The sequence below is a fragment of the Cetorhinus maximus genome, chromosome 8 (genome assembly GCF_964194155.1).
Source record: "Cetorhinus maximus chromosome 8, sCetMax3.hap1.1, whole genome shotgun sequence".
Lineage (NCBI taxonomy): Eukaryota > Metazoa > Chordata > Chondrichthyes > Lamniformes > Cetorhinidae > Cetorhinus > Cetorhinus maximus.
The window spans coordinates 132,942,216-133,046,006 of record NC_135886.1 but is presented as its reverse complement, the minus strand read 5'-3'; the positions used below and the strand labels follow the sequence as shown (position 1 = coordinate 133,046,006).

At 43.5% G+C, this 103,791-nt stretch overlaps 1 protein-coding gene across 1 annotated transcript; it reads right to left on the bottom strand.

Moving 5' to 3' along the window:
- Positions 1 to 12,669: 12,669 nt before the first annotated feature.
- npas2 (neuronal PAS domain protein 2) lies at positions 12,670 to 90,196 on the bottom strand. The gene is made up of 20 exons (XM_078546177.1): positions 90,165 to 90,196; positions 87,614 to 87,762; positions 85,967 to 86,058; positions 79,776 to 79,865; positions 73,348 to 73,468; positions 67,121 to 67,234; positions 66,009 to 66,127; positions 63,437 to 63,519; positions 56,772 to 56,878; positions 54,916 to 55,063; positions 43,644 to 43,728; positions 41,604 to 41,733; positions 39,452 to 39,558; positions 38,040 to 38,123; positions 36,001 to 36,159; positions 32,089 to 32,310; positions 25,844 to 26,043; positions 19,067 to 19,159; positions 16,610 to 16,799; positions 12,670 to 12,834 (listed from the first exon to the last, which is right to left on the bottom strand). Exons 1-20 carry the CDS (start codon positions 90,194 to 90,196, stop codon positions 12,670 to 12,672), a joined length of 2,490 nt encoding a protein of 829 aa, XP_078402303.1.
- Between the last annotated feature and the right edge of the window lie 13,595 nt (positions 90,197 to 103,791).

Sequence of the window (103,791 nt, the reverse complement as noted above, 5' to 3'; positions counted from 1 at the left end):
GATATCAAGCTGGGCAGGTGAGTTAATGTGTGTACTATCTGTGTATATCTATCTATTGCTCTGATTAATTTTTGTTTCTCTGTCTATGGTCAATTTCTTTTTGCTCAGACCAGTACCTATCATTTTGTCAACAGGAAAAAAGTGCTAGTGAAAGAGAGACACCCATCCTTATCTTATTGGCTGAACTGAATTTCTCTTGGGATGAGTGTGTAAGGTGTGTGATAGAAGGCAATGGATGGACATGGAACTTGATTCCCAGATTCCCCTTATCATGTATAGACAGTAGGGCATTGAGCAATACTTTGCCTTAAAGTAGCCGATAAAAGTGCTTCCAAGAGAGAGGAGCTGCTGATACTTAGGGGATGGGAGCCTTATTACAAAGAGCATGGCTGTGTTTTTATTTCAGCCAGGAGAACACTGAGGTCTTAGGGGGTTCCAGTATGAGTACCAGCAAAGCAGGTTTGGGTGATTTGGAGATGGGTACCAAGACTATTGCTTCATTATCCCAAAGTGATGTTGTGAATAGAAAGTAGACAATAGGCATCAGGCGAAACTGATCTACAAAGGTGTGTGCAACATAAGAGCAGATAAGGGTATTGTTTGCGCCATACAAGATCGGTTTTGTTGCTATTTTTATGAATATACATTCTAGTTGTCTTCTGAGGAGTTGTATAATGTCAATAATAAATAAGGCAAGAAGGAATGTTACGTATGCTTTCACCTGGGTTAATGGGTAATGTAATGGATGTACATTGCCCTCAAGTCCTAGGCCCACAGTGATGGGATGAAAGGCTTCTCTCCTCCAGTTGCACTAAACTTTCATGAAAATAATTTTAAATTCTCAACACAATTCCTGCTCATCCACACCATAAATTTTAAACAATTTGGTAATCCCACTCAGTACCTGGATGGGTGGTGTGAGTTGTAGAAGATGCAAACTGTTGCAAAAAGAGATGGTTTCATGAGATTGGAGTATGTTTCATAAGACATACAGTTGGAAACAGAGAGGGGCTTCACTCTGTATCTAATGCCTTGTACCTAACCCGGGATTGCTCCAAAGAAGAATGGAGATCTATTCCACGCCACTAGCATTCTCATCCTAGTTGGCACAAAACTGATCAAAAATTAACTAACTTTTAAAAGTGTGAAGGGCAAATAGAGAAACATTGTGATCAAAAAAAGTAATGGAAAACATTGTGTACACCGAGTGCTACAAGTACATAGTGAATATTGTTACGACCGGGATAAGAGGAGTGTGTAAATTATCAAGCCCCACTACTCCGCAGGCTATACTATTAATTTTAAATGTTTAACTTTCTCACCGAGATGGCCAATTGTGTACCTATACTTCTAGTACTCAGAAGAAAAGAGTCTTTGACCAGGCTTCTTTCAAAAAATTCAGAATAATATATTTTAAAACAAATCTTCCTTTAACAAGTTGCAAGTACTGGTTAATATACACTTGTAATCGGGAAGTATAACTATCTCTTCCTGAAGAATTGCCCCAGCGCACACAGACAGACAAAGGACCAACAGATAGCCTCTCTGCAAAGATGGGCTTTGGAGGACGGGCGTTACAAAATAAAGGATAACACCCGCAGGGTCTCGATACTGTTGACCTGGAGTTCCCTTGTGTGAAGACATCCATGCGGATGCCTGAAAGTTCTCTGCAACTGGTATCAGCTTTGCAGGTTGTCAAACTAACATGTAATTTTCATTTTTTTTCTGGTTTAATTTGAAGTAGGTTTATGGCGGGGCAGGTAAGCATAGTTGGGTCTAATTTAGTTACATTTTGTAGTCATGTAGACTGCAAGCTTTAAATCATCAAAAGAAGCTAGGTGTTTGAGATGCTAATGAGTAAACAGGGATGCTGGCTTAGCATGTAAGGTGTGAAGGGAATTTGCATTTTTAGATCAATGAGGGGATATTTGGATTTCAAAGGGATCTTAGTCTGTTTACAAATAGCCAGATAAGTGAGGCCAAGGAATGTTTATTTTCCCCAAAGGTTACTGACACTATGTAGTGCCAGCATGAAAGTTTTTATATGATGAGGAAGATACAGTTTCAAAGACATATGGAACAACAGAATTTATTAAAAAGAGAGAAGCGTAAATAAAGGAGAACGAAAGGTTATGTGTCAGAAGACCATATAAGTTCTAACAGGAGTGTGTGAAATAGCCTTCATGAAGCTGCCAGCATTTGTGCATAAGTCTGCTATCTAACGAAACTGAAGCTGGAGCAAAGACATTTGGAATTCCACTGTCTGGGGTATTGTGTTAACTTGCTGAGTTTGTTTTAAATCTAAAATCTATTTTGGACTGTTGCCTTAAAGGGAGTGTAACTGGGGATCAAGTTAATTAGGAATTTTAGGAGTTATAATAGTAAGACCATAAGACATGGAGCAGAAGTAGGCCATTCAGCCCATCGAGTCTGCCCGCCATTCAATCAGATCGTGGCTGATCTGATAATCCTCAACTCTACTCCTGCCTTTTCCCCATAACCCTTGATTCAATTACTGATTAAACATCTGTCTATGTCTGTCTTGAATATACTTACCTCAGAGGGCTATAGAAGCTGGGCCGTTAAAGATTTCCACAGATTAACCACCCTCTGAGAGAAGAAATTCTTCCTCATCTCTATTTTAAATGGGTGACCCCTTACTCTGAGATTATGCCCTCTGGTCCTAGACTCTCCCACAAGGGGAAACAACTTCTCAGCATCTACCCTGTCAAGCCCCCTAAGAATCTTACATGTTTCAATAAGATCATCTCTCATTCTTCTAAACTCCAATGAGTACAGGCCCAACCTGCTCAACTTCTCCTCATAAGAAAGTCCCTCCTATACCCGGAATCAACCTAGTGAACCTTCTCTGGACTGCCTCCAATGCCGGTATACCTTTCTTTAGATAAGGGCGCCAAAACTGTTCACAGTATTCTAGGTGTGGTCTAACTAGTGCCTTGTATAGTTTTAGCGAGACTTTGCTATTTTTATACTCCATTCCCTTTGAAATAAAGGCCAACATCCCATTTGCCTTCCCTATTACCTGTTGAACTTGTATGTTAACTTTTTGGGATTCATGCACAGGGGCTCCCATATCCCCCTCTGCTGTAGCCTTCTGCAGTCTCTCCATTTAAGTAATATTCAGCTCCTCTATTCTTCTTGCCAAAGTGCATAACCTTGCCTTTTCCCACATTTTATTCCATCTGTCACTTTTTTGCCCACTCAATCTGTCTATATCCCTCTGTAGACTACTTGTGTCATCCTCACCACTTGCCTTCCCACCTATTTTTGCATCACCCACAAATTTGGCGATAGTACATTCACTTCCTTCATCTAAGTCATTAATATATATTGTAAATAATTGAGGCCCCAGCACTGATCCCTGTGGCACTCCACCATTTACAGGTTGCCATCCTGAAAATGCCCCCCTTATCCCAACTCTCTGACGTCAATTAGTTAACCAATCCTCTATCTATGCTAATATACCACCCTCAATACCATGGGCTCTTATTTTATTAAGTTGCCTTATTTCCGATACCTAATCGAACGCCTTTTGAAAATACAAATATATTACATCTATTGGTTCCCCTTTATCCTGCTAGTTACCTCCACAAAGAATTCTAATAAATTTGTCAGGCATGATTTCCCTTTCATTCATGAAGCCATGCTCACTCTGCTTAATTAGATTATGCTCTGCTATTACATCCTATATAATACTCTAACATTTTCCCAATGACCGATATTAAGCTAGTTGGCCCCTCTCTCTACCTTGTAAGTAATTTGTAGTCTTATGTATGTGCTTGAGACCTTTTATATTTTGTTAATAAATATTTTAATTTAATTTTTTTAAATCTCTAAACGCCTTGGTGGTCTTATTACTTCTGAATTCAGTGCATACATCTCGTAATGAATACAGATTGCCAAACCGTGATAGTGCGACCATTTCCCCTGTGGATTTGATCTGCCTGGCACGCATCATCTGCCACATCATAAGGTTCAAATGCAGCCTGGCTACGCTCAGATGAGTGTTCTCTGGCTACAGTTTGATAGCTACACACAATTTTAAACAAAGTAGAGAGAGGGAGCCAGCTAGGGTAGCCTTCCTTCCTTCAGCTTGTTCCCCAACAAGACTGAAAAAGCAAAACCACAGGTTCAAACTTAAGGGTTGCCTCTGTCATGTGATTGCATTTTTGTCTTCCAGCTTTTCATAGTTTTGAACTGCAAAGCTCTTTAATTAAACAAACAGCTTCTCGAGTACCATATAGGTCAGGTGATTTCTTGGAAGAGGTCTGCTTGTTGACAACTTCGAGGTCAACTTATGACCTTTTTTAAAAAAAAGAATCCCAGGTTAACAACCAAATGTACATTTAATGCCGAGTCCTTCCATTCTGTAAAAGAAAAGTTCAGCCTCGAGAGAGATGATTCCAACAATATCAAGTAAGATGGCATTGTGATGGTTGATGCTATATAATTGTTGGTACATTTGGTAAAGATTGTACTTGCTGTACTAAAGCAGCTTTGCTTAAACTTAATTTATTTGACACCTTTTCACTTAAAAATTGTGTAGCAAAGATGGCAATCAAACCTGATGACCAAGCTCTTCATTTATTAATGAAGCATCCATCACTGTGCATAAGATGTTTATTCTAACAATATAGTGGAATCCATCACGATTGGGCTGTGCTATCTATCTATATAAAGCATCTTAATACACGCTGTACTTGTGCTCAGTTTAAATGCAAATACTTTCCAAATGTCTACTTGTGAAATGTTTGCACACTGGTTCTCACCCTTTGCACTTTTCAGGAGATTTAGACAGGCTCCACCATCTCTGAAGGTTACTCCAAGCGCTGAAGTCTCTGCTGCAGCACACTCTGTCCCTGTTACAGTGCATTATTTGCAATGCTGCCTCTGGTATTAAAATTAGGTTGTTTTCAGTGCTCCAAATATATTGAATTACTTCATTGTAGCATCCCTTGTAAACATACACATGGGCCAGAATTTTACATCCCACGAGCGGGCGCGTGCCCCACCCGAATAGACGTGAAATAGGGCGAGATGACGTCAAGATACATCGGGCGAGCGTCCCGACGTCATTGCGGACTCGTGTGGTATATCGCTCGGTGGGCGTGTGTGGCAGTCGGAACCGCGTCCGCTGACAAGCAGGCAATTAAACCCATTAACTATGCAATTAACAGCGATTTCACTTGGCCTGAGAGCATTTACAGTTGGCGGACGGGCCATTCTCCCAGGCGGCATTCACATTTTTGCTCAACCCTCAATCCAGGGCGGGGTGAAACCTCCGTCGGGAAATAAAAAAAGGATATCGGGGAACTGGTTTTTTTGTTAGGTGTGCTTGATCGTGCTGCATGGACATATTTGGCAGTGTTTTTGTCATTTCCTTTATTCTGTGGAAGCCTGCAGTTCCCTGGAGCAGCAGTCTGCCTTCAAGGAGCTCACCCACAGCCTCAGGTCAGCAGCCGCCCTCTTCTCACCCCTGCCCTGGCAGCGCTGAGCATTTCTCAGCGTTCATTTCACGCTGGCTGGCCGTTAATTAGCCAGCGTGAAATTGTGGTCGGGGGCCAATCGCAGCCAGAGGCCCATTTCCCGTCCGCTTCCAGACCCGCCAATCGTGCGTGCCTGATGATCGAAAAATTCAGGTCATGGTGATGTTTCCTGCCAAGCCTTGTGACCTTGTTAAAGTCAGAGAATTTTACAGCTCTGAAAGTGACCATTTGCCCACTGAACTTGTGCCAGCTTTTGGAAGACCTAAATATTTAGCACCATTCTCCTGCTCTTTCTCCACGTGTTCTAAATGATTAGGTATTAATATGTTTTTTTGATACAACCCCTTCCACATTCCCCAGTGCATTTCCTCCCTTTTTACCTTTTACTGAAACAACATTTCAATTTACAAGGATGAGAGTGTGCTACATAATAATACATAACTACTCTGAGATAAAGGCATCTGCTCACTGGAAGTTGTGATAGAGGTAGATGGGTAAACTGCTACAATATCCTGAGTCACTCTCAGCTGCAGTGCATCGTCCACATGCATGGTCCGAGATGGAATGTTGTGGGTTCAAGCTCAGCTTCACAGGCTTGGACACATCATTTCGGCTGACACTTAAAGTGCAGTACTCACGGTACTATGCTTAAGGTGTAGTAAGATGTGAAACCAGGGCGCTCTGCCCCTCATGTGATGCCATTCGAAAAAGTTCTCATGTCCTGGTCACCATTCATCGCTCAACCAACACCATGAAAACAATTATCTGGTAGCTGCTGTTTGTGGGAGGGGGATGTGCAGAAATTGGCTTTTATATTTCCCTGCATTTTGATCGTGACACTTCTAAAGTACATATTGACCATGAAGGATGTGCTGAGATTGTGAATGGCATTATAACAATGTATGATGAGGAGGAATGCATCAACAATCACAGTATCACTTTCCATCCTGTTTTCCTTCAACTGTGGAGCCCCATACTATTGGCCTTACCATTATCCTTCTTGCTTCCAAAAGCATCCTTCAAGACCCTCCCTCAAATTATGTCATGACCGTTGCAGCCTATCCCCTCATTTTCCCCCTCCTGCTCAGTTAACTTGAAGGCCTTTGAGAGAGCTTCCTCCACGTGTGACCCACCCAGAGAAATGCAAATCGTTGTTGAGAAGAAAATGCAAAAGGACTTGAGATGGCAAAATCCACGATGTGTGTGACCATGGCCTGGACTTTGTGGTCAGGGGCAAAGCAAGGGCACTCACAGCTGACCTCGAAGAAAGCATCACTTAGAGATCTAGTGATCTTTGCGGTAAGAACTTTATTTCTCATGGAGGATTCCCAGAGTGGAGCTGCAGTGATGTCATCAGGCTGTCCAAGCAGCCAATCACACAAATTTTCTTGCACACAGCTGATCATGAAAGGAAAAATACCAAAATTAAATCTCTTTGTAAAGATTTTACATGAAGCAAAAGATAGATTGTGACATAGACATGGGGTAAAGGTAGAAGCTGACATGTCTTTAAACAAAATTTTAAAATTTAGGTTAGAAAGCCTAATACTCATATTGGAGAGATGTATCAACACTCCTCAAACGTAACTACCACCAAACAAGTCATTTTATTATTCAGATCATGATTAAATATCCTGTTATATTTCATTGAGCATTTATGGGATTTCTAAAAGAAAAGGGTGAATGGGACTATCGCATCTGCAGATTTCAATGAGTACTTGATCAGTTGGGGTCTACAGCGCAGCCTGTGACGTATGGCAACTTCAAGATTTCCACGGGTAGGATGTTCTGCTTGGCGTGTGGGCGTGCACCCGACACGCTCAAGCGTGAAGTAGCGCGCGATGACGTCAGGCGAGCGTCCCGACGTCATCGGGCACTCACGCGATATTCCGGTCGGCAGCGCGCCCGCTGGCAATTAAGAGGCCTGTTAAGGCCATTACGAGGAATTCAGCTGTACTTTTTGCTGCCAACGTTACAGTTGTCGGGCAGGCAAATCAGTCAGGCGGCTTTTGGACTTTTGAGGAAACCTTATCCACGGGTGGGATGAGGTTGCCATAGTTAAATTTAAAAAAAAAGATGAAAATGTCGACGTAATTTTTATTATGTTTACGCTCCTGTGAGTGAGTGAGTGAGAGTCCTATGTAGGGGCAATTTTTTCTTCAGATTTTCAAGATCTTTATTTTTGATAAAATTATTTAGCTTCCTGAGGCAGCTGTCTGCCTTCGGGGAGCTTTCAGTGCGCTCTCCCCAGTGCCTCTGCAGATTTCAGCCCTCGCCCTCCCACGCCCCCACCCTGGCAGCGCTGAGCTTCTCAGTGCACCTTTCACGCTGGCTGGCCATTAATTGGTCAGCCAGCAATGAAATCGCGGTCAGGGGCCGATTGCTGGCCAGCGGACTGTCCCCCCGGCTGCTCCTGGGCCCACCTGCCATGCCTGCTGCCCGATGACCCGAAAATCCTGCCCCACGTTAATCTGCCCATGCCCGACGTCCTTAAGCTGTGGTCCGTTTTTACAGGGATAATGATGGCAAACCTGGACAATCCACAATCGAAAAACCACCCACAGAATCTATCATAGGCTATCCAACATTCTGTGCCACCATCGTGTGTTCACCTGACGTCCCTTTGCAGCAAGTTACAGAAAATAAATATTCTCTCATAGGTAACTTTCGCTTCTCCCGCTATCGTTTTCTTTGTGACACTGGCAAGAAATTTTCAAGATGTTTGTGCCAAGAATGTAAGAATGGATCTTTTCTTCATGTAGCTCATACACTGTTGTTTCCTTGTCAGCTTCAGTAACATCATTCGATTAAGTTATTCACGATTTGTGTTTATATTTTGAAGTTAACTGTATTTCAGAACTAATCTGTACAGAAAATGACAGTCAAAACCTGATGAGAAAGTCCAGTGGAGTTGTGCAAAGATCATTTATTCACGTAAAGACATAAATTATCCACCCCTTTTCTGTAAGACACTTTTTCTGTAACAAATTTTCATTGAATAGGAACATTCATAATTCAAAATGACCTGTTACATCATATAAAATAAAACTAATTTGCTATTATAAGGATATTTTTGTACAGAATTTAGTATAATACAATATTTGCATCATTTAACACACCCCACTGTTTGTCCAATACATAACCAGACAAACAATGACTCCAAAGTGCATACTCTCACCTTCGTCCACAGGTAAACACACCGTCTGATTAACTGTCACAATATCTGATCTTCCAGAGGGATACAAGCTCAAAATGCATCTCAGAAAACAACAGACACAAGATAATGTAACTATGATAGGCAGGCTGGTAATGAGATTTTACTTAATGACTGTCAAAGTGTAAGGGTATCCATCACATTGTCCATGGCAAGTAATTTGTTCTATTGAAATTCTATGTATCTTCCGCTCTTCAACCCTTCACCCTGCTGGATGCCAGGTTTTAAAAACGAAAGCCTTCTGCCATATCTATTACTATCGATTGATTTACCATTCATGAGGATTGATTGAATTGTCAATTCCAGAGTTCTTACAATCTTACCTTAAAAATCTCATTGATGTTATCTGTGTTAGTTTACACATAAATAACAATGCGTCAAAGCCGAACAATGTACATGAACTAGTTTGTGTTACCAAGGAAAGGGTAATAGATTGACAGACAAGTGGATGTTTATTTGGTGACTAATTGATAGAAGAATCTAAAAGTTCTACTCGTATTCCTACAGGAGTAGCATCCTCACTTGCTGGCTTGTGGACACAGTCAGGGAAAAGTTCGGATCATTGGCAGTACAATACAGGGAAGTTTGAACGTACAGGAAAGCTATTGCAGCTGATTAGTGTAGGAGCTGAACTGTCTGAATTGGGCAGGTAAGAAAAATTTAGTGTAGTGCGATTATTTCCTTGAAGCAAATAATCAGACAATCTTCCTCATGGGTGTCCACATAGAACATTATAATCGAAAGGAAACAGGATTTGTACTTGAACAAATCTGAATGACTTACGTGATGAAGAAAATATGGACATACATTCACATGTGCATTTGGACTCATCCTTACAGAGTAGAATTTAGCTCACAAGCCACAGATTTAAACCTCAATTTCCCTGTTTAGTTCGGAATTTACAAACAAAACATATATAATTAGTTGCATGCTTGAAAAGCAGTAGAGGCATTTTTAGATATTATTTGGATTTTTAGTTCCTGAGAATGTATTAACTGTTGCAAGAATCAGGGAGCATTTGATTCTGGGTGAATTATTATTAGACCTGAATTTTAAAAAATAATGCACTAACTAGTGTTACGGTTTACACACAGTGTACAGTACGCTGGCAGAGTGTTTTAATGGCCCAGATTTTGCACTGATAATGATGGTGAAACTAATACTATCCACCTTCATTACTCCACCAAAACTAGCAGCAACCTCTGGAATAAAAACAGAAAATGTTGGAAATACTCAGCAGATCAAGCAGCATCTGTGGAGAGAAACATAGTTAACTAGGCTTGGCTGAGAGCCCAGACCTATTAGTTTGCTGAAAAAGAAAACATTGCTTGATTGACAACTATTTTTCTATAAATCCATTTTGTCAATGGTTCAATGTTTATTTACACAAGATAAAGAGGTGTCAAGTGTTTATAGTTCCTGCTATTGATTCTTTAACAGTCTGTTGTGTAGGGTTTATGGGGTTGTCGTAACAGTGGTGTTTTTAAAAGAGGTTGTGAATGGCTTTTTTAAAGCTTTTCCGCACATGTCATTGTTACTCTAGGGTTCATTGGTTCTGTGTAGAGTATATGTTGGGTGAATGGACATGGAAGTGCCATGAGTTGGCGTGGAGGGCATGAAGGGCCATTGGGGGTGAGTTGGGGGCATGGGTTGCTATGAGTTGGCATTGGGAGCGGGTGAAGGGGTGTGAAGTGTGAGCGATAGAGGGCCTAATATTTACCAAAACAACAGGGTAAAGTTCTAGAGAACTGAGGCGGGCTTTTTAACAAGCCCATTTCAGCTCTCAGCAACCCCTGTGGCCACCTCCGGTCTGCATCCAGGGGCAGCAGGCCCCACTCTATCCTGGCCCCGGGAATGAAAATTACGCCATTCGGGGCACTTTTTCCTGAGGCAGGTACACCGAGCTGGCAAATTTCCAGCTAGCTACTCGCCTCTAAGATGAAAATCCAGCCCAACGTTTCAGGTAGATGGTGAGCCTTCATCAGACATCAGTTCATCAGCAACCTGAAACATTGGGCAGAATTTAGTCCAGCTGGTCACCACGGGAAACATGATGGCCAGGCCCACTAAATCGCGTGGGACACTGTTTGTCAGTCTGCCAGTGATTAAGTTAGAGGCAGGAAGGGACCAATGTAAGCAACTCACCCACTCGTAGCGAGATGTCAATCAGGCTCATTAATGAGCCACTTGACACCAATTATCCCTGAGCCCACTGGGATTTAATGATCGCCCAGGGATTTAATGGGAGTCACACAGCTCCCCCTGCAAACCCCCATCCTGCTCCATTCACCTGTGTCCAGGGATCCAGCGATGATCCCAGGTGAAGCCCTTGGAGCATTACCTCTGATTGGCCGGCAGGTCTCAGGGGCGGGATTTCCACCTCAGAGGTCATAAATCCTGGGGAAGGCCAGACGCTGGCCAGTTAAGGGTCTGGTGGGCAGTTAATTTCCTCAGGCTTCCCCCACGGCAGTGATGCAGGGTTCCCGCTGGTTCTCCAAACAGTAAGCGAGACCCCATTACCGACATTAGATCCCAGCCATTAACACTATTTCTCTCCTCAGGTGTTGCCTGAACATTTCCAGCATTTTTATTTTTATTTCAGATTTGCAGCATTTGCAGTATTTTGCTCTTGTCTCAACTCCTGGAGTCTGCACATGCACAGAATAATGCAGATATCTAGAAGTTGTTAGTGATTCTACATTCCTCCCAGGCTGCACTGCTGAGGCACCCCTAGGCCAAAATCATTAGTAAATCTTATGAAATAATGAGAATTTCCACTCTTAATGCTGTTAATCTCACTGTAAAAAAAAACCCTTGAGAAAGTTGCACCTTATTGAACGCAGTGAAACTGGGTTTTAACAGAGCACTACTGAAAATTGCAAAATCTGGGCCATTGTGTTAAGTTTTCAGTGGGTTCCACAGTGAAGCATTTGGTTCTGAACCAAGAGGAGATTAAGATTTTCACTTAGTGGTGGTCAAATTTGAATGATTGTCTTCTTTTAAAAAATATAAAGTAGTAAAGCTATTTTGAAAATAAATGTGTTGTTTAAAGAAAGAATATAGACAGAGTAATGTTTACAGTGTGTTTGTCTTGCAACTCTAGCTATCTGTAAGTGACTGCAGCACAACCAGAAACAATTTCACAGCATCACACCTGACCTCCTGCCAATGGTAACCATTAGCATAGGGATGGGCAATAAATGCTGGCCTCGCCAGTGATGCCCATATCCTGTGAATGAATAAATAAAAAGACAAAAAGCGCAGGCTATGTAACGCAACACCTGACAAAACTGACTGCACAGTTAACACAGCTTTTAACAAGGTCACTTTGCCATCATTTTACCAGTAATGCTGTCTTTGTGATTGCTTTATGTTGTGACAGTTTAGTCACAATTATGCTTTCGTGTGAATTTTTAAGTGAAGCATATCTCCCATTGACTAATGAATGATACCAAAAACTGCAGTTATAAATTGTGACCAATGAGGTGATTGTAACACAGAACGCACTGTGTTTGCTAAACAATTATTTTGCTTGGCAAGAAGACAATTCCTCAAGAGTCCATTTGTAAGGAGAAAACGTTGTTGTAAAACTGTTCCAGCGGTACGTTTGTTGATCTCGTATCATCCTTCAGGCTTGTTTTTAGGAACAGATCTGAGAGACCAGGTGAGCAGAGAAAGTGAATCTGGATCTTTTTGTAAGTTTGCTCTGTGAAGACAGCAGCCTCCTTCATGAAAGGTGTGGCCACCTCTGTCTGCCTTGCTGGGTTTCTGCATTTCTTCAGCCTGAAAGATGCCACGCATGCTTCCACGGAAGGGGTGTAGCCCCGTACCCATCCCTCCCGTGTGTGCGTGAGCCGTCGGTTGAACGTTTGCCCTTCACCCACAAATTTACCATTGCGGTATGTCCAATTTGTGGCCACGTGTTGTCTGCCTTCGGCGGGTCCTTGGTTACCGTGGCAACTGAATGTTGGACAAGTCTGAGAGGTCGCTGGTGCCATTTTGTGTCCCATGGGGTTGATGTTGCGAGAGGTACCCCATGTTAACGTGAGGAGGTGATGCCAGGAAAAGAGGTTGCAACTGGTCACCTTGTATCATTCCACTTGGTGGCACTTGCTAAACAAATAAAAACATTTTGTTACAAATTGATTCGTTTCAACTCGACACAAAAAGGGTCTGTTTGTCATAGAAACTTTTTCACCTCCCTCGCTTTTCGGCTTTCCATCCATTTCACTATTCCTTCCATCTTCCTCTAAGAGCTCTACCAACAGGGTCTGCAACTAGCAGTCAGATGTTAACATGTTCCACGTTGGCTTGTTTCCCCTGACCCCCCGTTCTCCCTGACTCCCCCACCACCCCCCCATCCCTCCACAATGAAGATCAAGCCTCTATTTTGTGTCTCAACCTCAGTGGCATGGCAGGAGGAAAAATGCATTCAGAAGGGATGAATTCCTGAGAGTGGCTGCTATATATCTGCATTTGCAAAGCATGTGTGTCATTGGGAGATGAACACTAAGTCGCCTAGAATTGGTGAGACTGCCTTGTGGGGCTGAAAGGAGAATGATTGCAGTGTGGCATGCGAGGCAATTTCTCAAAACGTTAAGAGAGGACGCAGAAAAGATTTACTAGAATGATACCAGGGATGAGGGACTTCAGTTATGTGGAGAGACTGGAAGCAAAATGCTGCAGATGCTGGAAATCTGAAATAAAAACAAAAAATGCTGTAAAAGCTCCACAGGTCTGGCAGCATCTGTGGAGAGAGAAATAGAGTTAACATCTCGAGTCCATATGACTCTTCTTCAGAGCTAAAGAGAAGTAGAAATGTGATGGATTTTATACCGTTTAAGAGGGGGTGGAGCAGGTGGAGAAGATAGAAGGCAAGGGATAGATGGGAGTCTTTACCACTACTGTTAACACTCGCTTTGCCTTGTGTCCATAACTTCTTTGTCAATCTCTCTTTAGCTCCCACCTGTCCCTGATCTATCTTGCGCCACCTGCTCCACCCCCTCTTAAAGCGTATAAAATCCATCACGTTTCTACTTCTCTTCAGCTCTGATGGAGATGCTGGGGTTGTTCTTCAGAGCAGAGGCGGTTCAGGGGGAGATTTGATAGAGGCGTTCAAAATCATGAATCGTTTTGGCAGAGTAAATAAGGAGAAACTGTTTCCTGTGGCAGCAAAGTCAATAAACAAAGAACACAGATCTAAGGTGCGTGACAAGAAAGACAGAGAGGATGTGAGCATTTTTTTTAGGTTACGAGTTGCTATGATCTGGAATGTGCACCGCCTGAAAGGGTAACAGATGGTGGAAGCAGATTCAACCCTAACTTTCACAATGCTAAAGAAAAATCAGTGCTGTGGGGGAGGAGCAGGTAAGTGGGACTAATTGGCTGGCTCTTTCAAAGACCCAGCACAAGCACAATGGGCTGAATGGCTTCCTCCTTCACTACATCACTCTATGATTCTAAGAGTCAGCTACATAGTGTGGGACTGGAGTCACAAGCAGGCAGGGAGGGGTGACAGGGGGTAAAGGACACGAGTGAACCAGTTAGGTTTTTACAACAATGCAGCAACTCTTGTTAATTCTGCAGCTTTCCATTTGGGGATAATCCAGCACCATAACAAATACAGTACCAAATCTCAATCCTTCACTGCAAGTGACAACAAGATAAATCAAGAAGTAATGCGATATTTCTCCAGGAGATATGACAGATATTTTATTGAAATTGCATTGTTATATGTTGTATAAACCTCAGCCATAAACAGTTGGGGGTATAGTGTGTTGGGATTGTATTGTATTTGGTTGTTTCTGTTAACCAAAGGTATTAAGAAATATGGGGCAAAGGAGTTAGGTCACAAATCGGCCACGATCTCATTCAGTGGTAGAGGGGCTGAATAGTCTCCTCCAGTTCCTTTGCATTTTTTTGTACAGGACAGCATTATAAATAGAACTACAACAAGCACTTGCATTTGTATAGTGCCATGAATGCAATAGAATGTGTCATGGTACTTTTCAAGTGTTAACAAACTAAAATTTGACACCAAGCCACATAACGAGCTATTAGAGCAGATGAGCAAAAGCTTGGTCATAGACATAGGTTTAAGGAGCTCCTTAAAAGAGCAAAGTGAAGTAGAAAGGTGGAGAGGTGTAGAGAGGGAATTCCAGAGCTTGAGGCCCAGGCAACTGAAGGCATGGCCATCAATGGAGGCGCAATTAAAATTGGAGACGCTGTGGAGGTCAGACTTAGAAGAGTGCAGATATCTCGGAGGGTTGTGGGGCTGGAGGAGATTACAGAGATAGGGAAAGGCAAAGTCATGGAGGGATTTGGAAACAAGGATGAATGTTTTAAAATGAAGACGTTGCTTGACTGGGAGCCAACGTAGGGTGGCGACCACAGGGGTGATAGAGGAACGGGATTTGGTGTGAGTTAAGACACGACCCACAGAATTTTGGATGACCTTGATTTTACAGAGGGTAGAATGTGTGAGACCAGCCAGACGTAAATAGGAATTGTCACGTCTAGATGTAACAAAGGCATGAATGAGAGTTTTAGGAGCAGATGAGCTGAGGCAGGGACAAAGTCAGGCAATCGCAGAATCACAACGATGTAATAGAGGTGGAAATAGACAGTCTTAGTGATGGTGCGAATATGAGGTTGGAAGTGCATCTCGGGGTCAATTATATTACAAAGGTTTTGAACAGTCTGGCTTAGTCTCAGACTGCTGCCAGGGAGAGGAATTGAGTTATTAGGTAGGGAATGGAGTTTGGCGTGGGAACTGAAAACAATGACTTCAGTCTTCCCAATATTTAATTGAAGGAAGTAAATGGGAAATAGAAGGGGACCAAAGATAGACATTGGGGGACACCCCTAGAGGTAATGATGCAAGAGTGGGAGGTACAGTCTTTGTCATTGATTCTCTAGCTGTGTCTGGTGTCCCAGCCAGAAGCCAGGAAGGGAAAAAAAAAATGACTCCTACCAGGGGAATTCCTAACCTTCAGAAACCTGCAGGGACCTTGTGCTATTGCCCCCTGTGAATGCCGACAATCAAATTCCAAAGAAATGCACCAACCCCCTTTATATTTCTAAGGCAGATCTCTGGCCAATGGAGACATTATGTCTGCAAAGGATAAAAGGGACCTGACTCCTCTATTAAACACCTCATGGGTCGAGACTCTGGAAAATACATCCTTTATCCAACACCCAGGAGAAGAAGTGGAAGATATGTCATGTGACCTCCCCCAAGCTGCTAGAACCTGTAATATTGCTGTGTGGAACTAAACCCAGGCAGTCTACCATTTTATCATCCATCAGGTGACAGCAGAAAGAGCTCTGTCCAGCTGAAGTGTCTGGCCCTCATCTACACTGTGAATACTGGAACATTGGAACTTCTGTATCTGTGCCTTCAAGACTAATTCATCTTTATGTGCCTTCTTCCATCTTGCTTCTGGAAAGATGGATCACCCTTCCACAGTTCCAGCCTGCTAACCTCTGAAGGAATTCACCACTGGACATTTTGATTCTGGACTCTGGACTCATGTGAAACCATAACTCTTCCTTTTATCGTGGTCTTTGCCCTGTACCCCTTTCTTTCCCTTGCTCCTCTTGTATTAAATGAGTGCAAGAAGGGGCGGACGTTGCAAAATAGTTTACAAGGGGTGAAGGCATCCATGGTTGTTTATTTTTTTGAGAACTACTTAAAATCCATGTAAAATGAATATTTAATTTCTCTTTATTTAATAGTTTGAAGGCAGGGCAGTGCTCAGGTCATGTCATGATATTTCTTGTGACATTGAGAACAAAAATCTTCGAATGTTAATACCACAGTTTGCTGCCTGTATCTTTAAGATACCGTTTCTCTATGTAGCTTATACACGCTCATGGGACTTTGTACCTGAAGATATTGATGCTGCTGCTGCGGCTGCATGGAATGATGGGCATGTTGCTGTTGGACAGAGGCCTGCTGGTGTGAAGAGAAGCTTTGATGTTGGATAGCCATGGAGCTTGGAGAAGGGACAATGACCGCACTACAGCTGATTGGTTGCATTGCTAGCGCTGTCAGCATCTGCTGATCTTGGATATACCTGAAAATACAAGACCACAAAATTCACAAGGTAGGACTCATTGAAAATCTGGCACAGGTTGTATTAGTTTAATGCATGAAGTAATGTTTACCCAATTGGGATAACATAATCTGGTGCTGTACAAAGTGTTTGGTCAGTGATAACCTGCAGCAAATCGATTGTTCACAGTGGCGTACCACGGGGATCTGTGCTCAGTCCCCTATTATTTGTTATTTATATAAATGACATAGATGACTATGTGGGAGGTAGGATTAGTAAGTTTGCGGATGACACAAAGATTGGCCAGGTGGTTAACAGTGAGGTTGATTGTCTTGGGCTACAGGAAGATATAGACGGGATGGTCAAATGGACAGATAAGTGGCAGATGGAATTTAACCCTGAAAAGTATGAGGTCATACACTTTGGAAGGAGTCATTTGACAAGGAAGTATTCAGCGAACGGCATGGCACTAGGAAGTTCTGAGGAACAAAGGGACCTTGGCGTGTGTGTCCACAGATCTCTGAAGGCAGAGGGGCACATTAGAAGGGTGGTGAAAAAGGCATATGGGACACTTGCCTTTATCAATCGAGGCATAGATTACAAAAGTAGAGAGGTCATGTTGGAGTTGTATAGAACCTTGGTGAGGCCACAGCTGGAGTACTGTGTGCAGTTCTGGTTGCCACATTATAGGAAGGATGTGATTGCACTGGAGGGGGTGCAGAGGAGATGCACCAGGATGTTGCCTGGGATGAAACATTTAAGTTATGACGAGAGGTTGGATAGGCTTGGGTTGTTTTTGTTGGAACAGAGAAGACTGAGGGGTGACCTGATTGAGGTGTACAAGATTATGAGGGGCATGGACAGGGTGTATAGCAAGCAGCTGTTCCCCTTAGCTGAAGGGTTAGTCACAAGGGGGCATAAGTTCAAGATGAGGGGCAGGAGGTTTAGGGGGGATGTGAGGAAAAACTTTTTTATCCAGAGGGTGGTGATGGTCTGGAATGCACTGCCCGGGAGGGTGGTGGAGGCGGGTTGCCTCACATCCTTTAAAAAGTACCTGGATGAGCACTTGGCACATCATAACATTCAAGGCTATGGGCTAAGTGCTGGTAAATGGGATTAGCTAGGTAGGTCAGGTGTTTCTCACATGTCGGTGCAGACTTGATGGGCCGAAGGGCCTCTTCTGCACTGTGTTTCTGTGATTCTGATGGGTAAACAATAAAAACTGCTTCAAAGGAAGCTGGATGAGTGCTAGTTGTAGCGAGATTCAGGGCCACATGATCATCTAACCTTGCATGGTAGCCAGTGCACGAATTGGGCATTAGCTCCCTATGGACACAGCTAATAGGGATATGTGTATTTTCTGTAATTTCTATTTCCATTCTCCATATTGGAGTTGTCTCCTTTAAGACAGATCAGTCCTAATGTGTTTCTTTGTTCTTGGGATGTGAGCATCACAGGCAAGGCCAGCATTTAATGCCCATCCAATTGTCCTTGAGCAGGTACTGGTGTTAAGCCACCTTCTTTAACTGATGTAATGTGTGTGGTGTAGGTACCTACAGTGCTTACTGCAGCTGGTTGATACAACTGTTAGCTAGGTCATCTCAGAGGGCAGAGTGTCAACCACATGGGCGTAAGGATGGCAGATTTTCTCCCCTGAAGGGGGAAGGCAGCTCACCACCATCTTCACGAGGGCAGTTAGGGATGGGCAATACTGGCCCAGCCAGTGATGCTCACATCCCATGAATGAATTAAAAAAAAAACTAATTGTCTATTTTTGTTTTCAGTACTGCAACATAACTGGCATCCAGTGTTTGTCACAGATATCTGAACATAACTGGGATTAATATAATAGCTGGTGAGTCTTTTTATGACTTACCAATCCCATTACCTTGGATTGGATCAATACCTAGAGAGTAAGATTTTGCTTAGGTAATAGTCATATCAATCTCCCCGTCAGTCTTGCTCAACTTATCTTGGGCAACCTGCATTGATTAAATCTTATCCGTTTCTGACAGACCCTTCACTATGTTTACATCACAGTTTGATAACCACTAAAAAGATCAGGAAATGACCGCCAGTGAGATTTTATGAACACTGACTTCACTGTTGCAATGCCAGCATTTACCCGTATATTTTAAGTGGGCTAATGACTGTTAAAATAACTGAGGTGCATTAAGCATTTGTATAATAATGTAATTCACAGTGATTTCCAGGCTACTGTATCCAATGCTTCCAGGAACCCTTTGTGACTGTGCTGCTATGCTTTGAGATAATCTTGAAATTCATACTTTGCCTGTTGTCTGGCTGTATTATTCTGCGATGGCTGTTCATTTCCACTGCTGTTTGGCATATTAGAAAGAATGGGTTGATTCAAAAATAACCTGAAAAAGAGCCAAGCGAAAAATGATGGTATCACAGAATCACAGAATTTTAACGGCACAGAAGGAGACCATTCAGCCCATCATGTCTGCGCCAGCTCTCCAAATGAGCATTATGACCTAGTGCCTTTGCCCTGCCTTGTCCCCATACTCCTGCACATTGTTTCTATTCAAATAATCATCTAATGCCCTCTTGAATGCCTTGATTGAACCTGCCTCCATCGCATTTCCAGACAGTGCATTCCAGACCTAAACCACTCGTTGTGTAAAAAAAAAGTTTTTTCTCACATCACATTTGCTTCTTTTACAAATCACTTCAAATGTGTGCCCTCTTGTTCTTGATCCTTTCATGAGCGGGAACAGCTTCTCCTTATTTACCTATCTATCTTCTCTTTTCTCTTCTCTCAGTGCTAGAGATGCGAGTGAGAGCACCCTTCACTTAGTTCATAAATGATCATAGCTCGACATGAACTAAAAGGCTGTAATTCATGTGAACAGTTCAGGTTAGATTATGAACATTGAATTGATGGATTATGTGCATGAACGAAACTAATATTCAGTTACTGCCTTAACCTGACTGCTAGCTGTCATGATGATAGGTGCTCTGGCAACTTCTATTTAACTTGTCCAACTCAGTGCAACCAAACCTCAAGTGACTATTTGAAAAATGCTGTAAAGCTGCTGTGATTGGACGAGCAGCAAAAAGTGGGAAGGTAAGTTTTGAAGCTAAGTTCCAGGGCCCAGAGCGTGACACAGCAGGAGTGGCGGGGTCCAGTGGAGCCCGAGTAGCCATATGATTTATGCACATATACACCCAGGTCCCTCCCTCTGCTCCTGCCTTTCCTTTAGAATTGTGCCCTTTGTTTTATGTCACCTCTCCTCATTCTTCTGACCATAACGTATCAATTCACAATTCTCAAGGTTAAATTTCATCTGCCAGGTGTCTGCCCATTCCACCAACCTGTCTATATCCTCTTGAAGTCTGTCACTATCCTCCTCACAATACTTCCAAGTCTTGCATCATCTTCAAATTTTGAAATTGGGCCCTGTACACCCAGGCCTAGGTTATAAATATAAATCAAGAAAAGCAGTGGTCCCTCTATATACCATCCCCCAGCCAAAAGTAAGTAAAGACTTCTGTAATTCATATTTTTAATAGGCTTGAATTAAATAATTGAACCATTGCATAATGGAATTCTAGCTATGCAAAAGACTAATGATTCAAAATACCACATGGTTGGAAATAAAATGCCTACCAGCACTAATATTTTTCTCTTAAAAAGCATAGTTTTACTGACGCTTGGGGACTCAAATGATTAATACATAGGAAAACAATGTTATAGTAAATTCAGAAATGATGTGGCCAGCACATTTTCTTGGAGCTCCTGCACCTCAAAATTTGGCATTACACCCCTGCTGTCAGGAACACTGTATGGGGGTCATCTGTCCTGGGGGGAGCGGTGGTTGAAGGTCAAAGAGCATATGTTAGGGAGACAGCCAGCATGGTGGATTAAATGATGTAGTTCTTGCAGCTAAATCTGTGACTTTGAATGTTGTTATTTCAGCCTGAGGTGTGACATTAACAATGACAATAAATATGGAGATAGTTAGGATTGCGGCACGGCATTTGCTGGAGCTGATTTGCCTGCAGTCCTGGGAATTGAGCCGTTAGATCTGATGGTGGTGCCAGTACCATCAATGTGAAATGGAAAGTGTAGCTGGAGGAGTTTGACGTGTACTCTGACAGTCTCCGCCTGTTTTTGGACGGGGCGACGATGGTGCAGAAGGCACAGTGATGGGCCTTGTTGTTGTTCAATGCAGGTGCTTCGGTGAGGGAGACTTTCAAGATGTTGACTCATATGGGACAGAAGGCAACTTATGAACACGCAGTGAAAGCTTTGAAGGACCGTTATGTAGTGACACCAAATGCCACATTCGAAAGGCATGTTTTCTGTCAGATGAGACAGGAGGGGAGGGGAAACAATCGCCCAATTTGTGACCCATTTGAGGCAGGCATTGGATGGATGCAATTATGTTGAGACAGATCTGAATAACCAGGTAATGCATCAGGGGATCCAACATTGCAAGTCGAATAAATTGAGGCGTAGGCTGCTGGAAAGAAGAGGTGACTTAACGTTGGATGGCACTTTGCTCCCAATGCAGTTGCTATTTTCAGAGGATGGACAATTTTATGGTATGAAACTTGGTCCCACCTCTATTAGCATGACAAAAATTGAGGTTAACCAAGCGGAATCCAGGTCCATGTAAATGTAAACAGTGAAAGCCTGAGAGAGAGCGTTTCAGATGTGGTAACTTGGAGCACTATGGAAAAGATACCTCCTGCCTGTCAAGAGAAAGATATGCAGAAAATGTAGGAGCAAAGACCATTTTGCCAAGAAGTGAAGAAGCAAAGCTGAACAGAGATGGAAGCCTGGCAAACAATACAAAGGAAAGAGGAATGAAAGTAGCCCAACTGAAATGAGTTGAAGAAGATGCAGAGAGTGAGGACACAAATTGCAATCGTGGATACATTTTTTCTATCAATAGGAGCAGCCATGAGAAAGTTCCAGTGATTGTTGGTGGTGCTGAAGTGAGCATTATTGTAGATTCAGGCAGTGACAGTAATGTCATCGACAGAGCATTGCGGGAGGAGCTGAAGACAAAGTGAATCAAGTGCACATCTCAAATATGTCAAAAAACTCTATCCTTACACATTGAAAACCCCACTTCAAACTGTTGGCTGCTTCATTGCGGATGTGAGAGCTGGGGGTTGGAATGTAGAGGCAGAATTTGTAGTGATTGAGGAGGATAGTGAACCTCTTCTGAGCAGAGAAACTGCCCAAGCCTCGGGGGTGCTACACAAGAATTCTGCGAAATCCTATGTGAAGTGTAGAGAGGAGTTTGGAGCAGTCTTTCCAGGAATCAGGTAGTTACACAGCTGCCAAGTGAGATTAACCATTGACAAGAACATGAAGCCTGTAGCTCAGCCTGTACACAGAACACGTTTTGGCCTGAGGGGGAATGTTGAGGCAAAGATCAAGGAACTGATCGGCCAAGACATCATGGAGCCAGTTGAAGGATTAACATCGTGGGTGATCCTTTTGTGGTCGTGCCTAAACTAAATGGTGAAATCAGACTCTGTGTTGACATGCAGAGAAAGACAGGATAGAAGCAATAGCAGAGGCTTGTGAACCACAAAAGGACAGCAAAATAAGAAGTTTTCTGGGATTTATGAACTATTGTGCGAGGTATATCCCAAGCCTCGCTACCCTGGCTGGTCCATCGAGGAAGTTGATGAGAAATAATGAACGGTTCAGATTTGAAGAAGATCAGAAAGCTGCCTTCAAAGTTTTGGACAAAGCTTGACAAGTGCTTGAACCCCAGGATACTACGATCCAAATGCACCAATGAAAGTCATAGCAGTTGTCAGTCCAGTAAGATTAGGGGCAGCGCTGATGCAGATGCATGCTGAAGGCCTGAGAATCATTACCCATGTGAGCAGATCTCTGACAGATGTGGAGAGGGGAGAAAGAGGCCCCAGGATTGATGAGGGCATTGAAAGATTCCATGCATGCTTGTCTGGAATTGAGTTTGAATTAGTGATGGATCACGAGCCATTAGAAGTGATTTATTCTGCCAGATTCAAACCATGTGCCAGAATTGAAAGATGGGTTTTGGGACTCCAGCAGTACAAGTACAAGGTGGCTCACATTACTGGAAAGACGAACATCGGCTAACTCACTGTCACGGCTACTGAGAGAGGATCAAACACACAGCTCCTCAAGCCCTACACTGTCATCACCAAAAGGGAAACCGTGTGACTGTGTAGTTCCTAGAAGGAGTACTGTATGACAAAAATTCTTCACGCATCAAAAAGTATCATGGTGACAAAGACACAGCAGCAGAAGAACCAGATGTGGGGGCTGAGGTGAAGCCGACATCCAACAATCTATAAGTCCAAGGCAGCGATGCTGACGGCAGGCAGACAGCTAGCTATCCAGAGGGAAAAACGTCAGTTCCAGAGGAGACGTGATACTTCCTAATCCTGACATGATGACCAGAGTTCCTGAGACAGCAGGCAGACCACAGCACGAGAGGAGAGTACCAAAGCAATATGAAGATTTTGTGTGATTTAGCGACAGGACAGGAAAGTGGAAATCAGTTTGGAGCAACAATTTGTGATTTAAAACAATGTGATATTACGTTGAAAACCAGCAAATCTTGACACAAAGCATGTGTCTAGTTGTGAAGTTTTAAGTGTTGTGATTACGTTCTAAACAAAAAAGGTGTTTGTCAAATGCTGCCCTTGTGATTTTAAAGTTCCTGTTTGTGATGTTTGTAAGTATGCGAGAAAGCAGTTGGAATGGACCATTGTGGAGCATCAAATTGCACACTGATGATTATCACAAGGGATGCCGCAGTTAAATAGTGAAAGAGAAATAACAGTTCCAGAAAGTGAAATACTGAACAAAAAGCTGTGATTGAACTCTGATGCACTGAACTTACCAGACATACATAATTGAAGAAATTAATTTAGTCAGTGAGTTAGGGAAATAATGATTTTAAGTTTTTTTTTGCAAAATTCATTGTAGTACGTTTAGTAAGGGATGCAGTCTAAGTTACATACACCAATCAGAAAAACCATGGATATGTTTTTGTTTAGTATCATGATGATAGCTGATTTGTATGTGTGGGTTTTGTATTAGATACTATATGGTGCTCAGATAAGATACCGAAAGGTACGCTCTGTAATACCTGTAGGTTTGGAGATCACATAGCACATGTTAGAGGGTTAGCCGGCATTACAGATTAATTATGTTGTTCTTGCAGTTAAATCTGTGACTTTTGAGTGTTTTTCTTTCAGCTTGAGATGTGACTGTTGCTGTATATATAGCTTTTTAATTATCAAGCCTATTTACAACTTTTCTTTTGAGATGCAGCAACCTAGACCGATTATAATCACACAGTGGACACTACTTGATACAAGTAAAAGTTCATACTCCTGATTGCAACATTGAACCCAAAGTTTTGTGACATCCCACAAGAGCTTTTATAATTTTACCAGCTCTTTCACTGCAGCAGTTTACTAGCAATTAAGTAATACTGCATATATATTATTTGTAGGATTCAGAATGAACATGATGGGATAGCAAATTTATTCTAGTGCTGTATCAGGTCCCATAACATACAAGATATTATTTTAGTACTCGGTATGTGAAAGAACAATTTGGAATACTTGATAAGAGAAAGGTGGGCAACAGGAAGAAATACATGGTGGGGGTGGTGGGGGCTGAGGACAAGATCAGGCCAATGTTTTTCTTAATGCAGGGGAAGAACTAGCAAGTTGAAATGGTTTTGGAAAGGGATTCCAGAGATTCCAATCGCATTTGGAAAGCAATTTCGGTTTCTGTTGGAGAAATGAAGGCGTTGGACAGAGTACAAACTGTAATCTTCAATCAGAGAGGTTAGCGATATAGATTGGTGCATTTGATTGGAGGACTACCCAAAGAGAGTGGGCCAGACCATGGAGCGATTTGAAAACGAGGCCCAGGATTATTAAATTAGAACGGGTGGGTGATTGGTGTGCAACACTTTGTGTGGGGAAGGTCTTGGGCTACAGAGTTTTGACTGACATGTGGAGGGGGGTGAAAACACAGCTCAAGGTCGAACAGGGTGATGTGTCTTGGCCTTTGCCAAAGTACACAGTCAGGGAGGCTAATGGAGTGAGAGTTCGACACTGACAAGACTCAAACAAAATGGCCACAATGGCAACGACATTGAGCATTCATCCAGGACGTGATGCTATGCAGACTGTTAGATCGTATAGTAACAGCCTGGATCATGTAGTCTCTGAGTTCTGGATGATGTGGCCAAGGGTAAGATTTAGATCACGAATAGGAGAGGAGCAAGGATGGACCACAAGCTGCCAGGGTTACCCATGCAGGGTTACAGCTAAGAACCCATTGGGAGTAGACCGCAGAGGGGACGTGCTGGTGGAGAATGGAGTTACCTACAGCACAGGAGGTGGCGACCAGAATGACGCTGGTTAGCAAATTATGGTTGCAATTACAGGTGAATCCCATGATTAAAGTAGTCATAGTTATGAAGGCAGAATCATAAGTGATCTATAATGAGATTTAGACCATCTGTCATTCGAGACATATTCATAGTGATACAACTCTCAGATTGTGCCATCTATTTCTAAATGGATCTGGTTTGAGACACTGTGGATTGTGCTTAGAAACAGTGCAGAATACCAATAAGTGAATTTTAAGCACTTGAGGGCCACATGTTTAACTTTAAGAACTCAACAGCTTGCCCTGAACCACTGAATAGCCTAAATAACTGAAACATCACTAGAAATAATTTCTACGCCGAGAAAGAGTAGGCCTCATTCTCATTTTAGAAAAATGGGGATTTGTGAAATGAAGATGATTTTTTTTTTTTAATTTGGTGAAGGTGGACAGATGCCAAGTTTGTATATTCTACAAGATTAGCAAAGGCCATTCCAAGTAATGTCTGAAATTGTAGTATTGTTGCCACACACACACACCCCCACCCACCCCCCCAACCATTGATTAACTTTGGTCTGTGCTGCATTTCATAATGTTTCCACCTAATGTGACTCAAATTAACTGCTCTTTCCTTGGTTTTCAGACAGTACAAAAATTGCGACAATAATTGTACCTTAGTTGTCGGTCGTGGCCATATTCTGTAGTTGAGTGACTCTGACTGACATCAGAGGGCAGTGAAATAGGGAAGGGCACTGTTGGAGTCTGGGAAAACATCATGGGGTTACTGAAGAGTGGGGTGACCAGACTGTTATGTGATTGGATTTGCAAGTTGGCTTGTTGCAGTTGACCTCCTTTCATGAACTGCTGTTGAACCTGCAGAAAGTGAACCATCAATTAACCCTTATACAATAGGTTTCCAATTGTTATATCTGGACCTTAACAGATTCTACAATACAGTCTGTATTTCAAGGGTATGAACATAGAAACAGGAGGAGGCCATTTGGCCCCTCAAGCCTGTTTTGCTTTTCAGTGAGATCATGGCTGATCTGTAATCTAACTCCAGATACCCATATCCCTTTGAATGACAAAAATCTGTCAATATCAGGTTTAAAATAAATAATGAATCCAGCATCAATTGCATTCACAGAAAGTTCCAAACTTCTACCACCCTTTGTGTATAGAAGTGTTTCCTAATTTCACTCCTAAAGGACTGGTTCTGATTTTTAGACGATGTCACCTAGTCCCAGACTCCCCAACCAATAGAAATACTTTCTATTTGTTCGTTTAATGGACACCATAAGTTTCGGAACATCCTTAAAAGATTGAAGCGAGGAATTAGGAGATTTTGTTTCCAATGTGGAGGTTTATTAATACCAACCAGACATTAGAAAGGAAATAGGCATCACAAGGTTTTCAAAAGAGAAGTGGACAAATATTTGAAAAATAAAATGTTGATGCAAACAAATAAATATCAGGGGAATAAGATCCAAAACTGGGGCAGACACAATTACTTGAATGAGCTGTAGAAGTCCATTACTCTACAACTTAATGAAATATGTTTGCCCATTGAAAAAACTAAACATTAATTATAATACTTATGATTTATGTAAACTGTTGACACATTGCATTAATGCACTGAGTAAAGCCTTCGTTTCAACTCCAGTCTCTCCATCTAGCTGCTGAAATATGAACTGATAAGCTAGTCCATGGTTCTAATGTTTAATGGAGATGAGATACTGAGCTAAGTGGAAGGAGGTGTAGATAGAGGCAATGTGACTTGCTCTAAATATGCTTCCCTTCCACCTTCTGTGGTAAATGATTTTTCCCTGTAGATTTGCGCTAGAATGAAATTAAACAACTTTTTACTCAGTCATGGGATGTAGGCTTCGCTGGCTAAGCCAGCATTTATTGCCCATCCCTAATTGCCCTTGGTGGTGATGAGCTGTCTTCTTGAACCGCCGCAGTCCCTGTGGTGTAGGTACAGAAAGTTCCAGACTTCTGTGCTGTTAAGGAGTGAGCTCCAGGATTTTGAACAGTGCAATAGTGAAGGAACAGTCAATACCTAGTGGTCCATCCAGTTCCATTCCTTATAGGATCAGTTGTGTCAAACCTATGAAGTCTTTTTTTTTAGCTTTTTTGCAAAGGGCAGTTAAGAGTCAACCAGATTGCTGTGGGTCAGGAGTCACATGTAGGCCAGACTAGGTAGGCACGGCAAATTTCCAGGGACATCAGTGAACCAGATGTTTTTCTCGACAATGGTTTCATGGTCATCGTTAGACTTTTAATTCCAGATTTTTATTGAATTCAAATTTTACCATCTGTGATGGTGGGATTCAATCCCAGGGCTTTAGAGCATTTCTCTGGATTACTAGTCTAGTGACACTACTGCTATGCCACCGCCTCCCCAGGCTAGAAATAACTGTTTGCAATTACAAATTTAGGACCTGCATTCGATATTCTATTGGTTATAGCAGTGCTGGCTACTGTTGTAAGTGGTCTGAGTGTCTTAAGTTCAGGAGTGTGCTGCTACTACTCAATACTTAACTATGTGATTGTATAAACTAGGGGTGCAACAATGAGGGCCCCCTTGTAGGAATTTGCTATGATTTTTTTACATGTGCCTCTATGTGTGTCTCTCCAAAGAAAAATAGTGGATTGGAAAATGTTAAATGTAACACCTTTATTCAAGAAAGGAGGGAGAAAGAAAGCAGGAAACTATAGGTCAATTAACCTAACGTGTGTCATAGTGAAATTGCTAGAATTCATTATTAAGGAGGTTATAGCAGGATACTTAGAAAATCATAATAGGACCAGGCAAAGTCAACATGGTTTTGCGAATAGGAAATCATGCTTAACTAATCTTTTTGGAGTTTTTTGAGGAAATAACAGCAAGGTGAATAAAGGGGAACCTGTAGATGTGGTGTACTTGGATTTCCAAAAGGCATTTGATAAGGTGCTGCATCAAAAGTTACTTCACATGAAAAGAGCACACGGTGCAGGGGGTAACACATTAGCATGGATAAAGGATTGGTTAGCTAACAGGAAGAATAGAATAGGAATAAATGGGTCTTTTTCAGGTTGGCAAGCTCTAATTAGTGGAGTGCCACACAGATCAGTGCTGGGGCCTCAACTATTTACAATCTACATCAATGACTTGGATGAAGGGACTGAATTTATGATTGTTAAATTTGCCCTTGACACCAAGATAGGTAGGCAAGTAAATTGTCAAGAGGAGGTAGAGAGTCTGCAAAGGGATGTAGATAGGTTAAGTGTGTGAGCAAAAATTTGGCGGTTGGAGTATGATGTGGGAAAGCGTGAACATGTCCAATTTGGCAGGAGGAATAGAAAAGCAGTTTACTATTTAAATGGAGAACGATTGCTGAACTCAATAGTACAGAGGGATCTGGATATCCTGGTACATGAATCACAATAAATTAGTATGCAGGTACAGCAAGTGTTTAGGAAGGCAAGAGGAGTTTTGGCATTTATTGCAAGGGGAATGGAATATAAAGGTAGGGAAGTTTTACTACAGCTGTACAGGGCCTTGGTGATACCACATCTGATATATTGTGTACAGTTTTGGTGTCCTTATTTGTAAAAAGGATATAATTGCATTAGAAGCAGTTCAGAGAAGGTTCACTCAATTCATTCCTGGGATGAAGGGCGTATCTTATGAAGAAAGGTTGGACAGGCTGGGCCTATACCCATTGGAGTTTAGAAAAATGAGAGGTGATCTTATTGATACAAATAAGATCCTGAGGAGATTTGATAGGGTAGATACCGGGAGGATGTTTCCTCTTGTGGGGGAGAGTACAACTAGGGGACACAATTTAAGAATAAAAGGTCTCCCCTTTAAGATGGAGATGAGGAGAATCTTTTTCTCCCCAAGGGTCACTAATTGGTGGAATTCTCCTCCCCAGAAAGCAGTGGAGGCTGGGACATTGAATTTATTCAAGGCTGAGTTAGATTGATTGCTGATAGACACGGGAGTCAAGGGTTATGGGGGGCGCAGACAGGACAATGGAGTTGAGACCACAACTAGATCAGCCATGGTCTTATTGAATGGCAAAGCAGGCTCGAAGGGCTGAATGACCTACTCCTGCTCCTAAGTCCTATGTGGTGAAGCCAAATAATAACATTAAGCTGCTTCATTTTGTGTATCTTCTGCTGTTCTCAAGATTTTTGGGGGATAACCTAACAAATGGGCCCAGGCAGGGACAACTGATCCTTATTGTATCACTTTGAATCAGACTGTGAGCTGTGACAAATCGCAAACTGGCCCATCTATTTTCAATACTCACCTTCAGTTAAACCTGTGCCAATTCACTTTGTTTCAAGACACAACAATAAACACAGCCCAGTCCCAAATGTAAAATCCTTTCCTTGAAAAAATAATCAAAATTTGACAGCGATGTCAGGGGAGAAATGTTTAATGTATCTATACAAGATTTCCTCTGTCAACTGGTTTAATAAAGCCATATCTCAAATAAATCCTTTAGCAGTTCTGTCAATATATCAGAGAAATGTCTTCTGCAGGAGTTAAGCAACCATACATTCACAGTGTGAATACCAGTTTCTCGGCTAATGTAACAAAGAAGGGCGGGAATAGCAGTGCCTACATATAATCTGCTCAGTTATTCATCAAAGCTCTTAATAAAAGCATGTAGTATATTTTAAAGTAAATGTTTTTATTCCTGATGGCTGAAAATTTTAATAATGATTTATATTTCTATTAGGGAATGCTAAGACATTAGAATGTGTTCTTTAATCCAAACAGTTTCATTAAAAATTAATGGCTTTGACCAATGAATCACATGCTTGGTTATTGTGTTGCACTTATCATCTATAATATTGCCAACACTGGCAGTAAAGGCCGTAGGAGGTGATGTTAAATTAATAAATTATAGCAAAAAAATCTTACTGTTCAACTATCTGGTAGGTACCAATAAATAAATAATTTGGACTGTACAATGTTTATTTTGCCAACTTATTCTCTACAACACTGTAATGATACAAACTAAGCCCAGTTCATTCTGAAATTAGTAGAAAACATTTTCTTCTGAAAGTAGAACACCCAATTACTGGGAAACGCAATGGGCAGAATTTTGCCCTTAGCAGGCAGAATCGGCGAGAGCGGGCAGGGCCATTCGGGAAATCGACCACGATCGGCGCCGCACCGCGATTTCACGCTGGCAGGACAATTAAGGCCCGCCCAGTGTGATACGCTAGCAGCGGCACTGAGGGTTGCCCGTGCGGGGGGGGGAAGGACGGCGAGCGGGCCGAGCACGAACTTCGCGCCTGCGCGTGACTGAGCGCTGCATAATCTCCCTGAGGCGCGGAGCTGCCTCAGGGAGATAGAGATGTTAAAAAAAAAACCATGTCCCCTCATGTGACTCTGTCACATGAGCAGGGACATGTTTTAATGAAAAAATAAAGTTTTTATTTTACTTTTAGTTGCTTTTGGAAACCTCATCCCGTCCGTGGATGAGGATTCCAAAAAAATGCAAAGGCCGCTTGGCCTTTTCGCCTGCCCGCTAACAGTAAGGTTGGACGAGCAGTGGAAAATTCATATTAATTGCTAATTTAATGGCCTGAATAGGCCTTTTAAATGTCGGCGGGCATGTGCCTGCTGACCCAGCTATCGCGCGACTGCGCCTTGACGTCGGCACGCTTGGCCGATGTCAACATGCGTCATGCTTGAGCGGGTCAGGTGCGCGCCCGCCCGCCATGGTGAAAATTCTGCCCAATATATTGTATCTCAAAATCTTATGACTGTGCCAACATGGGTCTCTAAATAATTTTCATTATAAAAGAATGAAGGAAAAGAAAGAAAGGACTTGCATTTTTATGTGCCTTTCATGACTTCAGGATGTCCAAAGTTCTTAATTCCTACGTCCACATTTACATTGGAAGTTACCTATGTAAACCTGCCATGCTGTAATTATACTGTCCTGCCAGTGGGGGTGTTGCAGCATCACTATTGGGAGGAGGATGTGATTAAATTGCCCTGGAAGTGGAGGTCTTGCAGAATCATCATGGGCAGGAGGATGCAATCACAGCTCATCTGCTATTGAAACTCTCATCCATGTCTTTGTAACCTCTAGACTTGAGTATTCCAATGCACACCTGGCAAGACTGCCATGCACTATCCTCTGTAAAAGCTTAAGGTCATGCAAAACGCTGGCACCCATGTTCTAACTTATACCAACTCCCATTCACCTATCACTCCTGTGTTTGCTGGCCTACATTGGCCTCACCCCTCCCTAACCCTGAAACCTCGTCCAGTCTGACAACCCTCTGAAACATCTGTGCTCCTCCAATTCTGGCCTCTTCAGCATCCCTTATTTTATTTAAGCCACCATTGGCAACAGTGCCTTCAGCTACCGAGGCCCTAAGCACAGGAATTCCCTACCTAAACCTCTTCATCTCTCCTTCCTCCTTTAAGATGCTCCTTAAAACCTGTCTTTTTGATCAAGCTTTTGCTGATCTGACATTATGTAACCTCATGTGGCTGTCTGTCAAACTATGTTTGAAAACCCTCCAGTGAATCACCTCAGAACATTTTACCACTTTAAAGCGGCTATATAAATACACGTTGTTGTTGTTGTTTACACTGTCAGTTTCAATAATAAATGAGGAGTCCATAATGAAAAGATATAAAAATAATGGCAGAATGTTAAAATGTTTAAAAAAAAGGCAATGAATCCTGTCTGCATGCCCTTGTCCAATTATCCCCTTCCCTCAACCTTGCTTCAGCTGAAGACTACATTTGGCCTTGAATCCAAGTGAAATGCCAAAGGAGATCAACTAATTATTGTATTGTTCAAAAACCTGTTGTCCAGAGGAATAGTTAGCTAGTCATGTGCTGTCAGGTGTTGACCCTTATTTGGCCATTGTAAGTTGTAGGGAAGGTATTACCTGCATTGATTTCACACTTGGTTCCCTGAGGAGTTGTTGAGAAGAAGGCAACTGCTGACCACGTAGTTCAGAGCCTACAAGAGCTTGCAGCTGTTTGCTGGATAGGCAAGGGTTTTGCATTATAATTCCTGGTTGCTGCTGCTGTTGTGGCTGCTGGTGCTGCCCTTGATCTTGATGTTCCATTGCGTTGAATCCAAGTGAACTGGGTTGTTGAAGCAACATCTATGATCACATCAACAAAATGCATTAAAACTTATCTAGAATTGTTTCCCTGGGATTGGCCAAGATTTGCCCACAGTGATGCCAAATTCTTATAGAAGACACGAAATGACAATGCTTTTTCTAAAATTGCTCTCTCCACCACTCTGGAGAGACCTGAAACACCCGGGGTATTTTCACTAATCAGGTTAATGTCTCTGTTAAAACATTGAGAATTTCAGATGAGCATTTGTAGGCCAACACTCTCAAAGCAATTTCAGAGCCAAAGTGTAACCCCAGGTACAGAAGGGAATTTAACCTAAAGAACATGATTCAGATTTTATGGTGGTAACAATGGCTAACCTATGAAACTGACAGTAACTTCTGGAGTCAGCGCATGTTGTGACAAAAGTATAATAATTTTCATAATATTTTGTCTGTTTTTTTGTGAAGTGGGTTTATGGGTGTGATTATAGTGGGGTCTGTCTGTGTGATTTAATTACATTTGGAGTCAAGTAGATTGCAAGCTTGAAATCATCAAAAGCAGCTAGGGGGAGCGTTTTCTCCCCTTCGGGGGGTGCTGAGTGGGAGTGGGCATGGGCGGCCATTTTACATGGTTGGGCCAATTAAGGCCTGCCCCCAGCATGACATGCTCCCTGTGCGGGCGAGGGGAGGAGGCTGAGTCGGGGCTCCCTGAGGCACGGAGCTGCCTCAGGGAGTTTAATTTCATTATGAAAAATTTAAATAAAGAAAAAAAATTTCAGACATGTCCCCTTATGTGACAATGTCACATGAGCTGGGAAATGTCAATGAATTTTAATAAATAAATTTATTTGATTTATAAATCCTTCATGAAACCCATCCTGCCCGTGGATGAGGTTTCATGATAAATGCGAAGGCCGCCTGGGCACTTTGCCTACCACCCGCCAACCTTAAGGTTGGATGGGCAGCTCTGTTAATCCTTTTAATTAGTTTTTAAATGGCCTTAATGGGCCTTTGACAGTTCGGCGGGTGTGCAGCCGACTCCGGTGCGCGCCCGCCGAACTGAAGATCAGGATGATGTGCGGTGATGTCGGGACACATGCACGATGTCACTGCATGTCATTTTATGCTTCGGAGAGCGTGGCCTGCCCCTGCATGCTGACCCGAAGATTCAGGCCTAGGTGTAGGAATGTGCTTGACATGTTAATGAGTAAATATGGATGCTGGCTTAGCATGTAAGGTTGAAGGGAATTTGCATTTTTAGATAAATGAAGGGAATGTTGGATTTCAAAGGGATCTTAGTCTGTTTACAACTAGCCAGATAAGCAGAGCCAAGGAGTGTGTTTATTTTTCCCAAAGGTTACTGACAATATTGGCAATATGAAAGTTTTTATATTATGAGGAAGATACAGTTTCAAAGACACATGGAACAATAGAATTTACATATTAAAAGGAGAGAAACATATATAAAAGAGAATGAAAGGCTATGTGGAGAAGGCCATGTAAGATCTAACAGGAGTGTGTGAAATAGCCTTCAAGAAGCCTCCAGCCACTTGTGCTATGTAAAGCAGCTAAATTTGGAGGAAAGCCATTTGGAATTCCACTGTCAAGTGGGTACTCTGTTAACTTGCTAGGTTTGTTTTAAATCTAAAATCTATTTTGGACTGTTGCCTTAAAAGGGGGTGTAACTGGGAGTCAGGTCAATTAGGAATTTTAGGACTTGTTACAGTAGTAATTAATTGTAATCGTATATGCTTGAAATCTTCTATTTTATTAATAAATATTTGAATTTAATTGCTTTAAATCCCTAAAGGTCTTGGTGGACTCATTACTTCTGAATTCAGCGCATACATCTCCTCATAATAAATATGAATTACAAAACTGTGTGATAGCACGACCATGTTTCCCTCTTGGATTTGATCCACCTGGCACACATCATCTGCCATGTCATAACAATGTGCAAAATAACAGAGAAATCCAGAACTTTTTGTCAGCAAATCTAGGCCCCTCAATTAAATGCACTGTTGAGGCACTCCCAGGCTGTAATATGTGAAAAACCAATTGAACTGATATGAATGCCAATTCTTAGATTATTACTCTTGTTTAAAAACCCTTGAAAAAGTTACACCTTGTTGAATGAGGTGTAACTGGGTTTCTGACAGTGTACTAACATCATAATTACTGCAAAATACCCTCATTGACCCCGCGAAGCTAATTTTCTATTTGCAGTATATAAAATTCTTTCATGTAATAGAAAACTTACACGTTTTAAAAAACATTTTCAAATTTGTTTTTGTATTTTAACTTCTATTTTAATCCAATCATAATTTATTTTGCTATCTGAAAAATTAAATTAAAATTGAAGGATAAAATAAGTGCTTTTAACTTCCTGGTTTGCTCTCTGTGAGGATACTTCAATGTGATTGGCTGCTTAACTGCTTGCTAACACCACTGTTGCTGCACACCTGGAGGTCCCTTTGACTTGGCACCGGTGTTAAACTACCATCAGGAAAGGGGAAATTCACAGCACAGAAATTGCTAGATCATTGTGGGTAGCTTTCTTCAAAGTCAGTGGCCAGCACAATTGCTTCACTGATGACTGCTAAATCTGAGCCAATAAGTTTTCTCATTAGTGACTACAAGTTCATAAGTAGATCGCCTGGTCTTGGAGTTTGTTGGTGCACTAAATCACAATGCTGGAGTCTGTGGATTTTGTCCCTCTCTTCATCAGAGAGGTGAGGACTCAATCTAAATATGACTTGTCATTTAAATTAATCTCCAGATTCTACTGTGTGGAGAGGAAGCACACATCAGAAGCTAAGCCTAGATTAGAAGACTAGGCTTTTCACATCATCTCATGCATTTATTTATAGCCAACCTGAGGCAGTGACAAAGGGCTGACAGTGACTCAGATACCTGGTCTTTTAAGAATGGATCACATGCACCGTCAGCGAAATGCTGTTTATTAACCTTTTCATTGGTCAATAACAAAAGAAGACTGTGATAGTTGTTTTGATAAACACAGTGTGAAATAGGAAGACATTTTAATAAACGTAGAAGGCTCACTTCTTCTAAGTCTGAGCTCAGGTTAACCTGAAGATCTCAGTGCGTGGAAATGTTGCTCTCCTTAATAGTTGGGTTTTGCTAACTTTTCTTATTCTTTCATGTGATGTGGGTGTTGCTGGCAAGGCCAGCTTTTGTTGCCAATCCCCAATTGCCCTTGAGAAGGTGGTAGTGAGCTGCCTTCTTGATTCGCTGCAGACTATGTGGTGTAGGTACACCCACAGTGCTGTTAGGGAGGGATTTCCAGGATTTTGACCCAGTGAAACAACGGCGATATATTTCCAAGTCAGGATGGTGTTTGGCTTAAAGGGGAACTTGGAGGCAGTGGTGTTCCCATGCATCTGCTGCCTCTAGCCTTTTAGGTGGTAGAGGTCGTGGATTTGGAAGGTGTTTTAGAAACAGCCTTTGCACATGCATCTTGTAGATGGTACGCACTGCTCGGTACTTGGAGCACCTTGGGATGGTGACATATGTCATCTCAGTGGTACAGAGGAGAAAGAAATATTGATGCAAGAGCTTTCCCCCCTTAAAAAAGGGTACCTTGTGTTCAACAGCACTGCAAAATTGATAGTAGTCAGCGGCCAGTTGGAAGATCCAAATCATCTCCATGGAGACAGAAGGGCAAGTTGGCAAGTAAACAATGCACATAAATATCCAACAGAATCATACCTGAAGATTGGAATCATGCACAAGCTGCAGCTGCTCCTTTATATGATGGAGCTCCTCCTGTTGTGTCTTTATGTTTGCCTGTAAGATGCGTGTCCTCTCCTCCAGCTGTTCCTTTAGCTGGTGCATTACTCCCAGCTGTGCAGGACACCGGTACATGGGCTGCAGTAGAAACACAGGCATCAGCAAACAGATATCCAACAGAAACTCATGTCATCAATCACAAACCAACAAGCAATCTTCCTGTTGTCCTGCGGTGCTATCTAAATTGTTTTCTTTCAAATGCAAAGGAAAGCTGGATAATAGAACGAGCTGATAGCAGCCAGTTAGACTGAGAACATGGGGAGACAGATGCAACCAATTACCAAACACCAGTCAGCACCAATTGAGCGGTATGCACAGATTCGTGTTAAAATAAAAGTAAGACACTGCGGATGCTCGCGATCTGAAGTAATAGCAAAAAGCGCTGGAAAAACTCAGCAGGTCTGGTCAAATTGCACGAGTCATATTGGACCTGAAACATTAACTCTGTTTCTCTCTCCGCAGGTGCTGCCAGACACGCTGAGTTTTTCCAATATTTTTTGACGGGGGTAGTAGGTGCAATGGAAGAACAGCAGGTTCTCCTCCAAGCCACACACTTATATCGCTGTTCCTTCACTATCACTGGGTCAAAATCCCTAACTCCCTTCCTAACAGTATTGTGGATGCACTTACACCGGAGGGACGGCTCACCACCACCTTCCCAAGGGCGATTGAGGGACGGGCAACAAATGCTGGTCTTCCCAGCGATGCCCACAAACCATGAAGGAAGAATAAGAAAAGAAGAGGCAGGCATCCTGTAATATAAGTCTCGACTGGTTACAATCAGCTAAAGAGGGCAGACAGGAATTTTCCATTTTCTCCGCTAACTGGCCTGGGTTTTAACCTGCTTTTTCACCTCTTCTGGAAGATCACTTGTGTCCAGGTGGGTAGGGAGTCTCTGTACCGTGATGCATGGGGCATTACAAGTGTATGGGTCATGCTCAGTGGACTCATTGGTCTTTTCCCCTCTGACAGTCTCATACATTCACATGTTTGTCCAGGTTTTCAGTGATCTGGAGAGAGAAAGAAAACCAAGGGATGGAGTAGGACCATTGGAAGTGGGATTGGGTGAGGGTGGAGCAGTTGATGCTGCTTAGGCTACTGATGTGCTCGGTACATTTCTTGCTTAGTTTTTGAAAAGGAGAAGACAAGTCATTTCCTTGAAAGAGAGCCAGGGGGGAGTTGCGAAATCAAGTGCTGACATAATTCACATTGTGTGAACATGGTAAATAATATCAACAGCTGGATAAAATGCCTCAAGAAACAAAGTAAAGAACACAGGAACATAGGAGCAGAACTAGGCCATTGTAGGAAGATCTTCCAGGAATCACTGAATACTAAAAGAAAGAAAGACTTGCATTTAAATAGGCACCTTTCTCAATGTCAGGACATCGTAAACCACTTTACTGCCTATGAAGTACTGTTGTACTGTAGGAAACATGGCCACCAATTTGCACATAGCAAACTCCCACAAACAGCAATATGATAAATGACCAGATAGCTTATTTTTTTAGTGATGTTGATAGAGGGATAAATTTTGGCCAGGACACTGAGGATGACTCCCCTGCCCTTCTTTAAAATAGTGCTATGGAATCTTTTACATCTACCTGGGAGGGTAGATGGGGCTTTGGCTTAACAACTCATCTGAAAGACATCACCTCCAACAGTGCAGCACTCCCCCCAGTACTGCCCTTGACTGTCAGCCTGGACTTTGTACTCAAGTTCCTGGAGTGGGCCTTGAACCCATGATCTCTGGAGTGGAACTCACAACTGGCCAACTCAGAGAAAGTTGGAAATTAGAATGAGTGCTGGTGAGGGAGGAAGCAATAGGTTAGGGCTGATATGATACAGACAAAATTTATCAGTAAGTGCATGGGTGAATTTGTTTTCTACATTAATGAGATTAATAACTCAGATTTATAATGGTGAATCACAGCAAATCAAAGCCAGTCAGTGTGTACCAAGGGAGTTTGTTGAGTGGAGATTGCAGCTGGAGGCATTGGTTGCTGTTGTGCGTCGGGTGATGGTGGTACTGTCATCAAGACCTGCGAAAGAAAACAACAAAGTCCATAAGCAAAATGTACTTTATTAACTAAAGATAGCCTGGGTATAGAAAATTGTCCTTTTACATGACTGTGCTTCTGGTTGTAAATAAACCATTTAGCCCAGTCTATAAATAATTACATGGAATTTCCAGCACAAGAACAGCACATTTGCCCAGCTGGTGTTACACAAACCTCCTCCCAGTCCTCTTCATCTCACCTCATTAGCATAACATCCTATTCCTTTCTCCCTCATGTACTTACCTAGCTTCCCCTCAAATTAATCTCTGGGGAGAATTTTCTCCCTGTCGGGCGGACTGGGCGGGAGCAGGCACGTAGCCGATTGCTGCCCCCGATTGGCTGCACGCTGCCATTTTATGTGGGCAGGCCAATTAAGGCCCACCCAACATAACGCGCACCCAGAAGCGCTGAGCGCTCCCTCTGCGGGTGAGGGGAGGAGGGAGAGTCGGGGCCTGCGCTCTTTTGAGCTGCCTCAGGGAGATTACTTTGATTATGAAGAATTGAAATTAAGAAAATTATTCAGACATGTCCCCTCATATGACAGTGTGACATGAACTGGGACATGTCAATGAATTTTAATAAAATTTTTTATTATACTTATAAACCCTTCATGAAATCTTGTCCCGCCCGTGGATAAGGTTTCAAGATAAATGCGAAGGCCACCTGGGCTCTTCGCCTGCCTGCCGACCTTAAGGTTGGACGGGCAGCCCTGTTAATTGTTTCAATTGGTTGTTTAATGGCCTTAATAGGCTTTGACAGTTGGGCAGGTGCTCAGCCGACTCTGGTGCACGCCATCCGAACTGAAGATCGGAATGATGTGCGGCGATGTCGGGACGAACATAATTTTACACGTCGGCGAGCGGGGCCCACTTCCGCACACTGGCCGGAAGACTCAGGCCTATGCTATTCACCTCAACTATTCCTTGTGGCAGTGAGTTACACATGCTCACCACTCTATGAGTAATGTTACAACAGTGACTACACTTCAAAAAGTACTTCATGGGCTGCAAGTTGCTTTGGAGTGGTCTGAGGTCTTGAAAGATGCTATATTAACCCATGCTCTTCTTTTTTTTCTATTTTGAAGAAGTTTCTTCTGAATGGAATAGTAAACTCCCAGAGAGGAAGATGCAAAGTCTTGGAGGAAGATGCTACCAACCAGTATGAACATGAGCAACTTTGCTTTTGTGGTTGAAGTTATCATAAGTGTTGCAGCTATTCTGCTTGTTTTTCAGCCACTGTGCAGCTGAGTATCTGAGTCAGGCTTGGACTCTGCTCAGATTGCTGAAAACGATGAGGATGCAAAAACTCACCTGAGCGCTAACTTGCTGTGGTCTCTGCAATGACTTGTCCTGCAAGCTTGTATTCACTGATTGTCTGGAAGGTGTGCTTGCTTCTGTGTACACTTTGGATTGTGTTGCTGGAAGAATCAAGCAATAATTGAATTAAATAAACTCTGACTTTCTCTTGGGCTTAAAATATTCGCCAGGAAACTAATATGAAAATTCAGATATATTTAGAATAATAAAATCCAGGTCTACCACTATTCTCAATGTCTGCCTCCCCTTTCCCCCTAAAAAATACACATATACAATTTTAGCAGGTGTACAGTTTAACAATGAAAATTCAGTACTTTAACTTTGCTAGAAGTAGATTAAATTATCGCTTTAAAAATAGTTAGGAGCAAGGTATTTTGGTGGAATTTGAACTTTGTACACAAAGTGCACTCTATACATTTTATATTATATTGAACAATGAGAAATATACATCAATTTTTTCTAAAGAATGACATGGCTACAAAGCCTTATCATTCATTATGACGGTATTTTCCCAGGACAGACTGCTGCATTCTGATTGCTTATTATATGTGCCTTATTACTTATTATGTTTGGTGGAGGCAGGATCATTGAATATTTTTAAGGCTGAGTTAAATAGATTCTTGTTTCACAAGGGTGCCAAAGGGTATGGAGGGGAAGGAAGGAATGTAGAGCTGAGGCCATAATCAGATCAGCCATGATCTTATTGAATGGCGGAGCAGGCTCAAGGAGCTGAGTGGCCAATTGCTGCTCCGAATACATATGTTTGTTCATATGTAACCAAAACCTGAACAAATTCACACTTTGCTGTAGGTCTGTAATACATTCCAACTCAACCATTATTACATATGTTTTGTTCTAAATCCTCAACTGCACCTACAGCAATATCATGTGCAGTGTTTTAATTTCTCAAGTACTTGGTTTTAAAGAAAATCATTAACTAATTATTTGTTTTAGGGATACATTATATGAGTAATTTGAGACATGGCATGTGGTAAGGTAAGATAAGCAGCCATGATCTTATTGAATGGAGCAGCAGGGTTGAAGGGCTGAATGGCCTACTCCTGCTCCTGAATCTTGTGTTCTCATGGTGAGTGTAATATGCTTGGAAGGGACAGGTGACTTTGGCCAATAGTTCTCCAAGCTCTGGGGATTTCCTCAAGTCATGTCTGGGTCGATTGGGCACTAATTGATAGAGATTGATTACCATGATTAGTCAACAACTCCATTATCATTGTTTCAGGATAGAGGTGTCAGCTGTGGCTCAGTTCATAGCACCCTCACCTTTGAATCAGAGGGTTGTGGGTTCATGTCTCACTCCCGGAAACCAAGAACTGTGATTGTACTCGAAAAGAGTTGCAATCTGTGACTGTTGATAACTCGAAAGAGTATCATTGTTTCAGGATGGTGTACAGTGAACTAGATGGACTTTGATCTTATTTCATCCAGCGATTCCTATGGGGAGAATTTTCTCCCCGTCGGGGGAGGGGTTTGGACGGGAGCGGGCGTGGGTGGGTGTGCAGCCGATTGCCGCCTGCGATTGGCTGTGTGCCGCCATTTTACATGGGCAGGCCAATTAAGGCCCGCCCAGCGTGACGCACACCTGGAAGCGCTGAGCGCTCCCTGTGCGGGTGGAGGGGGGAGTAGGCTGAGCTGGGGCCTGCGCCTGCGTGCGGAAGAGCGCAGAAATCTCCCTGAGGCACAGCGCTGCCTCAGGGAGATGAGTTTGATTTTTAAAAATTTTAATAATGTAAAATAAAGACAGTGTCGCATCAGCTGGGACATGTCATTAAACTTTAATTAAAACTTTCATTCAATTTATTAACACTTCATGAAACCTCATCCCCTCTGTGGATGAGGTTTCATGATAAATGCGAAGGCTCTTCGCCTGCCCGCCAACTTTAAGGTTGGACGGGCAGCTCGGTTAAGTATTTCAATTACTATTTAAATGGCCTTAACAGGCCTTTGACAGTTTGGCGGGTGCGCAGCCGACTCCGGTGCACGCCCGCCGAACTGAAAATCGGCCCTGTCCCCGCTCGCCGACCCGAAGATTCTGGTCGATGTTTCTATATCTCTACTGCACCCGACCTTTATATCATTATGGAAAACAAATGTGCAAGAAGGGCATGGGACTTCACTTTCCACTTACATGGAGTGTCTGACAGTGCGGTGTGAGAGGATTTGTGTGAACTTGGAGATGACACTGAACGTGGCCGACTGCCGCTGAGTCTCTCTATGGTAATGTCCTGAGCGCTTCCACATTGCCTGCAGTTTTGAGTCTATAATGTGGGAAGAAAAGGAACATCCAATGAAGAAGTAATGACCAAGTGCACATCACTGAGGAGGTTACAACAATGACTTGTATTTATAAATTTATAATATGTAAGAACATCGTAAGGTGGCTCAGAGATATTATTAGACAAAAATGAATGCTGAGCTGAAGGAGGAGAGCAAGGGCTGACCAAAAGCTTGGTGGGTTTTAAGGAGGATCTTAACGGATGAGAGGGCAGCGGAGAGGCAGAGATTTTTAGGGAGGGAGTTCCAAAATGTGGGGTTGCAGAGCTGAAAATGTGGCTGCCCAAGGTGTGATGACACAAAGGAAGCCAGGGTTGGAGGAACCGACAGTCTGTGCAAGGGGTATAAGTCTGGAGAAAGTTACAGAGACAGGGAGAAGTACCATAAGACATAGGAGCAGAAGTAGGCCATTCGGCCCATTGAGTCTGCACTACCATGAAGGTCATGAAGAGGCTTAAGCACGAAGCTAAGAGGTTTGGGATTAGAGGCCTTGGAGGAGACAATGTATGTTAGTGCAATCAGGAGTGAAGAATGAGCAGGTGTTCATGCTGGATAGGAACGGGCAGGAAAGATTTCTATGAGCTAAAGATTATGGGTCGTGGAAGATGGGAGGCTGTCCAGTATGGGATGGGAGTGAATGAGGAATTGAGCAGAGAATGGGCAGAGGCAGCCCGTGTTACAGCAGTATGAATAGTTGGTCTTTGTGATCAAGAGGATACGGGATTAGAAATGTTCCTTTGTCAAAGGTTTTCCTTAGGGTTAAACAGGATGCTGAGATTATGGTTGGAGAGGGCGATGGATTCAGTGCTGAGAGTACTGAGTTTGGGCAAGATTAACAGAGTTGCTTTAGCTATTGGGCAGGCCTGACGATAAAATAAAAAAAAACTCCCTGCTTCAATATGAATATCCATCTGAGTTTGTTTCAAAATTCTGGTGATCAGAGAAGTCAAGAACATTTGGACATGCACCTACATCTCAATGCAATGTAAAAATTATCACATAATTTTGTAACTCTTTTATATAATAAAAAAAGAGTACTTAGCAAAAACCAATGACGTGCTAAGAAGAGGGGAAGCCTACTTTTTGCCCTGGGTGCAAGGGAACTTGTGGCACATGGTGGCACCAGAAAAATGGGCAACTTCTCGGACACCATGTCACGGAATTCTGAGCATTCACGATTAAAAAGCAGATCCACAACAGAAAGGACAGAGTGAGCCAACGGTCCATTAGAAAGGGATGATTTAGCATGCGTGTTGTTCAGAGTTCAGTAACCTCTCCTTTCTTATGGTGGCACTGTTTTACACATTCCGCTTTCTGAACCATTCTATGCCATAGTTGCAAGCAAAGTCCCGATGACAATTTCTGGCTCAGGGACACCATAAAAGAAACCCCTACTTGTTCGAGAGGATTCATAGACTCATGGAAGCATACAACACAAGAGGAGGCCATTCGGTCCATCACCAGCCTTTGGAAAAAGCCATCCAATTAGACCGCCTCAACTGGTCTTTCCATCTAGCCTTAAAAAATTTTAATTTTGAAGTATTTTTCCACTTCTACTTTGAAAGTTTTTATTGTATCTTCTTCCACCACCCACAAGCAGTGCATTCCAGATCATAACTTACTGCATAAAAAAGGTTTCCTCACCACCCCACTGGATTTTGTGGCAACTAGATTAAGTCTGTATCCTCAGGTCACTGACCGTTCTGTCAGTGGAAACAATTTTTCCCCATCTACTCCCTCTCTCTCTCTTTCTCTCTCTTAAATATATAATATATTCAACTATGTATTTATTTTGTTTATGATACCAGCGTACTATAGGGTTTAAAGAAACATGAACTTTGAGCATTAAGGTGACTTGATCAAAAATCTGACAACTACATATTGTTAACATTACCTTCAGGGCTGCCGGAGGCAGGATTTCAGGGGAAGATTCCTCGAGGCTTTGTTCCCGTCGTCTTTCTGATCTGACTTCCACATAGCTGCAAATCAGGGGGAAAAGAATCCCAAAAACTTTCACGCTAATTATTTACGCCAGCCAGAAATTCTGACAGGTTGTGACATCAGCAACATTGTAGACATCAGCTTACCTTGAAGGTCAAAACTCTACCTCAAGTGAAAGTTACAACAGGCCAAGTTCATAAATAAATGTACTTTACTTTGAAGTTTGCAAAACATCAAGGAGCTGCCATTACTGACAGATTGAAATAACTTGAGTGATAATTAAACTATACAAGCAGAGTTATTACTGCCAGACATGAAGCTAATATCATTCGAGGGAATAAATATTACGAACGCTGAGATATTCAACCAATTACAACTCCAACTTCTTCATCACAGACTCTAATGAGCAGTTTTGGATCTAATTTTGAATCTCTTTATACAATAGATCTATTCATTTGGCTTCAAACCATTCAGACACACAAGATCAGCACTGCTGACCTCCACCTCTATAAGTACATTAACCACACATTGCCAACAAACAAAGTAAGGTGGATCGGGAACTGTTTAATTTCTTGTCCCTCTCCTCTTGCTCTTCAATGTGCAACATAGCAAAGTACAAAGTATTAATATTCAAAGTGAAGTGACCTAGGACAGTTTACTATGTTAAAGAACCTAAACAAGAGTAAATTCTTTTAACGATTGCAATACATTCCATGCGCTGGGCTGTATGTGCTGTGATACGATGGCACATACCTTTAAGGGGGCTACTGTCAATCATCACCTACCGCGACAGGGTGTGATGTATTAGTCCCTGGACTTGTAGGCAGTCTGCAGAGGTCAGACATGTGCCTCAAGGTCTCCCAGTCAACATTATCTGTATATTGTCTTATCTTCAAATAAAGAACCCACTTAATTGTTTCACCAATCCTTGTGTGTGATTGGTACATTTATGTTAGAGAAGAACATATGTACTTGCCTAGTTTTAACATTGCTGGTGTGTCTCCTGCGGTGAAGATAGGATAGAAGCTTGGATTTGTGGCGAGTGCCTCAGTTTGCCGTAGTGAGGTACCTTGCTTGATTTTCATTCCATGTCCCTGAACCCAACACTGAGCTGAATTCTGTGTTGAGAACCCTGAACTGCTAGTGGCAGAACCCTGGAAGCGATTTTTGAGGAAGCAGCCAATTACCGTAGATCACGGCACATTTGTTTTACAATTTTTTTCACGGGACATGAGTGTTGCTGGCTAGGTTAGCATTTTTATTGCCAACCCCAAGGAAGGTGGTGGTGATGCATATTCTTGAACCGCCGCAGTCCATGTGGTGTAGGTACACCCACAGGGAGTGAGTTCCAAGATTTTGACCCAGCGACGGTGAAGGAATGGTGATACATTTCCAAGGCAGGATGGAAAGTGGCTTGGAGGGGAACTTGCAGATGGTGGTGTTCCCATGTGTCTGCTGCCCTTGTCCTTCTAGGTGGTAGAGGCCACAGGTTCGGAAGGAGCATTGGTGAATTCCTGCAGTGCATCTTGTAGATGTACACACTGCTGCCACTGTGAGTCGGTGTTGGAGGGAGTGGATGTTGAAGGTGGTGGATGGGGTGCTGATCAAGCTGTGTCCTGGACAAGTACAAGTCAACCCTTTTAAGAAATATTAAACTCGCATAAGGAGTTGGCCTCAATTTTCCACCTCAGAAATGCATGTTTTACTCACCTTACAAGTTGGCGCATGGGATTAAGCAGGCGAGAAGGGCCAAGTTGCCATGAAGATATGCGGGGGTTTAAGACATGCCCACACAGAGCAGACTGCATGGGGTGAACGACAAACAGAACTGGGTCCTCCAGCGAAAAGAATGAAGTGTGAAGCTGCATTCAAGCTAAAAGTCATAACATTGGCTAACTTGTCAAATAACTGTGCTGCAGTGAGGGAATTCGAGGGTTAGCGAAAAGCTGGTGTGAGAATGGAAGAAAGAATCTGCCCTGAAAATGATGTCCAAAATGCACCTTGAGAACAGGGACCAGCCACTGGGCTGATCTGGAAAAGCATGTATCAGAATGGGTCCTCCAAAATCGTCAGAATGGTTACATGGTCACCAGAAATTCAACGCATATATATGCACTTTAGTATCAAACCCTAATCTAGCAAAAGATTTCAGCACAACAGATAGTTGGCGTAGCCACTTTATGAAACGCAAACATCTCATGTTGCAGAGGAAGACCAAGATCGCTCAGGGAATACCAAAAGACCGAAAATATGCTTTGATGATCCTGAAACCAGAACTGCCAAAACTGGTCTGGAGTGGGATCTTTATGATGGTGCCGAGCCAAAGTGACTCAGAATGAATTCGATTATTTTTTACGTCACATGCCAAAGGCAATGGCCGGGATTTTCCCTGCCCGCTGGCGTTGGGCATGTTCGGCGGCGTGAGTGGACAATATGACGAGAAGGCCAAAAATCAGTCTCACGGTGTCGTGAAACCAGTTTGCGACTGTCCACTCAGCCCGTTGATGGCGGGCCACGTTCCCCGCTATCGGACATCGGGAACCTCATTGTAATATATCAGCATATCATTATAAGGCCGACCCGCTGGATTCATCCCCCCTGCTGGATCGTTGGTGCAGAACACGTCTTGACAACTGTGATGTGCAGAAGTCAGGACTTACCGCCAGGGCCTTGCTCACACCGCGGATACCCGAGGAGCAGAAGATGCTGGAGCCTGGAGGAACATCCATGGCATCCTGGGTGGATTCTCATGGGCATGGCTCTACTGCGAAGCCGCTCACCGAGGTTGGAACGTCACCATCGATGCTCACAATGGATGATTGTTGAGGAGGTGGGAAAAGGTCTAGGATCGATTGGGAGAGGAAGAGGTGTCGGGGGCGGGGGGTGAGCTTCGGAGGGGGGTATGAAGGTGTAAAGGGGTGAAGTTGGGAGGTGGTGAATGAAGATGTCGGGTGGGGGGCGGTGAGGTTGGGAGGTGGTGAATGAAGGTTTCGGTGGGGTGATGTTGGGAGGAGGGGAGGGAGTACAGGGGGAGGAAGGGATAATGGGGGAGAAGATGGCCACTGGGAAGGTAGATGTTAGGGAGTGGAAGGTGTAAGGGAAGGAATTTGGAGTGGGGAAGGAGTGTGGAGAGGGGAGGAAGTCCAGGGGGAGGAAGGAGTGCGGAGAGGAGGGAGTCCAGGGGGATGAAGGATTGCAGAGAGAGGAGGGAGTCCGGGGGAGGAAGGAGTGCGGAGATAGGAGGGAGTAAGGAGTTGGGAAGGGGGAAGGAATAAAGCTGGGGAAGAAATGAGGGTGCCTGAGGGGATTAGGAAGGGGGAAGGAGTAAGGCTGGAGGAAGAAGTGAGCGGAGGAAGAGATAAGGCTGGAGGAAAGAGTCAGGAGGGGGGAAGGACTATGGGTGTTTGATGGAGTCAGGAAGGGGGAGGGACTAAGGGGGGAGTCCAGGGGGTGGGAGGACTAACTGGGGAGGAAGCAGTTCCGTGGGGGAAGGGGTCCGGAGGCAGGGGTGTCCAGGTGAACATGAAAGGGAGGTAAATGATGGGTCCATGACTGCCTCCTGCTGTGCAAACTGAAGGTGCGCGTGGTATGAGGGAATGGTGAGAATGACCAAGACAGAGTGAGGTGAAAGGTGGGAGGGTGAATGTTCAATGGTAGCGGTAGGAGGGATGGCGAGGGTGGTTGGTGGGGACTCGGAGGCAGACACGGACTCTGGGGGTGGGAAGGAGGAGGTCAGGGAGGTGAGTGTGGATGGGGGTGGGATTTTCAGGAAGGAAGGGAAGGTGCACGTTGACCTGGACATCCCCGAAGGAAAAGGGTTGTGGCTGGCAGGTCACGGAGGGGAGGTGGAAGGTGATGCCAGGGGGTCAACTGTGAAGGGGGAAAGGAAATGGGTGAAATGGGGGAAATGGGGGAAATGGAGGGAAAAGATGGGGGAGCGAATGAAATACAGTGTCACCACCATGCTGTATAAATCGAAAGTGAAACGATAGTCGTGGTGGGTGAGATCAGGTGCTGCATGGGAGTGTGATCATTGGATGGCTGGAGATGCAGGTCAGCTCAAAGGGCCAACTGAAAGCGAACCCCAGCACGCAGCATTGAAAATGCTCAGGACCTTGAGGTGAGTATGAAACATGAAGGATCCGCCTGTGTAGGAGAGTGCTTGCACGAGGCTCTGAAAGGTCAGCTGATCCCCCCGTGGTGACAGAGGATGAGGTTGAGGGCCTCACAGGCAAGGGGGACTCGGAGGGAGAGGACAGCCTCTGAGATTCCTGAGTGGATGACCCAGGGGTGTCCAGCTGCCACCCCTCCTCCCTTCGGATGCCCGAGGGTCCCAGCCTGACTCCTTGAGGGGAAGGAGCACCTGGAGGGACTTCTGCTGACTGTCCAGGATGAGTTGGAAGGCCAAATCTAGAGTCTCGTCATCTGACTCGGACCTCACAGATGCCCGATCCTCAGCAGTTCTCCGAGTGCCTGGGAACTCGAACGAACCTGCCCCCTCCTGCTGCAGACATGTATCCATGCAGTGACCACCAGATTGTGAACCTGAGCCTGCTCTAGATCTAGGTCCCACCGAGGTGTGTGCCTTTGTGCTGGTGCAGGGTGTGGGTAAGCGCTGTGATGGGTCTTCCAGGCTGTTTATTTCCAGCCCTTCAATGGAGGAGGTGTCCTCTTGGCTAGAGGTGAGGCCTTGGATGGAGCTGAGGGACTGGCTGGCTGAGGGTGTCGGTTGCTTGGCAGAGCTCCCTGTGAACCAAAGTAGTGATAATTAGTGCATGGCAGCAGAGTCAAAAGTAGGAGAGAGAGCACTCACAGTTGCATTAAGAGAGGGATGATGTGGTACAGAATCCTTACAAGGGTGTTCGCCGCCAACCTCACTGTCGCCGCAGGTATAGTCCATGACCTCGCCAGTCAGTGTGATGGCACAATTCTCAAAATGAGCGAGGGGCCTAATGTGGGTCACTCCACCCCCAGTCTAGGGCCTCTTCCTACTGATTTGAGCAGCCTTTTCCTGCATGAAAACAGATAGAGTGTGAGCAGGACACATGGCACTGAGTAGAGTGTGGTGAGCGGAGCCATGGACAGAATGAGGACGTGAGCTCGAGAGGGTATGAGCCTGATGGAGATGTGAGGGTGTGTGTGAGAGTTAGTGGTGTTGTCCCTTGAGGTGTGAAATCCCTGTGGATGTGTAAAGGGTTTGTGAGTGTGTGAGTTGAGAGTGAAGAGAAGAGTGGCAAAACAGATGAGACCATTCGTCCTGTCATGGCACTGGATGGCCGTCCTCGTTTGCCGGGCATTAGCGCTGACCACCACTGCCACCGGCTCCCAAACCGGATTAGTGATGTTGCTGCCTATCCTGCAGCCAGAACGGGTTAGAGGACATCACGACCAGCCTCCACAGCATCCACAAGGCTCTCGATGGACGTGTCATTGAGCCTGGGAGTTGCAGCCTTTTTACCTTTCAGGGCCATGTCTTCTTTGCAGCCGTCGTGGGTTGAAAGCACCGAGAGGTGCGTGCGTGTGCGGCTGGACTGTAAATATGGTGTCCAGCGTGATGAAGCGGCGAGGTGATGGCGCGGCGGGTGAACGAGGGCCCGCCTGCCTTGGAAAAGGCACGTTTCCTGGGGATGCATAATCAACGTGGCATTTGGAACGATACAGCGTGAAAAGCCGCCATTGTGGCCGGCAGGTAAAACATCGTTCACCCGCTGCGGCACTTAGTGCAGATATCTGGGATGATTCCACCCAATAAATTTGATGTTTGTAAAATGTTTTGCTTGTGGTTAAGGGTATTCTTGTAGATTCCATTCATTAAAACATATCTTTAAGTTCTTATGTCACGTTGATTTTATTTGAGTTACTGGTATTAAATTTTTTCACACTTCAAAATGGTGACCACCGACACCAACAGCGGCATTTCACTTTTTTATGCTTGGAATAGAAGTCTATCTCCATTTTTGGAAAGATATTTTGAGGCTTCAAAATATCAGTTCTGTTGAAGGGTCATTCGGACTCGAAACGTTAACTGTGCTCCTCTCCGCAGATGCTGCCAGACCTGCTGAGTTTTTCCAGATATTTTTGTTTTTGTTGAGGCTTCAAAGGTTGACTTATACACTGCGACGTACGGTAATTGGCCACTTCTGGGAGTCCCATCCAATTAAGGATGGCAGGCAATTCCCCCACCCCCCCCCACCAGGGCTGGAGGACCAATAGGAGGCTGTCCACCACTGGAAGATCAGCAGCTCCAGTGTCAGAGGTGGGAGCTGCTGACATAGGTAGAAGAGAGAACCTCAAGATGGAGATGCCATAGAGTCATAATGGCACAGAAGGAGGCCATTCAGCCCGTCAAGTCTATACCAGCTCTCTGAAAAGCAATCCAGCCAGTTCCATTCACTCGCCCTAGCTCTGTAAGTTTATTCTCCCCAACTGCGCATCCAATTTCCTTTTAAAATCATTCAATTATCTCTGCTACCCTCATAGGCAGCTAGATCCAGGTCAATACCACTCGCTGCTTAGAAAACCTCTTCCCCACGTCTCTTGCCCAAAACCTTAAATCTGTGTCCCGTGATCCCCGTGCCATCAGCAAATGGGAACGGTTTTTCTTTGTCTACCTCACCTAAACCTGTCAGAATCTTGTAAACCCCTGTTCCCTCAATTACCTTTGTTCCAAGGAGAACAAACCCGGCTTCTTCAACCTAACCTTATAGCTAAAACCCCTCATCCCTGGAACCGTTCTAGCACAAATGATGACTTTTTAAAAAGGTTAAATAAAGTAAAAAGCTGTCAGACCATCATTGTGGAGGGTGATCTTTTCCACAGGGTAGTCTGTGGCCACACATCCATCTGGAAAATGACAGGCCCTTTAAGGGGCTCAGTCGGCTACCTGCTACTTGAGTGTGAGTAGCTGTCACCTCTCAAAAGCAGCCTCTTCGAAAATGGCCATAGAGCTGGGGACGTGCCAGCAAACTGGCAAGCCTGCTGACAGCAGGAAATTCCAGACTCTCCTTCTTCTGTCCCTGCCTTGGCAGCCCTTTCAATATGAAGCCCATCGAGTTTGCCAAACTTACGTATGGTAGGCTTTGAGTTTGTGGTCGGGGAGGTTAACATTGCTGGTCCTCAGAAGCTACAGGTAGAGAAGTCTGTGAGAGACTTGGTGAGAGATAGTGAGGTAAATTGGTAGCAGTGAAGCGCTTTTTGGTTCTAAATACCATCTGGTGGAAGTGATTGTGGAAGTGTGTGTTGTTTTCTTTTTTATTTCTAAGGCATTCTCCTTCAACTTCAGTTTGGGGGAATGAACTCATTAAAAACAAATGCCGTGAAGACATCAACTCCTTAGAGTGAGATTGTTGATATGTGTGAGGTTGCAGTGAGTTTGTCTACCATCGGAGGGTGCTATAAGTACTTTGATTCACACACAGCTGCCTGTTTGATCTATCTTGCTTGGAAAAGAGTTACTCGCTCTCTCTACCCTATTTCTTGTTAAAAAGAGAGCAGCAGTTGTTGTTTTTGAATCACGGACTATTTACCTGTAACGTTATCTCTTGGGAAGGGTCACCAATTCAGTTGGCAGCACTCTGGCCTTTGAGTCAGAGGCATGCGGGTTCAAGCACCCCAGCATTCACCCAATCCGCTCCAAAACCCCATGTCCATAATTTGTGCTAATACTTCTGCTGCAAGGTCAGAGGTGCCATCTTTTGAACGATGCATTAAACTGGCACACAAACTAGTCAGCTGAGTGTAAACAGACTACGGCACTATTGGAAGAAAAGGAGGAAATTATCTGGATCATGACCAACATTTATACATACGAATTAGGAGCAGGAGTAGGCCCTTTGACCATTCCAATGTGCTCCGCTATTCGATAAGTTCATAGCTGATCTGATTGTGGCTTCAACACCACTTTCTTGCCCACCTCCGATAACCTTTGATTCCCTTGTTGTTCGAGAATCTATCCACTTCTGCCTTTAAAAATATTCAGTGGCCCTGCCTCTACCACTGTCCGAGGAAGAGAGTTCCAAAGACTCATGACCCCCCTTGAGAGAAAAATATTTCAACCTCATCTCTGTCTTAAATGGTAGACCCTTTATTTTCAAACCGTGTCCCTAGTTCTAGTCTCTCCCACAAAGGGAAACATCCTTTCAGCCTCCAACCTGCCAGACCCCCTCTGGATCTTACATGTCTCAATAAGATCACTTCTCATTCTAAATTCAAATGGATACAGGCCCAGCCTGCCCAACCTTTCCTCATACGATAACCCCCTCATCCCAGGAATCAGCCGAGTGAACCTCCTCTGAATTTCTCCTAATTCATCTCTCAACCAACACCAGAGAAACAGCTTAATTGGCATTTCGGGCAGCTTGCTGTTTATGGGATCTTGCTGTGTGTCAGTTGGCTGCCATGTTTGCTTATGTGGCCACAGCACCTCAAATATAATTCATTTGAATGTAGGGACTTTAAGATATTCTGAGTATGTGATGAGGTATTATATAAATGCTACTTCTCTCAATTTACCAGTGAGTTTTTATGCGAAGGCTCCACTTTGACATTAAAGCAACAACTTGTATGCATACTGTACCCTTAATGTTATAGGATCTTTTAAGGAGTTTCACAGCAGAGTTACATTTGGCACTGAGCCACATATTAGGGCAGGTGAGCTAAGTTGTCAAAGGCATAGGCTTTAGAGAATGTCTTACAGGAGGAGAGAGATGGAGAGGATTAGGGAGGAAATTCTAGTGCTCAGAGCCTAGACGACTAAAATCACGGAGCATGGTGTTATTATCCCATTGGAAACCAAAAGAACCAAATTTACTGAACAACCCTAACGAGAAAACCAGTGGATTTTAATAACTTTTACCTTAACATTCAAACCCAACTCAACATAAATTAAACATGAATTAACAGGCAAATTGTGCTCAATATAAACTATAAGTTACACGTTAAAAAGCAGATACGGCAAAGATAGATCGCACAGATTTACTGTCCACTCAGCATTTATGTCACTAATTTCGGCCACAAAGTCCTTCAAAGCTTTGAACATCCTCAGGTACAATTTCAGCTCCTTTTCTTCAAGGAGTTAGCCACCGATTCCTGTCTGATAACAGCCTCTAACCAACCTACAGACAGGGTAGATGCAGATAAGATGTTTCCCCTAGCTGATGGTGGGGGGGATAGTCTAGAACCAGGGGACACAATTTCAAAATAAGGGGAAAGCAACTTCGGACCGAGGTGAGAACAAGTTTGTTCACTTAGAGGGTTGAGAATCTTTGGAATTCTCTATCCCAGAGGGTTGTGGAAGCTCAGTCACTGAGTATGTCTAAAGCAAAGATTGACAGATACCAGTGACATAAAGTGACACAGGGATAGTGTGGGGAAAAGGCATTGCAGTGGGTGATCAGCCATGATCGTATTGAATGGCAGATCCAGCCTTGATGGGCTGAATGGCCTACTCCTATGTTTCTATCCCAAGTTCCAAGGTCATGGCCTTTACTGAAATGGTGCACTTCTGCAGAACGTCCTCAGTTTTGCTCATGTCATGAAAGTATAATAATTCTCATAATATTATTGTGATTTATTGTAAACGTAGGTTAATAGTGGGGGTTGGATTGTTTCTCTGTGTGTGTGGCGGGGGTGATTTAATTGAATTGGAGACAGCTGATCAGGAGGGTTTGATTCATCAAAGGAAGCTGGGTTGGAAATGCTAAATACATAAACATGGCTGAAGTCTTCGAATGTAAGGTGAGGAGAATTTGCATTTTTAGATAGATCAGGACCATTTGAATTTCAAAGAGATGGTAGGATGTTACACCTAGCCAGGGAAGCTGGGTTAAGCAGTGTGTTTGTTTTGCCCAAAGATTATTGACAATATTAGCACCATGAAAATATTTATATTATGAGAAAGGTAAAGTTCAAAAGGCATATGGGAACAATGGAATTTACATTAAAAGGGAGAAACATGTATAAAGGAGAAGGAGGCTATGTGTCAGGGAAGGCATTGTAATATCTAACAGAAGTGTGAGAGCCTGCTGTCTACAGAAACTGAAGCTGGGAAAAGTCATTTTTAATTCTACTGCCCAGGGTATTATGTTGACTTGCCTGGATCTGTTTAAAATCTATTTTTTTTGCCATTGCCTTAATGGGGGTGCAATTGGAAGCCAGATTAATGAGGGGTTTTAGTAGTTATAATAATAGTAATTTGTAGACCTGTGTGTGTGCTTGAAACCTTTTCTTTTGTTAATAAATGTTTAATTTAGTTTTCTAACAAATCTCTGAAGTCTTGGTGGACTTATTACTTCTGAATTCAGGGCACGTGTTTCAAAATAAATACAAATTGCAAAACTGTTGTGATAGCCTGATCAAGTTTCCCTTGTGGATTTGATCTGCCTGGCACACATCATCTGCCACCTCATAACAAATTGGGGTTCTTTGCGGGATATTTGAAATTCCTTGATTGGTTTGGAGTGGGTGAATTTTAAGGTTACGAGCACAAGAAGCAGTTTGAATTCAGGAGTTGGTGTGAGGGATTTTTAAAGTGTTGAGATTGCAGAAATGGCAGTTTCCATGGCTAGGATGCTTTGGGAAGCCGAAATAAAACTCTGATTGGGCTGCAAAAAAGTATCTAAGGGTGAGTTAACAAAGTTGGCAGATAAGTTGAAGTTGAGGTTACCTGTAAAGGCAAAGAAAGCAGATATAGTTGAAGCGATAGCACAAGCGTCTAAAGGTGGAAGTGATACCTGACACTAGTGAGTCCCAGCTGGAGGTAGTGAGACTTCAGTTAGAAATTAAGAAGCTTGAATTTGTACAAGCAAAGGAAATGAAAAAAACTTCAACTGGAGGCAAACGAAAAGGAAAAATAATTGGAAATTAAACAACTGGAACTAGAGGCAGCAGAAAAAGAAAGGGAAAAAGAGAGAGATTATTTCAAAAAGAAATGGAAATGCGAAAGCTTGATCTCCAGAGGGAAAAGTTAGCAATGGAGGAAAGAGAGAAGGAAAGAGACAGAGAGTACCGACTTAAAAAGCTGGACTTTAAAGAGACAACAGATGCTGAGGAAAGTTCTGCTGATGATAAAACCTTTGCAGTTTGCATATCAGCCAATGATGTCCTCAAGCTTGTTATTCTTCTTAATCTTAAGCGGGGGCATTGGAAAGGAAAAAAATATATGTAAAACGTGTGACTTGCAGCCACCGCTTCCCTCTATCGCGTTACTAAAACCATAGCAAACATACCTCACTACAGTGTGCGTGCAGACAATAAACTCGGGCTTGGAATTCCACTGGTGATAGGTGATGTAGTAATGAGTCTGGAGCCAAATCCACCGCTGTCCTTTGGTCAAGAAACGATAATAACAAGACTTGCCCTTCCCAAACTGCATCACTGCACAGAAATGAGCAAAAATGTAAGTGACAAGCCATGATATATTGATTTCAAGTTACAACTTTAAATTTTAGAAAAGATACATTTCCTTCCATTATGTGGATGGTGATGCCCTCTGTTTTAAGTTATTCCTGTTTCTATATTTGCATTCAGCAGAGTAGCAGGCCATTCTGCCCAACTGGTCTATGCTGGTGTTTATACTCCACGCAAGCCTCCTCCCACCCCTCTTCATTTAACCCTATCAGCATACCCTTCTATTCCTTCTTCCCTCACATACTCATCTAGCTTCCCCTTGACTTAATCCACTATTGGCTTCAACTATTCCTTGCGGCATGTGAGCTTCACATTCTAACTATTCTCTGGGCCAGTACAGCTCACAATCTGGATCCAAGGTAAGGGTGGCTTAGCATTTGGTTGTCAGTTGATTCTCATTCCCCCCCCTCCTCCGACAAGCCCCTCTCCCTCTTTTTAGAGGAGGGGCGTAGCCAAGACCCAACACTACACGCAAGCCTGAGTAGACACATCCTTCCACCTCATGTTGTCATCGCCCACACACTAGCCTTCCCCTGTGACCAAGTGTTGAATTAATGAGTCAGTTTTGTGTTCCAGGCCTTTGCCCATGAGAAATTGAATCAGGACCTTATCATATTCATTTCACAAAAAGGTGCTTACAACCTGCAGGTGGGAAAACATTTCATCAATTTGAGCTGGATTTGAAACAGAATATTCAATTTCCAAGCACTGTTGAGGGCCATAGAGTAAGAGCATTCCCTTGTGGTAAATCCTTCTGTGACATATTAAGCGTTTTATGTCTTTCTTGACTATGTAGGTGAGAAGCATGGAGCTTCGGAACCATGTGAATGAGGAGTAGATGGCCTTAGTGTGGCAAATATTAGAAAGCTGGGCGGGTCAGAGAGAATACTTGTAATGGAACCCATCTAACTTCCTTCTATTTATTTAGTAACTGGTTACAGACCTGGGGAGATCTCCCCTATAAAGGTTTAATCCATGTTCTCATTAATCAGTGTCCATGGGGTAGATCTTGACTTATTCAGCCATAGCACAAAGCAAGTGACGGAAATGTTGAATTATTTTTACTTTCAGTGCCTTTAAGTCAGGAGAGATGTAAAACAGGCTGTCGACTTGTTATTCAAGTAAGTCAAGATCTGCTCTGACATCTCAAATCTTGGTGTACAGAGTTGAGGCTTGTCTGCCAGAGAAAAGCAACAATGAGAATAAACCCTTTCCCAAACTGCCAGGCTCACAACATTTCAAACAGGGCAAAGCAGAAACGGGAAATAGAAAGTAAGTAGAGATAGAACGGAGATGCCTGGGTTCTAGGCATGTCTTAGTGTGGTTTGGAAACCACAGGACAGAGGTCAGGCAGCCCTGCTGTGAAACATCTCTTACTAAATCCAAAATGATCAAACTATATTAATAGAATAACAAATTACGGGGTGCAAATTATAATTTCCCACATGATTCACCACACTGATTAAGCAAATAGATAAACCAAACAGCCCAAAACATAAATTTAAATGAATGCCGCACAGAGTGCAGTTTATTCATACTTAATTTTAATTATTAGTCCCAAGTGAGGGGTTAAATGTCAGTAGGCTATCATGCATTGATCTATAACATGTTTTCCTATCTTATTACTGGCACTGTCCCTATTAGCTATCACTATTGTATACAACCAGTCACCTACAGTGTTCATGGCATCTTGCTAGAAGTTCCAGGTCATCAACATGGTAGTAATCATAGCCAGATGTTCCTAGCACTTCGAATGGTAAGTAACCTATAATTGGAGGGGCCCTGATAAAGAGGAACAAGGTACATGAAGAACGTTAGTTTTGGAGGAGCCGCAGACTGTTAACTACTGAAATCTTCATTCACAGCATATGGAACAAAAGTAAGTAGAGGACCAGAAAAGATAATTCAGTCCATTTGGCTGGTCACAAAAATGAATACCTCTCAATTGCCTAGTTAAGGTATCTGTGCAGTTAAATATTTCCACATTGCCTGCTCCTTGTGTCTCTCTCTGGTCAGTTCATTCATTCACCACTGTTGGGTAAATGGATTCAATCTAATGTGTCCCTATCCTTTCCCAACCCTAACCTTGAACCATATCATCTCGTTCTCGAACATGCAGAAACCCCCAATATATTAACAGGGGTTCCATTTACCTTTTCCCTCAAGCGTCTTGAATATGACATTGAGTTAATTCTTTTTCAGCAACTCTCTTTAAATAGTTAACATAACCTAACCTAGACATTTTACAAACACTGTATATGCAATGTAATAATTTAGCAGAAAAAAACCCTCCTCTCTCTAACCCACCCCGCAACCCCCTAGCTCCACCTTGCCTCCACCCTAGTTTGTGACAATAGGTTAATTTCTTCTCCTGGTTTCCACTGCTGATATTTTCCTTCATGATATTCATTACAGCTGTAACCACACTTTAAAAGTACTTCACTGACTGTAAAACACGTTGGGATGCCTGAGGTTGTGATAGGCATGTAGAAATGCAAATCTTTTCCTGCAGGTTAAATGTGGAGAAATGGCTTTTTCCTCCACTCAACCCCTCCCTTAAAATGGACCATTCCTCCACTGAAGCCTGCCAGGCCAAGGGCAGCACGGGTCAATGAACAGCTACGCGTAGCTGCCCTTTCTAATTCCGTGACATTTCCATTCTTCAGGCTCTTTCCCTTAAGGCTTGTCAGACTGACTTTGTTTGGCGAGGCTCAATTACTCTGAAGCCTGCCTGACTGAATCGGGTTTGACAACTTGGCTGTCCTCACAACTTAAATGTGTGACGCAACTGTTGTTTTGTGTGAGCAATTATTTCAAAATTATGAATCTGCTGCATGAGCTTATGTCATGTGCCATTTTTACAGTATCTGGGCATATTGTGCGGTGAAGATATGTGGAGAAATGGCTTTTTCCTCCACTCAATCCATCCCATAAAATGGACCATTCCTCCATTATGTCATCTGCACCTGTCAAAAGACCATTGCCATATTGCTCATTTTGATTCATATGTTATTGCATGTGAAAAAGTTACTGTATTGGTACTAACTATGTGGCTGGAGGTACGAGCTATGCACCAATGTCCTCACCTGTCCCACTTTTCCAACGCCTGGCTGGCTAAATCAGACCCATTCTCAACATTTACTCGCCTGATCGATTGAATTGTTTTACAGTTGTGTTAAACATGTCAAGTCAGCAGCTTTCCACTTTAGAATATTAGAAAACCGAGGACAAGAGGAGGGCTGGTGGGTCCATCAAGCTCTCTCTTTTCGCAATATCATATACCTCCTATCATGGATTCCAGCTCACCCATTTAATTTCCTGAGGGAAAGCTGTGCAAAGCTGTTCCATGATTGCTGAAGGTTTAGATATCTAGAAGTTTACATACACACTAATTGCCAAAAAATTTAGATGCACACTGACCTCCTAAGGCTATCAGGAATATTCACCTATCCTCACATCCTACTTTTTCAAGCTTATGTGACTGTGACAAGGATGAACTGTCATTCCTTTATTGGACTCTAGTCTTTTGCATGGTTGACCACACCATCCTCCTCTTAATGCCTCTCCACCATTATTCAGCAGCTTGGCACTGCACTTGCCTGATTCCATTCGTGGTGATTTAATCACAGTTAGGGAATCATCCATAATGGCTACTATTCCCACTCCAGCACTGTTACCTCTGGTATCCCCCACCAAGGATCTATCCTTAGGCCCCTCCTATTTCCCATTTACATTCTCCGCCCTCAGCGACATCATCCAAAAACACGGCACTAATTTCCACATGTAGGCTTGTAAGAATCCTGAGAAAACCCTACATTGAGTCCTCTTGCTAATTAATGAAAACTAACTTAAATACTATGGGCAGAAATTTCCGCTCGGCGGACGGGCATGCACCTGACCTGCTCGAGCATGAAGTGACGCGCGTTGATGTTGGCTGAGCGTGCCGACGTTAACGTCGCGCGATAGTCCGGTCGGTGGGCATGCATCGGGGTTGGCAGCACGCCCGCCGACAATTAAAAGGCTCGTTAAGGCCATTAAGCAATCAATTAACCGTAAATTTCTCGCTGCCCGTCCAACCTAACGGCTGACAGGGCAGGTGAAAAGGCCAAGCGGCCTTTGCATTTTTTTGAGAAACCTCATCCACGGGGTGGGATGAGGTTTCGATAAGCAAATAAAAATAAAACAAAAACTTTAATTTTTCATGAATAACCATGTCCCTGCTCATGTGACAGAGCATGCAGTGCTCACTCGCGCTCGGCCCGCTCGCTCTCAGCCTCACCGCTGAGCGCTGCCGCTCGCGTTTCAGGCTGGGCAGGCCTTAATTGGCCAGCCAGCGTGAAATTGCAGTGCGGTGCCAATCGTGGGCAGCGGTCAGCTTCCCGCCTGCCCCCGTTGAGCCCCCCCCCCCTGCCAAGGGCAATATTCTGCCCTATGACTGACTAAACACTCCTGTCATTTCATTGTCAAACTAAATCTTAGACTGAACTTCTCTTTAATTCCTGCTTATAATGTGTCATGCGTAAAAGCAGCTTGATGGGAAATTGTGATTTGAGCCTTATTCATGGACCAAATTGTAAAAATGAAACCTTCAGCAGAAATCTGGTCGCTGTTATGAAAAGTAAAAGCTAAACACATCAGCAGAATCCAAGAGCCCCAGGTGTGGGTAAAGCCAGGACAAAATAGCCACATATTTTTTTTCTTGCTTATTCAAGCTTGGCATTGGAATGATCAGGAGCTGATAAGAGTCCAAATGTGGGGGTCCAGAGGTCTTGAGACTCTGACCTGACTTGGGCAGGTAGGTAGGTGACATCTTTTGTAATTCAGCTGTGCAAATAATAGCAAGGTAAGGATTGGATTTGATCTGCGTGGACAGTACTACCGTAGCAAATAAGCCCTTGAAAGGGTCCTGAACCAGGGGTCTGCTGGCCAGAGGCATGGGCGCTACTGAATGAGCCACTCGGGCTTTGGTTGTGCTACCAGTCGATTGAGGTGATGGATCTAGCTTGCTTGACACTTTTGTGTGCTAGTTTGCTTCTAATTTTCAGCCGACAAGTCAGCAATGTGAAAAAAAGAACCACATGCAAAGTGTCTCCCTGTCAGTACACAGCCTCTCCTTCGGCAATGCTCAGATGTGCCTCCTCGTGGCGATACATGGAAATTGGGTCCTCGCAACCTCAGGCTAAAGCTTCAGAGGAACTCTGAGGAGATTTAGGCCCCCAGACATGCAGTGTGCAGGCCCACTGCCATATGGACGTGCCCTGCCACTCATGAACCAAGCTCCCAGCTGAGGTTGGAAAGTTCCACTGCCTTGGGGATTCTGCAGGGGAGTTGATGGTCAGAGGAGTAAACCCTAACTAAAAATCTGGAGTGGAGCTCAAAGCCAGAGTTATGTCAAATGTATCATTTTTCAGGCAACTCCTGCAACCTGGTGCCGGTGCTTTGCATTCCTTTGAACTCAACTGGAGAGGTCAAGGGGGGGAACCCTGATGTTTGGCCAGTCCAGAGTCTCCATAAATTTAGCTCAGGTTTGTGGCCTGAAGAGGAGTTTAGCTGCAGAACATTAACACTGTAGTATATAGTTCTGATAAAAACTTTTGGGGGAGATGTAGAGTATGTATATAGCTGGGATAAAGACTTGAGGGGAGGTGTAGAGTAACAGGAGCACCTGATACTGATATAACTATGATGCAATGTCACAAGATTAAGAGACTGAGATCTGGTGGGAAGCAGAAATATAACCTCGTGCAGAGTACTGGGATGTACATAGACCTGTAAATAAACAAGAATGTTTTTTATGAATAGCAGTTAATGATAGCTTCCTTACAGTAACAAGCAAACCCTAAAGAAACCCCATCTGGACCCCAACTCAAGATGAAACAAACACAACACAGGAGACAGCAAGTCTCAAGTGATCAGTCCGACTTGGTTGGTGTGGAGAATGGGTCTTCGATGGCGGGAGGGACCATCATGTCACTGGTCAGCCACATCTCACCTCAAGTCAGGCAGCTCCTAATTAGTAAGATGCTGACCCACCTCAATCCATCTGCTTAAATGGGTCCCTGGAGCTTAGAGTCTTTGCTCAACAAGTGGATGAAATCCATTACATTCGGCAATCACACGAAAGAAAGAAATAAAATAAATGAAAAGAAGAAGATGCCCACTCTTTGATTGGCAAGCTGGAACATGAAGACCATGTGATCGACAGGAAACTTGCAGCTGGTTGATAAGGTGCCTCTGATACCCCAAATTCCAACACAGCTACGACTCCCAACCATCACCACCATCTCTCTCTCTCAACCCCTTCACTATGTATGAATTGTCAGATGGCTTGTTAACTGTATGGGCAGAAATTTTGTCCGACTAAACTTTGGGATGACTGAAGCCATTCTCTTTGGCCCCTGATCCAACAGCAATTCTCAAGGCACTGACTCCATCAGTCTCCCTCGCGACAGTCTGAGAGCAAACCAACTGAGATGACCACATATCTCTGCCATCACTAAGATCATCTATTCTATCTCCATAACATTATCTGTCTCCACCTCTGTCTCAGCTCATTTGCTGCTGAAACCTGCATCCATGTCTTTGTTATCTCTAAACTGACTATTACAATGCGCTTCTGGCCAGCCTCCCCGTTCTATCCTCCATAAACTTGAGGTCATTCAAAACTCTACTGCCCTACCTCACTAACATCAAGTCCCGTTCGCCAATCACCCCATGAGCTTGATAACCTGCATTGCTTCCCTGCCTCAGTTGTACATTCTCATCCTTAATTTCCAATCCCACCTTCCACCCAACCCCCCCACACACACTCTCTCTGCTATCTCTGCAGCCTCCTCTAGCCCTACAACTATATTTGTGCTTCTCCAATTCTGGCATCTAGACCAGCCCAATTTTAACCAGTCCATCGGTGGCAGCCATGCCTTCAACTGCTGAGGTGCTAAGCTGTGGCATTCTCTCTCCATCTCTCTACCAGCAATTCCCCCTTCAAGACACTCCTTAAAACTTACCTCTCATTTGCCCTAATGGCTCGGCGTCAATTTTTGTTTGATATTGCTCCTCTAAAGTATCCTGGAACATTTTGCTTTTTTAAAAGGTGCTACATAAATGCACATTGATGCTGCTTCTGTTGCTGACTGGCTACTCACCACCCCTTCCTCTGGTTCTGATGAAAGGTCATTGACACTTTGCCTGTTCTCCTCTCCACCACTGTTGTCTGGCTTGATGAGCTGCTGCATCCGGAAATTTGCCCGAGCCAACCGTGCCCTGCATTTCTACCGGGGTCTTCTGAACCCAGATGCCCCAGAAATGCAGAGCCCAGAGTCTGTCGGGGAACTCCAACTGATCACAGTAGTGTTGGGGGAAGACAAGTCATGCTCCCCTTTTGGAACATGAGCAGCCGTGTGGTAAGTTTAAATGTCCAGTCTGAAAGTTAGTGAATAGATGTTAGTGAATGGATGTTAGTGAATGGGTGAGTGAATGGGGTGAGTGAATGGATGAATAGGTGGGTGAGGTGGGTAAATGAGCAGGGGGTAGTTGGCTGAGGTGGGTAAGTGGGTAAATGGGTAGGCGGGGGAGGTGTGTAACTAGGTAGGTGGGTAAATAGGTAATTGGATTGGGGAGGGTGTAGGTGGGTGAGTGGGTAGTCAGGCTGGGGGTTATTCAGGTCAGGTCAGGAGGGCATTTGGGGAAGTGTCAGAGTTTATCGGTGAGTTTCATGGGGTCTGGAGGGTAATGGGATGGGGGTGGGGTAGGGTCAGGGGTGTAGTCTGGAGTGTCAGTATGAGTGATTGGGGGGGGTGAATTCTGGAGTTACCCAGGAGTTAGACTGTTTTGATCTGTCTAATGTTTTCTGGATAATTACTCAGGTAAGTACATTGGAACTGTCCAAAGTCTTTGACTTTAACTCAGAGTCAGAGACATTCAAGGAGGGTCCTGGGACCAGGGGAATTGCCCATCAGAAGTTGAAACTTCCCAGGCTATTCCCACGTAGGTCCGCATGTCGGGGCTTCCACAGGGTGCCAATGCGTATCTCAGTCATACACCTGGTCTCCGAAGTTTCCCCTTTCCCCTTCTCCAATACTAAAGGAAGCTTAATGTTCTTTGGTGTATTTGATGATCTCAGTACACTTGTACCTTCCACCCTGTTCATAGTCAGACTTTTATTAATCTCTTTTTTAAACAGTTAATCTGCACAGTACCTATTAATATTGGGGTTGGAACTGAGCAGAAGAACTTTGAGAATAGGATAGGGGCAGCAGAGATTGAGAAACAGTATACGGACAGGAGACTATTGGAAACAAGATACAGGCAATAGGGCTTTGAAGGATTGTGGTAAATTACCTGTGATCCAGGAATAGGAATTTCCACTCTAAGCTATGCCGTGATGTAAATTCTTCACATGATTCTTCCACATTGCACAGTTCCTGCATTAAAAACAACCTATCATCAGAAGTGATTACTGTTAAACTTACTGGAGCCTTAGGATTGTGAACTTTTCTGAAGTGCAAACCACAATTATCAACAACAACTTTATTTATATAGTGCCTTTAATGTATTAAAATGTCCCAAGGTGTTTCACAGGAGTGTTAGAAAAAAAAAAGACACTAAGGAGATATTAGGTCAGATGACCAAAAGCCTGGTACAGAGGCAGAGAGGTACCGGGAGGGAATTCAAGAGCTTGAGGCCTAGTTTGCTGAAGGCACGGCCATCAATGGTGGAGCGATTAAAATCAGGAGGCCCAAGAGAACAAAATTAGATGAGTGCCGATAAACTGGAGGGTTGCAGAGTGGGAGAAGATTACAGAGATAGAGAGAGGCGAGGCCACAGAGGGACTTGAAAACAATGATGAGAGTTTTAAAATGAAGGCACTGCTTGGCCAGGAACCAAAGTAGACCAGTGAGCACAGGGGTGATGGTTGAATGGGACTTGGTGTGAGTTAGGACACAGGCAGCAAAACCTTTGTTATCATCAAGATTACAGAGGGTAAAATGTGGGAGACCAGCCAGGAGTGTGCTGGAATAGTCAAGATTGGAGGTAACAAAGGCATGAGTGAGAGCTTCAGTAGCAGATGAACTGAGGTGGGATGAGGTTCCTTCTATATCCTTTTGTAGATATTTGTTGTAGCAAAGATATGCAAACATAACTATCAAGGTATCTAAACAGTTTCAAAGACATACTATTGGAACAACTGTGCATAAATGTATGAGAATCACATATTCACTTTTAGTTGTTTTGGAAGGATATGCTGATAGAGTTAGATGCAGAGAGATCAATGACCAAGGATATAGATTTAAAGTAGTTGGAAGAAGGCTTAGAGGTGAATTGAGGAGTAATTTCTTCACCCAGAAGGTGTTGGGGGTCTGGCAACTCACTGTCTGAAAGGGTGGTAGAGACAGAAACCCCTCAAAACACTTGGACATGTATTTGAGGTGCTATAACTTACAGCAAGTTCACTCCCCCACCCTTCCCTATAGAACTCTTTGGTACATAGCCTGGACTTGATCTGGCCTTCATTTGGAGTCTCGTGGGTATTGGAGTAGTTTCTGCTCTTGAGGACAAGTGTGCGCATGTGTGCTTTTTTCCCTTTATCCATTCATAGGATGTGGGCGTCGCTGGCAAGGCCAGTATTTGTTGCCCATTCCGAACTGCCCTTGAAACGGAATAGCTTGCTAGGCCATTTCAGGGGACAGTTAAGAGTCAACCACATTGCTGTGAGTCTGGAGTCACATGTAAGCCAGACCAGGTAAGGATGGCAGATTTCCTGCCATAAAGGACTTCAGATGGTTTTTTGTGACAATCAATGATAGTTGTCATGGTCACCATTATTAATTTATTAATTGAATTTAAATTCCATCAGCTGAAGTGGTAGGATTTGAATTTGTGTCCCCATCAGCTTGGGCCTCTCAGAGAGAGAGAGAGAGCGAGAGAGACAGAGACAGAGAGAGACAGAAAGAGAGAGAGAGAGAGATGGAGATGGAGATGTATCATGGGCATTGTAAGCTGTGATACTTCAATACCCAGAGTACCCTATAACAATACATGCCACCAGGCAGCTTGTTGATCTTGAATTAATTATAAAGAACAGGACATTTAAAATGTTGCCATTTCAACCCACCAATTGTGTGAAATCTAAATCTCCCCCTAAACTTTACACATTTGTATGTAAAAAGCTCTCTCGGATTTAACGGCCGGAGTTTGGCGGCCCCATCGCGGTGGGGATAGGGTTGTAAAATGCGGCGAGCCATTTTAAACTCCATTGACTTCGGTGGGACCATAAAACCCCATTGTCGTAAAATTCTGCCCAACATGTGGGATGAGCTTTATTTGTGTTTCTGGGGGCAGAGTGGTAGGGTTGGAGCATTCGTATTCACGTTGGGGGAAGACGACAAAGCCAATGAGCTGTTTTAGTGGTAAGCTTGGACACTGAAGGTGCTGTCCATGAGTCACCACTGCCCAACACCAAAGCCATTGACCACCAGTGCAAGGCCTGGTGGTAGAGAGACTTGCCTGTTTAGCCCAATCCCAGCTGGAGCTTCTACAAATTCACTGTGGGGTGTAAATGGCAGAGAAACAAAACTCTTTATGATCTTAGTCATGTAAATAACCAACTCTGTAATTATAACCAGCATCATGGGAGACCTTGTAGTACCAATAAAGAAACAAAACCTCTGGGAAAAACATTCCACAATAGAAAAGATATCACATTAAGACGTGAGAGGATATTATGGAATTGAATTAGCCACTCTTGTTTGTAGTAGACTCATTATACAGCCTGAAATAACAAGTCACTTTAATGAAAGTGACATTAATGTAAAAGGGCTGCATGGAGAACTCAACAGGTTCCTTCTTTTATTCGATTTTTAATCTGGAGATTTGAAGAATGTCTAAAAAGCAACGTGTTCATTGTGCTTACCTTTAAAAACTGTGGGATGACAAGGCGCACAGTAGCCACAAGGCAGATTTGTTCCTTTGCTGCAGATCTAAATGACCTTGAAATGGCTGATTCAAAGCCATTACAAGAAGACATAGGCACTGGAATGACAATAATGCCTTTTCAGAACATGGGAAACAGTTTTGCTTCAACTATTACCTACACAAGACTGTCATTGTAAAACATTGTGCACTGACTGTAAAAGCTGAATTTAAATCTGGATATATCCTTTGAATAAAAATGGGCTGAATTTTCCCAGGGCTGGGATGATTAGCCTGGAGATGGGGAGGCGGGGAAAATAGCAGAGGGCCATGTAGGGGTGGCTCCCTGGCACATTCTGATTGCCAGGGAGCTTTTCCAGGGAGGGCTAGGAAGCAGGTCGGCTGCCCACACCATGGAAGATGGCGGCCAACTTGAATTGTTGAGGTTAGGGGAAACTTTGTGGCTTCTTTGCCATTTTGCCGCCGGCAGAATGTCACCCCTCTCTCCCGCTGTGCACAGAGGCCACCAGCTCAATGGAGGCTATAAGCCAGAGCACCAGCGGAGCCGGAGGTCCCATGCTGCTAAGAGGGGGATACGTTTATAAGAGGCGACAGTCGCGGTCGAGAATAATCCATTGGAACAGCTTCCCGTCAAAATCGCGTGATATTCCGGTCTAGATCTCGCTTTTTTAATCCCTGATGACTATCCCAGTAAGGGCATCTCCATGTTGTGGTGCCCTCACAGTCCTGCCTTAGTAAAGCTGACCTATCCTGGCGGGGCTACACAGCTGCCACACCTCTGACTGGGCTGACAACATTGAGAGCCCGTCTGCCATCCTCAATAGGACAGCGGGCTTGGTAGCAACCAATTAGAAGGCCTCCTTTGGGAAGACCCCCATTCAGTCCTGACACGGGAGACCTGAAGCCTGCAGCAAAATTCAGCCCAGTCGTTTATAAGATCTAGATTGCTCGTGGCAAAAATAATCTTATTTCAATAATTTATGGTTTTCAGTAAAGAGCCACAATGGGACTGTTAAACTGTTTTTGATCTCTTGTTGATCATGAAATAATTAACAAGAGCAGGGCATGTAAAACATTATAATTTGAACTCACCAATATTGTGAAATCTAAAGCTTCCTACAAATTTTACATATTCATACGTAAGGGGATCTTTCGGGTCTAATGACCCTCTTGAAAAATGACAACAAAACTCAATGTGATTTTGACCTAGGGAAAAGGAAGAAAAGCCTGTGTTATTATTGAAGTCACCTTATCAGATTACTCTGGGACATATGCACAAAGTAAATCTTCCCATCTTATTTTCAATCATTTTTTTAAGAAAATAGATTATACCACAATGAATAATTCTAACTTTAATTCAAGGATTGGACATTTTCTCATAAATATATTCAAGACAAATTATTTTCAGAGAATAATGAGTTAATGTCAGTAACTTACTCTCAGATATGACCATCTGGTCTAAACCTGCAAACACCATTGCATCTTCCATTCAGAGCAGCTAATCAGGATTCTTTCCTACTGCACTGTGGCCTGTGAAATACAGATTTTCCACAGAATTTTTGCTTCAACATAAATGTTTGCTTCATTAATGGCAAAGTTCTGCGTGGTTTAAGTCTAAACTGCCTGGGTGGAAATTTCTTTGTCTTCCGTTCCTGAGACGTCCTGAGGGAAAGGAATTTTGGCAAGCTCAACTAACTCTTTCTCAATGTCCTTGCCTGGTGTTGTGGGGGCATAACAGCCTCAAAATGGGGCCGTTACCCTCAACGCTTGAAACTCCTTTGCTGCTGGAATGGACAGCCAAGCATGAAACTGCTGAGTCTGGTTCACTAATGCCCTTCAGGGAAGGAAATCTGCCATGCTTTCCCGGTCTGGCCTACATGTGACACCAGATCCACACCAATCTCATTAACCCTTAACTTCCCTCTGAAATGGCCAAGCAAGTCACCCAGCACCCATATTCAATGAATTAAGAGAAACACAAGCCTGTCAATCATTCAGCTTTCTCTTCGACCCTTTGTTTTTTGTCCGAGGGGGCTGGATAGTTTGATAGTTTTGGGAGGGTGGGGGTAGTATGGGGGTGGAGGACAGCAGGAACTCTGAGTGTTTGGGGAAGGTTTGATGGTCTACCTGCTCTTTTCCTCTTGTCAGCCATGGCTCAGTTGGTAGCATTCTCAGCCCTGAGTCACAAGGTTCCAGGTTCGAGTCCCACTCCAGGACTTGCAGCCAAAAATAAAGGCTGACACTTCCAGTGTAGCACTGAGGGAGTACTGCACTGTTGGAAATGTCATCTTTTTGATGAGACATTAAACCAAGGCCCTATCTGCCTGCTCGGGTGAATGTAAAAGATCCTATGGCACTATTTTGAAGAAGGGCAGGGGAGTTATCCCCAGTGTCCTGGCCAATATTTATCCCTCATGCAACATCACAACAAAAAAAGATTTATCTGGTCATTATTACATTGCTATTTGTGGGAGCTTGCTGTGTACAACTTAGGTTACTACATTACAACAGTGACTATACTTCAAAAGTACCTCATTGGTTGGTAAAGTGCTTTGAAATGTCCAGTGGTTGCAAAAGTGCTGTGTAAATACAAATCTTTCTTTTTTCCTTTGTTTTGCCCTGTTATTTTTGCCTATTCCTCAGTGGTCTGGTGAGAATGAGATGGTGGGCATTTATACACAAGACATGGCAATCAGTCTGGAGGGATGGAGCATTTGATCATTTGACTGCTGTCAGTTACCATGCATCAGATTATATTCAAATTGGCACCATGAGGGGATGTTCAAATGAGGTAGAGCTGATTTTGAGAATGCAGATTTTGAGATGAATCGAATTGCCATCGTAAACTAAAATGTGATTATTTTACAGGTTTTCGAAGGTCGATGGGATTAAAAATTATTTCAGCCATTGGAATTTCTTACAAGTGTTCGGACCTGTTTACTTTAGGAGATTATCAGTCACAGGTTACAAGTACATAAAAGAAATGTTAATGCTTTAACCGTGTTGTCCATTTAAAACAGGCCAGCTGTGCAAAGCCTTCTGAATTGTGTGCTGATGAAAACATGTTAATTGTGCAGAACGTCCTTTAATGTCTTTGTCCCCAGGGTCAGGGTGTCAGTAAGCTCAAAAGCTATCAACCCTTCTCTCAATCATTTTGAACATTTGTCCAGCCTCGTCATGCTTTTTGAAAAATTCACCACTATAAATGTGACTGACCGATCATTGATATATCCTGTGTTCAGCTCACTGGTTTACTGACACTATCATTACCATGATGGGAACATGTTAACAGTCTCAGGTCTAACACAGCAGAGTAATTGGGACAAATTTTTAAAGCACCACTGATTTCTACAATAAACCACGCATCAATTCATGTGACAGCAGCATGCTTCTTCACTTATATAAAAAAAATTGATGGGTATAATGGCAGGCTGAACATTACATGTGTCAACCATGTGTGCTGTCAGCATGGAAACATAGAGTTAAGTTTCACTGCATGCTGTTCAGGGGCAGAATTAAATTATAGGTTCGATTTTCCCCATTAGAACATCTTTACTTTCAGCGCAATGTGTGACTGTACCTTGGTGTCAAATGTGTATGCAAAAAAATTGTAAAAGAAAGACCTTTCATGAACTCAGGATATTCCAAATATTTATTAATGCGTGGTCACTATTGTAATGTAGGACACGCGGCAGCTAATGTGTGCACAGCAAGCTCCCACAAACAGCAATGTGGTAATAATTGATGATCTGTTTTAGTGCTGTTGGTTGAGGGATAAATATTGGCCAGGACACAGGGGAGAACTGACTTTCTCTTCTTCAGATAAAGCCATGTGATTGTTTATGCCAAGGAAGAGAGAGGGAGAGAGAGAGAGAGAGAGAAAGAGAGTGAGATATGGGGCCACAGTTTAACTTCTCATGCAAAGAAAGAGCACTGCCAACAAGACAGCACTCTCCCACTCCTGCACTGAAGTGTCGTGTTTGTCTTTGTATTTTCCTCTGAATTCACAACCTTTGACACGAGTGCTACTACCGAGCCCTCCCTCACTGATTGCTGCTAGGAGCACACTGGTACAGTAGAGGTGCTTGCTGAAATCAGAATTTATTGGGCAGGATTTTTAGGGTGGCGTGCGGGTGCGATCAGCGGGCCCAGGGGTGGCTGGGGAACGGACCGCCGCCCGCCATCGGCCCCCGACCAAGAGTTCACGCTGGCTGGCCAATTAACACGGTCAGCCTGCGTGAAGCGTGCGCTGAAATGCCCAGCACTGCCGGGGTAGAGGGTGGGAGGCGGGCGAGCGCTGACGTCAGTGCGGGCGCAGGCAAGCGCTGAATGAAAGCTCCCTGAAGGCAGAGAGCTGCCTCAGGGGGCTCAAGACTTCAAAACAATTAAATAAAGATTTAAAATCCAGAAAAAAATGTCCACGCATCAGAATCGGTCACCTGAACATATACATGATGAAAATTCTGCCCATACATTTTTTTTTAAATTTAATAACGGAAACCTCATCCCGCCCTTGGATGAGGTTTCATCAAAAATACAAAGTCCGCCTGGCAGATTTGCCCGTCCGCCAGCCGTAAGGTTGGACAGATCACGAAACATTGGAGACAATTGGAACCTTAACAACTTTAATTGTTTTCTTAGTTGTCGACGGGCGCGCTTCTAATACTCGCATGCGCCTGCCGACCGAAGTATCGCGCGAGCGCGGGATGACATTGGGGGCGCTTGCCCGATGTCATCACGCGTGATTTCGCATCCGATCGGGTCAGGCGCGCGCCGGCGTGCTGACCTAAAAATTCTGCCCATTGCTACTTTGTGCATGTAACCATGTCATTATTCTAGGTAGTTTGGTAATTAGCCACAGTCCACAAGGTGCTGTATGCATCTCTCTCTCTATTAGCTTACTTAGCTTAAGGACACCACTCCGTATCAAACATGGGGCAGCCCCAAGTATACCTTAGTCAGAACAAGAAGGCGCTCACCATCACTTTCTCGAGGGCAATTAGGGATGGGCAATAAAAAGAATGTTGGCCTAGCCAGCACTGCCCGTGTCCCGTGAAAGAATAAAAAGTAGAGTTGAACCTGTGCTGTTGGTGTTATTCCAAGCCACACCCTAGCCATCTAACCAGCTGAACTAACCAGCACCCTGTAATTATTCTACGAGGAGGTAAATCAGAATCAAAAACAGATGCAAGTGTGATCAACAAAAAATAACTGAGCTGCAGAATAAAAAGGTGAGAGGGCAAAATGGAAAGATCCCCTTGTCCTGAACCTGGGTGAGATCGATTGCTTGGGTGCAGGACATAGTGAAAAATTGTTAAAAAAGACAGTGCAATCATGGATCTATTTCTTTTAATTAGTCGACTGATTTTTCTCCATTCTCTTTGCTCAGGTGATCAATGTGCTCAGACCTATTAGGCCCAGAAAAGCCAATCCCTTTATCTTTTTTTAATTAAAAGTGACCTTTTAATGGGAAATAAATTAATTTCAAACACAGTATGCTTTCAATGGAATGCCATCTCATTTATCGAAAAGGAAATTGGATTTATACATTAAAAGGCAAATAATTGCAGTACTAAGGAGGAAGAGGAATGGGACTAATCGGAAAACATTTTTAAAGAGCCAAGGCAGGGACAATGTGTAAATGGCCTCCTTCTACACTCAACCATTCTATGAAAGCTAAAGGCAATGCTGCAATCTGCTGCTTTTGCAGCTCTTGTTTCTTCCTGAAACTTTGTTGTGGTTTTATGTTATTTATTGACTCATGTTTGAGTCTTTGCTTCTTGCATTTTTTGTTTTCATTTGCATCTGAAACGTTGGTCACAGATCCCTGTCTGAAACTTCCAACTGTTAAATGTATGAAAGTAGGCCGCCAAGAAGTGTGACTCATCCTTCAAAACACCGTCAGGTTCTCACAAAAACAACATGCACAGCCATCTTGAACTTTAGTGGCCTTGCTTGCCGATTCAGGCCCTGTGCAAACATTTTGAAAGAGTTTGATGCACATAGGAATTAGTCACAACTCTTCATGTGTGGCGTCGAAAGTATGACTCCAAGCAAGAAACCGTAATGTTGTAGATTTTGGGCTGAAGGCCTGGGGAGTGGAGTTCAAACCCACAACCTTCTGAGGCAGAAGCAAGTGTGCTACTTACTGAACCAAGGCTCGTAGCCTTTGCATATATTGACACCAGAATCCAGCCAACGGGAATATTATACTAACTGTGTCATTACTGAGGCTACCATCGGCTATCTCACTGACGTCCGATGACAACGTGCGCACTTCATCACTAACCTGTATTAATTATACTCTTACCATTGCAATATAGTCAGAGCTGAATCTTGGCCCCAATGAAGACAGCAAAATGACACTGTGAAAATACACACACTGCTGATTTGTAGAAAAAAGGCTATGGTGTCTAACACATGTCAGCTCTGGCTCAGGGGCAGCACTCTCACCTCTTGAGTCAGAGGTTATAGGTTCAACTTTACTTGCCCATAAAACCTAGGCACACTTTCATTGCCAATATACTGAGGCAATAGGTGCCGGCTTTTGGATGAGATATTAAATTGAGTCCCTGTTTTCCCTCTCAGATGGATGTAAAAGATCCCATAGCACTATTTCAAAGGGAAAAGGAGTCCTCCCTAGTGTCCCAGCCAATATTTCTTTTTCAAACAACATCACTAAAACAGATTATCTGATCACTATCATGTTGCTGTGTGTGGGGCCTAGATGTGAGGACGTTGGCTGCCATGCTTCCTACATAACAGCAGTGACTATCCTTCAAAAGAAAATTATTTTATTGGCTGTAAAATGGTTTGAGATGTCATGAGGTTCTGAAAGACCTTATATAAAAGCAAGTCATTCTTTCTTTCAACTACCTTGCACTTCCTTTATTCCTTATCTTCTAGTTTAACCTAGCCCTATTGACCTTGGGCCCTTCCATGGCTAAAGCAATGGCCCCTCCTCAGTTACTATCCCCACACGAGGAGAAGCTGCTAACTTTGCTTCCCCTGCGAAAGGGATAATTTTTACTGTCCTTATGCATGGCTTCTCATAACATGGCTCAGAGCTGACATGCCTCACCTACGGAGGGCAACTTTGGTTTGGGTTTAAAGCGGGGTTCCAAAGTCTCGCGCACCAACTCTCCTTTACCAAACTTGCTCATCCTCCTGCAGCCTTAGGAGACACCTTTTCAAACAGCAGCTCAGGACCGGGATGGCAATTCGAATCCACCTTCTGATGTGTTCAGTGAAACTTGCGCTCAGCATTAGCAGCGTGACACTTGTTTTCACGACAAGTCAGATAGAAGCAAGGTACATACTGTTCAGATAATCACGTGTAACCGGGTCTGTCATTAGCATCTGGTTCGACAGCAGCTTGTATACTTCTGCATGTTCCTGCTCCGGCAAGAAATTCAATATGTTTTGGTCCACTAGATCTGACTGGTACAAAAGAAAAAGGCGTTAACTTTTTAATGAATCCCGTTGTCTCTTTTTCTTGTCTAAGTAATTATCCATTCCCCTGTCCTTGTCTAACTAGAGGAAAATCTCACAGCATTTTCCCATGCAGGCTGCTGAATAAATTCTCCGGTTCTAGACACTTCCTCCTAACAGCTCAGCTCATTGCATATACTGTTATGAGTCAGAGGCGTTCATTAATTATCTACACATGTATCCTATTTTTCTTTACTTGCAAGCAAGAAAATAGGCAACCGTGACTAGAGCTGCATAACCCGACGTGGGACAGAGGAACAGGAGGAGGCCGATCAGCCTGGGTTTCGATTCATGAGGCACTGGCGCCAGAACTGGGGATAGTGGGAGCTGTACCATTGGTACGCTCTTCACCCGAATGGTGCTGGGACCAGTTTTCTGGCGAGTCGTATAACTAGGGCGATAGAGAAGGCTTTAAACTAAATAGTGGGGGTGGTGGGGTGGTGAAGGGATCATGTGAGAGGATATGTAGTAAATCAAAGGGAAGCAATGAGGTACTAGAGCAGGGTAGTGATTTGGGTAATGATAACCAGAGTGTGGCTGGGAGGGACAGAGTACAAACTTAAGAGTGCACCAGCAGATAAAGCCAGAGAGTGCAAAAATGGTATAAAGACAGCGTTAAAGGCTCGGTATCTGAATGCATGCAAATGGATGAATTGTTAGCACAGATATAAATAAACATGTATGACCTCATAGCCCCTCAAGCCTATACAGCCGTTCAGTTATATCAGGGCTGACCTGGACCTCATTCTCATTTACCCGCCTTTGCTTCATATCCCTTGCCACCCTTAAAAATGTGCCTATCTCAGTCTTGAAAGTTCCACTTGTCCCCCAGCATCCACAGCCTTTTGAGGGAGAGTTCCAGATCTCTACCATACTTTAACTGAAAGAATGCTTCTTGATTTCACTCCTAAGTAGCCAATTACTCATCTTAAAATGATGGGTCCTCCCTGTGGTTTTCGCCTCTAGAAGAAATAGTTTCTCTGTATCTACCCTTCGAATCCCTTTATGATTTTAAACATCTCACTTAGATCACCCTTAAATCTTCCAAACTCAAGGGAATAAAAGCCAAGCTTACATATCCAAGCCTCATACCCTTAAGGCTCCAATATCATTCTGGTGAATCTATACTGCACTCCCTCCAAGGCCAATCATCTTTCTTGAGATTTGGTGTTTAACACTGATGGAGTCTGTCCAAGATTAACCCTGAGGACTGCTATGATAATTGCCAGTTTGTGCACTGATCCTAATATAGGTCTGTACTTGGCGTGATGGCATTTAATTCTTGATGTCCCTGCAGACAACCTAAATTGATTTAGTTGGCTCTAACAGCATGTTCCCAAGCTAAATTGTCATTTGACTAAATTAGGAGAAGGTTGAATTATCCAAGAGGCCATTGGAAGAGGGAAAGGGGTAGTATTGGTTTCTGTGAAAAGTGAACTAGATAGGCTGAACTGTCTCCTTCGCCTGCACTTAATGGGGATTTTGTGCAAATTGAGGGAGAGAATGGTTCTCATATCATGAAACAGCTCCAAAATTTTGTGGCTGTTTATTATGATTGAGAAAAGTAACATAACACTGTGTGCACATATACAACAGACACTCACACAGACACACACACGCACACAAGTAGAGACACACGCAGGCACACAACACACACACAGACAGGCCCACACGTACACAACACTGAATTTCTAAAATGTCACTTTCCTTCACTAGTTTAAAGGCATAATTCCAAGCTTGTACTCTGCTACTAAAAGGGGAAAAACTGTTCCTGAATCTAGTAAATCTTAGATTTGCCTCATGTCTATTAAACTGTGAAAGTTTCAAGAAAATTTCAATATCTTAGTAATTATTGTACTTGGCAAGATAACTGGCATCTAATTAGGTTACTGGAAACACTTGTTATTACTCATTTCTCAGTTATATTGATTGGATGTTCAAAAGGAAGCAAAATCCTCACCATCTCTTAACAAACATCTTGGGAAACTGAAACAACACACCATACTGCGTGTGGGTCCTTCTGGGAATTATTATTTAGCTGATGCAATACTGAGGGATTATTATATAAATGTAGCTTTTACAGCCACTTGTTGCAACAGTTTAGGACATGAGAGCTTCCTAGGTAGCAGCATAGTGTAGGAGCTTACATGATTAACGATATCATTTTGTTCCTGATTGTCCTCCCGTTCACATTGGGCCACGTTGGTAAATGGAAATTCTACATGCCAAAGTTTAAAAGGTGACTCCTTGGGGCGTTTTCCTGTGCTAAAAGTGCTATGTAAATGCAAGTTGTTGTTGTGTGTTGGCAGGCTATTTGAACTTGGAATTGTCACAGCTGAGCCACTCCGAGATTTCACCCAATATCCACTTTCAAACAGGAATCGTACGGCACAGAAGGAGATCATTCGGCCCACATTGCCTGTGCTAGCTCTTTGAAGGAGCTATCCGATTAGACTAATCTAATTAGTCCGTAGCCTTCCAAATATTTCCTTTTCAAATATAGATCCAATTCCCTTTCAAAAGTTACTATAGAATCTGCTTCCGCCGCTCCTTCAGACAGTGCATTCAAGGTCATGTCAGCATTATTTATCCCCTTGCTTGTTCAGAGATGTAGCACTCCTACCAATGCCCAGTCAGCAATCAGTTAACTCAGCATAGACTAGGGAGTGAACATGGAATTTATTCAAGGTTCAATATCCAGTGCCTCTGAGTCATAAGAACATAAGAAATAGGAGCAGGAGTAGGTCATTTGGCCCCTCAAGCTTGCCCCGCCATTCAATAGGATCACGGCTGATCTGCCTCAGGCCTCAACTAATGTATCTAACCATGGAACTATGTGATTTCAATGAAGTTTTAATAACGAAATGAGTTAATTGCTAAACTGATGTAGCTAATGCTGCAATGTTTAATTTCTTTGAGGAGGAGTGGATTGGGGTTTGTGGTTAAGAGTGGAACTGAAGATTAGAATATGATCAACTCAGATTTACAACACCTTACCATCTCTGCTCTGCAACAGGTCAGAGTTGAATAAAGAAAGCTCTCCAGGACTTTGCACTTGACTACCTATAGAGATCAGGGAGAATTTCACAGGGATGAAGGCCGGAATTTCCCAGCGCCTCATGCCGGCAGGATCTACGGGTCCCGCCGATGTGATTGGAGGCTTCAATGGCTCACCGGCCCCGCCGGGGGGATGTCTAGAAAATTCCGAACCAAGAGTTCCTGATGGCAGAATTGGGCAAATCCCTTGAGAGGATACAGACCACAAGAGATTAATTATTTTACTTTAGCTCCACGCTTCCTTATTTAAACTTTGGTTCTAAGTTACAAGAAATGCAGATAAACCTGGCCGAATTGCATAGAAAATACAGCATAGAAACAGGCCCTTCGGCCCAACTAGTCCATGGAGGGGTTTATGCTCCACATGAGCCTTCTCCCACCTTATTTCATCTAAACCTTACCATCATAACCTTCTAGATGCTTCAAGGTAATTCATTTAATGAATGGGAGTGAACATCGAGAATGTAAATATTAATTCCCTGGTTTTCACTACTTTTGCAACCTGACTTTAGCTCATATGTGAATGTAGATTCTTTGCATGCTATCTCTTATCTGTTTTCAGGGCACATATATTTCGTTGTCAGATTTAACAATCCACACCCTAGCAAATGTATTAAGTTTTAAGTCGTTGTTCAGGTCATCATACTTTTATTGGGGCCACTCAAGTAAACCACGTACTGGTCTGAGGAGCAGTGAATCTGATAAAGTCCACTATCTGTCTCATTATTCTTTTATTGACTTATGAATGAATACAATTGCTGGCCAGCATGCAGAATGCTTCTGGCTCATTTCCATTAAGCTGCCTCCTTCTTCAGAGTCCAGGGATTCCCCTCTCATCAACCGTCACTCTATGTTACTAAAGAGCTGTGCGTATTCTATTCACAATCTGACCGACATCTTATGTCGGCCCGCTGTTTTCTTGAAGGCAGGCTGGGTGCTAGGATGCTGTTTGACAAGTGGCAGGGACCCTTCAGTGTCCGGCTTGAATATCTTCTCACTGTCTGAGAGCCTGTACAGTCAGTGTCGTGAACTTCAGCTTAGTCAACTTTAGAGCTAGGATGTGTGCTCATCCACCATCTGTATCTTCAGCAGAAGGCTGCTAAATTTTTATTCCGTACCTTCCCCCCACCTCCGCACCCGCCCACCTACCCACCCACTCATATATTACGCATTTGGAGAGACTGAAGTCAATTTGAACACTTTGGTGCTGTCTCATGCCCCATTTATTACCAACAATTTTGATTTTTAATCTCGTTGTACAGCCATGAGTGAGAGAGCTGAATGATAGGCAAGTGATATCACTAACTCCGTCTAGTTGGTCAGAATTTTAGGTACGTTAGTAACTTGGCCATTTCTCATCAATGTATAGTGAAAGGCCCTTTCATTGATTTTTTTTTATTCATCCATGGGATGCGGGTGTCGTTGGCTGGACCAGCATTTGTTGCCCATCCCTAGATGCCCTTGAGAAGGTGATGGTCAGCTGCCTTCTTGAACCGCTGCAATCCCTGTGGTGTAGGTACACCCATTGGGGAGGGAATTCCAGGAACTAGATCCAGCAACAGTGAAAGAACGGTGATATAGTTGTAAGTCAGGATAGTGAGTGGCTTGAAGGGGAACTTGCAGGTTGTGGTGTTCCCATGCATCTGCTGCTTTTGTCCTTCTAGGTGGTAGAGTGCATGGTTTTGGAAGGTGCTGTTGAAGGAGTTAATATAGTGCACCTTATAGATGGTACACACTGTTGTCATAGTGCATTGGTGTTGGAGGGAGTGAATGTTTACAGACCTCAGCCTCCCATTCATTCTGAATTGCATCTTGTGTTAGGATGTGTAGTGATAAGAAATGTTAGCTTGATCTCCTGTAAATTAGGTGCCATCTCATTTGACGTAGCTACATCTGAAATGAGGCGACACTGAGGTTTGAACCAGTGTGTATATAACAGTGATTTGCCACACTATTTAAGATCATTTGGCTATGGTCATATATTTACAACTTGAAGGCCAGGATTTCCCGGTCGGCGAGCTGGGTGGGGTCGGGGCAGGGCCCGCTCACCGATGCGTAAAATGACGCAGGATGATGTGGGGTGGAACTCCCGATATCACCCCACCTCATTTCAATTTTCAGGTCGGTGGGGGCTCAGAATTAGCTGTGCACCCGCCGACCTGTCAATGGCCTATTGAGGCCATTAACGAAGTAATTAATGTAATTAGTGGACCTGCCCGTCCAACTTTAAGGTTAGCGGGCAGGCCGGGAGCCCTGGCGGGCATTAGAAAAAGCATCAAACCTCATCCACGGGCGAGATGAGGTTTCATGTATGTTTATAAAATTTTAATGAAAGTGAAAGTGACGGACATGTCCCAACTCATGTGACAGTGTCACATGAGGGGACATGTCAGGGAACTTTTTTATTTCTGTTTTTACCATTTTTTTAACGTGGAGCCGATCTCCCTGAGGCAGCGCTTAGTCTCAGGGGGATGAATGCGCTCTTTCGTGAGCATGCGCAAAAGAGCGCACTCTCGGCTGAGGGAATCCACCCCAGCCTGCACAGAGAGCACATAAAATGGCAGCGCGCCCCTGATCAGGCCTGCTCCTAAACATCCCCCTCGATGGGGGAAAATTCTGCCCGATTAATTTTTTATAAAGCTTACCATAATTTAGCAGAAGAGATATGGAAGGTATTTATATATTTCAGTCCTGTACTAAAAATGGTTCACTAATATTAAATTAGTGGCTGATAAAATAGGTGATATTCTGTCAGTAGAATTTCAAGGCACTTTATGATCTTTGCTCAGGTCTGAAGCAGTTCCAGATATACCAGTAGGTGTAGCAGGACAACCAAAAATACACATGTATTTTTCAAAGCTGAGAAGGATAGTAAGAACTCAGGACAGAAATGTTCAATGGAACAATTGAGAGGCCACAGGTCAAAATTACAAAACCTTTGAGCGAGGTGCTTAGACAATCAGTCTGAGCTGCACAATGGAAAATTCTCACTGTGGGAATAACCTTCGGCCTGACTACAGCCATTTCTATCCATGTTTACGGAATAAAGCAATAAAATGCCGCATTTACAGTAGAAATCAGCAGATCGAAATCAATCTGCTTTCCCATTTGCCTCATGTGACCCTGTAGGTTCTCGTTTATTCAAAATTGGAAGTGCAAAAGGAGAAAGGCTCATCAAACAACCCAGCAATATACTTACTGGTAAATGCCCAAGCAATGAAGAAACACTGTCGGAGATATAAATAATGTTTCCGTCCTCACTAAGTGCTATGAGAAACCCATCTAAAGCCTAAAAGGAAATGTAAAAAAACACACACATAGGCATCAATATTTTGCTTAAATGAAATACATTCCTATCTGCTTTTGAACAAAGAACCCTTAGCGAGTGAGGCAGCCGTAACAACACTGAGCTACAGACATCAAAATTTGAATGGATGAACATTACAACAAAAAGAAATAGCCAGTTACACTTTGGTTTCTGCGCTGATGTGATAACTCATATTTGGCAGTCGAGTGTGTGGTATGCACAGAAGCTTATCATCATGTTTAAATGTCTCCAAACCAAGCTACTGAAAGATCTATATATATATATACAGAAATTCAATTTCCCACGTGGAACACACATTCTCTCATTCCACAGCAACAGGTCCTGCTTACTGAAGTCCAGTGAGTTTACTCACAGGTTGGCAGAGCCAAGGGTTTGGGAGCCCAAAGTGCATGCAAGGGTGCTGCTATAGTTGAACCAGTTAAAACCATGTAAACAGTACAAAGTATGGAACACTGCTAAGTTCCCTGTTTGTTCAGCTAGGAATAACCTACCTGTTAGGCCGTTGGTTCACATGGTTATCAGGAACCAGATAGCTCAATCTCCAGTTGGAGATCTTCCCTGACAGACTCCAGTAATGAACCAGGGCCTTGTCAACCACCAACAGCGCCTCAAAATACTGTGGACTAAATTATCAAGATGACCAATTTGCTGGGTGTTAGTTCTGCTCTTCAACGCGTCAGCAGGTATGTCATGATAAAGCCGTGCCATGTTTTAATGCGCTCGTTTTTAAATGTGGACTTACTTAAATGTGCTCATGTTTAAATATATGTGTGTAAATGCGCAGGTGATCAGGTGCACATACACAGAGCACCACTTTGCATAAGTACAGAACTGTGCATTGGCAAAAATATAACTCAACGTGAGCAGTTCTCACCACACCTGAGCAGATATCGGTGGCAGGAGCAGCTACTTAGAGTGTTAAGAAAAATGTAACTGATCTGTGAATCTGGGCATATTTACTAGAAAATTAATCACACTTAACAACATCCAACTGAAGGGTTTTGTTTCTGCAATCCCAACTCATATTAACATTACTAAAATTGCTGAAATAAGAGACATGATGAAGGTTTTCGTCTTGCACTCTTCAGGACACTTTGCAAGAATATCAATATAAGGGGAAAACAAGAATTTATCCTGTATGAAAACAGATTGTTGGCTGGTTAGCAAGTGGACTCTGATTGGTAGCAGCATTGCCATGATGATGATGATTAACAGTTAATTGCCAAGCATTTTTAAAAATTTCAACCAGGCAGCTTGACGCTGATTGGTCGAGGCATTGCCCTGAGGAATAAGTCAGTGAATGGCTGTCACTTATTTTGTTTAGCTGAAACAGTTGCAATGTGTTACATGTTCTTTCTATCTGTAAAGAACAAAGCCCTGTGTATTAATATATGTAGCTTCCAGTACACACAAATGTGCCACACTATGAGCCCAACTGACAATCTTAAATTAGTTGCAGCGTAATTCTTAGAACTGAGGATTATTTAGCAAATGTTGCTCAATTGCGAAATCAGATCTAAAGTTGGACTCAGTGTTCTGAGTTTTGCAAACACGGGCTGGTTGTGTATGGTCTGTACCTTGCCCATTGTGAACAGCGGAAGGGACGTAGTGTTTGATATGATCCACCAGTCTTTGGGACATACGGCCTACATACCTAGGATCACACTGAAACTCATATACCACATTACTCATTTGTGTGATTGGCAGAAAGCCTTTTTGGCCTGATGGCAGCTTCCTGTTAGTGGCGAATACCACACATGTTGCTACTGCATAGTAGCAGCGTGAAACAGCTAGCTTCACCTGTTGCTCGAATTTTTGAGATACTGTGCCCTTCCAGGTAATCTGAGGTAGACTGGGCACCTTTCAGTGCTGAAAGTGACGGCCTTAGTTCCGTTCATGTACTGCGTGAAATGATCTGATCAGGTAACTATTATCCTGCAGGATGCCCTTGATGTGCCCTATCTCAGCATCAAGCTTGCATGGTGAGAAAATGGCTCAGGCCCTATTTATAAGGTTGCATTAAGACCAATCTTATAGCAAGTGGAACTGTGTGAATCCCAATGAGTATATTGACCAGTGAAGTTAGGCTTCTGGTAGTCCGAGATAAAAAAAAACCCCTGGCAGATTTCTCAACTAGTACATCAAGGAAGGGGAGTTCATTTGACTGCTCCATTTCAAAGGTGAATTTGAGCACAAGATGGAGCCCAATAAGACATGCAAGGAAACTATTACATGCAGCAGTGGATTTAAATATAGCGAATATATCATCCACATATCGGAAATATGCGAGGGGTAGAAGGTTAGATGTCATTCCATCGAAGACACATTTCTCATGCAACTCAACAAACATGTTTGCGAGACCTGGTTCTAGAGTGGATTCCATGGCAACACCATCTGTTTGAGCATACATGGGTCAGGGTTTTCCGGTGGTCAGGCGGGCTTGGCGGGGGTGAGCGGGACGGCTGTGGAACAGACCGCTGCTCGTGATTGGGCCCCAACCGCAATTTCACGCTGGCTGGCCAATTAACGGCGAAATGCGTGCTGCAGCGCTCAGCGCTGCCTGGGTGGGGGCACAGAGCTGCCTCAGGGAGCTGAAGATTTTTATCAATGAAAATAAAGAATTTTAAAATAATGAAAACGTGTCCTCTCAAGTGACATGTAAAATATGAATGCAAAAAGTTTTTACTTTTTAAAATCAATGGGTGATAACTCATCCTGCCCGTGGATGAAGTTTCGCCAAAAATGCAAGGCCGCTTGGCCTTTTCGCCCACCCGCCAACTGAGTGGTTGGTTGGGCAGCGAAATTCGTTGATTAAAGACCGTAATAGGCCGCTTAATTGGGTGGGCGCGCTGCCAACTCCCGTGCACACCTGCCGACCGAAATATCGTGCGAGTGCACAATGACATTGGGACGCTCGCCCGACATCATCGTGTGTCATTTTACGCTCGCTTGGGTCGGGTGCATGCCCGCCTGATCAGCCAAAAATTCTGCCCATGGTGTCATTAAAACTGAAATAAACTGCGCCAGTTGCTCAGTTCATAAGTTCAATGAATACTGATTCACGCAATGGTGGCGGGTCTACATTGCCATGATATTGTGCTGCAGCACAAGTACCAATGGCTTCCTTAAGTGGAATAGGCTAGCAATCTCAGATGAGCACATGGACACACCATTGCTATCCATATGCAAGTCCTGTATGGCCTTTGTAAATGTGAAGGAATCCTTCGCCGTGTATGTGGAAACCTTGCTCAAAACTGGTAGTCTTACAGTTCCACACGCTATAAGATTCGTCTTATCGGCAACCTTGTAAATAGGGCTTGAGCCATTTGCTTAAAGCTTGATGCTGAAATAGGACGTATCAAAGGCATCCTGCAGGATAATGGCTACCCTGATCAGGTTAGTTCGCACTGTATGTCGCGCAAACTTATGAGCAGGCCTAAGGCCGTCATTTTCGGCCCTGAAAAGTGCCCAGTCTACCTCAGATTGTTGGAAGGGCAAGGTATCTCAAAACTTTGAGCAACAGGTGAAGCTAGCTGTTTCACGCTGCTACTATGCAGTAGCAACAGGAGTGGTATTCACTACTAACAGGATGCTGCCGTCAAGCCAAAAATCAATGCCTATCACACAAATGAGTAACGTGGTATATAAATTTCAGTGCCAGTGTGATGCTAGGTATATAGGCCAAATGTCCCAAAGACTGGTGGATCAAATCAAACATCATGTCCCAGCCACTGTTCGCAATGGGAAAGGTACAGACTGTACCCAACCATCCCGTGTTTGCAAAACACAATGTCCAACATTAGATGCAATTCCACGATTGGACAACATTTGCTCTATAAACCTCAGTGTGCTAAGAATTACGCTGACAACTAATTTAAAATTGTCAGTTAGGCTCGCAGTGTGGCACACTTGCATGTACTGGAAGCTATAGATATTAATACACAGGGCCCTGTTCTTTGCAGGTAGAAAGAACAGGTACACACACTGTACCTGTTTCAGGTAACAAAATAAGTTTAGCCATTTGCTGGCACATTCCTCAGGGTAATGCCTTGATCAATCAGGGTCAAACTGCTTGGTTTTAATTCCAAAAAATTATTGGCAGTTAGTTGTCAGTCACTATCAATTAGTACATTCTCCATGACAACAGCTCTACCAATTAGAGTCAACTTGCCAACCAATCTGTACTTCTTCTCAGAGATAAAAACAAAAAGCTAAAAGCTACTGCGGATGCTGGAAATCCAAAAACAAAGCAAAAACAGAATTACCTGGAAAAACTCAGCAAGTCTGGCAGCATCGGCGGAGAAGAAATCAGTCAACGTTTCGAGCCTCCATGGCCCTTCGGCAGAACTGCAGTTCTTTGGCAGTTCTGCCGAAGGGCCATGGAGGCTCGAAACGTTGACTGATTTCTTCTCCGCCGATGCTGCCAGACTTGCTGAGTTTTTCCAGGTAATTCTGTTTTTGCTTTGTTTTTGTACTTCTTCTCATACAGTTTAAATTGTATTGGTGTTTTTGCCAAGTGTCCTGATGGGCGCAAGATGAAAAAGTTCGACATGTCTCTTTTTTCAGCAATACTCGAGTTACGAAAATTACTGATTAAGTTATATTTATTTTGTGTGTGCCAATGGTGGAATTCTGGAGGTAGCAAGGTGCAGTTGTTTTAAACTAATGGTTCGAAGGAAAACTGCGTCACGTTCTCTTAGTTATTCTGGAGTTATTCCTACTTTATGCTTCCAGGTCTAAAACTAGTTTGGTTGTAAGTTAGATGTAAGTAGTTTACATCTAGTACTTTTATGTGACCTGAACTGCCTTAGGTTTACACACAAGGGAAAACGTCCAACCTTCTGGGACTGATGCTCAACATTTAACAAATCTACACAACAACAAAACTTGACTAACTGAATTCCCCATGCTTAACTTGCAGAGCCTAAACCTGAACATTCTTCTCAACTTTAATGAGCGTGACTGCATTTAGAAAGCAATTTACTGATGGAGAACATTTTGAAATGTGGTGAGAATGAAATAAAACACGATGAAACCTCAGTGGAAACATTCACCATAGGTTCTTTGGGCCGGGTTTTCCGGCCCCAACACTGGCGGGAATCATCATGGGTGGGACAGGAAAATTTGGAGAGCTGTTGACTTTTAATGGGTCTCCAAGTTTCCCTGTCCCACCTGCGACGATGTCCACTGGTGTCGGGGCCGGAAAATACCTCCCATTGAGTTACAGTAACCTACTTCTTACTTATTAATGCAAATCATTTAAATACCAAAGTGTCATTTTATTGTGTGTACTCTATGCAAACAGTTGAATTTATTACAAATACATTCTCAGGATGTGTGCATAGTTGCCAAGGCCGGCCTTTATTGTTCACCCCTGATTGCCCTTGTGGTTTTGGACTTTCTTCTTGAACGCCTGCAGTCCGTGTGGTGAGAGCACTCCCACACCGCTGTCAAAGGTGACTGCTACTTTTTACTAAGGAGGATTTACTCAGGTAAACAGGGAACCTGCTGGAAGACCATAAATTCTGCCACTTTGCTCCCTGCTCAGATCAAAGTTATGCTCCAATTGTCATGCTCGTAGTAGCATAGTGGTCACGTTACTGGGCTAGTAACCCAGAGCACGCTGAGCTAATAATCCAGCAACCTGAGTTCAAATCCCAATGCAGCAACATTGAATTCAATTAACTGAATAAAATCTGGAATTAAATTGTAAGTAAAGGTGTTCATGAGGCTTTTGGGTTGTTGTAAAAACCCATCTGATTCACTTGCACTCTTTAGGAAAGAAATTTGCTGTCCTTACCCAGCAGTGTGGTTGGTTCTTAACTGCTCTCTGAAATGGCCTCAGTTGTGATCAGGAAGGCAGCTCACCACCACCTTCTCCAGGGCAATTAAGGATGGGTAATAAGTGCTGATCTTGCCAGCGACGCCCATATTCTGTGAATGAATAAAAAAACTTTCTCGATCCACCCTTGATATCAGTGCTGCTTTCCAATCTCTGTCTCTGTGAAGTATTTGGTCTCTACCATGGAGGCTGCTGAATGTACTGAAGAGATTTTACTTACTTCCAACATCAACTGTGTGAACTCTTCATTACTAAGAAAAGAAGGCTTCCAATCCTGCCTGATTTCACAAGCTTCCGTCTGGGCTGACAGTTCTGAAAGGGAAAATATGTTTGAAAAAACAGTCCATCAATTGAGCAAAACAGATCTGAGAACTGATCGCAACAGCATTTTGACAGTTAACCCATATAACCATCCCCGTTAATTACCAAACTAGACTAATCTCCAGTATTTCAGCTCACTGTGAAGCTGTCTAGCTAGAAGATATGGCTGATGGCTAGTGGCCCTAGCTTATTACTGAATGGGATAAACACAGCTTTTAAGAATAAGTTAGATAGATGTCTGCAGAATATTGAAAATAAAGGGATATGAGAAATGGGACAGACACACAGGATAAGGAATATTGCTTGTGCAGAGAATAAATATGAACACAGACTGGTTAGGTGAAACAGCCTGGATCGGAATTGCCACCATTTTAGGTCAGAATATAACAAATATGAATAGTAGAATATGGCTCCTTGAGCCTGCTCTGCCATTCAATAAGATCTTCTACATCATCTCTGGAGTATTGTGTACAGCTCTGGGCGCCACACTATCGGAAGGATGTGAACACATTGGAGAGAGTGCTGAAGAGGTTTACAAGAATGGTTCCAGGGATGAGAAACTACAGCTATGAGGATAGGTTGGAGAGGTCGGGACTGTTCTCCTTGGAGAGAAGAAGGCTAAGAGGAGAGGAGATTTGATAGAGATGTTCAACATCATGAGGGGGCTGGACAGAGTAGATAGTGAGAAGCTGTCACCGCTTGTAAAAGGATCAAGAACGAGGGGGCACAGATTTAAAGTGATTTGCAAAAGAAGCATAGGTGAGGTGAGAAAAAACTTTTTCACACAAATGAGTGATTTGGGTTTGGAATGCACTGCCTGGAAGTGTGGTGGAGGCAGGTTCAATCGAGGCATTCAAGAGGGCATTAGGTGATTATCTGAATAGAAACAATGTGCAGGAGTATGGGGAAAAAGCAGGGCAATGGCAATGGGTCTTAAAGCACACTTGGAGAGCCAATGCAGACAGATGGGCTGAATGGCCCCCTTCTGTGCTGTTAAAATTCCGTGATTCTGATTCTGTGATTCTGCAAACTCCTCCTTTCTCTCAGTCAATGCTCCGAAATCCACTGATCTCAGTTTTAAATATATTCATCAACTTGGTTTGTGGATAACAAGATTTGGTGCCCAGGTTACATTTTGGAACAAAGCAAGTTGTCGTGTTGATGTAGTTCAAGGCTAGCGTGTGAGGTTCAGAAGATGCTGTCGATCTTGAGAAAGGGAAAAGATAATTACTAAGTTTTGTTATCGAATGTTTTAAACTCTCCGCAATTTCAGATAGCTGGTTCATACTAAGGTGATAGAACCTTGACCCTGTAAAAGTTGAGTTGCTAAAACCTTTTTATTCTCCAGTCTATTGTGAAACCTCTTAAGAATTCAATACGCATCGGACCAGGCTAGCTCGCAAAGAGCCAGTCAAGGTGTCCTTGGGGTCTGACCATTGGTTCTTGGTTGACAATGGCTGGAAATCGAGCGAAGGATACCTCTAGTCTCAAACTATACCAAGTGCTGCCTTGCTATAAACCCTCGTTGAACTATCTATGTTCTTACCTTTTTGTTTCTGTAAGAAATCAATTGTCCTCTGCAGCACAGTAGACTTGTCCATCTTGTGTGTGGAGCCCTGCAGCATGGTACTAAGTTCTTTGATGAGTACGTTGAACTGGTCCCTTCGTTTCTTCTCAGATTTGTTGCGTGAAGCCCTTTTAAGAGAAGGAAACCTTGTAGGCCATTAGGTAACATTTATAAATCCCAGTTAGGACACAAGCATACAAGGTGTGTGTATGATAGGTGTGCTGGATATGTGGAAATATCACCAATTACAATGCATCAAAGTTTTTGGTAAAAAAAAATAGTCTTGCAAAGAGGAAAAGGATTACATCAAGACTGGGCATTAATTATGAAATAAAAACTGAAAATGCCGGAAACACTCAGAAGGTCAGGCGGCATCTGTGGAGAGAAACAGAGTTAACGTTTCAGGTCAATGACCTTGCACTTATGTAGGAAGAAGAAATGTAATAGGTTTTGAGCCAGCGGAAGGAGGGAGAGGGTCAGAAGAACAAAAGTCAAGCACTGTGATAGAGTATAGGTTAAGCAAGATTACATGACAAAAGGTGTCATGATAGAAAAGCCAAAGATAGTGGTAATGGATGTATAAGAAACTCAAGTTATGTCCAGATGAGGCATGAATGGCCACATAGCAACCATCTGAATGGAATATGAAGGAATAAAGAAAGAAACAAGTCAGGACCAAGCCAGCAAAAAACATAAACCCATAGAACAAGATGCAGGTAGAGGTTATGATCTAAAATTGTTGAACTCAATGTTGAGTCCCGAGGGTTGTAATGTGCCGAATCGAAAGATGAGCTGATGTTCCTCGAGCTTACATTCGGTTCATTGGAACACTGTAGCAGGCCAGATAGGCAGCAAGGTCAGAGTGGGAGCAGTGTGGAGAGTTAAAGTAACAAGCAATAGGAACTCGGGGGCATGCTTGCATTAATTGCAGTGTTTCAACACATGTCAGTTCTCAGCTGCACCCCACATTAATGGCCATAACATCCCCCTGTAAAATTGCTGGAAATCCTTGTCTTCCACTGCACCATTTAGGTCTTTTTCTGAAATGTGCCCTTTGTTCTTTGACTGAAGGGAACAACAACGATCTCCAGTCACAGAAAACAACAATGGAGGATAACAATGGAGATATTAAACAAAAATAAAAATACCTGGAAAAACTCAGCAGGTCTGACAGCATCTGCGGAGAGGAACACAGTTAATGTTTCGAGTCCGTATGACTCTTCAACAGAACTAAGGAAAAATAGAAAAGAGGTGAAATATAAGCTGGTTTAAGGTGGGGTGGGGGGGGGGGACAAGTAGAGCTGGATAGAGGGCCAGTGATAGGTGGAGATAGCCAAAAGATGTCATAGACAAAAGGACAAAGAGGTGTTGAAGGTCCTTTTGTCTATGACTTCTTTTGGCTATCTCCACCTATCACTGGCCCTCTATCCAGCCCTACTTGTCCCACCCCACCTTAAACCAGCTTATATTTCACCTCTTTTCTATTATTCCTTAGTTCTGTTGAAGAGTCATACGGACTCAAAACGTTAACTGTGTTCCTCTCCGCAGATGCTGTCAGACCTGCTGAGTTTTTCCAGGTATTTTTATTTTTGTTTTGGATTTCCAGCATCCGCAGTTTTTTGCTTTTATTATAATGGAGATATTAACTTCATCTCCCCAACAAGAATCAGTCTGGGCAGTTAAAATGCCCTGGGCAATTTACCTGGCGATTTCTCACATGCTTCTGATTTTAACTTGCCCTTCTGAGCAGGTGGCAAAGGCACCTGGACCTTTCGTTAAATCTGGCAATGAAGGTCCAATGATGTCATCGGGTCTTGACTGAAAATTTCTGTCAGGCCTGAGTGGACAAGCCTCTATGTCTTTCCTGCTAGGTTAACATCGGTCAGTAGGCATTCAACATGTCGAGAGATTCCAAAAGGTAAGCTTTTATCTTCAGTTTTCCTTGCCAGAGGAGCCAGAATTTTCCCTCAGGCCCCATAAGGAAGATTTAGGCTTAGTCTTTGAAATGTGGATTAACTTATCTGGACGATCCCTTGCTGCCAGATCAAAACATAAGGAGGCACATTCTGCATAATACTCTAGTCTTGATTTAGTGGGGGTTTGCATAAAGTTTTGTTCCTGATTGAAACAATTGCCTTTTGGTCGAAAATAGTTGGTTGTATCCTTAATTAGGTTTTCTACCAATAACAGGTAATAAGCCAATATATTTTTCACAAGGAATCCTCACAAAGTATCCAAGATCTGAACATTTGCAGGTCTGATGGATTTTTGGAACCTTGCATCCTTATAGAAATTTCCTTACCAAAAAAATAATTAACAAACTCAGCAGAGACTGAGGATCAAACCTATGATATTCTAGTCAACATGGCTCAGTTGCACACTTCCTTTGTCCAATATGACCTATTTGGTGTGTGCAAATTACAACTTAAACTCGACAGATGACGTTTAATGGTCTACGTTGATGGTGTAGCTTTTACAGAAGTAGCCAAATGGGCATTGGCTAGTCAAATAACATTTTCAAGCCTCTCACCTCTTTGCCCTGTCTTTCTCATTGTCGTCCATCAGCTCACCTCCACAGCCGTTGTCCCTGTAAAATGTGAACAGAAACAAAACTAAATAAAAGTAAGACCTGACAGTCAATAAACTGAGCATAGTATTGAGCATCTAACTGACCCGGCCATTGGTGCTTTTAACTCATCCATAGGATGTGGGCATCACTGGTAAGGCCAGCATTTTGTTGCCCATCCCACATCACCCTTTGAGAGCAGTTAAGAGTCAATCACAATGCTACGGGTTTGGAGTCACATGTAGGCCAGATGGTTGCTATTACTGAAACTTGCCTACAATTCCAGGTATTTATTTTTTATATTAATTGGATCTGAATTCCACCAGCTGCCATGATGGAGATTTGAACTCATATCCCCAGAGTATTAGACTGGTTAAGGTTAGTCATCCAGTGATATTTACCATTATACCACCATCCCCTCACCCATAATGACCTGCAGTGGCACCCAGGGCTTGGTAGCAAGGATTTAAATTGGAACTGTCAATGAGGGGATAAAGGACACGATGATTTTAATTACAGGTGAGGATGAACTAGAAAAATGTTAGTTTATTTTTTTCAATTAGCAATGTTACTCGGTGCTAGAAATGAATAAAAAGAAAATGGAAGCCTATAATGATGAAACATTCATGGAGTCAAACAATACACAGCCACATAACTGATAAATGAATAATGATTTCACAAAGTTATTTTATTCATGTACTCATTCTATTTTTCTTTCTGTTTGTTGTGTCAAAAAGTGATCATAAAAGACTTCAGATAAGACTTAAGTGGAAAATCAAGGAAATGGAGCAGAATAGCAATCTGGATGAATTCAAACAGATTGCATCGGGAGAAACAGAGGGCGGAATCGACCCAGATTGGCACCAAGCGCGGTAATGGGTGGGAGAAAGGACGTTTTACCTGGTGGTCGCAATGGCGGCTTTTCAAGCCATATCCATCCATTCCCACCTCATTAATTACACGTTCCCGGGAAACATGCCGGGTCGCTGGTGGGGCAGCCTCTGATTTGCCTGCCTGGCCATCACCTCAGGCCTTCAGTAAACTGGACATCATATTTAAAGGGCGTCCCTGCAGAAAACTAGCACCCTTCAAGGGATAGCAAGCTGCCAGGAACCGATGGCTGCCAAAGGGAGGCAACGCGCTTCCCCAGCTTTAGCGACCCCTCCCTCGAATGCTTACTGGATGCAGTGGAGACCCGCTGCAATGTCCTCTACCCCCGCTCTTGGCGAAATCCAGCAACCAATCCAGCATGGGAGGCCATGGCAGTGTCAATGCCCTCAAAACAGGTCAGCCATCCAGTGCAGGAAGAGGATGAATGGTCTCATCCATTCCGCCAGGGTAAGTCACTCTTCTCATCACTCTCAACTCACACATTCACAAACCCATCACACATCAGAGGGATCTCACACCTCAAAGGACAACACCACTATCTCTCACACACACCCTCACATCTCCATCAGGCTCATATCCTCTGGAATTCACTTCCTCATCCCATCCATGGTTCTGCTTACCACCAAAACATTTCACGCAGTGCCATGTGCCCTGCTCACACTCTCTCCATCTATTTTCATGCAGAAGAAGCTGGCTGACAACAGTAGGGAGAAGTCCCAGGCTCCGAGTGGAGTGGCCCACATTAGACTCCTCACTCACTTTGAGGAACGTGACACCGCGCTGACTGGTGAGGATGTGGGGACGTGGACCATGCCTCTGGCAATGGTGAGGTCGGTGACGAGCACCCACGTGAGGATCCTGCACCACATCACCCCTCTCTGATTCTGTTGCCATGCACTAATTATCTCTACTTTGGTTCACAGGGAGCTCTCCCAGGTGACCGACACCCTCAGACAGCCATTCCCTCAGCTCCATCCAGGTCGGCACCTCCAGCGGAGAGGACACCTCCTCCATTGAAGAGTTGGAAATAAGCAGCCTGGAAGACCCATCACAGCGCTTAGCCACACCTACCACCAGCGCAGAGGCACACACCTCAGTGAGACCTAGATCTAGAGCAGGCTCGGGTTCACAATCTAGTAGTCACCACACGGATACGTGCCCACAGCAGGAGGAGGCAGGTTCAGCCGAGCTCCCCGGTACTTGGAGGGCTGCTGGGGAAGAGACATCAGGGAGGTCTGAGCCAGATGATGAGCCTCTGGATTTAGCCTTCCAACTCATCGTGGATCAACAGAAGTTGGGGAACATCACGCAGAGCTGTTGGAAGTCCTCAACAGAATGACACACGAAACGGAGAAGTGTGTCCACCTGCCCTCTGATGAAGTGGTGCCCACATGTGCACGTATGGAGGTCTCTATGGGAAGGATGACGGATGCCATGGAGCCCCTTGTCCAGCAGAACATGGAGATGCACACAGACCTGCATTCCAACGGAATAGCCATGGGTGAGTTCCTGCAGTAGCAACACAAGAGGGAAATAGGGCACCTCGATGTCCTTCCAGGTGCTCCTTCCCCTCAAGGAGTAAAGCTGAGGCCCTCGGGTACCAGTAGGGAGGAGGCGCGGCAGCTGCTCACCCCTGGGTCATCCACTCATAAATCTCAGAGGCTGTCTCTGAGTACCCTTTGCCTGTGCTCCCCTCAACCTTGCCCTCTATTACTGCAGAGAGAGCAGCTGGCCCACAGGATGACTGCCAAAGCAAATTGGGGCCCTCAAGGCCTTGGCTCTCCAGAGGATGTACGCCGAAGTCATCAGAGGCAATGGGGCCAGCCATTGCACAAACTGTCTCCACCCCTGCTGCGGATGTCAGGGCAGCACCTAGCAGAAGTGGTAGGCCTAGAAAAGTTAAGAATTCATGATCATAAGTAGCTGCATGGGTGAACACATTTTGTCACTTTATAATCTCAAAATATGTTCACTTTCACACAATAATGTGTAATGGTGTCTTTCAGTTTCATTTACAGGCTTTGCGAGTCCTTCCCCTGCATCTCCTCCCCATCTGCACGCAGCCGGACCACGAGTGATTCTGGAGGGAGAAGTGTGTATTTGGCAAGGTCTTTCAGAGCCTCATGCAAGCACTCTCCCATGCACACCAAGCCTTCATTCATCACACTCATCTAAATTTCCTGAGCATTTTCAATGCTGTCTGCTGGGATTCTCTTTCAGTTGTCCACCTGAGCTGAGCTGCATCTCTGCCCACCCACTGATCACACTCCTATGCAGCACCTATACCTGGCCAACACGAGGCTCCGCTCACTTTTGATTTCAGAAGCATGGTAGTTGCTAGGTATGTTTTCAGCTCCCCCACCCTTTCCCCTACCCCAGTCACCCATGTCCTTTTCCCCAGCACTGTTGACCCCCGGGCATCACTTTCCATCTCCCCACCGTCACCTACCAACCAGAACCCTTTTCTTTCCAGGATGTCCAGGTGAACGTGCACATCCCCTATCTTCCCGAGAATCCATCCCCATCCACACTGACTTTCCCAACCTCCTCCTTCCCACCCCCAGGGTCTGTGTCTGCCTCTGAGTCCCCACCAACCATCCTTGCCATCCCTTCTACCACAACCATATCATAACCTTACTCTGCCCTCTCTCATGCTCATCATTCCCTCTTACCACACCAACCCTCATTACGTTCTTCAGGAGGCAGTCATCAACTCCACAGATCCCTCCCTTACACGTTCACCTGGACATCCCCTCTCCTTGCTCATTTCTCCACCCTTTCCTCCACCCTTACTCTTTCCTCTACTCTTGCTCATTCCTCCCCCTCCAGACGCCTTCCTCCACCTTTACTCCTTCCTCCCCGCAGACTCCTTTCTCCACCCTTACTCCTTCCTTCCACTGGACTTCTTCCTCACCCTGGACTCCTTTCCCACTCCTAACTCCCTCCTCCCCAGACTCCCTTCTGGTACACCTTACTTTCTCAATCAAACTTAGACCTTCCTCTACCTCCCCACCCAGTAAACCGTCCTCTCCCAGTCAAACCTAGGCCTTCCTTCTCCAACTCCTCAATGATCGTCCTTAGCAGACCATGGCCAAGGCACCGATGTCCCTAAGCAGACCCCAGACATCAACGGTGACCTTCCATCTCTGTAAGCTGCTTGTGGCAAAGCCACGTCCTTATAAATCCACTGAGCATGCGATGGACATGTTCCTCCAGGGTCCGGTAGCTGTCGGGGTCCAGCATCTTCTGCTCCTTGGATGTCCGCAATGTGAGCAAAGCCATAACGGTCAGTCCTGACTTCTGCACACCACACTTGTCAAGGCGTGTTCTGGGCCAGCGTGTTTTCCTGCCGATGTGGGCGGTAAATTTGACGTGGAAGGATGATTCTGGTAAGCAGGGCTTATAATTTGATGCAGATGTAGTAAAATGATGTTCCTGACAAGTGGCAGTGGGAAAGGCCATTAAATTCATGCCATTGAAAGGTGGAGCGGATGATAGCAAACTGGTTTCATGATGGCATGAATCTGATTCTTGGCCTTCCTGCCATATTGTCCGCCCACCATGATGCCTGATGCCAATGGGGATAAAAAATTCTCGTCAGAGCCTTTAATATTGGTCACAGGGCATTAGCAACTAGGGCCACGTCAGAGAAAAACAGGAAACATATAAAATTAAAGGCATTATATCTCAATGCATGGAACATTCGCAACAAGATGGATGAATTAATGGCACAAATAGAGATAAATGTGTTTTATTTAGCAGCCATTATTGAGGCATGCTTGCATTGTGACAAAGGTTGTGAACTAAATATTCCAGGTTACTTGACCTCTAGAAGAGAGAGGCTAATAGAAAAGGGCGTGGGTAACCCTGATAATAAAGGATGAGATAAAGAAGGAAGGGAAAAGAATCTTAATCTGGAAAATCAGGATGTAGAATGAGTATGGGTGGCACTATGAAATAACAAAGGGCACAAGAAATAACAAAGCGCACTGGTGAGAGTAGTTTACAGGCTCCCTAAGAAAACATGTAACAAGGGTAATGCAGTAATCATGAGGGCTTTAACCTTAATACAGACTGGCAAACCTAATTGGCAAAGGTAGTTTGGAGGACGAGTTCATGGAACGCATTTGAGAAAGTTTTCTAGAACAATATGTAGTGGAGCCAACTAGAGAGCAGGCTATTTGTACAACTAGTATTATCTAATGAGACAGAGCTACTTTAGTAATATTAGTACAAATATTTCTCTTGGGATGAGTGATCATAATATGATGGAATTTTATACTAAGCTTGAAAGTAATGGGGTTAAGTTCGAAACTAGGGTTTTAAATGTAAATAAAGTCAATCACAAAGATGTAAGAGGTGAGTTCACTGAGGTAAATTGGAAAATTAGATTAAAAGATGTGATGGCAAACATTAAAAAAAACCTCATAATTTTCAACAAATTCACTCCCTTGAGGAATAAAAGATTCACTGGAAAAGTGGTATATCCATGGCTATTTATGGAACCTATGGACAATATTAGGTTAAAAGAAACAGGCTTACAATGTTGACAAAATGAGTAGTAGGCCTGAGGATTGGGAGGGTTTTGGAAGTCAGCAACGTAGGACTAAAAAAATTTGATGAAGAAAGAGAAAATGGAATGAGAATGATTTAGCAAGAAATAAAAGCAGATTGCAGGCGTTTTTACAAATATGTAAAAAGGAAGAGATTAGTTAAAAGTAAATGTGCACCCCTTAGAGGCTGAGATAGGAGATACTGTAATGAATTTACTGTTTAAGCTTTCATGGGACGTGGACTTTACTACCTAGGCCAGCGTTTATTATCCATCCCTAATTTCCCTTGAGAAGGTGGTGGAAGCTGGTCTCTGGAACCGCTGCGTCCCATAGGTATACCCATGGCGCTGTTAGGGAGGGAATTCCAGGATTTTAACCCAGCGACAGTGAAGGAACAGTGATATAGTTCCAAGTCAGAATGGTGAGTGGCTTGGAGGGGAACTTGCAGATGGTGATGTTCTGATGCATATGCTGCCCTTGTCCTTGTGGGTTTGGAAGGTGCTGTCGGAGGAACCTTGGTGAATGTCTGCAGCGCATCTTGTAAATGGTACACACTGCTGCCACTGTGCATTAGTGGTGGAGAGAGTGGATGTTGAAGTGGGTGTCAATCAAGTGGGCTATTTTGTCCTCGATAGTGTCGAGCTTCTTGAGTGTTGTTGGATCTGCACTCATCCAGGCAATTGGAGAGTATTCCATCCTCCTGACTTGTGCCTTGTAGATGGTGGACAGGATTTGGGGAGTCAGGAGGCAAATTATTCTCTGCAGGATTCCTAGCCTCTGACCTGCTCTTGTAGTCACAGTATTTATAAGGCTGGTTCAGTTCAGTTTCTGGTCAATGGTAACCCCCAGGATGTTGAGAGGGTGTTGGGGAATGAGGAATAAGGAAATGGCAAAGACATTAAACAAATATTTTCTGTCTGCCTTCACGGTAGAAAACACAAAAGAACATATCAACAATAGTGGAGAACTAAGGATTTATGATAGTGAGAAACTTAAACTAATTAATATTCTTAAAGAAAAAGTACTGGAGAAATGAATAGGATTAAAAGCCAACAACCTCCCCTGGACCCGATGACCTGCACTTTAGGGTTTTAGAAGAGGCAGCTATGGACTTGATGGATATATTGATTTTGATCTGCCAGAATTCCCTGGATTCTAGAGTAGCCCATGTGGATTGGGAGGTAGCAAATGTAACCACATACTGTTCAAAAAGGAGGGAGAGAGAAAACATTGAACCATAGGCAAATTAATCTAATATCAGTAGTGGAGAAAATGCCAGAATCTATGGTTAAGGACATGATAACAGGACACTAGGAAAGTCACAATATGATTAGGCAGAGTCAACACAGTTTTATGAAAGTGAAATCACAATTGACAAAGTTAGTGCACTTTTTGAGGGTGTAACTAGTAAGGTCTGGGGGAACCAATGGATGCAGCATATTTGGATTTTCAGAAGGCATTTGACGAGATGCCACACAACAGGTTGTTACACAATATTATGGCACATGGGATTGAAGGTAATATATCGGCATGGAGAATTGGCTAAAAGAGCAGAAAGTAGGAATAAACAGGTCATTTTTGCAATGGCAGTGGTGGAGTGCCACAAGGATCAGTGCTTGGGCTTCCTCTATTTACATCTATATCTGTGACTTAGATGAGAGGTCCAAGTATAGTATAGTGACTACACTTCAAAAAGTACTTCACTGGCGGTAAAACACTCTGAGACATCTGGTGGTCATGATAAATGGCATATAAATGCATTTTTTTCCTCTTTGTATTTGCTGATGGAGTACTATTCCCAATTTCAGTCTCTTTCCTAAGGGAGGAAATACTAGCCTTAGAAGGGATGAATAAAGGTTCACTTTATTGATCCATTATTGATTGATTCCAGGGAATAGAGGCTGCCCTATTAGGAGGGATTGAATAGAACCTGCCTACCACTGCTGGAGTTCAGAAGAAGGAGAGCTGATCTCATTTGGATGTATAAAATTCTTAGAGGACTTCATAGGGTAGATGCTGAAAGGCTGTTTCTCCGAGGGGGTCACAGGCTCTGACTAAAGGGATGTTTAGGACTGAGATGAGGCAAAATTGCTTCACACACACAGGGCAGGATTTTTACCTCATTGGGTGGGCACGGCAGGTGGGCCCAGGAGTCATCGCAAAACCGACCTCCGCCCACAATTGGCCACCGACTGCAATTTCACGCTGGCCGTCCAAATTAACGGCCAGCCAGTGTGAACCGTGCACCGCAACGCTGGGTGCTGCTGGGATGGGGGCGGGAGGAGGGCGAGCATGGAAGTTTGCGAAAGAGCGTGGGGGGAGCGCGCACTGAAAGCCCCCTGAAGGCACAGAGCTGCCTCAGGGAGCTGAAGAATTTTAAAAACATAAATAAAGAATTTTAAAATGTCAAAAACATGTCCCCCTCATGTGACTCTGTCACATGAGCAGGGACATCTTATAAAGAAGGTTTAAACATTTTTGTTTTATTTTTAATTCCTGTTAGAAACCTCATCCCGCCCGTGGATGAGGCTTCATAAAAAATCCAAAGGCCGCCTGGCTGATTCACCTGCCCACCAACCGTAAGGTTGGAAGGGCAGCGCAAAATTGCATTTAATTATTACTTTAACGGATCTTAATGGGCCTCTTGATTGTCGGTGGGCACGCTGACGACTCCCACGCATGCCCGCTTGACATCATCGCACGCGATTTTATGCTCGAGCATGTCGGGCGCAAGCCTGCTTGCCGAGCGACAAATTCTGGCCATAGGGTTGTGACTCTTTGGAATCCTCTACCCAAGATAGATGTAAACAAACTCATCAACTGAGCTTCAAGGCAGAGATTGAAAGATTTTTGAATACTAAGGAAATCAAGGGATATGTGGATTGGGTCAGAAAGAGGAGTTAAAATAAAAGTTCAGCCATCATACTATTGAATGGTGAAGCATTCTCAATGAGCAACATAGCCTACTTTTGCTCTGATTTCCTATATAATGGAATGTAAACTGGATAGCAATTTAACTGTAAAAATGGTCAAGTTGTTCTGAGTCAGAAGGTTATGGGTTCAAGTCCCACTCCAGGGGTCGAGTGCAAAAATCAAAGATGACACTCCAGTGCAGTACTGAGAGAGTGCTGCACTGTCAGAGTCATCATTTGGATGAAATGAGGGCCTGCTTGTGGGAGTTTGCAGAGCATATACTGGCTGCCACTTTTCCTACATTACAAAAGTGGCTACACTTCAAAAAGTACTTCACTGGTGGTAGAACACTCTGAGGCATCTGGTGGGCATGAAAGATGGCATATAAATGCATTTTTTCTTCTTTGTACCTAAAAGAGTGGATAGACATTTGCTTCATTACAATTACTTAATCAGCTAGAGAAAGAATCTTTTTTTAAGGTTGGCATCTCCATTATCCAATTTATTCACCAATGTTTTTGTGCCCTGCTTAAGCACAGTTAAGTTATAAGCATCACAAAGCTTGAGCATTAACACCTGACGACACTTTTCACACTGCATCACATTAATTGTCAAACGTGCTTGAGCCCTAGCAACTGATGTGGTGAAAAGGACTCTGAAACATGACTTAATTGGTTACCAGGTTATTTTCACATCTAGACAAAAACACTTGTCAAATGAGTTGTTGATTAGCAAAAATGGTGAGGCAGTGCAACACTTAATAAATCCGGACGTTTGCAATTCATTTAATAATTTTATGTTCTTAACAGGAACAGCTATCATTGGAAAATATAGAAGTCATGTATGGAGGTTTTATCCTCTTAAACATTGTGGACTAAATATTTGATCAGACCTGTTTAGGGGCATGGGCAGACCTTACACCCATTAACTTAGGGGCAGGGAGCATGCAAATTTGGTGTTGCATCCTCATTTACACGACTGCAGCATCGGAATGGACAGAGGATTGGTTAATGGGCAGGAAGCAAAGGACAGGGATAAACGGGGTATTTTCAAGTTGGCAGGCTGTAACTAGTGGAGTGCCAGAAGGATCAGTGCCAGTGCCACAATTATTTACAATCTATTTCAATGACTTGGATGAAGAAACTGCAGGTAAGTTTCTAAGTTTGCTGATGATACAAGGCTAGGTGGGAATGTAATCTGTGAAGAGGACACAAAGAGGTTGCAAAGAGATACAGACGGGTTAAACAAGTGGGCAACAAGGTGGAAGATGGAGTATCATGTGAGGAAGTGTGAGGTTATTCACTTTTGTAGCAAGAATACTAAAGCAGAGTATTTTTAAAAGGCTTGAAATTTGTAAATGTTGTTGTTCAGAGGGACTTGGGGTACTTGTCCAAGAAATACAGAAAGTTATCATGCAGGTACAGCATGTTGCCCTTAATGTGTGAGGAGATTGGAGTACAGTACAAGAATAAGGAAGTCTCGCTACAATTGTACAGGGCTTTGGTGAGATCACACTATATCATTGTGCACCGTTTCGGTCTCCATATCTAAGGAAGGATATAAGACCATAAGACATAGGAGCAGAAATTAGGCCATTCGGCCCATCGAGTCCGCTCCGCCATTCAATCATGGCTGATAAGTTTCTCAACCCCATTCTCCCGCCTTCTCCCTGTAACCTTTGATCCCCTTACCAATCAAGAACCTATCTATCCTGGTCTTAAATACACTCAATGACCTGGCCTCCACAGCCTTCTGTGGCAATGATTTTTTGGCAATATATTTGCATTGGAGGTACAAGAGCATTTGGTTCCTGGGATGACAGAGTTATTCTATGAGGACAGGCTAAGCAAATCGAGCCTATACTCTCTGGAGTTTAGAAGAATGAGTGGTGACCTCTTTGAAACATACAAGATCCTGAAGAAAACAGCTCTGAAGAAGAGTCATACGGACTCGAAACATTAACTCGGTTTCTCTATCCACAGATGCTGTCAGACCTGCTGAGACTTTCCAGCATTTTCTGTTTTTAATTAAGATTCTGAAGAAACTTGGCAGGGTATGCACTGAGAGGTTTTTGTCTCCTAGCTGCAGAATCTAGGACACGGATGGCAGGGGGCCCCTCAAGCTAAGAACTAGGAGGGTTGTGAATGTTCCATCTTTAAATATATTTAAGGCGATAAGCTGATTTCTCCTAAAGATGAAGACAATACAAAGACATCCTGCGGGTTATCATTGACCAGAAACTGAACTGGACTAGCTATACAAATATTGTGTTTACAAGTGCAGGTCAGAGTCTCAGAATTCTGCAGCGAAGTAACTCACCTCCTGACTCCCCAAAGCCTGTCTACAATCCACAAGGCACATGTCAGGAGTGTGATGGAATACTCTCCACTTGCCTGGATGAGTGCAGCTCCAACAACACTCAAGAAGCTTAACACCATCCAAGAGAAAGCTTGATTGGCACCCCATCCACAAACATTCACACCCTCCACCACTGACGAACAGTGGCAACAGTGTGTACCATCTACAAAATGCACTGCAGTAACTCACTAAGGCTCCTTAGACAGCACCTTCCAAATCCACGACCTCTACCTCCTAGAAGGGCAAGGGTAGCAGACATATGGGAACACCACCACCTGGAAGTTCCCCTCCAAGCCATCATCATTCTGACTTGGAAATATATCGTCATTCCTTGACTGTGGCTGGGACAAAATCCTGGAACTCCCTCCCTAACAGCACTGTGGGTACACCTACACCATAGGGACTGCAGCTGTTCAAGAAGGCAACTCAACACCACCTTCTCAAGGGCAATTAGGGATGGGCAATAAATGCTGGCCCAGCCAGTGGCATACACATCCCATGAATTAATAAAAAAAGTACCTTATTCAACTGTACATTCTGCTTGTGTTAATCATAACTTAGAATCATAGAATGGGATAGCACAGAGAGCAGCTATTCAGCCCATTGTTCCTGTGCTGCCTATTATTAAGAGCTATTTCATTAGTCCTACTCCCCTACCTTTTCCTCACAGCCCTGCAAATGTTTCCCTTCAAGTATTTATGCATCTCCCTTTTGAAAGTTATCATGCCTCAACCACCCTTTCAGAAAGTGCATTCCACATCATAACTACTTGCTCCATTAAAAAGATTCTACTCATCTCACCTCTGACTTTTCTGTCAATTACCTTCAATCTCTGGTTCCCAAGCCATCTGCCACTGGAAACAATTTCTCCTTATTTACCCTGTCAAAAACCCTTCATGATTTTGAACACCTCTATTAAATTTCCTTTAGCCTTATCTTGTGGCTCAGGGATGCTTAACAATTTATTGAAGATTGTTAGTCATAAGGATGCGACAGGGTGGATACAGAGAAACTATTTCTTCTGGTGGGAGAATCCCGGCCAAAGAGGCACAAAGTTAAGATTAGAGCGAGGCTGTTCAGGAGTGAAATCAGGAAGAATTTTTGCACATAATTTGATAGTGCAAATCTGGAACCTCTACCCCAATAGGCTGTAGATCCTGGGGATTGGGGCAGGGGTGGGGGGTGGTCATGCAATTGGAGCTTTCAAGGCTGAGACCAGTAGACATTTGTTAAGTAATAGTATTCATAGATATAGATCAAAGGCAGATAAGTGGAGGCGATATGCAGACTGGCCATTATCTCATTGAATGGCAGAACTAGTTTGAGCAGCCTTCTCATCTACAGCTTTAATTATCGACATACTGTCACATGACAGAAAGTTATCGGAAGAATGGTGGCAGACAATTCACACAGGTTTGTGAAGCTAAATAAAGACATCATGTGTTCAAATATGCCACATTAAGCTGTACAGTAGCCAATTGAAAGGAGAGATTCTCAACTGTAGATGACTAAGGTGATGCTATTTTGCTCAAGGATAACAAAAACATTTTTCATTCATGTTGTATATTTTATATATCAGAGCAATGCAAAGATGACACCAGTTCTATGTATGTAACAGGTACTATTCACAGTGCTTTAAAATGTCTGCTCCATACTTCAGCTCTGACTTCCAGCTCTTTCTACAGTTTTGCACAGTGAGCATCAATAGTAAACAGACCCACATAATCAAAAACAGAACAATTGAACAGCTGAACTCTACCATTCACACTGAACCAGTCAGTTCACAATGGTTATGTGTTCAACTCTAAGTTGAGCTTCTGACTTCATGTCCTCTCATCACAAAGAACACCTGCTTCCATCTGCATAATATTAGTCACCTGTATCCCTGTCTCAGTCAATTACTAAAACTTATCCACACGTTGGTGACCATCGGACTTGAGTTCTCTAAAACCGCTCTCTGTCCTTCCTTCCTTATTATGGATCCCCTGGATAACTTATGGATTCGTATGTAGCTCATGGTCTCTGGCCTTCTATACAAGTGGAATGTGCAGACATGAGAATCACAGTGTCATGCTCTGACAATTTAATGTTTAAATGTTATAGTTGTATTCACAAATTACAATCACTTGGGTTTGCATTTCCTTGTTTAGTTACAACGGATATATAGATTGATGCAGAAATTTGTTGCAGTACTCAGGGTCACTAATGACCCCTAGGGAAATAATGGAAATGAATGCCACCTGTTTTATGTTTATGTGTACAACATAACCTTAATCTGAACAGAACATTTCGATAGACATTGACAAATTATTTATGCGGAAGCGAATTAAGCAAAAGAAGTGGAGAATTGACTCAGGTTAGTGCTTTTCAGTGACCAAATTAATAACTAACATTTTTAAAATGTTAAATAGAGGCAAGGTTAGATGTAAGGAATGCAGAATGAATCTCAATATTTAATACGTTCACATGATTATTCGGGCAGTCCAGTGTGTGCTCAATGGGGGAGATCATGACTTTGTCCGATTATCTCAAGCGGGTCACAGCAAGTTGACAGCCCATTTTACATTGCTCCCCATTTCCATTAACTTCCAATTAGGAGAGCAATAACAAGGATTGCTGATTGACTCTCTCTCATTACACATCATCGCACAAGGTCAAAATCTACCTTAACGTTCATTTGGCATACATGTTAACTGCACAATTAGTTTGGTTTTCCCTAACCTGCTATTATTATTGTTTTGGAAACAGGAAAGATAGGGCCTACAGTTAAATGTTTTGAATGAAGAGAATGCTGAAAGCTTGTTTTTTTTTAATATATTTGTTCATGGGATGTGGGCATCACCAATATTTATTGCCCATCCCTAATTGCCTTTGTT

Excerpts from the sequence above, each read along its gene's own strand:
- npas2 (XM_078546177.1), bottom strand. The coding sequence starts at position 90,196 with ATGGACGACAATGAGAAAGACAGGGCAAAGAG. Across the intron at positions 55,064-56,771 it reads AGCAAGATGCCATGAACACT|TGATGCAGTTTGGGAAGGGC; the intron begins GTAGGTGACTGG and ends ATTTCTGTGCAG. Across the intron at positions 12,835-16,609 it reads AGCAGCATCAATATCTTCAG|CAAGTGCCACCAAGTGGAAT; the intron begins GTACAAAGTCCC and ends TTATTTGTTTAG.